This window comes from Phasianus colchicus, chromosome Z (assembly GCF_987193195.1).
Source record: "Phasianus colchicus chromosome Z, bPhaCol1.hap1.1, whole genome shotgun sequence".
In the NCBI taxonomy this organism is placed as follows: Eukaryota; Metazoa; Chordata; class Aves; order Galliformes; family Phasianidae; genus Phasianus; species Phasianus colchicus.
Window position 1 is genome coordinate 44,167,847 of NC_143476.1, and position 124,447 is coordinate 44,292,293.

A 124,447-nucleotide genomic window follows, 5' to 3' on the forward strand; every position below is an offset into this window, starting at 1 on the left:
TTATCCATTTGCTTCCCATCTTCCTTTAGATATTTATAAACATTTATCAGATACCCTCTCAGTCTTATTTTTCCCAGGCTGAACAGGCCCAGATTATTCTGCTTGCCTCATAAGGGAGATGCTCCAGGCCCTTTATCATCCCTATGGCCTCCACTGGACTCCTTCTAGGATATCCTTGTCATGTTTGACCTGTGGAGCCCAGAAATGATCACAGTATTCTAAATGTGGCCTCACAAGGGGAGGTCAACTTTTTATGACTGCTGCTGGAGACAGGAGACATGGCTACATAGATCCTTAGTTTTGCATAGTTACTTTTGGATTCACATTACTGTGAATAAAGTAGATAGAGATCTAGTTAATAAATACTATTCTTCAACACTGCAGGCATTGCCTGTGGGAGAGTCTGAGTTTATGTCTACCAGCAGTACAAGACCTAGAGATATAGAAAACCAGCAGTGCAATTAATTTTGAACATAATTCAGTTCAAAAAGTTCAAGTTCTTTGTCTATATTTTTCTACCTAAGCTGATGTGGAAAACGGAGGTGTTTTTTTTATTCCCTAAATATCAGAACTCCAGTTAAAAGCCTATCAAAATCTCACAGGACTACCATTTTGACTGCCATTATTTCCTGAGCACACTAAGGAGAAAGAACATGGAGGCAATCCATTAAGGGCATATATTTTAGTCATTGTACTATATTTTTAAATTTAAAATTCTCTTATTGTGACACCTGCAGTGGCACAATACATGTGGGGAGTTCTAAGTGAATTCACTTATCCTTTATTTGCTCAGTAAAGATGTGTAAAGATTTTGGTTTGCATTCTTTAAGGTATCTGCTTAATTTCTCATCATTGCAGCATTGAAAAACATGGAACTGAAGCTCATTTGCGTGTCTCAGAAGTGCTCTAGAGTAAGTGTGACAAGTTCCAGGTTTTGAAATTTTTTTTTTATAGCATGAATAGATGAAGTTGGAAGCTTCCTAAAATGGGGACTGGCTTTAAATTTTCTCAGAAAACAAATTAGTGGTGGGATTTTACTGAAAGATTTCCACCAAAACAAATAAAAAATGTCTTAAAATTACCTTGCCTAAACTGAAATCCCACTGATAGCTATCTCACTGTGCAATGACAGTTGTAAGAAAACAGGTCTTACAGTACTTGCAGTAGAGGGGTGAATGCCTATTACAAGGCATTCATACACTTAAATTGAATACTATTTCTAAGATTGGAGAAAATATGGACCAGATTAAAAGAATATTGTAGAAAAACAATAAAGGCAATATTGCAATATTTCGTAGTTAGCAGCTCCCTAATGAATGGGATGCAGCTGCGAGGATCATTAATTTTCTCTAATTCTTTGCCAATCTTGATACTACAGAAGAATTGAGAGTAGCAATAATGGAAGCTGAGTGGGGATATTAAATTTCCTTTTGTAATTTCCTGTATCATTTGCATTCAGTAGTCTACAGTTGCATACAAAAGGGGAAATGAGACTTCAACAAGATATAAAACAAACAAGAATGTAAAAAAGAGATGAAGTGGCTCATAAAAATGAAGAACTGCTCAAATCTCAGTGATTTTTTAATCTTTATTAGAAATGTCTCAGAATTACATCACATCATGACAAAGAAGTATATTTCATTTACGTTTTTCCTTTGTGATTCCTAAAATGCCAGAAAGCAATCTACAGAATTTTCCATCCTTTTTACTCCCTGCTAGTGAGGAAGAATATCCTTATTCTCCAATAAATACAATGATTTGTTGTCAACACTCCAAGTCTTCCCTCTCAACTGATGTATCGTTTCCTCTAAGTCTCAGTAAGAATATTTCAGCTAAGCAGCTCCAGAAGTTAATGCCTCCTATTTATTTCTGTGGAATTTAAAAGAGATACAGTGCTGTTTGATAGGGCAAATTCTCAGCTATGAAACTATTTTTCAGGATTGTCAATTACACTGTCTATGCATTTTTGCCAGCAATGAACAAGAGCTTGCATACTGTGTTCATAAAAACCTGCTGTCTGGAGCATGTCTTGTTTTTCATGTTGTTGTCATCACTGCTGAAATGCTTCACTGTGCTAACAGCCCCTATCTGGTCTCCAAAAACTTTCAGCATCTGCTGATAAATGTCAATGAATGCAATTTTTTTCCAATTGGAGGCATTCAATTTCTCCCCTTTCCTTTATATGCCCTTCCATATGCCTATATGTCAGATACTGTTTTGTCAGACTACCTTTCTACTGCTATCATTCATATTGCAACAAAATGGAATATTGGCAGGAAGGTTTAACTTCTACTGACATAACGGCTACATCTGCTTCTGATATCCCAGCGCAACATACCAAAATTGAAGGCACTACTTTTGGAGCAGCCCTTGTACACTTGCTACCATTTCAAAAGTTGCTATGGAATATCTTAAATAGAAGTGAGTAAACCTGTGATCTTTTTTTAAAATCTCTGTTTCCTTTGACTACAAATCATTCAGTTCAGTTGCTGGAAGGGAACTTCTGAGCAGTGAAGGCTTCACACTTCATTTTCTCCTTAAATAATGCTGGATCTGACAGACTGAAAACATTGGACACACTAATGAGGATCATCAGGAGAGATGTGAACTCTGTGGAGGCCCTGAAGTGCTAGGAAGAGCAGAGACTTCAGATGGCATGGACAAACAAGCATGTGTTTCAGGTGAAGACAGACCAGTAGTGGCATCAGCAACTGTTCTGTATTGCTCAGTCTCATTCTATTTTTGATGTCCCAGTTCCCAGATTCCAGTAGACAGAGCCTTATCAGCAAGTCATCCTCCTTGATGCCAGTCCCTCCCAATATCCTAGGGCCAAAAGTATCTGGGCTAGGGCTAACTTCCCTACCGCTGTGTTGTGGTTTGATCTGGCAAACAACCAAACACCACACAGCTCATTGCTATACCCCTGTATCAATAGAATGGGAGAGAGAATAGAGTAAAAGCAGTGCGTGGTACCTACCAGTCAGTTCTCTCTTGGGCTGAGGATCACAGATAGGAAAATGGTCATAGGCTGACTTTAATGGCAGAGAGTGTGGTTTCAGATGATTAGGTGCAGCTAGATAACAATCATGTCTATGAAATCCTCCTCACCAGCCTAATAGGGCTTGCAGGCCTTCAGAATTTCCACAGCTGTACAGAGAGGAACATCATGAGATGCGAATGCCACCAAGGTCCTGATGTAGTCAGGTAGATGCTGTTGTATATTGCTTGTACAGGCAATCTACAACATCTACCACATCAGACTCTTTCTGGACTTACCTTGATTATACTGGCTGTCAGATAAGGTCAGAGCATGATAAAGCTCCATTGTACAGCAGAACAAATAACATCCCTTCTTCTGCTAAGGGATTAGAAATTAGCAGGCATCAAAGGCTAGTATTTTGGCATGAGTCCTACAGACTTGTTCAAATGTTTTTTCCATTTGTATTTTAAATCTCTTCATTTTCATAGTCTTCATACAAATAACAATTATTATTCCTGTCACAGAATCATAGAATTGATTGAGCTGAAAAAGACCTTTAAATATCATCTGGTCTAACTCCTCTCCAATGAATGGGGACATCTACAGCCAGATCAGGATGCTCAGAGCCTCATCTTGAATACCTCCAGGGACTGGGTGTCCACATCTCTGGGCAATTTGTTCCCATATAAAAAAAAAACAAAAAAACATTTTTTTAATATCCAGCCTAAATCTCCCTCTTTTAGTTTGAAACCATTTCCCCTTGTCCGATCACAACAGATCCTGCTAAAACATCTATCCTCTTCTTTCTTGCAGCACCCCTACGGCACCTCCCCTTATAGTCCTCTATATTTCACATTATTTGCTTCTGCAACCTATTCTTATTTATTAAGAAGAACTTCATGGGATCAGTTTTAGGATTACTTAGAATTAAAGTCTTGCTTGTGTTGCACTCAGCCTTCAGATCAGCAGGAAAATGGCTGTTAAATGGACTGGAAGATTCTGGGAATGTTGGCTGATGGAAATGGAATACCAGCATTAAAAATAAATACATTGTTTTATGTAACACCTTTTCTCCACAAAAGCAAGTAACGAAAATGCCTAGGCCTGAAGACTAAATCCATTAATAAAACACTGAAAAAACTGAAATAAAAGGAGTTGACATCTCTTATAGATAGTTCAGTCACATTCAATCATAAGAGGCTTTAAATATGATTCTGCCTGTGAAATAAACCTAGAACCACAGTTCAACAAGGCATCTTGTTAATTAGATGTTACTTTTGTGGGCATAATATGCTGTAATGGCTTTGACAAGTACATACTTCTCAAATTCGTGTGGGTAATAGAGATATTGATAGGCAACAGAGGTAATTAACAATTTAAATAAGTTTTTTTCTTTAAATTATCCTGAAGAATTACTGATGAAGTAGTTGCTTGAGCATGTTTCTTTTCATGTTCAGAAAATATTTGAAAGAATATACTATTCTACATCATGGATTGTAGATCCTGATTTAGTAACTACTCCTCTGCTTTATATTTTGACAACAGACTCCACCACATGGTAGAATTTGTTCCTATATGTTTTTACTAACAATAATAAGAGTGTTTTTGCCTTTATTTCATCCCGATTTCAAAAACTTGTAATAGTTCTATACTGTAAAAAAGTACAAGAAACTGTATTAACACTATTGCACCAAAACAGATGTTATCAAACTTTCAAATGCCAAGAAGATTTTTTTTACTAAGATGGAAAATACTTAATATAAAATAAAGGAGGGCAAAGTTTAATTTGTTCTCCATTTTCAATTGAAACATAAACCAGCTAATTTTATTTGAAACCCCAAAGGTCTCAAAGAATATTTTCAATTAGGTTTTTTCACATTGTTTTGTACACTCAAGAGATCTGAACATTTAATTGTTTTTTCTGTTCTGACTTCTCAGTTTTGCCTTTTTTGATCCCTAAAATGTATCTGTTCATTTCGCAGCTATTAAAAGCACACAAGTATGCCTATGGCAATGGGATTGGTTAGAAAAATCAAAACTAAATAATATTTTGCTAGAAAATGTAGGGACACAGGAAAAAAAAAATTAAAAATTCCAGGCTAAAATAGCCTTTCAACTAGGAGCACTGCATATATTTCCAAGTCTCTCCTTTAGAAAATGAATAAATAAATATATATATATTTTTTAATGGATGTTGGATTTAAATATGTATTCGTGTCAAGAGAATAAATGGACTAACTCTTCAATAAGGTACATTAATCTGAGCAGCTTTATTAACTGGATAATCTTCAAAAGTTTTCTTATTGTTTGTTTTCTGTAACTGCATCTTCACCCAAACTGTTTTAGGGGTGTTGGCATCAGTTGTCTCTTTCTTCTATCCACTTAGAATGTCAGCCCACATCAGAAACTACCACAACTTTCTCTCTTCTCCCAGAGCACTAAGAAGCAGCTCAGCAAGGTCATGCACTTTCATAAATGTTCTTCTGTCTTTTCTTTTCATAAGAGAAATATAGAAATGTTAGAAATAACTATTTGGACCTACTGTAGAAAAGCTGGGAAAGTCTTCAAAAACAGTTCTTCCATGTGTTAAAGCTGTTAATAGTGGCTCCCTGTAGCTAACAATAGTTTAAGCACTGGATCAGAATGTATCCATGAGAAACAGTGGTATCTCTTTGTAGAATATGAAACTGACTTCAGTCCACAGAGCTGGTACTACTGTACGTGTAGACATCAGCTGTCTCCCATGCAGTGTCTGAAGCAGTAAGCAAATGCAGAGGTGTCAAAATGGGCTTGCAGTTAGAATCATAGCATCATAGAATCTTTAGAGTTGGAAGGAACCCCTAAAGATCAACCAGTCCAACTCCCCTGCAAAGAACAGGGACATCCACAGCACAGCCAGGTGCTCAGAACCCCATCCAAAATAGCCTTGAATGTCTCAAGGGATGGGGCATCACCACATCTCTGGGCAAACTGCTCCAGTGCCTCACCACCCCCATTGTAAAAGACTTTTTCTTTTATTCCAACCTAAATCGCCCCTCTTTAAGCTTGAAGCCATTTTCCCTTATTGCTATAGCGCTTCTTTAGAATTTCCTTTGGCTTTGTTTCATACATGAATCTGCTTGCCAAACTTCCAAGCCTGACTGAAAAAGACTTCTAAGCAAAGCTAGAAGTCATAAGATCATATATATTTGCCAGAACAGAGGAAATAATTACTGACAATTTTCTTTCTTCTATGAACTCAGCAAGAAATATGAAGGATAAGACAAAAATTGCAGGATTGCCATTCCCTATGAAGCATAAAGAAGCATTGTAGATACCTTGTAATACAGAACATATCAGTAGATCATTTTATTGTTGAGTTTAAATTTAATCGCTTTAGTAAGACAGTCAAACAGATAACATTGAGTAATGTATTCATCTAATTGTGGTTCACGTGTTTCTCTTGAATTATTTCAACCAGATCTTGACATTTATCTGTGCATTTCTTTTTCTTTTTTTCTTATAATTATCCTGATTTCAGCTGAGACAGTGCCTTTTTGTTTTGTTTTGGGTTTTTTTTTTTTTTTTTTTTTTTTTTCCCTTCTGTTTTCCTTTTCTGCTTTTCTTTTATCTCAACCCATGAATTCTACTTTGTTTCTTATTCTCTCTTTCATTCTGCTGGGAGGGGACTAAGTGAATGACTGTGTAGTGCTCACTTACCTCCTGGGTTAGAACACAGTGCAGAGAAAGATAAAACAAGAATAGATAGATAAAAATAGAGAACTATTCAAAGGTAAACAGACTTCTTCACCTAACATTCAACCAACCCATTGCATGAGCTTGCTCCGGCACTTTTTTTGCAACATTTTTAGACCTAGGGATAACAAGTTCTATGTAAGTGCTGAATGTTGATTAATTGCTGTTATTACAAGCATTGCAGGGTTGGTATGCAGGGACAGTTCAGTACAAAGACCCAAAACAAAAGCAATGAGAGATCAGTGGGGAAAATACACTAGCTGTTGTGAAGTGCTGCATCACTATACAGAAAATGCTTATTTTTTTCCCCTCTTTAAAAACTAATTGCTTTGTGTTAGTTTTTAACTTCAAGTCAAAAGAAGGAAAAATGTATGTGGTTCCTTTTGGATTAGGTATTAAGTATACACTAGAAAGTGCCTAACATGAAACTGTAACTATTGAGGACAGTAGAAAAACCCCAAGAGCACCATATTCCCTTCTTAGAGAGACAGAGCTTCCTTGCAAATTAACGTTATTAACAGGAATTATATATGCCTGTATTGTAAGGAGACTACCATCCTAAATACAGAACACTACTGTGCAAATGCAATTAATGACTCACGCTGTGTGATGTGCCACTATTTTCCCATGTGTTGAATTAGAATAGAATTCAAAATGATAGGCAGTAAGAAAGGGCAAGAAACTTTAAGATGTGCCTTTGTGTTTTACAAAGTTACAGTTTTGACATCATCTGGAGAGTGGTGCAACATGGAAAAGAGGCTTTTAATAAAAGCAATAATACTTACAATGTACTTGTACATAAAAAGCAGTTATGCATACAAATAGTTTGCTAAATAGTAGTTTAATAAAACATAGAAATATGCTAAATGTACCTGTCATGACTGTTACTTTACTTGCTTCTGCTTGCAGCCATTTTTTTTAATATATAATTTTGATGAAGATCTGTTTTGCTTCGGATATTACCTAGACTTTGACTGACAGAGAAATAGCTGAAGGAGAGATACTGCAAAAATTAAAATAACTAGCACTTGTGGGACAAATCAACATGTTCCAGAACACAGTAAAGTGTTGATGTAGAGCTCTCAGTGCTAATTAGTATTTTGGTTAAGAGTATGAAGATGCAGAAAAAAAGAAAGAAAGAAAAATAAATAAATAAAAAATAAGGTTTTAAGAGGTCGGTTTTGTGTTTGAAAACATTGTTTGTTCACAAGAAACTGCATCCAATAGCCCTCTCCCCAGACAGACTCCATTTCTGAACAGCACCAGTGAAGCAACGTTGTCACCTGCTATTATTTAGCTATTTAGTTATTTACTTATTTGCAAATGGAAACTTGCATTTTTAGAAATATTATTATCACTGAGGACTTTTGCACTTAGAAAGAAACTAAAGAGACAGACCAAAAAACTCAGGCTGATCTGTCAGTCTGGCAGCTGCTGTTGACTAATGAGGATCACACATCTCCTGACACATGCGTGAACAGCAGTGGTTTCACTGGGAGTGAGCCTGCCCTTCTCTGACCTCCTCAGAATCGTCTTCTGCACTGGAGCAGAGTGCCTTCTTCAGATTCAGGGTAGAAGCGAAATATCAACTCTTTTTTTCTTTATTTTTCCCTGAAAAACAGCTTCTGGATATCAGACTGGATGAACCACAAGTTGTAGTACGGCCACAAACTTCTTTTCTCAGATAATAGCAATCCCAGGGTATCTCAAAAGAGAAACGCAGCAGTCTGCGTGACATCTGAGATACTCCCCAGACAAGCTGAACAGTTCTTGTTATTTCAGTAGACAATTTGAAATGCTTTAGTGTCCTCAGTGTTTCTTAATAGCTTTGCTGGAGGATGATTCTGTAAACTAGCACCATTCCTTCTAATTTCAGGAGAAATGCTCTTGACCATGACTGAAAGATGATAGGAGGTTGTGTATAGTGGTCTGTAGGGACATCTACCAGGGAACCATTCTTATTTTCCCTCCATTTACTATATTTCCTTCAATTTTTAGTAAACCTAAGGAGGAATATGGAGAAAAGAGGAGGAGCAGTTGAAGTGGCAAGAAGAAACCACATTATTAGACCAGTGCTAGTCTTTTTAAAAGAATTTTTTACATGTTTGCTGCAATTAGTGTTTTCATTCCAGTCTTATGAACTAACTTGTTGTATTATTAAAGATTTTCCCAAACTGCAATTTGTATTCCATCTCCCAAGATACACACAAATCCATACATTCCCATGCTGAAACTGTCTGCCTTTAAATGTGAGATGTCTGTATAAAAATTCTAGACTACTATAGACAGGAAGATTAGCCAGGGCACGGGCATGAGTTCTCTTGAGCAAACAGAAAGCCAGTACAACACCAATAAATCCATCCACCTCTCTAGCAGCCTAATGAAGATGCTGTATGCATGAGTTCAATGAGAAAATGAAAGGTTGTTTTTGCTTTAAATAGCATCTGGATTAATTGTATGTATGGACCCTCTTGTCTTCTGTGTTATAACAGACACTGACTTGATTCCCTTATATAAAAAATGATAAAAGAGTAATTAAGAAATATTCCACTGTTTCATTTTAACACCCTTTTTTCTAAGCAAAAAAACACCACCACCAACAACAAACCTTTTAACAAATGTGATACTCCATTTTCATTTGATCTGTCATTCTCTAGACATCTTTTTGTCTCTGAACCTTTTCTATTGCACGTGCTCAGGGCTTCATTCTTCTTACATTATGGATTCTTCTTTAAAAGCTCCATTCTAGCTGGATTTTTATCATCCATTTATCATCGCTATAGCTGCTATGAGTACCTGCTTTGAATACAGAAATGCTCTTGGTCATGTGGTTTCACTAAACATTGTTTTGAGATATAATTTCACTCCAGAAAAAGACATTTACTAGATGTGCATACCATTATCCCGTCTAACAAATACATTCAGTGCTCCACTGTACCAGTTTCTATTGTATCCGCCACTTGTAAAAGTGTGGAATTATCATGATATTCTGGTATAATTTTCACATATATGCCATGCTGAAATATTGTTGTAGCAGGGAAGTTGTAGCTTCTTAGAATTGGTATAAAAATAAAAGAATTAGTATTCAGTATACTGGGAAAAAAAAAATGACCAGAAATGTATTGGAGAGTGCATTCAGAGATTTAATTTGTCCCTCAGTATTTTCTAGGGAATGGCCAAGGGCTGAAGAATTATGATCTGAGAAGTTAACTTGGAGACATTGCAAAAGGTGTGTTTAATCACTGCCTAATTGTAAAGCATTCTCATGTACAAATTGGTTTGATTTAATTACACAGATCACAATAATGGCTGACGTCAGCAAGGTAGCGACCGGATATATAAAACTAAGAAAATCCATGTCACCAGCAATTGAAGTTCCCATTTTTTGGTAACTCAACAATGCAGTTGGGACTCCTTGAAATGTATTTAAAAAATACTGATCCATAGCATCCACTGAAAAGCAACGAGAAAATCAGTTCTGGTTCAGCATGGGACATTGGACTTCAACATCAGTTTTACAGCAAACATGCAGAAATTCCACTGACTCCAATTAAGATGTCAATGTGTTTTAAAAAGGTTAAAAACCTTTCAAGTTTAGCTCTGTGTGGAACAAATCTTTTAAACTGAACTAACTTCAATACCATCAACAAAAAAATACCTGGGGAGGTCTTTATGAATAGATCTCATTGGAGAGAAAGACCTAAGTTTATATCTGCCTAGGCTACTCATTTGCCCAACTGCGTCTGTTCCTGTCTTTCAGTTCAATAAACTCAGCACACTCTGACTGCCATAGAGCTTCCCAAGATTTTGTTTCAGAGTTTATGAAGTTCAGGTGCTGCCTACATGTCTTACTATAAAATGCTGCAAAGATCTAGACTGAAAAATGTCTTTTCATTGTTGCCAAAACCACATAAGCAATCAGGCTTTACTTTCCGAAGTTGTTATGCTGTTGCAGGGCATCTACAGATGAGGAATCCAGCAGTTCTCACAGGGACTTCAATCAGAATAACTCATGCACGTTATGTTATCTTTTCTTAGAAGTAAAATTTCTGGCACAGGGTAGATTGTTTTCTGTCTTTGTTATCAGCTTCCCCTTTCAGACACCCAAGTCCCAGGACGTCCAAAGGCATCTCTACCTCAGAGATGTTTAAAGAGGAAATGACAAATAATTACACGTGACTGATTCAAGGAAAGCTGCAATAGATATTAGATATGTATACATCTTTTCAAATTATACAATAGATACAAACACTTCCTGAGCTGAATAAAATTCACAGATTTTCTTTCATCCACCAACATATTCTGGGAATGATTGTGAAACCTGAGCTATTCTAGAGGGTACTTTGTAATTTGATATAAAAAATAAAAAATAAAAGCAAAGTTGCTGTGACTTCCATCTGGAAGTACCTAAGGAAAAATATATTACAAGTGTTCTAGCTATTGGTTTGCTCAAATCTGATTTTAAGCTACTCTTGATTCATTTAGCATAAAAAGCAAAGAATTAGAACAGAGAGGCATGGCATTTTTTTTCTAGTGCGATAATGAAAGGTCCAGGACTAATGCACGAGAGTCCTGAAGTGGAAATAGGTGGTGATGTACCTTTTCAAGTTGCAAACTGGTGCTAAAAACAAGGAGCCTATTTTCACTGTATTTCTCTACTCTCTCAAACCAATGAATTTTTTTCTAACAAGGCCATTTTCATCCCATGTATTACAACAGCTTTCTTGCTTAGAGCTACTCTGGGGATCCATTCCCCAGTCCATCTCCTCTTATGAGTTCCTTGGCTTCTGTGGAACCAAAAGTTACAACAAATGCAGTGGTTCTCCTTGGTGATGACAGTTGATAATTGGGTGGAGAGGACAATGCATGAAAGACAGCTATTCAACCATGACATCCCATTTAAGATTCCACTTCCTACTGTGCTCAGAGTCACTGATGACAGGAATTATTTAGTCACTAGATATACACATTTTTTAATTTGGAAAGCTATTCAGACTCTAACTATACATTTAGGCAATAGTTTTGCAACTACTATAAAAGCAGCATTTATGAGCATTTATTAATTTCTTCATAATCAAACAGAAAGTTTTTTAGTTTTAGACCATTGCTTATTGAAATCAAAATTTTACAATACTGAGGGGGCAGACTAAGAAATAGTCTACCTATCTGTTCACTCCAAAGCTGAGATATTCCCCCTTCTGGTTCTCCTCATCATAGGCCTATTCTTATGGTCCAGACTACATCAGCCTCAGCAAAGAAACTGGGAATTTCTAATGATGTTGAGCTCCCTGGTTTAAGGAGGGGCTAGAAGTGTGCCAGAGCCTATGACGCAAGAGAACCACATGGCTGATGGGAGGGAGAGAGTTGAGGGGGCAGGAGGACTCCAAACATCATGTGCTTGTGGCAGCAAGCTGTAGGGCTTACTTAGGTCCATGTGAAGCCTCATCCTCAAGACCTTGCATTGCATTTCTTTGAGACAGTCGGGTTTCTGTGTTGAGGCAGTACACACTGTGCACAAAAGCAACCCATGTAGTTAGTTGTTCACCACTTGAAGAGCTCCTGATGCTCATGGTGATGTACTACAGTGTTGTGCTCATAGATCAGTGCTCTTATGCCTCTGTAGCACACAGGGAATAATATACCATGCTCTCCCTGCCTCCTGGCAAAGAAACAGCTCGGTGTTATCAACCCTTTCTCTGTGTACCGTGGTGCCATTTCCACTTGCTGTCTCCCTGCCCGCATTCCAAGAACCATCTATGTCTCCCCTAAACCTGCCCGGGGCACAGGCCCTCAGTGCCTTTATTCCATGCCACAGCAAGGCCACGGCAGGGCTGGACTGTATCTCCCCACAGCCCTGCCCTTCCTGGGCCACGGGCCCCACCCAGCTGGGTATATCCACAGCCAACATCTCAGTTGAAAGTTGTAAAGTTCAAATGAGCATAATTCCTTCAACAAACATTGGATACTGTATTTCTTTTCTGGCTTGGTATGAGTTTATTTTTCTGGCTGATGAAAACCGGAACACAGAGCTGCTGCTCAGGGAGGTGGAAATGGCAGCAGGCTGCCCAGGGCACAGCTCCATCCGGTTGCCCAGCACCTGTCTTCATGTTGGGCACTCACGCACCACAGCATACTGCAGAGTCTGCTCCCTCAGAGCTGATTAAAGAACAAATTACCCCTCCCTGGGGGTGATGGCGCCCCCAGTCTGGAGTGATGGTGTTTTGCTGTCTTCTAAGGTAAGAAAAGTTATAAACTGATCTGTGCCCTAATGCAAACTGACTAAAACAAGATTGGGTGTTAGCTGTGATTATTTGTGTCAGGTTCATAAGTATCTTAAGCATCCTCACTATATTCACCTGAAACTTTACCAGCTTAGTTTCTTAAGCCTTCCTCACTCAAAAGGGAATCTGAGGGTAAATCTAGAAGCAGAATGAAAGCAAATTCTTTTTCTCCACTGCTACTGCTCCTATCATTTTGTGATAACATCAGCCAAATCGTGACACCACCCTGACTATACCCATTTACTTTCTAAATGTTCTGTAGTAGTTTGAAGCCACAATTTGTTGAAGGACAATGTGTCATCATTTTTGTTAACATAAGGGAGTAAACCTTTTTTTGTATTTAACCAGTAGAGACAGATTATGGATAGATCTGACTTTCTTTGTTTACTGCTGCATACATTTTGCAGACAGATTTCTGAAGTTCTTAATCATTATTTTTGACAAAATAGTTTTTGGCTGTGCTACACAATGTTAAAAATTAAAATTTTTCACCCCATCCCTTTTAGAATTCATTGTCTGTTTAAAAAAAGAAAAATAAAATCAGGAAATGGTTTAAGAAAATCATCTATGCAATCAAATTTTTTGCATACAGAAATAATTAAAATGCTGTGAATGCTCAGTATTCTGCATTCACAAGAAAGATGCAAGATCATTTCTTATACCAAGCTTTTATTATCTGTGAAATATGCGCCTACACACTAAGAATCACTGAATGTTTATATTCAGAATCAGTGCTTCTCAAATGTATCAAAATGCATAGCTCCTTGCTAAATGTTCTATATTCATTTCTACTTATTAAAATCCACTCTTTTGTGCTCCACTGAAAAAAAAAAAAAAAAAAGAAGAAGAAGAAAAAAAAGAAAAAGGAAAAGAGAAACTTCTCCATAATGGCTGTGAACTTTAAAACCTCCTATTCAGAATGTGAAATGAGTTGTAAAAAATAATTTGTTTTCTGATTTGAAAAGCTCCTGGTAAATAACCTAGTGAGGCTTTAATGGGAAATCTGATGCTTAAATGAGAGATCTCATCATTTTCAATTGAGATTTACAACCAAAAAAACCACTACAAATAAATTACTTTCTGGGTTTCTGTCAACAAAAATGTCCTCGCTATTTTTGTAAGATATTTGGCCTAATGACATGATGCATCAAAAGCAGTTGTGTTGGCCATATCAGATGTCAAAGCATGTCAAAGCTTTTAAATCCCAGTTATTTAGTTACGCTGACCACTGATGAGTAAGAATTCCCTTGAAAATATTCTGATAAAATTGTCATTTTTCCAATGACAGGAAAAAAAAAGAGGCACAAGTTGATGATTTTGTCTCAGAATGTTCAGAAAGATTAACTTTGTCCCATAATTGGGTAGGGAAGAACTGGCTGAAAAGATAATTCATTTGAAAACACACTCAGATGTAAGTGCTTAACGTGCTTAAATCCATAATGTGATGTTAATTTTGGTTTCCTTTTTTTTTTTTTTCCTTTATTTTTTCCTTTACTATCATTATTTTGCTGAGTTGAATAAGTCAAAGAACTTCAATTTTTAAATCTTAGCATTAACATCTTTTACAGAAACATATTGTCACTCCTATCAAGAATAGCTAGACTCAAGGTGCAGCAGACTAGCCAGCAATACCTTGCTCCCTGGGAGTGTGGTGAAGTAGAAGATTCTGGAAACCATTTCCAGACATGTGAAGAGCAGGATAATCATCAGGATAAGTTGGCATGGATTCACTGTCAAGTCATGCTTGGCCAACTTGAGAAACTTCTACCATGAAATGACTGGTTTGGTAGATGGAGGGAAAGGCATGGATCTTATCTTTGTGGACTTCAGTTATAACTTTGACAGTGTCTTCCGGAAGATCCTTTTGGGCAAGCTGGTGATGTATGAACTGGACAGATAGTGAGGTAGATAAAAAATGTACAGGCTTGGCCCAGAGCATTGTTGTCAGTGGCACAAAGTCCAGTTAGAGACTAGTCAATACTTTGCACACCAGTGGTTAGTTAATACAAGATCCAATTCCATTTAACACCTTAATTAATGAGCTGCATGTTGGGGCTTAGATGTACTTTCAGTAAATGTGCAGATGACGCTAAACTGGGATGAGTGTTTGGTATGGCAGAGGCTCATATTGCTGTCTGAAGGGACGCTAACAGGCTGGAGAAATGGGCTGAAATGAACATCTTAAAGTTGCACAAGGAGAATCCCGCACACAGGAAGGAACATCTCCATGCACCACGACATCCTGCGGGCACCTAGCTAGAAACTAGCTTGACAGAAGGGGGCCTGGAGGTCTTGATAGGCACGGAGTTGAACATAAACCAGCAGATATCCTTGAGAAAAAGAAAGCCAGTGGTATCCTGAGCTGTATTAGGAGGAGTAGAGGGAAGAAGTTCTTCAGCTCCACTCAGTCCAATGAAATCACCTAGGGTGCTGCATCCAGTTCTGGTTGCTCCAGTACAAGAGAGCCATGGAAAGACTAGAGAAAGTCCAGAGAAGGCCCACAAAGATAATAAAGGCACTGGAGCATCTCTTGCATAAGAAAAGTCTGAGAGAACTGTGACTGTTTGGCCTGGAGAAAAGAAAGCTCAGAGGGAATCTCATCCATGTCTATAGATACCAGAAAGGAGGATATAAAGATGGAACCAGCCTCTTCTCAACTATGCTCAGTAAAAGGACAAGACTCAATGGACTCAAAGTGGAACACAGAATGTCCTTTCCCTCTGAATAACAGCAAATACTCTACTGGGTGTGTGACCAAGCACTAGGACAGGTAGCTCAGAAAAGCTGTGGAGTAAAAAAATCCTTACATTCTAGCAGAAGTATTAGACTGAGCAATCTCCAGAAGTGCCTGCCAACCTCATTCTGTTATTTTTTGACAAGGACAAATTAAAAAAAAAACTATTTTATTTTGAGAGGACCCTATAAACATTAAAATCCTTTGCATTACAGATTAAAAATGAACAGAGATTTCTTCCATGCAAAGAAATGCAAAAAGAAAATGTAGAAAATGGTAAAAATATTTAATATATGTCTAAGAATTTAAAAGATAAAGTAGATCAAGTTTTTTTTTTTAACCCTTTTTAGCTATTTTTATCTAAACTAGAAAGAAAATAGTATTCCAAGATGTTTTATTTACCTTTTAGAGAATGAAGAATACACATTTTCATGGTTTTTTCTCCTTGCAAACTCCTGTGAAAAATTATGAACATCACATATTTCATAATTCATTTTATATTGATCATAAAATTCCTGCATAGGCAAGAAACAAGACATATCTCTCTAAAGTATTGTCTATGTTTATTTCCATTTGAAGAAAATCAATGAAGAGCAAAAATACGGTTTCCATGAAAGAGAACATTCTTCTTTCTTTGGCAGTATAACTGAACTTGAACAAACTCTACACAAAGAAGCAATTTAAAAATTGCTCTCAGTTTTACAGCAATTTCAATAACAGCATAAAGATTCCTCCAAATTATGGAGCCAAACTGAAGATATGATTTCAGTGAAAAGGAATTTAGAAAACAAACACAAAGGGAACAATATCACAGTCACAAGTATTGGTAATAAGTACTTAATTATGGAAAAATTTGTTTTGTTCTCTGCTTTGTATTAAACAACCTTTTTCTGACAAGGGTACCAAGCTATTTCTGAATAAACATTAACATAAAATTTTCAAAGCAGTAAGAGAGATGTTAGCTAATATATATGATTTTTTCCTTTAACACAGTATTTTCATCAACAGATCTGCTTTGCAAACGCAGATTCTGAGATGAACAAGTGGGGGCAAATTGATCATGCACAGAGAGGCCTGAATTTGGACTCATAAAGCTGAAAATGGTATGTAGGCCCATGGCATCCCCAGACAACATCCTCATCATAAAGCAGCACTGTTACAGGTATTCATTGAGTGGAACAGTATCTACTATATCAGACTCATTCTGATGTTTTCTCAGAATCCAATAAAACATATCCATAGGTCATTTAAAGTAATTTCTCCTGTTTATTTTCATAAACAGACACAAAGTGCACAACAATATTATTTAATAGAGAAAATTCTCAGGTGCAAAACACTTTTTCAACATAGTTACCACCATTTTCACCAGTGATGGACAGGACCCGCATGCCATAATTGTGAAGATCTGCACCACTAGAGGTAAACCATAGACCCTGTCACCACAGCTGAAATGCAAGAAACACCACTTCACTGTGATAACAGCCACATTTTATCTCTGTAAAAGCTCAGCAAGCATTGATGAATGTCAGTGGGTGCAGTGTTTTCTACATGAAGGAATTCAGTGACACAACTTTGCTTCATATCTACTGCCATGACAGGTGTCATTTTGATTGACTGCCCCTCTGCTGCCATCTGTTGCACAGAAACAACTGAATACTGTTGGGAAGGTTCAACCTTTACTGCCATATGACCAACATCCACCACTGATGTCATCAACCAACATAATAATAGGTAAGACAGAGCCGAGTGTGAGAGCAGATGAGATTATTTCGTTGCATGAAAGTAGACATGATCTGGTAGGGAAGAGCTCCTTTTAGCACTGAGTGACTTTGGAAGAAGGGAGAGTAGTGACAGGTCTTAGTGCTCAATGCTCTTCTCCTGCTGGCAGCCCCATCCCTGACAATATACAGCAGTTGTAACTTAAATCAGTCTCCGCCAAACTTTGATACATATGACTGCACAGAGTGGACAGACTAACATAATCCTACCAAGTGTTTGGCTGAAACATCTTAAACTGTTTTTTATTTTACAGTAAGTGTGAGTGTTGTGTGGGGCAATGCAATGCTTATATATATGCATCTGAATTCCATTCAGAAAATTAAGTGTTGCATGGCAAAAATTTCTGATCCTGAAAGAAATCAGGTTTAAAAATGTTGAATTTGAATGAAAAGATAGCTTGCAACATTTATACGTCAGTAACCTGCAGTTTATGCAACTAGATAATATAGCTACGTTTTTTAAGAAGAAAGGAAAAAATATGCATCCTTACCATAGCAATTTTTTTATTGTTGTTGCTTCACTGGCTAAAAAGATAGAGAGCAACTTGCTCAAGATAACTCCCACACATGCTTTTGCAATGTGACATTATGTATTTGTAAAGCTTTTTGTGAGATATTGTTTGGAGAAATAGTTTCCAGCATCTAAATACAGCTGTTGGGTCAGGAAGGAAAAAGGAGGTTTTTTGTTCTTGCATTTCAGGAAAAATTATTTCGAAAGATCACCAAATAAATAAATAAATAAATAAATAAATGGAAATATTCAGTGGCCTGGATGGTTTTTTGTTGTTGTTTTTCTGCTGTGGGGACTGAACTGGAATAAGAAGGTAGAAAGTGCATAGTCCACTGGAACCAATCAAAATAAACTGCACTTTGAAAGTGCTTGGTATTAGAGTAACTCTCCTGTGTAGCCAAGTTAAATAAATGCAAGTCCCCAGAAAGGCACTTAATTCATCGGAATGATTGCAGCTCACTCTCAGCTGTGACTTCAGACATTGACACGTTCTGAAAATCGAACAGAACACTGACTAGCCTAGGGCTTCAGTGCTTCAGAGTTGGGCAAATATGTGAGAGGGAATGTCCCTGCCCTGAGGCATCCGCCTCAGAGATAATCTGAAAACTGCTGCTGATAACTCATGGGACTCTGCACAGGCTGCAGGGGCTGCTTAGCAGGCAGGTTTACGGGGAGGATGAGACAAAAGATCTCTTTCCATGGATTTCCCCACTTTCCCACTCCTACTCAAGCATGAATAAAGGGACAGTGAAGAGACCTATGTCTGCCAGACTAGCCCTCAGATGAGGCTGATCCAAGATGAACACAGGGAGTTGCTCAGGGCCAGCAAGACGCAAGGCCAGGAAGAACACATCTGCAAGGCAGCTCAGACAAGGTGCGAACCTGAATTTAAATACAGTTCCTGAGTTTAAATGCACTACCTGAGCTAACGGGGAAGAGGCTTTCCATGAAGTTTCTTATACCTCTTTCTCACCACACAGTTGGTGAGAAAAATGCTTAGCTGCTAATGAGCAAACACGTACTGTGAAATGATATTCTTCTGACCTGTTCCCCTTAGCAGGGCAGAAAAAATTAGAAATGGAAAACACTTAACGTTGGCTGACTGCCTTGCTCCCAGGGTGCTGTCAACTGAGATCTGCGATTCCCCACTCCCATCCTTGCTGATTCTCCTCTCAGGTTCCAAAAATGAAAGTGGTGGACAGCCATCCTCTGGATCCTTACCTTCTCTTTCAAACCTTCTGCTGGTACTGTTGCAGTAAAACCAGGTTGCAAAGAAGGGATGTGACTGGGCAGCAGCAGTAGATGGGATGGAGGCTTTGGTCAGGCATATGAAAGAGGCAGCTTCCTGCAAGTCCCCCTGGCAGAGACATAGCCTCATGCTGGTGAATCAGTCTTTGTCTTGCCCCCCGTTCTGATGTGATTGGCAGGCATCAGACTGCAATGAGGGACTGCAGGCAGCAAGAAAACCTCAACTATGAAGAATGTTTTAGACAGTCAAGTTCCTTCTGGAAGAGAATGCAAGAGGACGGCGGAGACTAAGAACAATGTACAGAGGGAGTAAGCACCCTAGCTCCAGCCACAGGCTGCTGGAGTGTTCAGCACTTCCAGCAGACAGAGTGCTGGAGTCTCTCTCTGTGTTAACATTATTCTTCCCTACTGCCCCATATCTGAATTGTGACAAAAACTACCAGTTTGCTTAACCTGCACATGTTTGTTTACTGCAAAATTTGAGCAGCCCCTGTATACCCACATGATTTCTGATATCAATATAAAGGTCAGCACTTTGAACATTGAACTGGCTGCATTTAGTTTTTAAGTCAAATCCAGTATCTCCTCTTTTGCTGTCTGCACTAATGCTTACAGCAGAGGGAAGCCACTGCAGATTAACTAGATGCTGTGCAGAGAGCAACTGCTGCTCCTCCTTGGCAGTTCTTGGGGTCTGGGTGCACTGTCTGCAGATTAAGTAATTCTTGCCTGCTGACATTGATCCTCCTAGTTTAATTTTTGTACAAGCTTCTGTAGAAGTCAATTCCTTGCCAGCACCACAAAGCCGATGCTATGTTCTATGCAAGACAGAGCTTCCTGTGCGTATTAGTTGCATACATGGAAAGTTTTGCAAAGGGTATGTGTGTTATGAGTGCATAGACATGCAGCTGCAACACACAGAAAAGAGACCAATTTTTGACTTTGTTGCGGAAAGAAAACATTCAGGAGGGTCCTATGCTCTGTTCTCTGTAGTGTAGGAGAAGCATGGAGTTCGAGATGGTTGAACTTCAATTGTAAGCAATTTGGGATGTATAAATTTGTTAAATTTCTTTATTTAATATATAAGGTCAAGCTTTCTTTCCCAATTAGCTAAAGAGATGGCCGCTTCATCTAAATACCAATAAGAGGACTGTTAGCAATACTGGAGATCCCAGTACTGGGATTGAAACAGAGAGCTTTGTGGTAAAGGGAAGTTTTAAAAATTCCTCTGATTCTGTTTTTGGGAGATTTCTTTTCAGAGGCTGAAAAAGCTCCCAGAGAGGAGCCCACTGTCCAGCAACACTGAGGCTGAACTCCTCAGATACAGCTGCTCTTTACATGCTATTTTGTTTCAGTCTTCCCTCCAGAATGGTTCAGGTTTCATGGCGATTTCAAAAAGGCCTCACAAGCAGCTGTTGCATTTTAATAGAAAACACTCCTGGTCTCTACCTCTGATGAGCTTTCATCTAAGATCCTGGCAGAATGGATAACTTAAAACATAAATAAATAAATAAATAAATAAATAAATAAATAAATAAATAAATAAATAAATAAATAACCCTACAAAATCTTATGAAGTTTCATCATTATCTCATTTTCAGAATTCGCTTTTTGGGACTTATCTGATTTAATTGAACTTCCCTCTTATGACCCTGAGACAGGCAGTATTTATAGCAACCTAATTTAAGTTTTCACTTCCCCCAAATGGATCTGCTGTTAATATTAAATGTAAAGAAGCGTTTGGATCTCCCAGGAAGTTTATTTTCCTGGATGGGAAGGCTGCTGTAGCTGGTACTCAGCCAGGTGCGAGAAGACAGCTCTGTGGTCACAGCAGTACAGTTTGTGAACTGGCAGCAGTATTTTTTTTTTTTCTTAATCAGCTGGTTCATACTAAGCTCTGGAATTTTGGTGTGTTGGCAGAAATGAATGTGTGCTACAGGGCCAGGGGCTCATGAAGTAAAAGAAACCACTTTCAGATGCTGTAAGATTTAAAAGATAGTTTTTTTTCTCTTGCCTGCTCTGTGAGTACAGTGGAAGTCTTTGCATATTGTGACTGTGAGCATCCCGTCACAATTCAAATATTATCTTTTTACTTAACTCATTGTATGTGATGAAGGTGATGCTTGAAGAGATTGTATTCTCGTGCTTTTGGCTATACCCAACACTTGCCTGTAAATACAATAGTTTAAAATAAAGTAAATAAAAGTTTTTTTACAGGATTCTCCATCACAAGCTCAAGGCTGTGCCCAGGCTCAAAGCTAATCACAGTATCACTGTCTGCATTTTGCTAATGCATGTAGTTTTTTTTCTCTCTTTCCCTCTGACACACTTGGCCTCTTTGACAACAGTTGCCTTCAGCCTGCTGAAGTTATAGAAAAATAAATGTTGTTGATATGTGATGGCCACAGTTATATAATAGGAAATTTCCACAGACTTTTCACAAGCTTGTGGAAGAAATTTGAAGGTGGGAATACAAATTAATTCTTGACTGTTCCTTCCTTTGTGTGTATATGTCCCAAGGCAGTGATCATGTTCTGTTGGAGGACAGTATGTTAATGTCAGTATCATTGCCTCGACTGAGGAGTTATTTGTTAGGAAGATACAACAGCAGTCACTAATATGTATATTTTCTAAAACTATATATATATATATATTTATATTTATTTTTTATAAAACTATAATTTTAGCACCTTCTGAAGAAGAGCAGCATCTCTGACCTATACTTCTCAATGTGCAATTACAAAAGGAGAGTGGTACGACGAACCTGGTTTTGCCCTTGGTTACCTTTCCTTCATTATCTCATATAGAAAGCACATAGAAAAACAAAGACTCATTTAAAGACTCTGATCCATGAAACAGACTGGTCAGAAACAAAAAACAATGCTCTTAAGATTCTTTTTGCATTTTGTCACTGGCCTGCCTGCCATTTACATCCAGGAATCATTGAACTGATTGGAAGGATGGCTATTGTTGACCTTTCTCCTACTAACTTCATTAGCAGACAACAGAAACCTTTCACTTCAAAAGACCTTGAGGGAGGACATTTGTCTTCTTTATGTACTATGGTGCTAAGAAACATTTTGTCTTGTGCTGCTGATTGTCCTGAAGTCAGGAGCTAAAAAAAAATCACTAGTCCTTAGTGTTGAAAAGATTCAAAAAACCTATTAAAGAGAATGGAAACTTCGTATCTCAAATGACAGAAATACATTCAGTTTTTCTGAAGGGTGCAAAGGAGAATATAAATGACTGATTAAATTAGACATAATTTTCTTTCCTTCTTTTCTTTTCTTTTCTTTTCTTTCCTTTCCTTTCCTTTCCTTTCCTTTCCTTTCCTTTCCTTTCCTTTCCTTTCCTTTCCTTTCCTTTCCTTTCCTTTCCTTTCCTTTCCTTTCCTTTCCTTTCCTTTCCTTTCCTTTCCTTTCCTTTCCTTTCCTTTCCTTTCCTTTCCTTTCCTTTCCTTTCCTTTCCTTTCCTTTCCTTTCCTTTCCTTTCTTTTCCTTTTTCTCTTCTCTTCTCTTCTCTTCTCTTCTCTTCTCTTCTCTTCTCTTCTCTTCTCTTCTCTTCTCTTCTCTTCTCTTCTCTTCTCTTCTCTTCTCTTCTCTTCTCTTCTCTTCTCTTCTCTTCTCTTCTTTTCTTTTCTTTTCTTTTCTTTTCTTTTCTTTTCTTTTCTTTCTTTTTTTTGTATTAAAATATATTACAAGAATTATAGTGTGTGAAGTATCAAGAAATTTGATAGAGCTTTCAGAATGCTTTAGCTTCTAAAATTAAACTGGTTATTTATGTACTAGTATAGTGAAAACTGAATGAGTACTATCTATTCATAAGCATGCCAGTTGGGTCTCAGGAGACTGCAACAGGGAAACTACAGAACTTCTGTGTGACAGAGAAGGGCCAGGAAATGCTGTCACTTCAGGGTACAGCAGGACAAAACCTCAGACTCTTAATTGTGCTGAAGCATCTCTACACCAATGCATGCAGCATGGGAAATAAGCTGCAGATGAAGGCTACAGAAATTAAGAAATAGAAGGAAAATTCCAACAATTAAATATGTAGGTAAATTAATTTTATAAATACATGTTTTCATCTTAATTCTTGCAAATGGGTTGTTTACAATCTGAGCTCTTTATTATTTTTTCTTAATTTTAGGTAGATGGTATTTGATATGCTTTCAAGTTATTTGCCAGGCCCAAGGAAATTGCAGTGAATCTGTAGGCAGGTATCAGAACAAAATGAAAAGTGAAATTCCACAAGCAGCAGTGTAACTTGGGTTGAAAGCACTATCTCAATATATGGTAAATATATTGATGAAATTGACAGAGTCATATATTTAAATATTAATATATAATTAAATATTAAAAACAAACAAAGCCTACTGAAATGGTCTTGTATAATGAAAGCTTTGGTGAGAGTTGTGTATTTCCACGTTTGTCCCATGTGACCCCAAACAAAGTTAGGTATTAAGGGTTTGTAGGCAAGATATGTGAAAGTTTATGTCTTTTTGAAATACAACATGAAACTTCAGCATGCTTAAGAGAGAGCTGCCGACGACTTGCTGATAGAAATGCCTCAAGCATAGGTAGGGTGGTCCAAGAGCTTAGGACTCTGATCTTGATTGCAACTTCCAAACTCTACTATAGTCTTATTTGGTGAACTTGGTGGGCTTTCAAATTTGCATAGACTTGTATGTTTTTTGGGAGAGGAAGGGTATTTTACTGTGTGCTGTGACACCACATGTATTATGACAGGAAAACCCTGATCTTTGCTAACTATTATAAACTTATTTTGCTCTATTGTTCAACATGGATCATTGAAAACAATGGTAATATTTGACTCCAGCAATGAAGATTTGACAAGAAATTTAATCTGAGCAGGAGGGCTCCTGCCTTGTGATGCAAAGTATTCGTAGGTTTGCAGATAGAATCATAGAATCTGTAGAGTTGGAAGGGATCTTTAAAGGTCATGTAGTCCAACACCCCTGCAATGAATAGTGATATTCAAGGCTCGACCTAGCTATGTGTTGTATGTTTTTCCAACAGCAACATGAATGACTTGGCAATGCATTGTTAGTAAACAAAATCTTCCACTTTCTTACTTTCCACTTCTTATTTTCTTTCCCTTGTTGGACCAAAGAGTGACCAGCAAGTATTGGAAAAACTGAAGCGAATAAAAACATAGCATGGGCAATGTATGTGAGTCTGAAGCCAGATCATAGAATCATAGAATCATAGAATCACCAAGGTTGGAAAAGACAGGATCAGCCAGTCCAACCATCTATCGATCACCAATATTCTCACTAACTAAACCACATCCCTCAACACAACGTCTAAATGTTCCTTGAACACCTCCAGGGTCAGTGACACCACCACCTCCCCGGGCAGCCCATTCTGGTGCCTAAGGAACTCTTTAGAAGCTGACAGGGAGATACTACAGTGAATTTTAACCCATATGTAGAGCCAAATAACATAACATAGGGAAGTACATATTTTAAATGATGTGAGGATTAATTATACTTGATTATCACACTATTCATTGCAGGAACCTGTTGCTTTTGATATGCTTCTTTTTGTTTAGTGCTCTGGTAGATGTTCAATATCTTGAAGCAGAATGTGTTAGGTAGCTGTGAAGATGATCCTCGGCTTGATTGCCGAGGATCGCCGCTTCGGAGCTGGTCCAGCCAGAAGCGCAGCGACTGATCGCGAGGTACAAGGGGGTTTCGGTCGGTTCCCTCACTCAGGGATCCCCGAGAGAGCAGTGTAGCCGGGCAGCTCTCGGCCGGGAAGTTCTCGCGAGAGCGGACATCGCGGCGGGGGCGTTGCCAGGGCAACGGCGGGAGATTTAAACGGGCGCAAACCCGGAAGAAGCTCTTGATTGCCGAGGATCGCCGCTTCGGAGCTGGTCCAGCCAGAAGCGCAGCGACTGATCGCGAGGTACAAGGGGGTTTCGGTCGGTTCCCTCACTCAGGGATCCCCGAGAGAGCAGAGTAGCCGGGCAGCTCTCGGCCGGGAAGTTCTCGCGAGAGCGGACATCGCGGCGGGGGCGTTGCCAGGGCAACGGTTCCGCACCCACCCCTTCTTGCTTTAAAAAGCCTCGGGGGGTGCAGCGACACGTCGCTGCCCACCAGAGAAGGTGTGTGGGAAACACCTGGGCTTATCTGTCGAGGAGAATCAGTAAGCCACTCCTGCACAGAACTCCCCAGCCTAGGACGGTTGACATTGCCAGGGTGAGTGATAAGTGCGGGGGCTCCTGTTAACGACCCGGCAACGGTGCGGGGGCAGCGCCAGCACTACCGGCAGCAGGGCGGGCCTGATCAGGCACACCCCGTTAAGGCTATCTAATAGTGTTGGTGTGCCTGCTGGTTAGCAATGCCTGCACCCCGGAGGAAGGCTAATAGCACAAGAATTGTGGAGTCCCAGGTGGAAGTCCCATGCTCCCGCAGAAAAAAGGCTGCGGCCATAAAGAGTGTGGAGACTCAGACTGAGGCCCCAACGCGAGATGCTAGTACACAGGTCGCTGGCTGTTATGAGTGCCAGAGCCTGGCCTCTGCAGTACTGGGTGATGACAGTGGTAGATGTATAAGATGTGACCAACTGCATGACTTACTCAGCCTTGTGGTTGACCTGAAAGAGGAGGTAGAGAGGCTGAGGACCATAAAAGAGTGTGAGAAGGAGATTGACTGGTGGTGCCAGTCCCTATCGGCCCCGAGATCTGGGCGCATAACTGAGGCATCATGTGGAGCTTGTCACCCCCCCCTGCCTCATAAACAGGTGGGAGAGGGGAAGCGGCACGTGGGTGCGGGGAGCCGGCGGACTGACGGTGCTGCAGTGAGCCTCCTGTCCTCTCCTCCTCCTAAGAACAATTCAAGAAAGGGGGAGGAGTGGAAACATATACCAGCCCGACAAAGTAGGCGTCCCCCATCCCGACCATCCTCGGCTCCCCAGGTGCCTCTGAGTAATAGGTTTGAGGCCCTGGAACTCGAGGGAGAGGTGAGTGGGGATATAGGGGGAGGTCAACCTGTGAGGTTGCCTCGGGAAAAGCACTTGGCCCCACGCCTCAAGACTGCCTCTGCCCGGAAGGACAGAAGGGTGGTTGTTGTAGGAGACTCCCTGCTGAGAGGAACAGAAGGTCCCATATGTCGGCCTGACCCTACCCGCAGGGAGGTGTGCTGCCTCCCTGGGGCACGGGTCAGAGACATTTCTAGGAGACTTCCTGGTCTGATTCGCCCTTCCAATTATTACCCGCTATTGACAATCCAGGCTGGCAGTGACGAAGTTGCAGAGAGGAGTCTCAGAGCTATCAAGAAAGACTTCAGGGGACTGGGGCGGGTAGTCGAGGGAGCGGGTGTGCAGGTGGTGTTTTCTTCCATACCTTCAGTGGCAGGGCGGGATACCGAGAGATACCAAAAAACACACCTCATAAATAAATGGCTCAAAAGTTGGTGCAAATCCAGGGATTTTGGGTTTTTTGACCATGGGGAAACTTACTCAGCACCTGGCATGATGGCAGCAAATGAAAGTAGTCTGTCTCTGAGGGGGAGGAGGATCTTAGCTGAGGAACTAGCAGGACTCATTGACAGGTCTTTAAACTAGGTATGAAGGGGGAAGGGAGCAAAATCAGGGATGTTGAGCTTGAGCGAGTCATTCCAGGGCTCGTACCGAACCTGCTGGGCGACGACAGTGAAGTACGAAGGGATGGACTGGGGCAGGGGGGTGTTGGAGATGCTGCTGTTCTAGGGGAACCTAGACCATCTATAAAGGCGGTGCGACGGAAAGCCGAGCTGAAGTGCCTTTATACTAATGCACACAGCCTGGGAAACAAGCAGGATGAGTTGGAAACCGTGATGTGCTTAGAAAATTACGACCTTGTTGCTATCACGGAAACGTGGTGGGATGATTCCCATAACTGGAATACCACCATTGAGGGCTATCGGCTCTTTAGAAGAGATAGGCTAGGTAGGAAGGGTGGGGGAGTAGCCCTCTATGTCAAAGAGTGGATAGACTGTGAGGAGCTTCCTCTGAGAAACAGTCATGATCAGGTTGAGAGCCTGTGGGTTAGAATTAGGAATGGGTCTAACAAAGGCCAGCTGGTGATAGGAGTATACTATAGGCCACCTGATCAAGGGGAGACTGTTGACGAGGCTTTCTTGCTTCAGATGCGGGAGGCTTCGTGCTCACGGGCTCTTGTCCTGATGGGGGACTTCAACCATCCGGATATCTCCTGGATAGATCACACGGCGAGTTGCAAGAGGTCCAGGAGGCTCTTGGAATGTGTTGATGATAACTTTCTGGTCCAGGTGTTGGACAGACCGACCAGAGGTGAAGCGCTGCTGGACCTGCTGCTCACCAATGTGGAGGAAATAATTAATGGTGTTAAGGTCGGAGGCAGCCTGGGTTGCAGTGACCACGCTCTGATCGAGTTTGTGATCTCGAGAACTGTGGGCCTGGTGAAGAGTGGCATCAGGACCCTGAACTTTGGGAGAGCAAACTTTAAGCTGTTCAATGGACTGTTGGCCGAGATCCCCTGGGATGCTCTCTTTAAAAACAAAAATGCTGAAGAGAGCTGGTTACTCTTCAAGGATGCCTTCCTAAGAGCGCAAGAACTCTCTGTCCCACTGAACAAGAAAGCGGGCAGAGGAGGGAGGATGCCAGCGTGGCTCAGTAAGGACCTGCTGAGAGAGCTGAGGGCAAAGAGAGGTGTGTACAAACTCTGGAAACAAGGGCGTGCCACCTGGGAAGAATACAGGGATGTTGTCCGGACTTGCAGATGTGGGATCAGGAAAGCCAAGGCGCAGGTGGAACTGAACTTGGCGAGGGACGTGAAAAACAACAGGAAGACTTTCTATAGGTACATTAGCCAGAAGAGACAGGCCAAAGCGAGTGTACCTCCTTTGGTAAACGTAAAAGGAGAACTGGTTTCAACGGACGAAGAGAAGGCCGAGGTACTGAATGAGTTCTTTGCCTCGGTCTTCACTGGCAGCCAGGACTCCAGTACTCCTTCCGTCCCTGAGCCCTGCATCCCTACACCTCTGGGTGGGGACTGGGGTGGTAAATCCCCCCCTGCTGTGAGGACAGAGCAGGTCCGAGACCGCCTCATGAGACTGAATGTGTACAAGTCTATGGGGCCGGATGGCATGCATCCCAGGGTTCTGAAGGAGCTGGCTGAGGTGGTTGCCGAGCCGCTCTCCATCATATTTGAGAAGTCGTGGCTGTCTGGTGTGGTCCCGGATGACTGGAGGAAGGGTCACGTCACTCCCATTTACAAGAAAGGGAGCAAGGAGGACCCTGGGAACTACAGGCCGGTGAGTCTCACCTCTGTGCCTGGGAAGATCATGGAACAGATCATCCTGGATGACATGCTTGATCACATGAGGAAAGGGCGTGTGATCCATGACAGCCAGCACGGCTTCACCAGAGGAAGGTCATGCTTGACCAATCTGGTGGCCTTTTATGATGGAGTAACGGCATCGGTGGACAAGGGAAAGGCGACCGATGTCATTTACCTGGACTTGAGCAAGGCCTTTGACATGGTCCCCCACCACATCCTTCTCTCCAAACTGGAGGGATGTGGATTTGATGGGTGGACCACTCGATGGATAAGAAACTGGTTGAAAGGCCGCAGACAGAGGGTGATCATCAATGGCTCTATGTCCAGGTGGAGGCTGGTAACGAGCGGCGTCCCCCAGGGGTCTGTCTTGGGACCGGTGCTCTTTAACATCTTTATCAATGACATTGATGACGGAATTGAGTGCACCCTCAGCAAGTTTGCTGACGACACCAAGCTGAGTGGTGTGGTTGACACAGTTGAAGGACGGGATGCCATTCAGAGGGACCTCGAGAGGCTAGAAAGGTGGGCCCGGGTGAACCTGATGAGGTTCAACACTGCAAAGTGCAGAGTTTTGCACTTGGGCCGGAGGAATCCCAGGCATCCCTACAGACTGGAAGGAGAGGTCCTTGAGAGCAGCCCTGTGGAGAAGGACCTGGGGGTCTTGGTAGACGAAAAACTTAACATGAGCCAGCAGTGTGCCCTTGCAGCTCGTAAGGCAAATGGGATCCTGGGCTCCATCAGAAGAGGGGTGGCCAGCAGGGACAGAGAGGTGATTGTTCCCCTCTACTCTGCTCTTGTGAGGCCCCATCTGGAATACTGCGTCCAGGTCTGGAGCCCCCAGTACAAGAAAGACAGGGAGCTGTTGGAGAGGGTCCAGAGGAGGGCCACAAAGATGATCAGGGGACTGGAGCACCTCCCCTATGAGGACAGGCTGAGGGAGCTGGGCTTGTTCAGCCTGGAGAAAAGAAGGCTGCGGGGTGACCTCATTGCAGCCTTTCAGTACATAAAGGGAGCCTACAAAGAGGAGGGGAATCAACTCTTTGAAAGGGTGAGTGACAGCAGGACAAGGGGAAATGGTTTTAAGCTGAGGGAAGGGAGATTTAGGTTGGATGTCAGGGGGAAATTCTTTACGGAGAGAGTGGTGAGGTACTGGAACAGGCTGCCCAGGGAGGTTGTGGATGCCCCGTCCCTGGAGGTGTTCAAAGCCAGATTGGATGGGGCCCTGGGCAGTCTGGTCTAGCATTAGGTGGAATGGTGGTGGCCCTGCATGTGGCAGGGGGGTTGGAGATTCATGATCCTTGAGGTCCCTTCCAACCCTGGCAATTCTGTGATTCTGTGATTCTGTGATTCTATGAACAGATTTGTGAAAATAAATGTGATTTTGCACACTTAAGAGAAAAAAACAATGAGATACTCTAATGTTACTGAAGTGTCATAAGGAGGATCTACAGGCCCATCAGCCTGACTTCAGTACCAGATAAAGTTACAGAACATATCACATGCTATATGCAGGACAACTGGGGGATCAGGCCCAGACAATATGGGTTCATGGTCCTGCTTGACTAACCTCATCTCTTTTTACAACCACGTGACCCACATAGTGAATGTGGGAAAGGCTGTTGACATAGTCTGACTCAACTTCAGCAAAGCCTTCAATACTGTCTCCCACAGTATTCTCCTGGAGAAGCTGGCAGCCCATGGCTTGGACAGGTACACTCTTTGCTGGGAAAATAACTGGTTGGATGGCCAGGCCCAGAGATTGGTGGTGTTAAATCCAGCTGATGATGGATCATGAGTGGTGTTCCCCAGGGGTCTCAGAGAAAAGAGTAGTATTTCCTATGGATTAACTTACAAAGATAAACACTGTTATCTGTGACTAGAGATATGGGAAATATCTCTACAAGAAATCACAGAATCACAGAATGGCCAGGATTGGAAGGGATCTCAAGGATCATGAATCTCCAACCCCCCTCCCACGTGCAGGGCTACCAACCTCCCCATTTAGTACTAGACCAGAGCCCCATCCAATCTGGCCTTGAACACCTCCAGGGATGGGGCACACACAATCCCTCTGGGCAGCCTGTTCCAGACCTCACCACTCTTTCTGTAAAGAACTTCTCCCTGACATCCAACATTAATCTTCCCTTCCTCAACTTAAAACCATTTCCCCTTGTCCTGCAGTTATCTACTTTTTCAGAGTTGATTCCCCTCCTGTTTGCAGGCTCCCTTTAGGTATTGAAAAAGCTGCAATGAGGTCACCCGCAGCCTTCTTTTCTCCAGGCTGACCAAAGCCCAGACCACAGTAAATGCCACAGTACAGAACAGAAACAGGAATTTACTAGCCATCAAGTTTTCTGACATCATCTTGAGAATTGCTTGGAGTCACAGTATGTGTGAAGGGAAAATTCTGGATCTGCTTAAATGAATCACTGAACAGTGGGATAATGCTTCTTCATTCTCCAGAAGGTCAAAGCAACCACATCCCCTGCTGTGCTCCTTTGTGCAGCTGCTTTGTAGTTAGACTCGGTGCTCAGGCTACATGTTGTGTACTCAGGTGGAGTGAGCCAGAGCTATTCAAATAACTACAAACTACTTCTGACACAGTGCAAGTGCAGTGACAATTGTGTGTGTCAAGGCAGGTGGAACTGTACATTTTGAAGCGTGCACACAAATGCCAGCAGCTACTGTCAGGGCACTTCATGTATGAATAAGAAACATTTTCTTCATCAGTCCAGAAGGTTACAAAATACCGTCTGCATCTGACAATGTCTTTCTTACAGCCATGGAGCATAGATGAATGAGTGGAGGGTGAAAACAGCACCAGAGAGAAAGAGAGAGAGAGATTTTGCCAATCTGCTTGTCATTTAGAAAAAGTTTAATACATAAATGTCATGGAAACAGTGTGTTCTTAGTGAGCAAAACCAATACTGTACTCCGTATCTTCCTTCTTAATCTTTTTTATGCAGGGGAAAAGAAGGCAAATGTTAAACAATTAAAGCAAATCTTTTCTACAGTAGCAGTTTGTCTATTTTCTCCTTTTGTCTAGTCATCTGTGAATACTGTATGGAACAGCTGGAGATCTTTCAATAGAAAGATGGCAGGGAGTAGACATTTGCACTGGTGCAATCTGGACTACAAACAGATACTCATAATGCCCTAAACCTTGTCTGCATGTCTGCAGAGACAGCTCCATGGCATGTGTGGATGTGGCCTCCAAAAGAAATTCAGACCTATACAGTGATCACTAACGGAGAGATTCCAGGTGGTGCCCTCTGTCCTACTTCTCCCACTGTGAAAGTGGTTGCAAAGCTTAATTGCAAAGCCTGCCCATGGCTTGCTTATCTCTCTTCTGTTTCCACTGAAAAGAGTATCTGTAGTTCTGGAAGTACACATATTTCATGCTGCTGTATTACAGCAATTTCTTCAAATTGAAAATAAATGCAGCTTCATCACTAAATGTATTTTATACATTGGAGAAAACTGCAAACCGGGAAATATAATCATGAGTATTGGACTACTGGGAAAGCAGTCTACAGTTTTTATGTTTTGTTTTATGCACTTGTTAGCTGTGATGTGTGGCCTCTTTCCCTGCCACTGCACTTTCAATACTCAAGTAGGTTTCTCTGTGTGTAAATTGTAATTAAAAGGCTGAAGGAACAGAACTCTGCCAGCTATTTCTGTTATCTCCCAGGGTAGCTTGGGAATTCACAGGAAAGCTGCTTCTCTCTAATCCTGATCTGGGAGGTGATAAGCCCTCAGCAGGTGTTGCCATACCTGCCGACCAGGTAAATGCAGAGGGCATAGATCTCTTCTAGCACTTCTGCAGAAAAGACCCTGCACTGGGGCCAAAGAAAGACCCTGCAGTGAAGGTAGCTGTGCTTCCTGACAATAACACATTCCTCACAGGGCCCTCATACCTCTGTAATAATTTGGTGACCTCTCTACCAGGTGATGGATACCATTAAGCAAAGTGTGTCCATACCATTCATTATCAGGAAACATAAATGCAGTCTTTTCATTTGATGCCTATGAATTTCAGAACTGAAGCATTTTCATATAAATCTTTTCTAAGCTGTGAAGCCCACAGCTGTTCAATTAATGTGCCTCAGTGTTTTCTTCTCACTTCATTGTTATTCCCGACGCCATGTGATGTCTGATCATTTACCTGGAGTGGAGATGGTTCTCTGCTCAGTGATCTGATTTGTTGTAACCACACAGCATAACATGGAGCTTCTCCTTAGACTTTAGGCATATTTGAAGATGCAGATTTGGAAGCCAGTAAGGTGAGAGTAAAAATCCTTCTAAAGCAGAACCTCTTACTCTAAAAAAAGGGTTGTTGCATTGATGATCTATAATTGAAAAATGTCTTGATTCTCCTGAATATTTTAAGATTCTAATGGGTTTAAGTGAATCTGGATTCAGGGAAAGTCAGCATAAAGCATTTTACACTTCTCCATCTCATTTGGATACTTGACATGCTTGATTACAACAGGTTCAAGTTTGTGGCTTACCATTTTTCCAGCACTCCAGCTGTGTTACATACCGTACATTATTCAGAAAGGCTTGCAGACCTCTACAGAAGAAACTTTTGGAAATGTTTGGCCCAGTCAAACTTTAACTGCATTGTTATGAGAAAGCCTAACATACAGTGTGTACATCGTGCCAGTTCCGGCAACAGATTCCATTTTAGCTTTTTCAAGAGCATGTCTACACAAGCTAGATCAGACTGTACTGCACCTGTTCTGTCCATATGCTAAGCTGCTTGGCTGCAAACACTCCTTGGCAGGAAGTCAAATGTCTGCATTGCGTTTGGTGCTGTGCTAAGGCCTACGTCATGTGCATGAACTAACAGAACTCCACTCTCTTGTTTAATTCTACTCAGCTTGCACATCATGCTGTTCATGATAGATGAGGTTTCACGATGTGCTTGCTTACTGCAGAGTTCCTGGATTAGGGCTAGTAGGCAGACAGTGAGGCACTCAGGCACATCAGAGGCATATCAGTACACACCTCACTATAACTCATCTCTTACGTATCTCTTTTTTTTTATTTTACAGTAAGGGCAAAGATGCATGTAGATATTCTTCAGTTTTGGAGGAAAAAGGGTAACTGGAGTCACAGCCCAGTCTTCTCTGACTTTGTGCTAACAGATACATAATTAGACTCTAAATAATGTAGGCTAATTTTATTACTAAGTTTAAATAAATTTCATCCTACATACATAGGCTACACCTTGAGTACTGCATTCAGTCTTGGGCCCCTCACTACAATAAAGACACTGAGGCCCTGAAGTGTGCCCAGAGGACAACAAAGCTTTGAGGGATCTGGAGCACAAGTCCTAGGAGGAGCAGCTGAGGGAGCTGGGATTGTTCAGTCTGAAGAAGAAGAAGCTCAGGGGTGACATTATCATTCTCTACAACTACCTGAAGGGTTGTTGTGGTCAGGTGGGTGTTGGCCTCTTCTCCATGTAATTAGCAAATAGGATAAGGGAGAATGGCCTCATGTTGTGTCAGGGGAGATTCAGGTTGGATGTTATAAATTTCTTCGCTGAGAGAGTGGTCAGGTGCTGGAACGGGAGGTGGTGGAATCACCATCCCTAGAGGTGTTCAAAAATGTTTAGATGTTGTACATGCTTTAGTTGGAAATACTGGTGCTACATATAGCTTATCATTCCCAGTCAAAAAATACCACTGTCAATAAAGAAGGCAATCAAAAAACATGTAACTGTGCTGCTCATCCAGGAGGTAAAATACTGCAAAGTCATCCTCTGTCATCACATAAAATGTGATGGAGAAACACTTGGACACTTTATCAACAAGTTCTGTTGGTGGATACAGCTTTTATCTACATTGATTGTATGAGTACTGCTCTGAAAGTAATGACTCCTATTTTATTACACTTGCTCACCAAGTCAGAGATGAATACTGTTGGTATGGTAGTACAGGTTGAACCTTCCTGCCAATATTCATTGCCATGCCACAGACAGCAGAAGAGGAGCTGTCTGACAAAACGGAAATGTGTATGAAATAAAGGTGTGTAATTAAATTATTCTTGCAGAAAAAAAAAAACCTGCATCCATTGACATTCATCAGTTCTTGCTGAATGTTTATGGAGACCTAAGAACACTAAATGTTAGCACAGTGAGGCAGTGTGTGGCATGTTTCAGCTGTAGTGGCAGCTACTTTGGTTGTCCTCTGCTGGTGCAGATCTGTACAAGTACATCATGCAGGCTCCTGTTCATTGCTGTCAAATATGCATAGCTAGTGGTGTTGACAACTCTGAAAAATAGCATTCTGTAGCTGAGAATTTCCTTCATCAAATAGTGTTACCATGTTTTTGTATCAGTTGTATTTTCCATGGAAATAAACAGGAGACATTACTTTTGGAGCAAGCCATGCATAGTCCCAAAGTGTCTGCTGTTTCTCAGGATATGTATTTGGTTTGGAGAATTTCATGGGCTTGGAGAGAACTGCTGTCCTGTCTTGTCTAGCATGGCTCTGTCCTGACTTTCTACATTACTGTTATCTTTGGCTACCACTACTGAGCAAACCTCTTAACTTTCCATAGGGCAATCACTTCCTTCAATTGGATGTTGGTTACACCTGGACTGACATCGTATTTGTTGAAAACAGACAGGCATATCTGCTTGTTATGTTTAGATACTGTGCCACCCTTGCTTTTAAATTAATGAGAGGTGGGCGGGGCTACTATATTTTATAAACAGTAAACACTACAAAATATTACAAACGTCAGATAACTTTCTGCTTATAAAGAAGAATCAAGAATGCAAGTTGCATGTGCTGAGCATTGAAACTTACCAGTGTTTGCTACTCTGGAATACAAACTAGGAGAAAAGGCAGAATTTTTTCACATATGTGTACGCTATGCTCTGTATTTTTTAAGAAAGCAGGAGACCTTATTATTTCTGCATGGAAGCAAAGTTGTACAAACACCTCACTGCTGTAACTGCAGTCTACAGTAGATTTACTACAATTTTTGGAAATATTGTTAAAAATTCCTTGCAAAGGTTTTGACTGCATAGCAGAAACCATAGGGAGCTTCTACATGCAATGTGCAGAACACTGCACTGCCATCACACAAGCATGTACACCAGGTGTCCATAATTCACTCCAGAAAAACGAAACACAAAAAAAAAAAGAGAGAAAGGAGTAAATCAGGAGCAAGCTATTATTTTCAAAACACAAACAGCATTAATGGAAGACTTCCAGTTTAAAAGTGATGCTCCTGTCTGAATATACCTACTTGGCCAACTATGTGGGTGGGAGTGTTTATTCTCAGGACCTTACATGTGTTTTTTGCATACCAGCAGCTTTACAAATATTTGATTTAAAAATTCTTTGCCATTTGTACTGCATAAATAATTTCATCTACATATGTGTATATATGTTTATGTATATATATTACTTATGGCCGTGTGTACAAAAACCGTAAAAGGATTTAAAAAAAGACACCACACTTTGTAATTCATTTTCTAGGATAAACTATATTTTTAATTAATCCCCTTTGAAATTGAAGCTGTTGTTGACCTTTTAAAATGACTATACATAATTCAGCACGCTATTAGATGAACACAGATTTTTTTCCCCCTCCACTGCAAGCAAAAATTTAGAGAATCAGTATTCCTTCTGAGAGATAATGATTATGCTTCAATTTTGTTTCTTAAAGGTTTATAACTAGATTTTGTGATTGTGAGCTTTTTTAAAAAACTGTTGAAGATCAAATAATCAAGAAACAATGTGCAGAAATTAATTTCTTAATTATATTATATATTCTAGTAAGTAAAGATTGTTTGAAATGCATTAATAAAAAATCAGTGAAATTACAGGAGGAACAATGTAATATAGCAATAATAGGTGCATTCACTGTGCATCTGAGAGGAGGAGGGGGAAAAAAAAAGAAAAAAAAGAGTTTTCACTCGTTTTGGCCTAAAACATTGTGTTCAGGTTTCCAGGACTCTGACATCAGAACCCAGATAACACTGGTTAGAACCATAGGGCTTTACAATAAAAGCTAAAATATTGACCATATGATGGCAAAAAGTCTTTATTTTGCAGTTAACTTATTATCTTCTAGCTACTCTCCGATGAAGTTGGTGGTGCTGTGGAGGAGGATCTCCTTCTTCTTGACAAAGATCGTGATCGCTCAGCACTGTAGGTAACATGCTTATCATAATTTTGCATCTGAGCCTCAAGGAAATCCCTGTGTTGCTGGCTGATTGTCTGGCTAATCAGTCCAGGGAGAGCTTGAATACTACCAATTAAAGTTTCCAGTTTAGTTTCCAGAGTAACAATTCTCTTCTCAAAATCTTCGCTTCTTTCATTTAAGTCAGAAATCATGTCATACATGATGTTTTGAGTCTGAAAGCAGAAGGATGTAAACAAAGGTTTAGATAGATCTTGCAAATATTCTAACATGCAGTAAAATCTACTTATGCACTCCACACACACATGCACACACACAAAAAGAAAAACATAATAAGATGTAGCTTTGTGAAATAATTATACTTGTAGAATAAAATTATTTAGTATTCAATATAAACTTTCTACTAAATTAGTTGAGCAGAAAGGTAATGTGTTTTGAGAAGCACTTTGAAAGTCAAAATGTAAATGAATTAGGTAAAACACCGGGCCTTTTTTCAGAAGCTCAGGTGCTTAGAAATGCACCATAATGAGACATGAACAAAGTTAGTAGTGTAAGCCATGAGAAGACTAAGCATGACAAAGCAGTTATGTACCCCTGACTCTTCTGTATTTCCTCTTAAAAGCTTTTGTTCTTTTAAGCAGAACACAAATTTTGTTCTTTTTTTTTCTCCTTAAATTGACCAAAGTTTCTTATACTGCCTGTAGTAATAGCAGTTGAGTGGGCAGGCTTTGAATTGCAGTGCAAGGACTACAACTGAATTGCGTACTCCTCCATTTCTGTGTTCTCCTATTCACCTTCCCTCTACAAAAACAGCATATGGCTACAGGAATTATACAGGATGAACTTTAAAATGTCACAGTGAACAGAATGTACGTCACAGAGGCCATCACTTTCTGTTTTTTTCCACATCCTTTTGTGTTTTTTTTTTTTGTGCAAGCGAGGCATGTAAGCGGTCAAAAATACTGAATTTCACCCTCTTGTAAATTGAGGTTTTAGATCAGATTTAAAACTAGAAGTGTATATAATTCAACAGACAAACTGACTAAAGTTCACAAACCATCCAAAGAGAATAAAAATTAACTGAAGGACAAACTGCCTGAAGTATGAAGAACTTCAGATGAGTGTAGATAACTCATATCTCTGCCCTTCCTTTCAAGATAATCCCTGAAGGCGAAGTATTCTTCATTAAATAATCTCTGAAAAGTCCTTATCAGTTGCTTATCAGGAAGCAGTAGAGTGAAATGTATTTTCAGTAAATCAAATTGTCAAGTGATTCTCTAAAGTAAAGGAGAAATAAACACTAAACTGTTAATTTCGGTGTGAGAGCCTGTGTGCTATGGTTCCTCAAGGTAAAGTCACTTTCAATGGACAAAGAAACAACTTCAATACACAGCACTACATTGCTAAGGCCCAGCTGCAGTTCAGTATTTACCACAAGCACTGCAGTCACATCAGCTCTCAGGGTCACCCTCTTGACTGTGAAATCTTTTTCAAATATCCAAAAAAAAATAAAAACGAATTTAAATTTTGGTCAGAGGCACAAAGATGTTTCATTTAATAAGCATTAACCCAAAACAAATCCATATTTTCATTTACTTAAAAAAAAAATACACAACACACACACTTGTCAACAATACCTGCATTTGCTAACTCTTTCATTTTGAAAGGATGAATATTAAAACAAGAATAATTGCCTACTAACCTTTGCCAGGTCCACCAAAGTGTTGGCTTGGTCATTCAGTTTCCTTTGTTCCATTTTTACACTTCTTAATCTAAAAAGTGGAATTTTAAGTCAGATGCGTGTGAGAGATCACATAACGATTTCTAAAAAGCATGCATAAAACTCACAAGAACAAGTAACTGCATGGACAATGCCTTGAGTACTTTGTGTAAAGTCAAAACCGTTCATGTGCCTGCTGCGATGAGAAGCATGCTTCTTCAACACCACAAAAAAAGGAAAGAGCAAGGAAATGTGATGTCCTTGAGAAAATCGTTTGCCATGATTAAAGTTGAATTCAAAAAGGGAGGTAACAGTTTATCCAAACTACATGAAAGAAAGCCAAAACATTCCTCAAAGCCTCAGTATCGTGACAAGTAGATATAGGAAGAAACATAGAACAACTGTTTTGTTTTTTTTTCATCAGTGTTGTAGTAAGCAAGAATCTTCCCATGCCTACATGACTAGATACAGGTATTAGCCCTGTTCTGTCGGAAATGGATTGGGTTGGCAGGTGTTTGAACCTGATGGAAATACAGTGATAAGTGAGTTTCACATTCATCTAAACACAACTCCCATCTGACTAGCAGCTAAATAACCAGCATACTTGCCAATACGCTTTATTTTCTTACATAACTTGTGCATATAAATATGCTTACATTTTAAACTCACACGAGACAGACCTTTACAGGGTACTATTTAAACTAATGCAGTGAGAAAGTATGCAAGAACTATATTTCTCTTTAATACCTAGTTGTCTGCATTACTACTAATTAGTTATGCACAAAATTTGAAAGATATACACACAAACGTTTTTATAGGTTCCCTGAATGAGAGTAAATATTTTTTTTCAGATTAACTACTAAAAGAGTGGTTTATAGGTGTAATTTTCACAAACAAAACAACTTCTTGTGCAAACATGAGTGCTTTGCAGCAGAGAATTACGTGTACTTTCAGTCATTCTTCTGCTGAATGCTGCAAGATACAGCATTTTTCAAAAAATAATATTCTGATTTACAAAAGACATGATAAGGTGCTGTGCAGTCTATAGTATGTTATGGGTCAATCCAGCTAACCATCTGGTAGCTACCAAATGAATATAACTCTGGCAGCATTTTATGGCATATGATTTGCTAGCTGCCCGTGGCTGCCTATTTCTCAATTATCGTGCAACTTAGAAGATTAAGTGTATCTTATAAAGCAAACATGATTTCACTTAGGCATATAAACCTGTTTTTGTATAAACAAGAACTGAACTCATAGCAGTGGCACCGAAGTGTCCTGTATCACTGTGTCATACCCACTGTAGATGTAAAGGAGTTACTCTTCTTCATTTCTGTGGGCCTCTAAGCGCTCTAAACACTAATGTGGAAATTCTGATCCCTTTTAAATTAATGGCAAAACTGCAAAAGTCTGCAGTGGGATCAGAACTGTTTCACCAGTTTTCTGGAACTAAACAACATTCTTCATCTTCAACAGCTGTATGTTTCTATGAGGGATTAAAGTTATTTTATTTTAATCTAGAGGCAGAATTGGAGTCCTTTCCACTGATGCTTAATTCTCCCACGGGGGAAACAGCTACAAATGACCTGCTAAGCACAGAAGCAGATGAAGATACATGTTTTTTCAAAAAGTCTTCTTCAAAATACTCTAAAATTGGGAATTTTTTGTTCAAATCTGTAGTTACACACATATTTCTTATAATATCTAGGCTAACCTCCCTGAGAAAGAAAGTTATGAAAAGTGAATTAACTCCAGCGGTTTGCATAAAAATTGACATTCTAGAAACCTTACCCTGAAGGCTTTCTTTAGAGCATAGCATTAATTCTGATTGTAGGAATGGTGCTTTCAGAGGCTTATGAGCTGGAGCTATTCTAAAGCAAAAATATGGAGGCATCTCTCAAGTATGGAGATGCATCATTACAGTCTCAGAAGAGAATAACTAGAATAGGTAAATAAGTAATGATTTGACTAGAGAATGGTAATCCTACTGTTTTAGTAGCTCTCATAGTATTTGCAGAACACGTTTTCTGCTTTCCTTGACTTATCTGTTTGCTAAGTGTAACAGTAAACAGTAGAATTTTGCAAACATTTAGAAATTGGGAAAAAAAAATAAAAAAGGTACTATCTGACACCAACGTGATAATTCCTAACCACAGTCAACCCAGAACATATATCCCTAAGTAATGGCAAGTTTTTAGCTGCATCAGCCAGATATAAAGAAAACTGTCAGACTTTTGTTCTTAAATTCTTTAAGAGGAAATATGAAACATGTTGACTTTATAAACTTCACTTATCACAGCAAAAGATCATGATTCTGGATCGCATTTCCATGGCAGCAATCAGACCATTGAAGTTCACAAATAAAAACTCTATTTTTTGCATGCAGACAGTGGTAAATTCTGCAAATTTAGAAAGGAATAGCTCACAAAACTTACTTCCGAGCTCTATTTTCATTTTGTTGAAATAAAAAGACAAAACAAAAGAAAAAAAAAAAACTGTAAAAGATACTAAAACAACCAGATGAGCACAGTGAGCTCAATTCAGCAGGTGAGAAGTACTAGGGAATTGCCACTGCTTCCAGTCAGTAATTGCCACAGGTGAAGTTATGGTGAAGGAACCTTTGAACCTTCCCGTTAACTACCATCTGTACATTTGCTTAGTTGTAATATTCAAGAAATGGCTTCTAATATATTATTCTTTACTATGATAATAAGGTCTTAACCATATTCTGTATGCATGAGAAGCAAAATCATCGAGGCCAGTCATGGAGAACACTGAACTTGGAGTTTGAAACTGTTATCATAGTCTGCTCTGGTATTAAGTACGAAACTGGCCCTGAAGTTTCACTTGTTTTATTCCTGCCTTCAGCCAAATGATTGGAAAGCTGAAGGGAGGGGACCAGGAAAAAAAACTAAGAATCCATAAAGGTAGAGGAGAACCATATTCTACCACAAATTTCTTGAACCCTTGAAAAAAGCTCAGAGATGTACAGGGATAGAAAATACATCACATCGGCTACTCAGCTGCAGCTAGAGGAAAGCAAACTGCTAGAGCAACGTTTTCATCCATGAGGCATTCTTTAGCATACTGAGAAATTTTTTTGTGGTTGAATATAACACATTTTGCAATGGGATACACAGTGCTAAGGGGCAGAGTTACATATATTATTGTTTGAAGTTTGGCTGGCACAGCAAGGAAAAAACTTACTGCTGCCATGTTCTCCATCCAACCCAATTAAGGAATTTTCAAGGCAGGTGCAGGACAACAGTTTAGACACTATGAATCTCTTCTGAGTTTGAATGATATATGAGCTGCAGATTGAGCCTGTTGTGCTTTTTAGATTCTTCTTTGCATACAGGTGCACACACACATATACACAAGAAATAGTAAGGTTAAAATGTTAAGGAATAATCTTTGCAATAAGGCATTCAAGTCCAGCAAAGGATACACAGGACATGCCATCCACTACCCTAAAACTCCTGTCCACCCTCTTGCTGTCTTCCTTTCAGTCCTTTAAGCAGAAAAGGATAACTCAACTAGGCTAATACACTTTTTACTTACGAGAAAAATGCCTCAGCTTTTGCAGTCCTTTTATTGCCTCAAGTGTATCTGTGGCATAGTAACATTTAAACCTGCAAGTTTGCTAAGTATGAAATAGTAATCAAGGTTATTGAATGCTTAATAACTTCAAGGCTTAGCTACCTATTCATTTAAAACACTGTTATGAAACTGAGAAGCAATGTCCGTAGCCTAAATTTACTGATAGGAAGTAAGGTAACCTTGCTTTCCTTTCTCCCTCATGGAAGATGAGCCAGGAATCCTTTTACTGCACTGAAGTGGATCACATGGACACTCTCCTTGCAGGCTAACTCACAAAGACTCACAGTGAGAACTTATCAAAATATCAGTTCAAAATGAACCTTAAATACTTGATCTACATTTCCCCAAGGATCTCAGAAAACTCATTTCATAGGCCATACAACAAATGGCTTCCTCACTCTGGGTACAGACATCTAGTAGAAAGGATAAATAGTAGCTGACCATTTCTTATGATGAGCTTGTAGTTCCTGGGGACAAAAGCCTCTTTCTCCCCCTCCCCCCATGTTATCCAAAGAGTAATTGAATCATCACAGAGGTCTGTTGAGTTTATGTGCTTTATGTGCTTTATGGCAAATACATACTATGAATTTCAGTTGAACACTTAAAGTTTGGCATTATTATATTACTGCTCACAGTTCTCATGCTTGTCTTCAAACCTTTGGGAGTTCATTAGGGAGGAACAACTCATTGGAATTACAGCAGAGGTATTCAAGGGTTGTACAATGTCTGTTGGAATATGATAATTTTCTGTACATTCGGTTCATACCTTACACACCAACACTGACCTTCTCTACTGAGAAACAGAAGCAAACTGCTGTTAAGCTGTACAAAGGAAGCTTGATGCATACTCTTAATTAAATGCTACATACATACTCATAGCCTCTCTTCTACTATATCATTCTGATCTGAAATTACCAAGTCTACAAATGATTTTTTTTTCTTTTCTTCTATCTGTTGTAGCTTGTATCTTACTACCTGTAAACAAATACATAACAGCAAAGGACAGTTACAGTGGCAAAAGACAAGTATGTCTTAGCTATTTCAGGAAGCATGGGAAACTAACAAAACTACAGACAACTCTGATTTAATTTGTGTTGGGCATACACAGTTAACATACCTTCTGTTGTAAGCAGGTATACAGTAAAACCTTATTTTTGTCATTCTCAAATAAAAAACTCAAGAGCAATATTTTGTGAAAAGGGAGAAAGAGAGAGTAGGAAATAGAAACTAAAAGAAATAGAGAAAAGGAGGGGAAAAGAAAGAGAAAGCAGCTGGAAAGGAAAACCAAAACAAAATAGTACTTACTGATGAATAGCTTGCAAGAATTTGCGTTGATGTTTCCTTACTTTTGCATGGTCTATCTTTTTAACCAGCTTTGTGTTTTTATAAATTAACCATGTTTCCCTGAGTACATTGGCAGCTGCATTTTTCACCTGTTTAATAAAAGAAAAACACCAACCTGACAAAAAAATATTATTATGTCATGGGTTTTTTTGTTTGTTTGTTTGTTTTTTTATTTATGTCCCTGCCAAAACATGGGAAATAGGTACACGAAGAAGCTGCAGCAGAAACAGCAGAAAACAGAAGCTGGACCAAGGGCACTACTGAGCAATTTCTATGTTGTTACTTATGATAATGCTACCAGCTATCTTTGCATCTGAGAATCACCTGTCCTTCTTTAACAGAGCTTGCACCATCTGGCATTTATGGCAATAGAAATTACAGCAAGAAAATACTGATAATTATCTGCATGGTACTTCACTACAGTATTTTATCAGATCATAAATTTCTTCTCGTTCTTGTTGTACTGTTATTACCTTCTTTCTCTTTGCAGTTTTTACTGCCTTTTAAACATCCAGAGCTGTTTCAGTGTGTTTTTGTTGTTTACATTTTTCCGTCTTGTTTCTTTCTTACCATTCTCAGAGGAGATGAAAAAAAAAAATCTCCCTAATTAATGTAGACAATGTTTTGTTTCTTAAGGGTTTTGAATTTTTTTGATTTTTTTTTTTTAAATGAGACTTTCCATAAAATGTTAGAGTACACACAGTTCCTTCCTCCGTTACTTTCAAGAATGACTGAAAACAACCAACAAAGAATTTCAGTGCAGTATTTATTAACAGAATTAGTAGGTTAGTTGCAAAGGCTATTGATCTTTATATTTTCTCCTTCCAACTGTCTATTATGCCAGTCACTGCAGCATCAAAGTAAGCCACTGCATAGGTAATGGCACTGTAGGAATGCAAAGCAGTAGCTCCACCCAGCAGGAGGTTCCCTCCTTGTATGTGCATTGCAGAACCTTGGGCTTGACTTCAGTGGAAGCTAAGTCACATTTTAGAGACTTCTGCACAATCTCTACCTAGTCCTTGCAATTTTCCCAGAAGATATGGCTAACTTCAGGTGATGTGGAAAACCTCTGCAGTATCTGTGTAATGCTGGCCAGTAATCTGTTACGCACCTCAGATTTGTTTGCTTTTCATTTGCTTTGAGTGTCATGAGTTTGAAGCTACAAAGCACCACTCAGGTACACTATGAGACTGATAATTAGATTTACATGAAGGTATACAGGAAAAGCTTTAAAAAGCACAAATGAACACAAGGCTCAAAATCCAGCCAATCTTTGCAAAGCCTTCTTTTCTCCTATAGGACATTTAAAGTTCTGTTGTCGGTTTCAATGAAGAAATATTCCTATCACATCTTTCAAACAGCAACTTCTTACCTCACCATGGGCAAGCACTGAAGCTGTCTGTAGCTCCTACTCATTTTTGTGTTTCCTCAACAGTGACCTGTTTTTCTTCTATAAAGGACTTATTTCATTTTCTAAGATCTTATTTGTGAATTAAAAAAATAGGAATGTCTCATACATATTGAAATAGTTGTTTCTTTAATGAATTTTTTTTAATTTTGTTTTGTTTTGTTAAACAATCACTTTTGAAGTATTTCTGTTATCTACAAAACATCTTTCAGGGTGCTTCATTATTGTATGTAGCTGAATGAATGCTGTGCTGAGCACACCAAGCAGTTGCAAAGACTTCCTCATTCACACGGTACGAATCGGAATTATTTTTTTTTAAGAATAGCTTGAAATTCTTCCTTATCAGCCATTTCATCTATTTTAGCTATCAATTCTTCTTCTATGCTTTGGATTTCTTTAACATATAGCTCTCTAGTTTTACCATATTTTACTGTTGTTTACTCCAATTATTTTACAGCTGGAAGACCCTCCACAGAAGAATATTCAAATCATCAGAAATCTGCATTTATCCTCAATTCCAAGAAAAGCTCAGAGCATTTGATTTCCTCCTTTCAAAATCACGCTTATGAAAAAGTCCAGTAGAAGAATGGAACAGGAGACCACTTAAAACAAATGCAAAAATAAGTTAACATACATTTCCTTTTCAGTTGTGAATATAAAGTGTGACTTACTCTTTTAGTTAGCTGGGTGTCCATCATGAAATTATGCACATGTTTTTCAGCTTTGGTAAGTTCTAACTTCCTTGCCACCACAGCTACCACCAGTGCAGTGCACCCAGCACCCTGAAAACAATAAAACAAACCCCCAAAATGTTACTACTGCATTTTGCAGAGTTTTTAGTGGAAGTTTCTCCTTTGTTGTAGAAATATAGCACGCATCAGGTATTTCAAGCCTGTTAAATACACTGAAGATGCTACAGCTATTTCTATCGAAAGTAATAGAAAAAGGCAGCAGTTACAGGCTGGTAAACTGTCAAAGCATCCAAATAATGAGTGAGCAGTATCATTTAAAGTCCTGCTTTTTATTTTTCCTGCAGTGGTTAAAAATTTGAATACATCCCATTTCTAGTGCATAAGAAAGGGAGGCTGGTGAATAAAACACCTTTCAAAACCCACAGTGTTAGTAAAGAAATGCAAAATATATCCTGCTCTTAACAACTGTCTCAAAGTTACGGCAATTGCAAAAGATGAAATAGGATTAGATGAGCATCTAGGGCACAAAAAAAAAAAACCCAAAAGTTTCTTAGAATTTGTTTTGTGGGCTAAAAATAAATGTATTATAAATGCAGTATTTATTCATTTTGATATACTTCTAAGTTGCTCTCTGAATACTTCACTAACTTTCTCCTACAATACTTCTGCTTTGCTTATTACCATTTAAAATAGCACACATATACAACACATTTAGTAAAAGCTGGATGGAGCAAATACCAAGTTCCTAATTGGTGCTGTCTGTATGTATGCATACACATGCATATGCACACATCCATGCTCCTAGTGTCCAACTTCCTTTGTTCCTTTTGTTCCTAGTGTCCAAGCTAAGTATCTTTGTTGCCATTATAATTTTTTTTATGTGGGTTTTTTTTTTTGGGGGGGGGGGGGGTGGAAAGGAGGGGAGTAGAGGGGAGAGGACTGGAGTGGTTAAAGTGGTTAATGGGAAGAATAAGTTGACTTAAATGTGTAGAGTATTAAAACCTTAACAATAATCTCAAACCAAAGTTGACCTTTAGATGAACCTCATAACAAGCACTATCTGATCATTATGGGAGTATGTAGCTTAGATAAAACATCTCATCAGAAAGAGATATAGCTTAAATAAAACATTATGAGAATGTATTAACCTTGCCTTGTTTAGATATAATTAATAAATTGTATTTAATGCCTTAAGAAGGTATCGTACACAAACTCCCTTGGTTCCTCCTTGAGAACTGGCCAGGCTTGAGGTGGAATCCAAAATGAAGAATGAAGCCAGACGTTTCTGCCCTTGAAGCAATTGAAACTTGTTTATTCAACAATATAAAAGCTGAACCTCTTGCAATGAAGTTGGAGACCTCATCTATGGAAGGATAGATCACATAGGACATCCTAGTTGCTGGGAAAGACTCTCCAAACCCTTGCTGTAACCGAGGTTCCCCAGTGACTGTGGATCTGGATGATGGTAATGTATTAAGGGCAATTGGTGATGTTTCTTTCTCAATCACTGTAGTTAATCTTACACTGTAATGATTAGGTGCCATGTTCTATTGCTTCTGTCTCATTTCACCTTACTTTGTTTTGTTCTTGCTGTCTAATTTCACTTATTATTTTATTGCTTTAAACGTAAGTAAAGATAAACCCACTTCTTTAACTTGGTATTGGTGTTCTTTGTGCTTGGAAAGGACACTGGAAAAGCAATTTGTCACATAATGAGAAACAGCATGTATTATACACATCTCAAGGTATCATCTACTTGAACATCATTATTAAAATCAGCTGGGTTTGTGGGGTTTTTGTTTGTTGCTTGTTTTAAATCTTTACATGTTCTCTCTCTCTCTCTCTTTTTTTAAAGCATAAAAATCACATTAAATAAATAAGGCTGCATTTAACTTGCGTGTTCAGTCCAACCTACATGTTGTTACACTTGCATCAGTTATTCTCTAGTGAAAAGCAGTCTCTTGTTGCACATTCAAACTTACTCTATTTTCAGCCACAGAACTTCCTTCCACTTTCTGTATTTCTCTCATTAATTTATTCTCTCAGTTTCTTCCTGCTCCAATATCTGCCTTGCTGTCTCCAGAAGATGCAGACTAGATCTCTGAAGCTAGCTTCCTAAATACAAATTCCACTACTAAACACACAGAGAATGGAAAATAAACTCCCTGGAGCCCCTTATTCACAATGTCTCCAATTAAGCCTCCATTCCAATGATAGATCATTCCAAGAAAATCATCTGCTCTCTCAGACAGACCTGATCCTCTGCAGTCAGTTCTTACCTTGGAAAGGTACAGCACTCGACATTCTCTTTAATGTATCCCTTGTGATTTTGCTGCACTTCCCCATCTAGCTTCTCTTCTGTCCTCCGCCCAAGCTTTCAAGGTTTGCTGTGCCCTCTCCCTCTGCTCGCCAGCCCTTTTTGTTTAGCAAAGCTCTCATATATTTGAAGTCTCTCTTCATGAGACAAGGGCAGAACAGGGACAGCTATAACCATTCATTTGCTTTCCCACATCCCAGTCTATGACAAAAAGTATGAAGACAACTAACACTGGGGACCGAGGGCTTCAGGAACGCACCCAGATTTTCTGTTTGGGCAAGAGCTGCTCTCTACTGTGTGACCTACACCCCCCACAAACAATCAGCTCTTTTCCAGTCTCCTTCCTATGAAGGACAGCAGGAGGGAGCTGCTAAAATGCAAGACGCTTCCCTGCGGGCAAAATAATAAGAACAACTCCATACAATAGGAAGAAAAAAAGAAAAGGGAAAAACAGAAATCTTTTGGCTTACTCAGGATAACAGGCCAAATGTTGCTCCAGTGACGTAATTTGATTTCTGCCTGCTTACAGCAAGAATGCTAAAATAGATTGAGGCGGTTAAAACAGTCTGGTCTGGCAAAGTACTACAAAACAGCTGTTTATGCCAAGGAAAGACAAATACTAGAATCCCCATATGTACTGCCCCTGAAATAAAAAGTCTGGAGGAATGGTAACAGGCAAAAAGAACATGGTTTGAGTTGCAATTACGCAATTTTAGGACTCATTCTACTATCTCTTTCAAGCGACACCACAGTTACATGGGCCAAAAGCTGCTGAAAAGTGTAGCTTTTTATCACATGTGAAAGAGCCCCTGCAGCAGTGAAATAGTGTCACTGGCATGCTATGAAAGCTCCCTCAATGGCACATCGGCTGCTGTCTTCATTACCACCAGAACAGATTCTTGCCACCGTGCAGCATTCTAGATGCAATTACCCCTCTTGGCTTTTTAGCTTTCACAGTTTCTCAAAACTGCAGAAAAATTTTGCATGATGAAGGTTTGAGCATGTTGCTAACTTGCTCCATCTGCTAGAAACATGCAAGTAGATAAAACAGGATTAACCATCCAGCATTTCTTTCACGTGCTGTATGAGAAAGAGTTAGTCAGCAACCATAAAGTTTAAAAACTAATCTATCTGAATTTTTCTGCTCTCCAGAAAAATCACAGAATGGCTTCGATTGCAAGGAATCTAGTTCCAACCCCCCTGCCATGGGCAGGGTTGCTAAGCAATATATCAGGCCGCCCAGGGTTCCATCCAACCTCACTTTGAACACCTTCAGGGATGATGCATCCACAACATCTCTGGGGAACCTGATCCAGCATCTCACCACCCTCTGTGTGAAAAATCTCTTCCTAATATCTAACATAAATCTCCCCTCTTTCAGTTTAAAACCATTCCTTCTTGGCAGTTCGCTATCAGTTTGTGCAGAAAGACAATCTCCCTCATATTAATAATCTCCCTTCAAGTATTGGAAAGCTACAATGAGGCCTCCCTAGAGCCTTCTCTTCTCCAGGCTGAACACTCTTCAGCTGCCTAATCTTTCTTCATAGGAGAGGTGCTCCATAATCCTCGTGGCCCTCCTCTGGACCCCCTCCAATAGCTCCACATCTTTCTTGTATTGGACTCAGTACTGTGGATTGGACTCCATGAGATGAAGCCCAGGATACTGTCGGCCTTCTGTGCTGTGAGCACACACTGTTGGCTCAAATCAAGTTTTTCATTCACCAGAACCCCTAAATCCTTCTCCATAGGTCTGCTCTCAATTTGTTGTGCTACATACCTGGGACTGGCCCAATCTAAGTGCAGCACCTTGCATTTGCCCTTGTTGAATCTGATGAGGTTCATGAAAATGTGCTAGCTGAACAAACTTAACTACCAAACCAGAAGAAGCGTAAAAGACATGAGCTGAAAACTGGCTTCTCTAAAATGACGAAGACTCTGCTAATGAACTGAGTAAAGCCTATATTATTGTTGTAAAGATCTAAGATTGACAAAGATCTTCTGAATGCTTGATTGATATAAAAGATTCTCTGCTGGTGTTCACAAAGCACAAAGTCTGAAAACAAAGAGACAACACATCCTCAGTCTTTCAAATGCAGTGAACAACAAACACTGGCCTGGATTTGACTGCATAGTGGCATCATATCTCTCCTTTTGATCATCAAATCTCTCTTTTTAATTTAAAACTTGCATTTATGATCAGTAAAATCTTGAAGCATAAGATTTACAGCCATTTACACCGGGCAGAACTCTCTTTGACTGTCAAATCTTTTAACTGCAGTCCTGAATGAAAACATTTTGCTTTATCTGCGAACAACTTCAGGACACTCTTTGTATCTAATATTCTAAGCATGTTGCTCCTATCTGGAACAAAGAATGATGACTCAAGTTTAGATGCTCATGCAAGTAAGCAATAATCCAGGAACGCTCTCGTTAGCTATTTTTACTGCATATAATCAAAATAAATTTGCATGAATAGAAGTGCATGTGGTTATACATATGTAGACTCAAACATGTACTTATGCACTTGTTAAATACTTGTAGGCTTATTTTCTTAGTTTCAAAAGCCTAGATGATGACTGAAAAAGTGGAAGAATGGACTAAGCTGAGACAAAAAAAAATACAGTATGTCAACAAGCACTGGCTTTTTGACATCAAGCTTATACTGTTACAAAAAAAAAAAAAAGACAAGAAAGGTGAAATTAATTGAATTTTAAGTTATATTTTAAATTTACCAGCTGAAAAAAACCCTAATTATTCTCTTCAGAACAAGGTAACTATGACTTGACATTGCCTTTCACTTTCCCATTAGACCTCAAACTGCAGCATTCCCTAACTGCTCAGTTAAAACTCTCCTCTTGCTATTTAGATCTGAATTATTCTAAGCATTGCTTCATCTGCTTGAATAAAGCAAATTCCCTTCTCAGTGGCATCATACATGGAATATTTAACCTCAGTTTCAGTATTTTACGCCTCTAGCCTCTTCCAACTCATCAGTATGGAAGCAACGTATTGTGGTTCTGATAATCCCTTTTTCAGACAAAATCCTTTGCACTGTCCCTTGGCTAAGAAAAGCTTCTTCCCAAAAAGCCCAAATCCAATATGTAGTTTTCTTTCAAGTTACATCCTCCCACATCATGCATCCCAGTCTTTTTTAGGCTATTACTACAAATCCAAACAAAACAACACTGAGGACTCCTGCTATGCTAAGATCACCTGTTTAGATACCACCTCCTCATTCCCCATTCATTTTACATGACTAAGATACTGAGCTGTTCAGGAATTTGGAGTATATCTTATTTCTAGTATTTTTATACAATATCAATAGGGTAACATGTTTAAAGTATTGAAGGGTTGCAGTACTATAAATGAAAATAAATAAATATGGTGGGTATTAACCAACATCATTAAACACAACGTACACATAATGCCAGACCTGACTGACTTTTTTCTCTTCTAGATCCTGCTGAGCTTATCATTAATGCATTCTTACATACAGCAGATGATGTGCCTTTTGCAGCCCTCTATCATGCTCTTCACTGAAGCAGCCTACCCTCAGCTTTCTGTCCCTGTCAGGACAGCCTGTCCAGAGCTGGCTAACTTCAAGTTCTGATAGGAAATTGTACACTGTGGCAAACCACAGCAGACATGTAAGCTAGAGGTAAAATTTATTGTTGCCCAGAGTGATCAACATGACAGAAATCAGATCTGATGATAGTGAGGTTATGAAGTTTTGGCTGAGATCATACCTTTCCTACCACTCAATAGACACAACACACACTGACTCCAAAACTGCAGGGCTCAGATTAAGAGGTAATAAAACCTAGTGCTTGCAGTGAGTGCCCACAAGGGTGCTGTTCCAGTGAAAAACAGAGAGGTTCTTGAAGAATCTTCAACTAAATGGTTATGTTTGGTGGTTACTTTTGTTATCTCTTTCACAGTCTAAGAGAAGGAGAGTTAACACTGGCTGATAAACTGCATTGGAAACAACAGCAGTTGAGAAGGCTGCGATTCAGAGAAACCCTGTATTTCAAGTAAATGCATCTGGCATTTCCAGTTGGTTCTTTCTTCGTAAGGTTCCAAAATACATTTACAAGACAACAGTGAACTGAGAAATTTCTACAACAGCCTGGAGATCATGTATATAATATATATGCCTGAAGGATTTTACTGGTGAAAAAGGAAGCAATATGGTGTATCAGTGTTTCAGCTAAAGGTCTCCTGGCAGTCTTGGTTTACAGGACTGGAAGTGAAGTGCAGTCCTTAGTGCCGTAGTTGTCATGAAAGTGTCCTGCTATACGTGCCTGCAGCTGAAAGAAGAGAGCTGCCACATTTCTTGCTCATTTCCCTTGGGATCCACTGGGGGAAAGAGAAGGTCTGCTTTGCAGACATATGGCTCTGGTGAGAAATTTAGCTCTGCACCAGAAAAGGCACAGACTGGAAGGAGCGGTCCTTGAGAGCAGCCCTGTGGAGAAGGACCTGGGGGTCTTGATAGACGAAAAACTTAACATGAGCCAGCAGTGTGCCCTTGCGGCTCGGAAGGCAAATGGTATCCTGGGCTCCATCAGAAGAGGGGTGGCCAGCAGGGACAGAGAGGTGATTGTTCCCCTCTACTCTGCTCTTGTGAGGCCCCATCTGGAGTACTGTGTTCAAGTGTGGAGCCCCCAGTACAAAAAAGACAGGGAGCTGTTAGAGAGGGTCCAGAGGAGGGCCACGAAGATGATCAGGGGACTGAAGCACCTCCCCTATGAGGACAGGCTGAAAGAGCTGGGCTTGTTCAGCCTGGAGAAAAGAAGGCTGCAGGATGACCTCATTGCAGCCTTTCAGTACCTAAAGGGAGCCTACAAACAGGAGGGGAATCAACTCTTTGAAAGGGTGAGTGACAGCAGGACAAGGGGAAATGGTTTTAAGCTGAGGGAAGGGAGATTTAGGTTGGACGTCAGGGGGAAATTCTTTGCGGAGAGAGTGGTGAGGTACTGGAACAGGCTGCCCAGGGAGGTTGTGGATGCCCCGTCCCTGGAGGTGTTCAAAGCCAGATTGGATGGGGCCCTGGGCAGTCTGGTCTAGCATTAGGTGGAATGGTTGGTGGCCCTGCGTGTGGCAGGGGGGTTGGAGATTCATGATCCTTGAGGTCCCTTCCAACCCTGGCAATTCTGTGATTCTGTGATTCTTCCTGCTGCTCTGCATAAAATGAAAAGCCTGTAAGAATTTAAACAGATACTCTATTCATCTGGCTCTCAGGAAGGTGGAATTAGTGGACCACAAGGGGAAGGGAAAGAAAATATGCTTGAAGTAAAAAAAAAAAAATTCCCCAAAACAAGCAATGCAAAAGTTGAGGGAGGACTCCATCCACAAGACAGAGGCTATGGAAGAGCTGTTGCATGAATGTATTTTGCATTTGTTAGTGTTCACTGGGAGAGCTGTGTAACTTTGCAACACTGAAGCAAAGGAAGATGAGTAATAGGACAAAAACTATACTGTCTCAGTCAAAAATATGACTGAAAATAGTTTTGCATTATTTATGCTTTCACACATTCTGTATTTGCATGGCTATTATTGTCTTCAGGGGAATTTGCACTGCAGCTAGAATTCTGTTGGATTATAAATCTCTCATCCATGAACAGCAGATGAGCAGATTCCTTTACTTCCCATTAGCCCATAAAGTTTTTAGCAATGCTGCAATAAATAAATAATGAGAATTTCACGTCATACAAAAATAATTGAAATTGAATAAATGTTCCTACACAGTAAGGGGAAGTGGCAATGGGGGGATAAAATGAACTCTTGTTTAGTAATGCAAGTTGAGTACAGGGAAAGACTTCTGGAGAAAAGAAAGGCAATCTCACTTCTAAGAAGGAACCTATAAATGGCAGAGGTGCTAACTCAGACAAGTCCAGTAACTGAATGCAGTATGGTGGCTGGTTCCTGGCAAACCTATAGAGTCCATAAAAGTGAAACCTCCCTTTTGGCAATCATGATACTGCATACTTAGCATGAAAAAAAACTTTTTACTGAGCAAGGAGGCAAAATCCCATTGCACGTAACAAGCAGGTCCATCAGCCTACAAAGCTGATGAGAAACATTAGTTCAATAATACAGAATGATACCTAATTACGATGTTCTTGCCCTAAACGTATGGTAAATACAAAACTTTCCTAAAAATACACATAAAAAAAGTATACTAATGTTCCTGTGTTAAATCTGAAGTTATTGCAGGTGAAACAAAACCAACTTATGTACTTTCAAAACAAAGTATAGGTTATCTATCCTACAACAATCAGCTCCAGACATTAATGAAGATAGGACATGGGACTACTGCTTTTCATTCCAGTTAATAACTGTCTGCCTATGAACTTCAAAAATCCTAATGAGATATGAGTAGGAAACAGTTCTCCTGTTCTCTCACACTTCACAAACTTCCCTGCTCTGCAGCGAAAGAGGCAGAACTGGAAATCTTCAGAGCCCCTGTTCCACTGTGGGCCTCTCCTACGGTGCAGGGAACTTCTGCTCCACACCTGAAGCAACTCCTGTCCTCCTGCACTGACCTTGTGTCTACAGAGCTGTTTCACATATTTCACTCTCGTCTGCTCCTGTGCAGCAGTTTTTTCTCATTCTTAAATACACTTCCTGGAGGTGCAACTGGTATTGCTCATGGCTCATTTCCAGCCACGGCTGGTCCCTTTTAAAGCAGCTGGAGATGGCTCTGATTGGATATGAGACACCTGCTGGCCTCTTCAGTCTTCCCACCACCATAACATTGCCATGTAAGCACAATACACCTTCTAGTGGAGGGATTCAGATGTTCTTTTTAGAGGAGCTTAAGAGTTCGCACAGTGCAAAAACCTTTAATTGTCTTTTCCATTTTGTGTTTCTGCTTGACACGCTATCTAGTTACATTCTGTTTTTTTTTAAGAGGAACAGAAACAGTCTGTTTTGAAACCTAACATCACTTATTATTGAATGATACCATACACTTGAAATGTAAGCCCAAAACATTACCAATTTGCATGAAGAGCTTCTCATATATTTCTATACTTTTATGGAAACAAAAACTGAACTGTGTTCATTTTTAACTCCTCCCATAGGCTTTTGATCAACAAAATAAATCAAAACACTGCTATCTTTTGCCACCAAGCAATACAAATGGTAGAAATTTTAGAGGTTCCAGATCAATGTGCAAAATGTTCTAAGCAAACCTTTAAGGGCAAACACAAACTATTATTCCTGTTCTGCTGCTATAAAAAATGAACTCTCTTCTGTCTGTTCAGACAGATATCAACCATCAATTCAACCCACCAAGCAGCATACAAGTGTGCAAATCAAAACACGTTTCTGCATTTCATAAAAAATTATGTAATTCTGCAACTCATCACAGAATCAAACAATGTAAAGAATTTTCTTTTTATAAAAAATCCCACAATGTGTTAGGCAATATTATGTGAAACTATACGCACAATTTTAGTACATTATCCATAGGAAGTTCTATAAAACAGTTCTGCTATCTGGCAGCTTCTTATTTAGATACTACAATCTAGAAACACAGCGACTACACTGTAACTACTCAAATAGGAGCTCTTCACCTAGATAAAAGGGGTTTAAATCTAGTATTTAAAAGATGCTACTTAAAAAAGTTCCAGAGTAAACATCTTATCAACTTTTTTAAATTTAAGAAAATCTTCACATTTAAATTGTTTCTTTCATAGGACAGTGATCTCTTTGGAGTTCCTTTCAGTAACAGAACCATTTAAGCTGCAATCTTGGCAACAACGTGCCAAGTCTCTGAAAGAACAGTTATTTCATCTAAAGCAATCTTCATCCAAGCCACAGCCAACACCTTTGCATAGCCTATGACAGGACAATTGCCACTCACAATTTTCTTCTGGCAGGATAAATTTGGCTTACCAGTTCAGCATGTCTGCTTTTCAACTACGGGCAGCTGGCCCTTCAGGAAGATTCTGAATCCTCATCTCTGAATCATATAGTAAATAGACAAGGTCACCACATAAAGTTCAACATTAAAGGAAAAGAATACTTCTCAGTCCTTGCAAACAGTTGCTTGTATCTGCAGTCATAAGAATGGACTGCATTCTTTAGTTTACATGTAATATTATTAAAAAAAAAAAAAAAAAAAAAGTTACTTGCTAACAATTGTGCCACAAACTCCACAGAATTGCAATAATATAGCAGGAAGAGCCAATTTCACTTTTTCTAAACATAAAAATTATGAATTGATATAAGTAGATGCCCTGGTGTCATGTGAGAGCAGGTGCTACTCTGAGGTCATTCATTCATTCAAAGCCTTCTCTTCTTGTGGTCAGTAACTACGCAACTTCCCACACGTTTTGAAACTTGCCCCCTCTTTTTCCTCCTACCAGTATCTCCTTTAAACCACTCCAACGCACTGCCTCTACAAAGTCATCAACTGGGTGAAAATGCTGCATGCATAAACCAGCACAAAGTGCTCCAATTGCAGCTCAGCTCAGCCTGCTGACCAGGACCTGAGAAGTCTGCCTGAATGTGCAGTGATAAGCACTGCACAGTGAAGACAGTGTAGGTCTCCTCATCTCTACTATACTCTGCCAACCAGGATGGCACTTGTATTTCTGTCCGTCTCTCTTGGAGGCCTACCTAATGCAAAGAGATGGAAGATGACATGTTTATTATCTGATTTATAGTTCACCTGATTCATAGTCTACAACTACTGCCAATTGAAATCTCATTGGAAGACACTGACGGGCAATCCAGTGAGGTACCCAGTTCAGTTTAACTTCTCAGTATACAAACTATTTCTGCATATACCCATGCTACCATTTCTGTACTACATTCTACCACCATCTTCAATAACAGTTCAGCCTTTGTCCCATGCAGTCCATTTTCCATCTCACAGAAAGCATTTTCGGTGGCAGAAGTGGTACCTGGGCTCCTCCTTCTCTGGAGTTAAGACACCAAAGAGCCTTGCTTAAGCCATCAGATTTGCAAAGCCAATGTTTACTCTACAATGGTCTGTGTCACTACATCTGCATTCATAAGTATTTCTATTCATTCCCCTTTTTACTTTTTTTTTTTTTTTTTTTTTGCAACGGGGACCTTATCCAAAAGGACACTGCATTGGTTGTCCACCAGTCTAACAATGCACTTGCTACTGGATGTTGAGGAGTTACACTCCTCCTCTTCAAATCGCATATATGGTTTGATTTTATTTCTTACAATCACTGCACAGCTATCATGGTATATCTTCTAAATAGACTATTAATCATCCCCATTGAGATAGGAAAAAAGAACAAGTCTGTTCTTTTAATATCCTGCTTTTTCCCCAACTAACACAAATTGCTTACTTCAAGAGGTGCTTTTGAAGAGTGGCTGTATTCAGATAATTACCTTCAAACAAGTTCGGCTGCAAGATAGTTCATTATTACATTTAATGTTTCATACTTCATATCTTTCAGATCCTTACCAGGAAATAAAAAATATTAAAAGAGGAAAAAGAGTAATTCCAAGATCTGAATTTGTCATTGCTCTGTAATTTTCTTCTGAAAGATCATTTGCCAAAGCCATTTTGCTGACAGTTTTTTAGAATGTAATTAGGGATGTCAAGCTTTCAGAGATGTTTTAACATACCAGCGACTCTGCCCCTTTAATTTTTTTGTCAAGAATGTCTCTCTCGAAGTTATATATTCCGAACTCATTACCATGCAACTCTGATTAGAGACTTAGTGGTTCCAAAGTATCTGCAGAATATTTAATCACAAAAAAAACCAACAACCGGAAAACATAAAACAAACAACAAAAATCCATAGAATCCAAGAACAATTAAAGACACAAAGGTGTCAGAACATTTTACAAGTTTAGTTTTCAAAGGAACATATCTTCTTTCTGCTGTGAAAAAGAAATGTTTTTTTGTGTAAATGGTACATAAACAGTATTTTTTTCACCCAAGCAATGGAAACAACTAACATAGTATTTTGCATCTGAATGTAAGTAGCACTGTGAAAAGCAAAGTACAAATATGTCCTATTGTTTCATTTTCTATCCGGTTAATTCACAGGTGTGCAGAATAATATGTGCAATAATCCATTATTGTGGGTTTTTTTTGTTTTTACTTTGTTTTCATCAAAATAAAATAATATGACTACCTACAGCCAGTAAAATAACAGATTGGATGCTGCTGCCATTTACAGTACCATAATACCAACAGCAGTGAAACCCATGGATTAGGATTAGTTCTCACTGCACTTCTGCACAGCACTGAAGCTCCTAAGATTTCTGTTACTGTAATTTTTTTCATATTGAAATGCCAATAGTGCTGAACAATTTGAATGCATATTCATTGCAAGCTAACCTAGAATTTAGCTGCTTCTGATCAGAAAGTCTAGTCAGACATGATAATGAGGAGGAATAATGATCTGATACCTGCATTTCGAAGCATTTGCTTCTTATTTCTCAATTGTTTAGAAAGAAGGAAATTATGACAGAGTTCTGTATCCATTCATGTATCCATACCCATCTGGCAACATCTCCTGCTCGTCCTCCTTTTTTCCTAATGAACTTAGAACTACTTTTCATTCTCTTAGGTATCAAAATCCAGCTCAAAATGAGGAAAAAAGAAACACAATCCAAGAGATGGCAGATCTGAGGTTAGATAACCACCTTTATAAAAATCACCTGAGTCATTCCTCTGTGTTCAGGCTGTATCTTCCAAATAAATAGTAAATTCTGTATTTAAAGAGACATGCATTTGCCATTACCAGAAAAATGTAGTGGAAGTATTTTCTAGTAAAGGTCAGAGACCCAAAACCCTATTAGACATTTTGCTTGTTTGCTTGCTTTTAAGAAAAGGAAAAAGTGTAAAACATCACAAAAATGCATTAATCTATTTTACTTTTTGCAGACAAAATGCACTTTTACAAAAAATAGATTTTCCAAATGTCTGTTTAACTGAGAAAATTTTTTGCTACCATTTGTTTTCAGCCATAATCCCAATATATCTGTTTTAAAAGAAGGTAGATGCTTGAGCTCCATTCTTTATGATCAGTGGCAAGAGTTCAAAAAACAAATACATATCTGTCATATATAGTATATACAGTGCTCATCTCAGTCACATTTATGCAGGAGTCAATACAAATAAGAATGGCATGCTGAGGAGCTTTTCTTATTTACAGTAGATATGCACAGATTTCCCAGACTTTGTAATACGTACTCATATGTTGCCCTACTCCCTAAGTTTGACCAATTCTGTGTAATACAGAAAAATTTAAACCCGTATGCAGTTAATTAATATATACTGAACACGCATGGCCTAGCAGTTGATGCATTGTATCAGCGATAACAATAACTCCAAATAGACCAAAAATTGCACTGCATAAATCCCCTTAAAGCAATGGAATACTACATGCAGTATGTTATCAAAATTATAAGAAATAGTGCAGAAAACCAGGTACAAGTAAAATGCTGTATCAGAATACAAACCATCATGTTTCTATATTTGCAACTAATTTCAGAAATAGAAAGCAGAATTGTAGGAATGGTCCAATTACACATGTCCAAAGACAACTGAGAAGATGTAATCTATTACTATTTAATGAAAGATTCTATTAAAATTTTGAAGATGAAAATTATGTTACAGTGGAATTTGTTCTTCTGTATTTCATTACGTGTATGTTAAATTCTACCTCAAGAGGAACTAAACCCTTTATTACCATGGGATGAAGGCCATGAGAAGAATGCAAGTGAGTCTACGTACTCTAAGAGGGTATCAAATAAAAATTTCTCTATGACTACTACAAGTTTTGGGATTAATTGCAGCAAACAATCTCATATCCAATGAATAAATTCAAAAACACTCACCATGATTCCAGTGAGTAAACAGACTCCTTTCCCACAGTACGTATTAGGTACCATGTCACCATATCCAATGGATAGAAAAGTTATTGAAATCAACCACATGGCTCCAAGGAAGTTACTAGTAACATCCTGCTGATCATGGTACCTGGAAAGAAGAAGAAAATAAATACTTTATTATGAACATTTCAGATAATTTTTAGTGCTGTAAGAAAGAAATGCAGCAACTGTTCATATAACCACTCTTGTATCCTACAGTTGTTTATTTTTTTTTAAAACAGCGATAAGGAATTCAGTAAAATGCATATTAAAAAAACATAAGTTGTAAGGAATCTGAAGACACAATAATAGCACAAGCAGCAGTGATTCTCCAGACATCTTGTATGTTAGTATTTATTTATATTAGATTCTGTTACTATCATCAAAGTAGCATAAATCTCTTGTTTTTTATTAAATTTTTTTCACCAGGGCACAAGACCTGCTAATCCTCTGCAGTGTCACAAGACATCAGTCTACCATTGTTTCAGTGAGAGACATAAAAGGATGCGTGGGCAAGCCGAACTCAAAACAAATCTTCACTTTATATTTAAGAAAATCTCCCTTTTGTGAAATTAAATATAATTTCCTATGTGCCATTTGTTGTCTAGTTTCAATGTTCAAATTTAATACAATTATTTGTCTCCTTCAAAGAAAACAAGTTCTAATGAATAAATTCATCTTCACATGACAGAAATATCAACTGGGAAGCAACAATGGCCCATTTTAGGAATAGAACGTATTGTTGACACTCATCCTGTGGGGGAAAAAGGTCTAACATAAGCATAACATAGATGGACAGAGCTGTTCTGCAGTATAGACTATCTGCAACAGCTTCTGCAGCCTCAAAATTGCAATAATGCCCACAGCTGCTGTGAAACCTTATGTTAGTTACTGATGCCACTGGATCATCACAAGTATCATTTCAACCAGTCTCCAAATCAGTAGGTCAAAGAGTGCCATCAGAGGATATGCTCATAAATCTGAAAGCAACCTGCTTTTGAGTACCAAAATAACTGCTTCAGTCTTCTTCTTCTTCTTGGAACTCATCCTCAAAAATGGAGCAGGAATACAGAATAAGCAGAAAGAAACATTCAAGAAAACTTCTTACATTCACTGCAAGTATCTGCAAAATGACTTTGTTATTTTCTTAGAAGTCTCACCTATGATTACACCAACCTCCAAACTCTTTACCTGCCAGCAACTACATCAACTCATCCCAACCCATCTGTTTCACTGTTTGCCTGTGTCCTCATCTCTGTCAGTTTCAGTGTTGTTCTTCTCACACACTTTATGTAAACTTTTGAAGGTGTTTAGTTCTGTTCTGCATCTAGAGGAATGTGGTAATAGTTCACATAGAGCTCCTAATGATGAGAGTGACTTAAATAAATACAGCCAGAACAACAATGGTAGTAACAACAGCAGAGCTGTAAAATTGATTTAACTCATCTCCATTAAGCTCTGCACAACAAAAAGAGATCTGGCATTGCTTTTTTCCAGTCTGCTCTACACTACATCTTTTAGACTTCGTTTTGCAAAACTTAGCATATAACAGCTGTGAAATATGTGCACGCAGAGAGAGAGAGACATATGTATCCCATGGCAAGAAGAGAGTCTGTGCATCATGCAAGTCCCTACAAAGTATCACACAAGTGATATGACCCAGAGGCTTTGGATGAGCTTCACAGAAGTGAGCTAAAGCCACAACGCATACTCTAAAGCTAGACAGTCAGTTACATAACAAGAAATGCCCATGTAAGTACTTATACTTCCCTAAATCTTCAGGTTTTGAGCCTGGTCATTTCTGTAGTTCAGATAGAAATCAGTTTACCTACAAAGAAGAACATATATTTTTCCTACATCTTATCTGAATTTCTACATCTTTTAAACTTTCAGTGCTGTGTGGTGCTATCTATAGAAATGTTGGTAGGACATAAAAACTGCCAAAATCTGATTAAGATTTTAAGGTTACGGTTCAGCAGCCAAATGATGCACACTATTTAAAAATCATCATCAACGCTTATGATTTTGTTGTGACTGAGATGCAAAGAATACTGTCTATCACCTGTATGGGCTCAACTGCTCAAGAATGGCAAAGCACACCAGCTAGAAGCCTATTACAAATACTACTTCTCTCACAGCTGTACAATGAGGAACTTCTCATATTAAAAATCCTCCAGTAAAATTGAGACAATGTAAAGAACAGTTACTGTCCTGATAGTCCTGGTCTATCCCAGATTTACATGTTTTTTTGTTCTCTTTTGTAATCTGTCTGGTGATTTTTAAGACTCTGTGGAGATCTGGTACATGCATAAGCCCTTCTGATTTTAGTAAGATGACAAGAATATCCTTTCAAGTACCATGCTAGATCATTAGGTAATGTGATTACTTGGGATTCAAGACCAAGCTGGCAGAAGGAGTCTCCTTCCAGTGGAGTGGGAGCAACATCAGAATCTGCAAGTTTGGATTTTGGCTATCATATGTCTTTATCCAAATTAAGCAAAAAAAAAAAAGAGAGAACCAAAAAAAGGAAAAGTAATTTCTTAAAAGAGAAGGAATTGCAATGTTATATTTGTACAGCCATGGGAACCAGCAAAAAGAAAGACAGGAGGTATTTCACCTTTGTTTCGAGGAGGCTTTTTACCTGACTTGCTTTCAAAGTCACCACAACTATAAAGACTGAACTTCTCTATTCATGCAGGAAAATAAGCATGTCCATCTATCAGTGCACCTCTAATGTCTGTCTCTCAAGGCTTGAGAAAAGCCAGCCACATCACTGTGTTCTTCACTGTTGTGACTACCTCCAACAGAGCTGGTGTAATGGACATTACATTGAGGATAACAGCTATCCACAGCTAACTGGAACAACGCTGTCTCACTCACTGTTAGTTGTCATCAACCTCTATAGACATTTCCTCTTTCCAGATGGATCTTGAAAGATAGATTGGATACAACAGGCTCTAGAATTCAAAAACACTTTTTCTAAACTATCCATTCACTCTGTTTGAGTGCTATGGGGAAAAAAAAAAAAAAAAAAAGGAAACTCAAAAGCTCGGGAAGAAAATCAAAATAAATAAAAATTTTCTTTCAGAAAATAAGGTTGCAGACAATGCAAAATCCAGTCACTACAAAACAAATTCTAAAACTTATGCTTTTAGGCATTAAAGTTTAGTTTGATAAAGGCTCTTATGTTTAACATAGCTCTTTTTTTTTTTTTTTTTTAATCACTAGAAGAAATATTTAAATTCCACTATTCTTAGTCAATAAAAACTTGGACTAGAAACATGGTGAGTCACCTAAAATTGAAGATACAAGTTAGCACTTAATTATGTTAAAACTGCAGCTATATACAGTTTGGTTTCCTGGACGACATCCAGCCTCACAGAGCAGCAGAATAAAGGGACATTTAGAAAAGCTGTGTACTCCCAGGAGGCACGAAAATCCTTGGCTGAAGTTGCACAAGCAGAAGTATAATTTATTGCTTCTGCTTTCCTTCTCCAACAGTGAATGTGCTAGCAGGCAGGTGGCACTACAGCTGGAACTTGCTACTCTGCAGAAAAACCTCCTTCTGTGAAATGCCACAAGTCAGTTCTCACTAACTAGCATGTATCATTCCTGAAACTACTCTAATTTAAACCAAAAATAGCTGAATGGTTAGACTTGTGCAAAAATAGGGTAACTTGATGCCCTTCCAAACCAAACTGAGTGGGAGTTTTACCATTCATCTCAGGAAGATCTAAGTATATTCCTCAGCTGCTAGGGCCGTCAAAGCAGTATTCCCGATTCTTTACTGAACAACATTTTCTGCTGCTTTCACTATCAGTATAATGATTTTCAGTTCTGCTCTCCTTCAGAATTACGTTTCCATTTGATGATGTTTCATTTCACTGATAAAACATCCCCTTTCTAGCCTCATGCAGTTATCACAAATGGGTATCTTGACATCTAATAAACATTAATCTTATAAAGTAATGAGTAACAGGAAATCAAATATAATATTTAGCTTAATCACTGGCATATTAATTGATGGTTAGCAGATTCACTTTAGTTAACCTTGCCTCTAAAGTCAGCCTCTGATAAGTTCCAACTTTTTAGTTTTGCTTTCTTTAACATGTCAGTGAAACTACTGAAGATGAAGGTGAAAAGATTTTCCTTTTTGTAGGGAAGAAAACGGTCAGCTTTGATAGTAATCATAAAAGAATCTGCAGCTTGCAGTACAAAGCCGATCTGGGCAGTTTACTCTTGTGAAGTCTTAAAAACTTCAGACTAATTATGGCTGGAAACAGATTAATCCCATTAAATCAGAAAATTGTTGAGATTCAGCACAGACGCTGATTGATCTAACTAGTTATTAGCACTCAGTTACAGCACTGGGCCATTCTGTTACTAAGTGCCTGTTAAATCTTTCTTAGACAGTAGACACTGGTAGTTTTTTTTTTCTGTTAATACAGATTTTTCTTTTGTTGAAGTAAAGAAGAAAATAAAAGAAACCTATAATTGCATTCAGATGAAACAGGAACACTGACTCATCCAACGATGTCACTGGCAGAAATGCTGCCTACCTTCATGGGGGGATATCACACCTTCTCTTTTTTCTATCGTATCTGTTGAAATCTCCAAATGTTTTATGAACAGCAGCAAAAATGTTTTCCCAAAAAACCCCAAACTTAATCCACTAGCACTTAATCCAGTAGCACTACTGCACCCAATTGAAACAACTGCTGCGATCAAGCAGTCTGGATTCCTTCTACAGAGGTTAAAATGATAATTAATTTACTGTTAAGAATATCAGTGGACAAATGCATGTAATATTAACAAAACCAACAGGGAAACATTAAGTAAAGATTATTACATGAGCAGCATGTGCACTATATTAACAAGCTGGAGAGAAACAATAATCTAAAAGACATCAACTGACAGGAGAGAGAAAGAGAAATCAACACAACAACAGAAGGGTGAAATGGCATGTTTTAAGAAAGCTTATCATTATTCTGGAATATAAATCACAGTTTAAACATAAGTGTGGAGACCTACAAGGATTTGAAACCCTAAATACTTTCATATATCAATGCTTGGACACGTGGTAGAGTGCCTTTTCAAAAGGCACTTAAGTTATTTGACTGACACTCCTGAAGGTCTTGTCTTGCTTTCTTGGAGCTGATACACTTGTAAATCTACAGCACTAGGAAGTGGAAAGAGTTTATATTTTTTCCAAGAAAACCCATTTGGTTTCAAATCTAATTGAATATATCAATGTTACTAAAGTTATTTGAAGTGTTACCTACATTTTCTTCTTTATCTTTTAAATAAATGTGAAAGTGTGAAGGAAAGCTGCAAAGAAATTCTGCAAGTGCTGGGAAACTGGTAAACTAGTAAGTTGGGATAGACAGCAATCTGTTAAGAAACTGCAGCACAGATAGGAGTGCTCGGTACACATGCACAAATAGGAGCCATTGGGAATAATGTCAGAACTACTGCTTCAGGTCTTAGACTATATGAAAATGAGTTGTATGGAAATTCTCAGATAGTTTGTTCAAGGAAACTTTTTCTTGCCTTGTTTCAGAAGCGCACGCACACACACAAATCTCACCCTTTAGGGCTTATCCCCCAACATGATCATATTCTTACTCCTACCGTTTTCTTTTCAGCAAGCTTTTTTGTTCCTTGTAGTGGTATAACCAAAGAGAAACATTATCTCCATTAAAGTCAACTGCAAAATTCCCATTGCCTTCACTGGGATCAGGAAATAGAAATCCAGTTTCTTTTTGTCAGTTTCAGCTGAGCATTTTCTAAAATGTTTCCAGTTAGTGCTTCCATGCTCATCCATTTCAGAATTTTTACTATGCCTTTGTTTTCATCTCACATCCTGGGTTCCAGGAAACCTCCACTGTTATGTGTATGACTATCAAGAAACATTCCAAGAAAATTGCTAAGCTAATTAAAATTCCAGTTTACAGGAAATGTAAAATGTGACGCTTTTCCTCTTCAACATTTAGAAGCATAATAATAAAATAAAATGCTTATTTGGGGACTTCTACTTAACTATAACATATCCTTACTTCCAGTGTGCTTGAGATTCAGTAGAATGACGAACAAGCTAAAGATCTTGGAAAGCTATCTTCTAAGTCTTAAACCATAAACAGTCCTTAAGTGCTGGAGGCCTGAATAAGTTCTGCTGGCTCTGCATTATGCCTATCAGCAGCAGCTTTTCTTTTAAGAAAAACAAAGCAAAACAGAAAACAAAACAAAACACACAGAAAAACTGCCTGGAGTCATCCAGTTGCACCCATCATGAGAAGCAGCACTGTTTCTCCATATTAATTCTGTTACCCCCACACTCCCCACAGCAACTTGTTAACAGTGTCCACTTCCCTTTCACCTCTTGGTACATTGCATCTTCGGTGTTCCTACTGTTGATTCTCTGAAGAAAAATATTTACTAGTGATAAAATGCTTTTCAAAAGTTTTTTTTTTTTTGGTGAATAATATGAATGAAATACTTTACTGGAGCTTTAGCATACTTCATCTTAGAAAGCACGCTCTCACTGCCTTCTTGATTACATCATTGGCCAGAAAAGAAAAGTTAACATAACCATTCAAACAGAGCCTGTTTTTATTTTGTTTTTTCCTACTCTTGTCTGTACCTCTCCGCTTGCTACTCTAATGCAGCAAAAAACTCCATTTGTTTTTGGACAAGGAGAATAGTGTGGTTACTATGAAAAACAAACATTATTTATAGTTACAATACATGCTCAATTTGGCATACAGCCATGAACTATAAGAATATAAACTTGAACATTTTGAAAAGCATATGTGATATCATATTTGTCTCAGTCTTGTTGATTCTAATAAGATTTGCCTGTGTCAGTTTTCATCAGTTTTAAAGGAAAAGAATCTACAAAATTATATTCTAGAAAATTGTGAAAGTTCTGGAAAAGAAACAGCAACAAATAAAAATTATACATACCTGGCTGCAATATGTTTTAGCATCAGTCTATCAAAATTAGGGAAAAGCTAGCATCAAAGGTATTTTTTTCCTTTGAATAAAGCTACTGAAAAGATCTTTTAAATAAAAATGGTATATGGTTTAGAAAACAGAATTCCTAGACCACCTGAATGAAAAGGGAGAACAAAGTTAAATACAGATAAAAGGAGGTAGATTCATTAACATGTGGTATTTCTTGACATTAGATAAGATGGAAGAATCATATTTTAGGAGGATTTAAAGCTGACTCCAGTAGCATGAATAACAAAAACAAGCAAGGTTACAGTAGCAAGACAAAAATGTATACAAGACATTAATCCTCAGATAGCACAAGGCAAAGAGTAAGTGTCAGGCTGTAGAACAAAGTTATACCTACAAACACAAATGATGGATCTGTTAATCTTTTTATGATTCACACTTGACTTAAAGCAGAAGTGACATTAAAAATGAACAAAACACACAGGTATCCGCATGGGTAGAAGGAGTGAGCTACAGTTATACCTCACGGCATGGCAGCAGCATCAAGAGCATCGTCTTTACTATCCAGCGCTGCAGACAGCCTGAAAAGCATGGGTCCATGACAGCAGAGGACTGGAAGACAGAAGAAGCAAGCAGGTCCTAACCAGAGGAGGGCCACGGCCTGACACACCACCACAAACAAGACTGGGGCTCAAGCACTCCAAGTTTCTGACTAACCCACGCTTTTAGCAGCACAAGGTCCAGACCCATGGCACCACACTTGCTGACAAAGGTGGTGAGCAGAATCCAGGAGACCCTCATCCTGCACAGGCACAACCCACACACAGGGAGTCTGAGGGACCACAGAGAGCTTGACTGAAGAGGAGAAACAGCTGCTATTGTGTCTGGCGCAAAAGAGAAAAATGAACAGTGCTACTTCAACTTTGAATTGAATTCAAGATAGAGAGAGGATGACTCTTCAATCTACTGGACAGATACTGCCTAAAATGCTTAGAAGAGGAGTTAGGGAAAGAAATACATCAGTGCCAAACCCAGACAAACCACTTCTCCGTAAATAACAGCTCCACTTTCAAAGCCAAGTTTCTAAAGTAATCCAGAAAGTCTTGAGTCTACAAGCACACTCGGTAAGAAAAATGAAAAACAAAACCTCCTGTAGATGCTTTTCCTATAGTTCAGTATATCATTTTTTACCGAATGAGGTTCAGAACAGAGGCTATTATAAACATACACCCAATTAAAAGAATGCTGTAATGTATGAATATAATTGGGCCAAACTAAAGCAACATAAATGGCCTTGGAGCAATACTTTTTAATGCTGTATTTTGTAATCTTACAAAATAAGACATATATTCATGTCTATTTCCTTTCTGCAGCCATCCATTTTACAAAGTCTGAAATTTGGGGATACAGTAAGAATGAATATTATTTCAAAGATTTGCTGCAATTTTTCTAAGTTTCTAACAGAAGTAGATGAAAGCTGTATAATTACTGAAATATCAATCTTTGAAAAATCAAAGGAAGTTTCCTAATGAGCTCTAGAGTTAATCCTTCTGTATATTCAGCAGCAACTAACTTCCTGCTAAAATTTTCCTTTATTTTGCATCTTTTATTTTCTCCAGAGATACCTTGATACTATTTTACTCATAAGCCCCCCCTGGGAGTTGCTCTGTTTTCTTCTGTTGTTCTTTGTTTCTTTCTTTCTTTCTTTCTTTTTTTTTTTTAAGTTCAGAACTCCAAATATAATCAATTGATGTCTAAAGAATCTAAAGTAATTTGCTGAAGATAAATTTTAAAAACAGAGGTTTATAGAATTAGTCATTATGCACCTAAAAATAAGCCCACTATCTTTTCTTTGTGCCATACTTGCCAGAACGACATAAAGGTTTGCCTTCCTTTTCTCCTGGATGCGCACGTGGGTAAATGGGAGAAAACAGAGGACTGCAAATTACACAACAAAGATGATGCTGAATGCTCAAAGAAAACTTAGTGACAAACCAAGCACTCTGAAGGTGTTTTTCTCCCATGCAACTAATAGCATTGATGGGTATGCAAATTATTGTTTTTCAGTACCTTGCTTTTTACTGCAGAAGCTGATGTATTTCCTCTAACCAAAAGGAAGTACAAGCTCAAAGTCATAAAGCCCATTCTATTTGCCCAAACATGAGAATGTCAACAGTATTACCAGTGTAAGTACTTATTCTAATGAAAAGCACATTTTGGTACGATGCTTCCATAGTGCTGTATGCCTTACAACAGAGTGAAAGCATACACAGATCACTTATGGGACAGAAGTTCTGTCACAAGTCTCACAGTGCTACTCATTGAAATAATAGTTTCAGTCGGGGTATCAGAAACATAATACAGCTGTAGTCCTTAGCTACAGTGATGGTAATAAAGGACTACTATCTTCATTACAGGCCTCTGCGGTGTCAGATTTGAAAGGAGAAGTGTTGTCCAGATAGAAAGAAAATGCTTAAGAAGAAGCAGAAGCCTCTTCTGCTGTTCGGTGTTAAAAATGCCAGATGCAGTTATGTTTCCCTTTGCTGTTTTAGACAGTGGCTTAGTATCAAATTCTGTGTGAAACTGTATGAAGTCTAACTTTTCTGCTTTCTTCTTTGTCTTCTCATTAAAATGAAGGTAAAAATCAGACTGTTGGTTTTGCTAGTTTTTCAGTTTCAAGTTTTTTGCTTTTAGGACAGCATAGCTCTCAAGGATCATCTGTCCTGTAGGGATCATTCTCATTTACCGAGAGAGAAAAAAAAAAAAAAGAAAAAGAACAAAGATAGAAAGAAAAAAGATCTTGCAATGTTTTCTCTAAATATCATGTACTAGAGAGATTTCCTTGCACCTCCAAACGCTTCTCACCAAGACTCTTTTATTGACTGATTCTTGTCTTGCAGTAAATACTTTATGACCTTTCATCTCTCTTAATTCCAGCAAAGAAAGGAATGAAATGCTATGCTCTCAAGGAACTTCAGCAAGTGATGTTTCAGAAAGAAAGAGCAGTTACATACTGTCACTGTGCTGTACTTGAGGTAAGAAGTCTGAATTCACAGCTGGGCCCATCCTTAACTTAACTTACCTTTTTCACTACCTACGCCTACAGCATGCGTCTTGTGGCTTACAAGCTGAATGTGTTAGAAAAATCCTCTAATGATACAGCATTTACCTAGCATCTATGGATTCCTCAACAGAGCAAATTCCTAGGCAAATCATACTTTCATACTTAACTCTTTGACAGGATTCAGGTGAGAAAGCACAAAACAAGGAACTGAGTTCCTGACGAAGTAAGGATGTACAGGGTGGGAACACATGACTTTGTTCTTTCTACACCTTTATTGGTTTGATATGAAATTTTCTTTACTTTCACCTGTTGCTAATTATTCCTTTTCTAGATTGTGTTCAATAAGGCTGTCAATATAATAAGCATTAAAGTTCAACATAGCCAGCAAGAGCAAGAAGACATCTGTTAGAACCGGAAATCTAATTCACAGCTGTCTCTCAGCCTTGTACAGGAGGTGAGCTTATGGATGGGACAGACTCAGGGAAGTGCATATACATGAGCAGCTCTAGTTCTAGAGAACTACCCTTGGGGAGCTACTAATTGTCCTCTGAGTTTATTGGCTGAACTGTCCTTCTGTAGGATTTTACATATAAAGGATATTTCATCTAAAAAATAGATAAATAAAAATCATTTTGGAGTTCTACAAACACCATTGCAGAGCTACAGCTTTTTCTGGTATCTTAACTTTCAGCTGCCCTTCTTTGATAATTATCACTTGAAAGCATTCCAAAGAACAATAAGAAGAAATCTTTTTATTTATTTATTTTTACTCTCATTTCAAGTAAGTAACGATGACAAACAACATGGAGGTCAAAGACATGGTTGTGCTGCCAAACTGAAACCATTTGGGTAAGGTATGGGTCAGGATGACATTGTTTATGAAAACAGCCCAACAGAAGGGTGTATGTCCTAGAAACCAGATAAGCATTGCCTAATTAGCCATACTGTTTATGAAAGCTCAGTGGATTCTTCTAAAGTAGTGTCCTTCAGATGAATATAGCTCACTCTGACATGAAAATTATACCCCTAGAGACCCTTACTTTCAAATGTAATGTAGTAATGTAGAGCAAATGTAGTAATATCAAAAGTTTCTTAACTGTGAGTAAATCACTAACCAATCACCTGAGAGAGGGCAGATATCTGGGTGGATCCTAACCATAACTAACATCGTGAAAATAGTACAAAAATGAAACTTAAGAAGGAAGTGTACTAGCTTAGTGTAATTCCCACCTTAGCATCCAACTTTGGGCAAATATGAAAAAAACAAAAATCTGTATGTAAAATTGGTATATTGCATACTGGGTATGCAACCCCATATGTAGTAAGTACTACAGTAGAACTTTATGCTGGTTAAGTTTGAACCATCTTATTCACTGGAAAAACAACACACCTAATGTGTTTATAATTCTCTCCATGGAAGAGACAAAAGAGCTTAAATGACTTTAGAATCATAGAATAACTCAAGTTGGAAAAGACCTTAAAGATCATGAAGTCCAACCATGAACTTTTTTCAAGGGCACAACAGACCTATGAAATAGATTCTCTATTTCGTTCCTTAACAAACATTATGTAGTCTAAATAATTAACTGCATTTTCCACTGAAGTTTTGCACATTTTTATATTTTTAGAAATGTATGAGTTTTATGTTGGTATACTAAGACCTTCAGTTCAATGTTCTATCCTATCCACAACACAACCTCTTACCTGAATAACAACAAAACAAACAAGATTGACATCATTAAAGCCATACTAACATTATTTCTAGTACAAATTTGTATTTTTGTTAAAATGAAAATGAATTAATCCAATGTGCATTTCCTGGTAGGGATTGTTGCACCTCCAACACACACTGGAACATCTATCTTTGGCATTTGATTCTTGACAAATTATCTGTGCCAAAGTGTCCTGTTCTAAAAATTAAGAGAAATCACATTTCTTTCCTTCAGAAGTACGATCACTGAAGGACAACAGCATCCTGCTGTGGAACATTGATTGCATCAGCAGTTCTTCTGCTTTCCAGCACACAAAGAACAAAGAATGCAACCAAATCAATCTGATTGCAAGGAGATGCAACTGTTTGAGTAAATATCATGCTAACTGCAGTATTATTAAAAATTACCATGCACCACCTTTGTTAAACGTTGGCATGCTTAGAGAAGATAGAAAAGAAATGCTGCAGATATTACTGAGAGCTGACAAATATCTCTGGTGTTAAATTAACTAAATGGAAAATATATTTTTCTTTTGAATACCCTGGAAAAAAATCTACTGCAATTTAACACTGAAGGTTAAATGGTCAAAGTTATAATTTTAGCAGCTTATTGGTCTGAAGGCACATAATGATTTTCTGAGGAGATGAATGATTAAAAACAGAAAGTTAGATACTTCAACACAAATATTTAATCTGAAATTTCACAGTCTAATTTCAGGCAATGTTGCATCTCTATGATTTTAGATATGACCTGCAAAGGTTATATTGTTCTTTCTGAAACACAGTGAAGAATTGCTTTCATTAGATGATTCTTACTTAATCATTTGCAAGGTCATACATATTCTAGTGCATGCCTAGAAGGATGTAGTCCAGCCTGAGGACTGACACTAAGGTCACAAAGAAAAACATTTTGTACAATTCTTAGGTCAAAGTAATTAAAATAAGAGACAAAATAATCAAAGCTACCAGAAGCAAGCCTGAAGCAGCAGATGGACAGCACATTGTTCTTCACCAGTGTGTCACATTCACCACAATAAGTCCAGAGGTTGGACAGGGCAGTGTTTTATAAGCCCATCTTTAAGCTTCACCCTCAGATGTACTCAAATAGTAAACTCAAAACAAAGTCACTAAACATTGTGACACAACTGATTATTAATTAAGTACTTTCCATGCTCTTTAACACTCTTCTCCTGTGTTGGAAAAAGGAAGCAATTTCATCTCTTTGAACATCATGTCCTATACTAGTCCTCAAGAGCAGCAGAATACAAGTCAAAAAAGGAAAATGCCTCCAGCCAAACTCCACAGCTCCCCTCAAACTACATCAAGCTGCATGCAAGAGGACTAAAACATTTCTTGCTCCTTTCACACTTTCACAGCACTTTAACACCTACACAGTCAGCTAGGCAAACACTGCCTTCTGACTCTCTGTTGGTTTGTTTCATTTCAAAACAGCTCAACATCATGAGACAGCTAATATGCAGCAAACCAATGGGACGGGGTTGAGGGTGTGGGGGGCGGGGGAGGGGGAAAAAGGCAGCATTGGTTCTGACGGCTTCTGACACTTAAGTACCTGTCCTGAGTTCAGCTGAGACAGTGTCAATAGCACAGTGATGTTCTGACAATGGGCATGCATGCCCCGGACTGGGCCACTTGGTGGAAGGGATGCCATCACTATGGCATGGTAGCAGGGGGCAGGGCAGAGCCAGGACAGCTGGACTAAATAAAGTAAGGGGTTATTCCATATTGCTTGCCACCACGGGAAAGGCTGTAAAGCTGTGGGGAGCAGGAAGGGGACCATCCAGGCATCAGTCAATGGGCTTGTGTTGCTAGCAGGGCATTGGACAGCAGATCGTTGTTAGCTGGGCACTGGTCAGTGGGTGGGGAGTAGTTGTACTGTTTGTTTAATATTTATTTTTATATATGTATACATTATATTTTTATAATATTAAATATTTTATAATATTATAAAATATATTTTAGTGCGTAGTATAGTTTGTATACATAATATATAGCATATTATTATACAGTACACATATAATAGTATATCATGCAGTGTACACATAGTTATTATTGCATTTTCTCTCATAACCTTTTCTGTTTTAGTAAACAGTTTCTATCTCATTTCACAAGTGCTATTTTGCTTCCAGTTCTCTCCCTCATCCCACAAAGAGGGGTGAGTTGGCAAATGACTGTGTGGTGCTTAGCTAGCTGTTGGGTTAAACTACAACATTAAACTAGGGTTTAGTTGTGTGGGTTTTTTTTTTTTTTCTCAATAACTCTCATGTTTGTAAATAAATAAATAAAATAAATAAAAATAATCAGCTATTTTAAAGTCAATAATTAGACACTGACTTAAGTCTTACTAAAAAAAAAGAAAAAAAAAAAACCCGAAACATTAAAGGATTAGAAAAACCTGGATAATTTATCACCAGTTACTCAGTCAGTACCTGTTCCCAAATACAGATCTGCATGGCTCAAGCTGTCTTACGAGAGAATGAGATCACTGAGCCCCAACTTGAACTGGTTATTATACTTAAGCCACAAGCTTTTAAGACAATTAATTAAAAATCTTTATCCATTTGCTTCACTGCACAATAGTCAGAAGACTGGCACTTTCAAAGAGTTTGCCTCACAGCTCTGTTGCTCTGTCACTGATCCTAAGGAAGAAACAATCAGAGATACAAAGATGAAAGAAACCACAACTTCCTCTGCTGGAGTGATAGGATGCAAACGTCTACTTTTTCTACAAATTAAAAACATGGAAACACCCATTCTGAAATGGGCATATAGTTGTACCTTGGGCTATAATAACTAAGTTTTTCTTTAATTAGCAGGACTGACACACTCCTCATGATAACAGCAGTTCACAGTGCTGTCACCTACCTGATTACAGCTGCTAAGACATACTTCTATGACCTAAGACAAATTACGCTCAATGCAGACAAACACTTCCCACAAAAATGTGTTTGAAACATCAAGCAAGTAAGATGAATCAGACAGGAACACATTTTATTTACATGCCAACTCTTGTTTCTCAGAGGACATAGCAACATAAGATACTTAGAATTCCAATACATAAGTGCCAGCAACCACACACTGCCTTTACAGTTACTTCGTTAATGCAGAACAGCTGGCACGAGAAGTGGCAGCTGCCATTTTGGAATTTCTCTGGCAAAATTAAATTGATTTTTGTGAAGGAGTCTTTCATTAACTCCATCAGATTTAACGACACACAGTCTACCAACAGTCATAAAATTATCCAACTTAAAACACTCTGAGATTTTATAAACATGAAGGAGTTTGAGTGCAGAAAATTATAACTATTTTCTTTATAATCCACTTTCTCTCCACTCGCAGAGGGTGTCCTCCCTCTCAGAGTTTAGTTGCCTCTGTGGCAGTTTTTAAGCAGACAAGTAGTGTTCTGCTGGTCTAGGCTCCTGAAAAGGAGCTGTGAGAAAGCCAAATTACTGACAGAGGCAAGATAAATGACAAAAATAGGATGACAATCATGTTTGCTGGTCTAGTTGGAGTCAGCAAGGATTGTCCATCCACCAGCACTGGTGGCACTGTGGGAGCTGGCAATGCAGCAGCTGGCAGGACGATTGCTGGGTTCTGAGGAGGATGACCCTTCACCACTTCATCTAACTCATGGCATCCAGGCCAGAGGAACGCTCCTCAGGAGTCTCACTGAGGTGAAGAGTACCTCAACCGTTAGTCTATCAGAGCACTAATGCCCAGCTAGCTTCTGCTGCACCAGCAAGTAATAAAGGCTTTGCACTTTCAAGTACTGTGCAACCTGCTTACAGTGTTTCTACACCTTCTGACAATGCCAAAATAATCTTACCCAACAGAGGGATCTTCAGCACTTCAGGTAAGGAAACTAAAGCACACTTGCAGTGACAACCCCTGAATTGCAAAAACTCTGGAAATGATAGCTTTTAGTATGCTAATCTTCTGCAAAATCCTGGTCTTTGTCAGCGTACATTCATTTGTTCAGCCCACACAACTCTAAATTCCTAGGGTTTTAAACCCTTTTTGCTTTGTACTCCAAAATTGCAGAGGACTGGAAATATTATTACTGCAACCTGTCCAGTAAGACAAAACAAATGCTACGTGACTAGATTTAAATTTACTTGAGCTTACGACTATTAAAAATAACCTCTAACATGACGACCCTCTACTTTATTATGCCATCAAAACAAAATAAACACCTATGAACAATCTAATGCACTCCAAAGATTAGGATATAATCTTGCAGTCCTGGCATAGCCATAATACTTGGTAATATAAATCCCATTCGGTTTCCATTAAGTGAATTGTTGGTTTATACTGCCAGGTGATCATGGTCAGAGACTACATTAGCATTAACAGTAATAAAATTTTCTGTCCTACAGTTCATTACATATTTAATCATTGTGTCATTTCTTTTCAATGCATTACAACATATTTTGTTGTATCAAAGACAGTCTTTGCTGCATACTTTTAGTATTTTCACCTTGTTAACCTGCCTTGCAAGTCCAATTTACTTTTAAATACTTACTGTATTAATGGAAAAATGAGTCTTTTTAAAATAACAATAACAAAGAAGCCAAACAGCTGTTTAGTTATAACAGATGTTACTGCCAGACAACCATCTCTCTCACAAAATACACACAGAGAAAGACAATCCGAGGTGATTCTAAATTGCCTTTCATATGCACTGGTACCAGTAAGACCAGTTGCACATCTTTTCAGACATTCATCCCAATTTCCTAGTGTTGCAACACCTGCTTTCAATGCACAATTCCTTACAAGAATACTTACGTCTATATCCAAGGCTCTTCCTAATGACTTGGCTTGATTTGCACATTTATAATCATAAACAATCATTTTTGCTTCATCCTCCAGGCTCCTGAAATCAGTGAAAGTCCTTTGGCTTCCACTAGTTCTGTATCAAATCCCTGACAAGGCTGTAGCCTCAGGTCAGTGACACTATCCATCCCAGCTCCCACCCTTTCCAGGTAGCTGATAATCTGACACACTAGAGATACTTTTTATCTTCACTGCACCTTCCCAGCAGTCAGAGATAATCTCTTTTGCTGGCATCAAAAGACAGGCTCACACACTTCATCATGCATTTCATAAAGAAGCACACTGCAGAGACACCAGCTTAGTGCCAGGCCACTCCAAATCCACCTGATGCGCACTGGCAGCATGATTCTGTGCAACACAGCTGAACACCTGCCAAGCAGTGAATGTTAAAGTCCCATCACCTGTGGAGCTGCTCACTCCTGCTCCTCTGCTGGACAAGTACAATATGGTGCTGGCAAATCCCTGTCCTCCTGCTTTGGCACTGCTCTCCAGTGTGAACTCTCAGCATGGCCAGCATCCATCCAAACCAAACAGCTCATCTTAAACTTCTATAGCAACATGTGACCACATTCATCTTCATCTGAATATAAGTACTTTCCAGAAGTACTTTGTTCTCTTTTTCCCTCACTAAAAAGCGTAACAAGCATCACTTAGTACTGCAGTATCTTAGATGGAAGAGTTACTCTCAGATATAACTGTGCTCAGCAGTGCACACACACGCACTGACAGCCCTGACCCAGAAGCTTAGTCTGAGAAGCAGCTCATTTTCTACCAATAGCTTCAGCTTTCCACTGACGCACCTCAATACGGAGAGCTGCTCTTGTGGAAACTCAAGAGGAAAGCTGCCAATGGATTGTATTTAAACTAAAATAAACCTTGTGTGTTTCAGAGAAAAACACCTGCAAGAAGATTCATGTTCTAATTTCTAACTGAGAAATACTCTTGATCGTCCCTACAGTCAGAACCTACAAGCTCTGGAGTACCGTAACCATTACTGTTTTTGGAAGCATGAATGTATGTGATGGAATACACCACCTCCTTCAGGGTTAGATAATTAAGGAAGTCATGCATCTCAACCTTCAGACCAAACTCGATGCTATCAAGCACTGCATCTGAGAACACTGTGATCCCAGAATATGTACAAACCTCACTGACAACAATGGATGAAGAAGGGAACAAGCTTTTCTAAAAACAAGTCATCATGCTCTCCTCCTCACTCAGTTTCCCAAACATAACTGTTTAAAACACACTACAAATGATACAGTGTAGGGTATTTTTGTGAAAAGATTTAAATTATTATAGATTAAAGAGGATTGAAATAGGTATCAGGATTTCAAACATGATCGAAGCTTTACAGAAATACTGCTGCCAGGATGTAAGAGGCCCCATGTTTTGGACCAAAATAGGTAAGTGCCTTGTCACTTGCAATGAATTTGGAAGGCCTCCCCTCTAATACTTCATTACTTTCTTTTGACTAAATAACCTTTCTACAAAGCCATTTAAAATAAACAGGACACCTAGAAGAAGAGGCAAGCGAGCAGACAGAATCACCAGTGTGGCTCTTGCACTGCACACATCTCAAAGACTGACTGGTAGGTGTTACATTGAGGTGATTCTCACAAATACATGTGGTAGAAATCACTCCAGTGCAGCAGCGCCTTCTTCCTGGAGCACTGATTTCCTACAGGCAGGAAGACACACAGGCAGAGCTGTGCTCTCTTGCAGCCCACCAGGAAAGGAAGCTGCCTTTCAAAAGTCTGAATCAATGTAATAATATCTCAGCAATATTCCAGTGGTGTAATGATGAGAACCTTCCCTTCAAAGAGCACTGGTTTTTAGCTTGAGCCTTGATGAAAATTAAGGCTCCCTGTAATTGCTCTTAAACTTTGTTACATGTTCAGATATTGAATGTTTCCATTGGGTTTATGGGCTCATGTATACTTCTGAACTGTACTCAATAGAACAGGATCAGGGATCCTCTATGAACAGTCTTTATACAATACCTTCTGAACTGATAATAAACAAGCCAATAGTAAATAATCTGGTAAATTGGGAAAAAACCATATATACATAAAGCTATGGGACATATGGGTAGCAAAGTTCCATCTGGTGAGTTGTACATACTTTCCACATATACATTAACTACATGGGGAATATACAGGAAGCCACACTTAACTGTTACAGCAGTTTCCCTAGGCACAGGATGGCCACTGCAATGATGTCTCTGCAATACTAGTTACCAAGTACCAGTTACACTGAACAGCTGTAGCAAGTACTGTAGCTGATTTTGAGCTTTACAAGGTAGAAAACAACGCCAACAAAAATATATATATATGAATGTGCTGAAACAACCAGTAGGAGCACAAGAAAATAAAGAACATATCAAATATACTAAAAGCACCTTCTGATGTTCCCTTTCTTTCTTTAATTTTTTTAAACACCTCCGACGCCAACCATCTCTAATTCATCAGTAATACAACTTACAGACTTGGATTTATGTAATTGAATCTTAATTTCTCAATAGAAGGGATGATTTAATACCTACAGTCTGAGTACAGCCAGCATACTGCCAAACAGAGTTAGCAGTGAACTGACTATCATGATACAAACTCCTCACTGCAGCCTGATAGCCAGATTAGGAAACTAATGGAACAAGTAGTAAAGCATAAATCCCCATTTATGGGTGTATTTTCAAATGCATTAAGTTACTAGAGCAAGAAATCATATTTTCAAGTGATAACAAACTGATTTCTGCTTCAGTATGACTGTATTTTCTAAGGACTGCTTTTTTTTAAGTGGTATAGTAAACAACACTTCTTTTGAAGCAAGCCATTCTGACTAGTTTCATGTGTTGCTTAGAATGGGTAGAAGAAAAAATGAACTACTTCATTTAAAACTGTAATAATACAAAAGCCAGAGATTGCATCTTTGATACTAGTATTGCAATGATGATATAAAAACATGTCCATAAATAGCTCTTATCTGAAAGTGTTTGGAAAGGCTGCAAGAATTTCCTTGCCACCACCCTTGCTGAGCAGAAGACAGATCATTCCCTGCAAAATTTTTTGTGGATTACAGACAAATGGAAAAAAAAAAAGCATTTTGTCCTTGAAAGCTGATAAGTAGCCCTTGATAAGTATTCCTATCTCTTCAGCCTTTTGCTGCAGGAGAAATAGTATCATGAGACTTTGCAGCTACATATGCGCTCTTCCACTTCATTCTGAAGTGGAATATGACCTTAAATAAATAAATAAATAAATGGAAAGTCTTCCTACTCTAGTTAGATGACCCTGAAAACATTTAAAGCAGTCAGAAGATCTTCTACAGAATAAGGAGATCTGCTTGTTCTTGTTTTTCTATTCTATTTTGCCTTTTGCACTCCATTCTCCCAAGCTAGGCCTGCTATTTTTGGACTACAGAAACACCCTTCTACTGGTTTGAAAATCTTTTGTTAAGGATGATGACTATATCCTCTGGCTAACTGTATCATTTATTCGTATCTTTCACAATTACAAGGCTAACTGCACAAATCCAAACGTACTCAAGAATATATTCTTCCTTGTACTGCCAAAATTCTTAATAAATCCCCCAAACAGCATTGTCCCAAATGACAGAAAAATACTCATTAGGTAGGAGTTGGAACAAAGGGAGTTTCATACAATCATGGAGAAGAAATTCTTTACTGTGAGAGTGACAGCACTCTGGCTGCCCAGAGAGACTGCGGAGTCTCCTACAGAGATATTCAAAACCCATATGGATGTTTTCCTATGCAGCCTACTATAAGGAAAGTTCTTTAGCAGGGGGCTGTACTTGATGATCTCCAGAGGTTTCTTACAACCCCTGTGATTATGTGATTTCACCTTCACATGCTGATGGATTTCTTTGTTTTGGTTTGGTTTTGTTAAATCAGGGGGAAAAAAAAAAACATAGCAGAGGATGATAGGGGAAAAAAATGCTGACTAAACAACTTAGTCCAAAGCAACTTCACTGCCAGGTGTTAGAGAGAGGTACAAACAGAACTAAAAATGGTGCCAGAAATGCAGTCTCTGGGAAGGCAGAAAATCCAGCTCTGTTTTCAGTTCTGCTGCTGTAAATCCACACTAACCCTGGGCATGTGATGTGAGCCATTATGGACATACAACAGTGCAATGTGGGCAAACATGGCACATGTCATCCTGATACACAGGGTATGTTACAGCCATGTATGCATTCAGAAGGCAAGCTTTTGTGGGCTTTTTTTTTATGCAAAGAAAAACAGCAACTACACTCTATGTAACCTAGGAAAACACAAATCTCAAGTAAGAGGTAACTTTACTAAAAGTGTAAAGCATATTTGTCAGACTTTTCAGGGATGAATGCTATGCACAGTAACACAAATTCTTGAGAATCAGAAAAACTCTATTTTAACTGCTCCAATTAACTACCATGCATATAGGTATTTCAGTAACAAGTATAAGGGACTGCAAAAAGTAATCTGCTTACACAGTTCATGATTTATCTACAAAAGCAATGTATCATAAGCGTTCTTGATCACGAATCTCACAGATATTATAAACACCAACCTATATTGAGTAAGCACTAATAAGAAATTAGGATTCCATTATGAAGTTCACATACGATAGGCAGCAATAACAATGCTGGCAATAAACAAGCAGATATTTACACATGTAATATAATCTTCCCTGCAAATGAGACATAAAAACAGAAGTAATAAAAAACAAGAGTGCCTGACTTGTAGTACACAGTGACACTTCAGTGTTTTCACCACCTTTTCCTCTCAAACTCTGCAGGCATGTTACTCTGGAGCCCTGGAAACCCAGCTGCACTCTGTGCATGAGAGCTGTCCACCATAATTATCACAGCCACATTCTTGCCCTTGTGGATGACCTTAAACTGCAATCCTGGAAAATACCTTGCTCATCAACCCAAAGTGTCACTTGCTATAATTAGCATTCTGCGAGCTAACAATACAGCCATTAAGGCACTGAGATAGACACATGCCCTGTCTTAGTTCAGAATACATCAAGTGATCTGTCAGATGATCATGAAAGTAGTGAGCTCTTTACTTAAAACAACACAGGAACGTGAGCTCATCAGCCTCAACACATAAACTGTCTCTCCCTGGAAAAACAGATAAAGATGCACCTTTGTGTTATCTTCCTCACCAAGAAATGCAGTGCTTCCAAGTCTCTTCCTATTCACAGGATAGCCTGTGAGAGCATAAATCTGACTTTGAATAGAACAACAGTCTAAAAATCTTGCTGTCATTCAGTAGCAAGGCTACCTGCTGAGAACCCACAACTTCACAGTAAGGACATTAATTGCAGCCACCTGCCCCCTTATCAAAGACACTGGAAATAGTATAAGAATTTTAAATTTCCATTCTGTCATGTTACAGCTTTGATCTGACTGTTAAGTCCTATCTCCACTGTATCATTGATTTGGATGGCCAGGGAACAATACAGAAATACAAAAACAGTTTGTGCAGAGCTTTCCATAAAACTAGTACATAGCAGTAGTATGAGTGATTTTCAGAACTGTTCACCACCACTTGATTTTGTTCATGTAAATCTCTCCCTCGCGAAAAAAGAAAAAAAGCACCAAACTGTTTACTATTTCCTATTTTTTGCTAACTGTAACAAAATACATTACGGTTCTATGTATTCTGTCAAGCACAATAGCAAATTCTTCGATGGTAACATCTATTTATATTATTACATATATTATTACATACTATTTATAGTCTGTAGTAATATTAATAAACAATAATAATGTATATTATTTATATTTTTTATAATACCACAATTATAACATTTATTTTCTGAATCATTTTCTGTACATAAAATAGTCCATTCTAACAAATAAAGATTTCCTCTACTTAAAACTGAGAAAGAAAAAAAAAAAGAACAGATGAAATAAATGTATTTTTTAGTGTAAACTAAACTTTAACTATGGAGCAAATCAAAGCCATTAAGCTCTCAGGGGACATCCCCTGGAACCATAGCTCCTGCACAAATAGATTTAGTGGCCATATTTGCCCTTTCCCATGACAAATGGCATTTATATCTGTCTACAGCTATGCCAAACAGGACATTTCACTTTAGGCAGCAGAGTGCTGAGAGCATTCCCACGTGTGGGGTCTGGAGTTTCTCATATGGAAGTTGTGGAGTTTTTTAAATGTACTACTATACGGGCTATGAATTCATATAGATCAGTAGACTAATTAGTAACTGGAAGCTAAAGCCATTATCATTCATTTGGCAAAAGTACTTACCTAATACCTCAAAGAAAACTAGAAGGCAGATCACACAAAATTGAGTGTGAAACGATTATGAATGACACTAGTAAATAATAACCAAAGCCAAAATATATCTCTACGAGTGTTTTTGAAATGTAAAAATAAGAACTTTGTCATGTTTGAAGGAGCACGACCTTTGACAGGACTCCACTGATAATAGTTAGTTATGCTTGAGATACATCAATCTAACACTCACTTCCATATTTAACTTGTTTTAGTTGTGTTTTGCTTTACTTTTAAGGAGTGACTGATTATTCAGCTTACTATCCCAACAATAACAGTAACTCTAGGTGCACCAACTTCAATTTAAAATGTGGAAAATTCACTACTGGTTTGCTATCAACTTGAAAAAAAATGTTCTGTTCACAATGGTGGAGTCCAGTGTCCCTGATTTCACAAATAAGTTTTTTTCCAGTATCACAGAGATGCAAAAAGGGCTCAGGTCTTGCTCAACAATTTTCATTTTGACACGCACAAGTTCTATACGTTTGCATCTTTTTAAAATTAACATAATGATACTTCATTGCTACTTTATAATAATAAAACCCAGTGATATGCAAAACAGTGACAGCAATGGATGCTGAAGTTACTCAGAGCCACTTCATAAGTGACAGTTTGGGGAATTCTTAAGTAGACCTTCATGAATTCCTGTGCTGTTTCTGTGGAGAGAAAACAGGAACAGCAGAATGCAAGAGAAAAGGAGAGAAGTTCTGCAAAAGTCAGTTGCACTGGAGACAAGAACATGTTTATTAAAATATAACTGCTATAGCTTGATTCAGTACCTAGAGTGCTCTACCAGCCTCCACTGCAAGGAATATTTTGAAACTATGTTACTGTTAATCTGGCTTTTTTCTTAATTTATTGCAAATCAAGTAAAACCACAAGGAGTAACAACCACAAGCAACATGGCAATTGGCATGCAATTTAGCTGCTGATTTAAATCAGTTAGCTGGTAACTACACAAATAACTCCCCTACCTTGTTTCCAAAATTGGCAGACATGGTAAGGAAGAGGAAAAACAAAATGGTCAACAAACAGCAATAGTAATGCCTTAAATATGCTGAAGAAAATCTTCCTGTCTATGTTAGCAGAAATTTATCACTGCTCCAGCTGTTAAGCCTTTCAGAAAGAATCATCATTTCTCCTTAAAATTAGCTCTCATGTTCCGAGTAGATAATTCTATCCAATCAAAAGTTCGTTACCTTTTTTGTTAAAGATATGCTCAAAAAAACTCATTTTCAAGAGCAGAAGTGATTCTGCACCAACACTGAAGACTGTGAAAAGGGGAGGTTAGAAAAAAAATTACATGAAACAAACAATCTAACGCTCAAATGCAATTCTTCTACTTTTTAAGAGAAGAAGGAAATGTTATATTATTGCAACTTATTGCTCTTCCCCCTTCTTGATTTTGCCAGCTTCCAGAAAGACATATTTCCTTTCTATTTTAAACCGGACAATAAAACTCAGGAATGAAAAAAAAAACAAACCAGCAAGAAGACACACACACACACAAATACATTCATTGGAATTTTACACTGCTATTTTACTCTCAATAAATTCCTACTCATACACAAATAAACAAAAGCAAGTATCAATGCAGAACACCAACAACTACTGTTAAATATATTGCATGGCATCTGTCCCCTGTGTTTTAGCCAACATATCTGAAGTTATACCAAAACACTGAAATCAAATTGCAATTCTACTGTAACCAACACAGCCTAAAGTTCTCTTTGCAGTTCCTTCAGATTAAAAGGCAAGGTGTTCCTGATAATCAGTGACAGTGTGCTACACTGACAGAACTTCAAATACTCAGTACCCAGAAGTTCCATCCCATTTCATGTTTAGATCCCCCCATATAAAAACTGAGAAAGCAAAACAAGAGATTAAGATAGGAAGAAAAAAAAAAAAAACCAAAAAAAATAGAATGACCTTACCTTTCACAAGCTCGGACAGTCCATGCAGCAATTATCCACAATGAGATACTAAAAACCAACAGTACGGTTCCTGGACATATTGTCATTAGAGTCTTCATAACAAAACGAGTATTGAAGTTTATCTTATTCAATGCTCCAATGCTTCTGGATGAGGCATCAGTGAAAAGTTTGCTATGCAAAAGCATAACTCTGGCGATAAGATATAGTCTTAAGAACATTGGTATAGATAAAATAATATCCACATCAGCTGTTGCTGTGGATGGAGCGTAAGAAAAGGCAAGTCGGGCTGTCCATGTGAACGTATAGTTCCCAGGTATGGGATGTATAGCACACACCAGTATTTCCAAGCAGATAAAGAAAATACGCTCATAAGTCATGGCTATTCTCCAGTCATCTGCTCCATTGTCCACCATGAACAACTGAAATAATAAAATATAAAGTTAACTTTAGTATGTCATTAACAAACCATTTTTATAATTCCGTTTTAAAATACCACAGCTTTCAGAGCTACTAATGACTGCTAAAAAGAAAAAAAATATGCCATTTCAACAAATCATATTACTACATTGCTACACAGTGAAACATAACTTTGGTTACACCAGAAATATTTTTTCACCATTTTTAAAGTTGTATTTTTTCATTCATTAAAAAACTGTATTTTGACACATAATTTCCTTAAAATTCCTCATTGCTTTTCATTTTTCATAAAACAAAACTCTGGATCAACTAAACCTCAAAATCAATTGCTAGCTCAAAGTTCATAAACTTGAGAAAAAATGAAGGTATTTTCAGAGTGGAGAGGTAAATAACACACTGAACATTCTAAGGTTAAGCTCTCTCTAGAACATACCCATGCTTCAGCCATCATGATATTATAGCTTCTGAAGGCTATGCAAGCTTTCTTCAGTCTTCAGGTGCCAACACAGATTGATAAAGAATGTAAAACATTCTCAGAAGCCAAACAACTCAAAAAGATATCTCATAAGGAAAACCTGAAAAGCCTGCAAACATCAGAGCAGACCAGGCAGCCAGGCGACATCTATTAGCCAAAAATCAAATGCACTTGTTGATCCTTGCACAATCAGGCCCTCAGTTCACCAACCAGGAACAAAAGCACTGACACATTTCACACTGTTTAGTAAATTCCTAAAGAACTGTGAAATTAATACTTAAATAATATTTTTCACTAGTAGTGAGCAGGGATATGTAAGAATTTGCAAACAGGCTATGTGCCAAAAAAGGAACATTACAATGAAGAAAATATAACTCGATCACAGGAGAAGACTCACTTTAGCTGTAGTCTAAATCTAGACAGAGCTGTTCATTGTATGCATGAGGAAAAATTTAAAAAATAATAATAACTTAAAATTGGATTACTCAAAAAAAAATCAGAAGCAATTTAAAGAATGAAAAAAAAAAAAAAAAACCAAACCAAAACACAAATAAAGCTCTCCTCGGTAATAGAAAACTATTTCCAGCATGCTACATAGAGCTAAAAATACAATTCCTCATCTGCACTGTTATTTACCCCTTCTCATCTTTTCCATCTACCACTTTCCTGCTCTGCTCTGCACTGGTGTGGCCTCACCTCGAGCAGTGTGTGCAGTTTCAGGTGCTACAGTGTCAGGACATAAAACTACTAGTGAGGATCAAAGGATAGCTATGAAGATGACTAAGGATCTGGAGGGCAGGGTGTATGAAGAGTGCCTGAGGTCCCTTGATTCATTCGACTCGGAGATAAGCAGACTGAGGGGACACCAAATGGTGGCCTGCAGCTCCTCACAGGGAGTGAAGGGGCAGTGCTGATCTCTGTGGATGGGATGTAGGGTATGGCATGGAACTGCATTGGGTGTTAGGAAAAGGTTCTTCACCAGATGTCGGTGTGGCACTGGAAGAGGTTCCCCAGAGCAGGGGTCATAGCCCCAAGCTGCTGGAGTACAAGGAGCATTTGGATAGTGCCCTCAGATATAGGGTTTGAACTGTGGGTGGTGGTCTGTGTAGCACCTGGAGTGTGGTCACCCTCGTGGATCCCTTCCAACTCAGGATGTTCTGTGACCCTATGAACTCCCAAGAGTTTAGAAAAGGGAGCTTGATCTCTCTGTATAAGTTATTTAACACCAGAAACACACTCCGCAATCTCCTCCAAGTAAACTAGTAAATTCATTTGTCTTTCAGAAAACAGTTCCAGTAATTTGTTTTTGAAAATGATCATTATAAATTTATTGTAGTTGTACTGACATTAGAAGAAACAAAGAAGTTAACTGCAGTAAGAAACAATACAAAATAGATTGCTGTATTTGTGGTCATATCTTACATTCCTTTATGCTCTTTCCTTCTGTTTTACTTCATTGGGTATGTGACAAGGTTTTGATAGCTGGGGAAGCTGCAAGGATGGTCTCCCTGATTACCACGAGACATAGCTAAGGTGGTGCCTATTCCATGGAAACATATTTAAGAAAAGCCAAAACACTGTAGAGCCAGTGAGGAGTATGGAAAGAAGTGTAAAACAACCCTGTGAACACCAAAGTGAAAGTAGAGGTGCAGGAGGTCCTCCAGGCACTGCAGCATGCAGCTCTCCCTGCAGCCCATGGAGAAGAAACGTGGAGAACCATGGAGAGAATGGTAGTCACTGTAGCCCATGAAGGAACCCACATCAGAGCAGCTGCCCACTTCCTGAAGGCGCTGCTGCCTGTGAAAAGCCCAGACTGGAGCAGACTCTCCTGACACGGCCCACAAAAGACCCATGCTGGAGCAGTGTGAGGAGGAAGGATGGGTAGAGAGGAATTGTAATAATCAGATCACAACCCACATTCCCACCTCTCTGCACAGCTTGGTGAGGAGACAGAGCAGAAGGAGAGAAGGTGAGTCTGAGAGGAATCAACAGGAAGGAAGGTTTTAGTTTTTCTCTTTGTTTCTTAACAGCCTACTCTACTTTTAATTGACAGAAAACCAAATTTTCCCAAATTAGTCTGTTTTGCCAGTGGTGATTAGTGATCTCCCTATTATCTCAGCCCATAAACTTTTCCTCTTAATTTCTTTCCTTTTCCTAGTGTGGAGGAAGGCTGGCACTTGGCTGCTGGCCAAGCTTTGCCCATTGCACTAATGCATAGATCTTACCTCTACTGCAACCGTATTAATAGCAAAGAAACACAAAGTGTTAAATTAAGCTACAGAAACACACTCGGTTTAGTGTTTGCAAAGATGAGTACATTCACCTTCTTTTACGTGAGATCATTTTGTATACACTAAATATAAATGTAAAAGTGATACTGGTAGGAAGGTCAAACTATTTATTTATTTATTAATTTAGTGGAAGTACTATTTGTTATTCAAATTACATTATGGCTCAAGCCTATTTGGTTCCTGCTATCAGCCTCTAAAGCCAGTCATATCAAAGTAGTGGTAAAACGGCTATCAAGATGTAACCTGTAATACAGATGAATATTAACCACATGAGGGCTGCTTGGAAAGTAATGCCTCCCATTCTACTATAACAAGCCAGAGCCAAAGGCAGATGTTGGTGGTATGGGAGTAGAGGTTGAACCTTCCCACCAGTATCCCATGACATTAGGTTGCCATGTGACACATGGCAGCAGATGGGCAGTCTGATAAAATGTCATCTGACATGGAAGTATGTATGAAGAAAAGGTGCCTAATTGAATTCCGCTATGCAGAAAAAATACATGTATCCACTGACATATTGATGCCTGCTGAACATTTATGGAGACCAAACACTGGATGTGAGCACAGTGAGGCGATGGGTGCTCCATTTCAGCTGACGATGACTGTGGGTTACCTCCGCTCATGCAGATTTTTACAAGAGCATCATGCAGGCTGTTGCTCATTGTTGGCAAAAATGCATAGCTAATGGTGGTAGCTATGTTGAAAAAGTGTTTTGTAGCTGAGAATTTTCTTTATTAAATAATGTAATCGTGGTGTTTGTATCTGCTGTAGTTTCCATGGAAATAAACAGGAGGCATTATCTTCACAATGACCTACGTAAAAAAAAGAATATTTATATATATATAAAAATATAGCCAAATCTCTCAAATATTGTACAGTGTTCTGATAAAAAGACTAAGTGAATAGCAGGGCCAAGTATTCTAAAGTCTACCTTAAGTGGGCAGTGTTTAAAGATTTCTTTTAGAGTTACAAAATCTGCTGAAAAATACAATGGTTTTCATCTGCCATTTTTACCCAACTTCTCCACAGATTTCTAAAATAATGGTATTTAATGATATATAATGGAGGAAGCAGTTCATGAAAAATGGTATCTTAAGTACAGATTCAATCTGTACTTAATTTAAAAATGAGAATAAAAGAATGTCTACATTAGAAGTTGACCGTACAATCCTTATGGAAGAAAATGTTATTTAAGCACTGATTTGGGAAAAACAACAACAACCACCAACTTTGAAGTGTCATTTTAAAATACTTGAGAATATATTCACTTTTCAGTAAAATAAATCCTGACATGCTACAAAAAAAGAATTTTCTCAGTACTGCTCAATAGAATGGGTTATGCTTTGCAGGCACAGGAGATGCCTATCAACCTTCCTTGACCTCAGGTGTACGAATCGCTTCTAAGATAAATAATATCTGAAAGTGGTAATATCCTCAGTTATCATATAATGATATTTAGAAAGTGAAAACATGGAAGGTAGAAAACAGCAGAAGCTACAAATGACCACAGATCATATAAATTTTATATTTCATAAAGTTATCAATATTTCAAAACCATGTTTTTTGGTAAATTTCCAAAAATTTCTGTGTCTCTACATTCAAACCATGATGGCTTTCAAATATAAATACAAAGAAATACTGGCCTGTAAAAAAGGCCAGTGAATAACAATTAAATTGGCACATATGGAGGAAAAAAAACATCACAGATGCAGGGTTTTGTGTACATGTTATATATTTGCAACTATGTAACCCTGTAAATGCAAATTTCAGTTTTTTTGTGGAAGATATTTGGAAGGTATTTGTGAATGCCTGCTTATTTGTCTGAGAAACTTTCCTATTCAGAAAGTGAGAAAGGTGAGTGAATAAAAGGGAAAGAAGAGCACGCACAAACGCACAAGCGCTCTCAGCTGCTTTCAGTCAATTCTAATAATAATAATACATCCTAATAATAATAATAATAATAATGCATGCAATAACCATGCATTAATTTTCAGAATCCACTCCTGTTTGAATGGTGAATCGTGCTAGAACACAATAAAGGAGAGGACAAACATAGAACTGAGTCCTGTGCTTCACAAACAAGGCCAAACTCTAGTTGAGGTCAAAGATGTTATGTCTGTTGATAGCTTACCAATTTATTATAATTATTACTTTAGTGTTTAAATGCAAGGTAAGTGCTTAAGCAGTGTCCAGCAATGTTCTTCAAATAAAGAATTAGACTTCCATGTGGCACCTAGGGTTCCCAGAAGTCTGACAGTCAAAAATGTTCTCCCAGCGTATAATGAAGATTTGAAGACAGCATAAGAGCAGGAAGAACAATTTAGAAGAGTGGAGACTACACTTCTGCTTCTTTCCTCTGCAAAATATGAAACTAACTAAAAAAGTCAGTTTTCTTGACTTATAGCATTTCTTGCTTTGTTTTAGAAAAACAAAGGAAGGAAAAAGAAAGAAAAGAAAAGAAATACATGTTATTCCATAACAGGCATGTTTACTAGAGAACACATTGGGTGATCCAGAGCAATCCAAAACAGCTGCTTAATGCACTCAACAAAGATAGAATTAAAAAATATACATTGTTTTAAAACCTAGCTTTGTTCCCAACAATCTAGGGATGGAACAAGGCTGTCTGGATCTAGCAGGGTCCCAGGAAACATATCACCAGCTAAGCTAACCACAATACAGCCTGCTCTGAACCCAGATTCCATCAGTAACCACCCCATACTACACCCCGCTTTTCCTGACTGGTTCTTGCTCTCAGTGTCCAGAGTACAGCAGGACATGAGCTATGCCAGCTTCATGACATCTAAAAGAGAAAGTTGCAAAGAAATATTGAATGAATCTCTTAGATTCTCTTTGCACTTTCGCCAGTATAAACAAGTGATCACCATGAATGAATTATCATACTAATAAACCCAAAACAACTAAAAAACAAACAAACAAACAAACTCTAAAAGCTTCTCTTTTAGGTGGTCTGCTGCAATTAGCAGAGTAACGTTGGCAGTATGGGGATGGAAACATCAGTCTCATTCCAAAGTTAAGACCAAATTAAGTTTTGCACTGAATCAGCAATTCTGTGACTTTGTCTATGAAACACAAAATGCAACTGATCACAAAGTAACAGAGCTATTTAAAGAACTGATTTTCAGAACTGTGAAGACACCTGATGGTCTGTTACATTTTGCTCCCTTCCAAATAGCAAAGAAATTCTGATTCTACCCACATGAAGAAGCAAATCTGAAAGGGGAGAACTACCTACATTTCAATATTTTTATGCTATTTTTATACTAAATAATTATTTTAAAATTCTTCATCTGGCACTTGTTTTTCTTCATTCAGTACTAAAAATAACACGTTGAACAGATCACTGCATGAAGAACTGCCACTACACAAAATGGCTGCCACCTGCTACTGTTTCCAATGCGAGAGAAGCCTCCATCTTCAAACGTGATCAGCTTCCCAGTAGGAAAAGTGCAACCCATTTAAAAAAGGATGTATTTGCTGAATAATTTGGCACTATTTTTGTACGCAAATAGGGGACACGGAAATTACAGAGCACAACACTGAATCTGAAGCTGGATAAAATGAGCTTACTCATTCATTCTGCTGAAGGAGAGCACCTGCAATTCTAAACTTAGAATGTATTTTTAAGGAAAAATTGGCTCCAACACTGTATATACAAGAATCTGTTTTCTCATCCCCTTCCTTATCACCTACATTTGACATAAATTCTCGGGTATTTGGGAAATTTTGTGTTTGCTTTTTTACTGATGAGTTTTTTATTTAACTGACCGTGAGTGAGTACACATTTGCACCACGGGAATCATAAAGTCATTTTTGTAGAGTCTTTGCCACTTCAGAAACATTTAAACTGGATACTTCATTCAAGATTAAAATTAAAGAAACTCCAAATATAGAAATGTATGAAGTATTTAACTGTTGTACTTAACTGCTGAAAACCAAGAAAGGGACAGCAGGAGAGAGTGGAGTTAGATTTATCTGTGAATTTAAACATCTACATAAACACAGTCATGCATAAATCTTGATTATATAGAGGCATCCCTGCAACAATTGCCTCTGTCATTCACCCTGACAGGTAAAACTGGGACAAAGCAGAAACAGACGCTATTTATTTCATACCTTTTACTTCTGAAGGCCTGATGTGAGTTTCTAGCTAAATCATGCAGCAGATAAAGTCTTCAAGCTGCTTCAAAGATTAAGTTAAAGTACCTTTAAGAAACCAACTTTCAGCATCAGGTTAAACAACACAAACATAAGTTTCTTTAGAAGTATTTACCTAGACTTGTTCATAAGCAAAGCACTGTTTCATTTGATCGCTACTAATTATGATTGAAGTTGCTTCACCAACCCAAACAAAACACAAAAATAAAAAACATTTCAAATGAAAAGCAAGAGCAACAAAAAACTGAACAATCAGCATATTCCAACACTTCTTGGCATATATTATTTTTGTTGCTACCCTTTAATTATTTGAATGTTTCAACTTCATCAAACCTGTCTGGTTAACTGGAACTAAAGATGCACTGTCTCCTTAGTTACTATTTTCAAAAGAGCCTACAATCAAATAAGTGAAACAAGTATGCACTGCGTGCTACCAACACCATTATGTTTAGTGCCTTAAAGTTGCTACTCAAGATGTTTTAAACAGCCTGACTGTCACAACCATTATGTTCGGTAAGATAGCCCACAGCAACAAAAAGTTCGAGGACCAGCAAGGAATGCTCAAAGGAGACAATAAAATGGTGCTATAGGAGCCCATACACATTTGTTTCTCAATCCTTATTTCAAATATGTTGCTTAAAAGCATAAGTTCTTTCCTCGCCTCTGGTATCATCTCATGAATATCCAGACACAGCATCAAACTAGGTACTTTCCTGCAGAGGCATCCTTATCACTGGCTGTGGTTTTGCAAGACGTATTACACTGGGAATTACGTCTGAATATCCTTTAAACTGTCTATTATGATGCCTGTGGCTCCTGTTCTTGCCTACAACTTTGTTATGTGTATTCAATCAGAAATCAAATAAGTTACTCTGTTGCTCAGAAATACAGAACCCAGGTCAACCCTTTTCATCACAATAGCTCTACAACATTAACAGGCATAAAAGCTTAGAAGATGGCCCTTTGACAGAATGAACTTTTCTCTCATAAATTTGTTTCCTTAAAGGGGGGGAAAAACAAACAAACAAACAAAAAAACAACAGAAAATAACCCTTAAAAAGACTAACAGTGAGTAGCTATTCTAAAACATAAAGACAGTAAAGCTCATCCATTGGTTTTAATTTACATGCAATTCACAGATGCATTTCCTTTCAGTCACAAAAAAGATTGGTACTTCTTCAAAAGGGATTTAATTATGAATGATCTGTGACTCTCCAGCAAAATAAATGAGATAATGAAGCAGCTTAGGTGTGCACATCTCCATTCAGAATTCATCCCTATTCATTCTTTCATGGAGTATCTAACTAAAAATATCAAAATAAAACTATTTTCATTAAGGAACATTTTTCACACTGGTGAATGAATGCAATTGCAGGCACCAGGAAACAAGAGCTGTATGAATTAGTAAGTTACCAATGTATGATCCCCAGCATATACATTAAAACTATACTATATGAAATATTGATGTGTTTATATTAACCAAACATTTTTGGCTGCAAAATACATCAATTTCAAATGTAAAATGCGTATGTTTTACCATGTTCCTTATACAATAATTTTTTTTCTAGTTATAGATTCACTCCTGTGATTATCTCTTATGATCTTCTGATAGCCATAAGAAGAAATTATCTAATGCAGCTTTCATTTAAACAACTGGACAAATCCAATTTACGTAACTTCAATAAAAATAAACTGTGGCACATAGATATTTCACATATGATATTTCTCAATGGAAGTATTTCCATTCATATTTTCAGTTCTGTGTAGTTCATATTATTTAAAAAAATCGCCATGAAAAGTTAAGAGCTATTTTTCACTGAACAGAATATAATTTACTTCCCCACAATATTACTTATTTTGCTGCAAACTTTCAGAATTCCTTGTCAGTTAATAAAAGAATGTTTGTAGAATGAACAATATTCTCATCTTACCTGAAAACTAATTATAACATCAATTATAGCCTCCCCTCTTAGAGGTATTTCATGTTTTAAAAGGACCTTCATGGGCTCAGAGCAGTTATTCATCCTCTAGTAAGGATATGTGACAATGACTTTGTAACAATGTGAAGTGTGGTGGATATCCCATGGCCAAACCCCATGATCATCCTTCTAGGATGAAAACTTGTTGATACGTTCGGAACTGATAAACTACTTCGTTTTCCTGAGCCAGCAGTTTTGATTTACTGTACTGAATCATATCACTCAAAATCTAACCTCACTCCCCCCACTCCCTCTCATATCTGAGGACAAGCTGGAAAGCAGTGGCGTTTACTTTCTGCCAAACTTGTCTTCATGAGACACATTCTCATGAAAGACACTCAAAACAACAGTGCGTGTGAATAGGCAGTCATAAGTACTGCCAGGCCAACCATCAAGTGCTCTGTACATTGTAGACAAACTCTTCCTAAATCTAAGAGACCGTTGGAAGTAAGCATCTTACATACATAGCTTCAGTGCAAAAGGCCTCCAATCTTTTTGGATGTTGAACATTAAAGGATTTCCTATTCTGCCTTTCACATCTTGTACACAACAGTGCTCCTTTCTGTAGACACTGGACACTTGTAACACCTTGCAGGTCAAAAGATTCTGAAGACAAAAGGTTCTCTAAAATGTACTGAACTGAACTAAATCCAAATATTTTTTCTCACTGCATTAATTTGAATCCTATTTCATTTTCTGCTGCATCAGATGTGTATTAAACAGAATTAAAAAAACTACAGAATTGAGTTGGAACTCTACAAGTAAAAAGCAATTTTCAAGTCTATAAATTAACCTGAATTATAGATCATGAATAATAAATAGAAAGAAATCAGTGCTTCTCAACAGACTGCAGATGAGAATTATCAAAGCTTATTTCTTAATTTTCACATGTTATTCAACATACTTCCCCCCCCTTTTTTTTGCTGCAGCAGCAGCATTAGTTTTAGTCTATGTTTGTTAGCCCTCATAACATAACCTATGCAAAGGCATGTCTGATCACTACTTTTTGCAAAAAGTCAGCAGAAGCAGCCAATGAGATGCACGTGAACCACCACAGACAAAGCAAAAAAACCTACACATACAAAAACAGATAAGTAATCTGGCCTGCATAGTACCCATTACTGCTTGTGATGAGTCACTGTAAGAGAGTTTGACTTCGATTTTGTTAGTGATTTCAGGACTTTTACTAAAGAACTTTCCATTTATGTTATGTTGAATAAAGAAAGTCCCATGAACAGTTTTTTTTATTATAGTCATGTATTACAGAATTAATTTGCACAATAACGAGGTCAAGATATGTATTTATCTCCAAATCTATTACCATCACATTGTTCTGTAGTGGTGAAAAAATAACATAAGGAGAGAAGGTGCCTTATCCCTGCAGTTCTAGTGGTTCTGCTGTGGAAGCCACAGCTTACCCTCAGCTTTGCACTTTGCAAGAGTTCTCCCTCAGTATGAACTAGAATATATTTTAGAATTGATTAGAAATTGTCAACTATCAGAGAAAAATAATGATTTTATTCACTTCTACCCAGCACCAATTACTTTATTTCCTGTATGAGTGAGAGCATCTATATAAGGGAGATGGAAAAAGAGGTCCAGATTCTGTCCAGGAGAGCACATGTAAGTTATTCAGGACATGCAACAAAAAAGCACATAAAATTCTTTATTTATGGAATGGATAACCCTAAGTAGTCCACCAAAGCAAAAGTATTTCTGTGGACATATACCTCTTCCCTAGGGACATGCAGTTTTAATATGTGAATTGCATGTTAAATTGCCATGTGAACTTTTTAATTCCACTTTATTAACCTAAAAGCAAATTCCATTAGAGAAATGTGGAATAGAATATTAAGTTGCCAGGAAACAGTAGCTGTAACCATGTCACACACTGCAACTTTAATTATGTAAAATAGCATTCAAGTAAAAAACTATTTATGCATTAAGTGGGTAATTAGAGCAGCGTACATTATTATGATAATTGGATCATGCTGCTTTCTTCACTTTTCCCTCATCCATATCTCCAAATTCTCAACTGAAGTAACAGTAAGAGAAAAACCCATTTTAGGCTATGATAATGATGAATTACATCTTTTCTAGCAATCTTCCAAACACAGGACACTTGCTCTGAAGAACTTAATCAACCACAAAAGTTTGGAGGGAGAATTATAAATTTCTGTAGTCTCCCAAATCAACGTTCTTATAACATTACAAAGACGACATCAATGGGCTAAAAGGAGAATAAACCAATTTGAAGTTCTTTCTATACTAACGCCAACCTCATTACTGTAGTTCATTTGCATTTTGCTTTTAGTTTTCAGTTGTTTTTTGTTTTCACTGGGAGGGTGAAGAAAATGGGATTCCTTCCTGGAAGGAATGTTGCTGGTAATTTTTATGTTCTTTTCTGGAAACAATAATGTGAGCAATGACTTCTGGCTTAAACATGCCTGGTAGACTGTTATAAGTCTTAACATTAACGCTGATTAAGTTTAGTAACAGCTCCCACTGTAGATTTAGGATAATGCAGTATAATAATTGAGACGCTAAATATTTTAGCACCTCCAGTACTTCACTGGACAACACATCATCCAAACACCACTTCTTGCCTGAAAACTACCACTTCACGGGAGACTTCGGTCTTCCTACTGCAGAGCTTAGGACAGGTTCAGGGACCTCGAGAAGCACGGCGCTTTGCCGGCAGGGCGCACACCCCGGTGGCGGTGCGCGAGCCGCGTGACGGCGCTGTCCCGCCGCCAGGCAGTGCCGAGCCAGGCACACCGCGTGGAGCTGTCCGCGGTCCTGAAAGGGCGGCGGGTGAACCTCCGCCCCGAGAGGCTGCGAAGGTGCCGCCGCTCCCCTACCGCTCTGCGCTCTGCGCGGGATAAAAGAAATATATACCTACATAAAACACGGATGTGTTCCGCATACATGCAAAACTCCTAGCCCTCGGGAAGAATTCCAGCAAGTCTTTTTAAATCTCCCTTCCAGTCCCCTTAAAACGGGGCTGAGACAGGTGAATCCAAGGGTTTGGTCTAGCTGACTGCGTGGCCTGTTTCCAAAGCATAACGTACGTGGAATGTTAGTGGGAAGACTGCAGTCACCTGCTGTGCTGCCAGGCACTCCCACTGACTTGCTGGCAGCATGACTGTTCAGACTTCCTTCTCCACTAAGGTCACGGACTACTAAAAAGAACTGAGAAGCTGATTGCCACCAATGGACATTTCTGGTCACTGAATATTAAATCAGCAAGCAGTAATAATTACTATCATTATCTTATTACTCATATTTTGTTTTATTCTTTGTAGAAAAAAACTACTTTTAGCGAGGGTGATTTGTTTACACTCAAATTTTAAAAACATACCACACTTAACAGTGTGGTATTGATGTTCTTTTCTACAGAACTCTTCTTCTCTCAGCTCAATCCAGCTGGTTTACACAATACTCCCTTGTAATGTCTAAGTCTTTCAGAGAAGAATTAAAACAGAAAACTTGCACACGACTGACGAATAGCTGGTACCTCTAGGACACAGACAGCCATCTGTGAGCAGGATTCTACAGAAAATCATTCATTAATTTGCTTGAATTAAAAATTAGTTTGCCTTCAAAAAACAGTCAACTTTAAAGATTATTTTAAAACCACCATTTTCATGGTTACAGAGTATTTTCCTTCATCTGGACTAGACTCCATACCCATTTAAGCCTAAGTATTTTAACGGAACTTCCTGTTTTCAGATGCCATGCGTAACACAGATTTACCAGTGTAGAGGGATGTAAGTTTTGCTCAGTATCTTCTTTTTAAAAAGTCGAGACTGTGCACAAAAGCATACTGTTCCGAAATTAAAAAGCTCAGGGACGCTATGCCCTTCCCTTCTAACAGGCTCCTTGAACTCAGAACTTTTACTTTCAAGACGAATGCCAGAGTTTGGAACAACCGATAAATAAAGAAATTACTATTAACTACTATTAAAGTTTTTTAAAGATTGTTTTCGTCTGATCCATGACACATCTCTAAAATAATGCAAAATTTGCAACTATTTCTCTGAAAAAAAAAATAAAACAAGGACAAAATAAAAACCACAAAAAACACAACCCAAGTCTCAAAGTAACTACATGGTGCAAGCTGATGCAAATAGAGACCTACAAATATTTGGTTATCCTGCATAAAAATTTCCAAAGGTTCTGGGAAATGCTTTGAGTTATTTGCAATGCATTCTTTTAATCTTTGTTCTCAATGCCTCAAGCACCACTTGTAGGACAGTGCATCAGAAAAGAAAGCTCCCACACTGGAACAGCAATATTCAGATTAAGAAAACCTTCTTTGTCAGTAGCTCATAGAGACACTACTTCAGGAGAATGTTTGCTTACATTATAAAACAGATTTTGATACCTACGATACTATAAAACTATAGTATAGCAAATAAACTGGTTTTGGAATCAGAAGTAGAAGTTTTGCATGTGGAAGAACATCATGATAGGAACCAGACTGGCAAACAGTCTCCAGTAACATAATATTTCTTCAACTTTATAGAAGGAGACTATGATATCCTTTAACATTGGAGCTACACCATTCATTTGCATAGAACTAAACAGAATCACAGAGGTCAGAAGAGACCTCTGGACATCATCTAGTCCAACTCCACTGCAGGTTCCTTACATTAGGTTGTAAAGCAAAGTTTCTGTGTGGGTTTCCACCACATCCAGAGGAGACTTCACAGTCTCTCTAAGCAGTTCCAGTGCTCTGTCTCCCTCAAAATGAAGCAGCTCTTCCCATGTTCCAGTTTGCCCCCATCACCCTTGCCCTGCTGCTGGGCACCACTGAAAACTCTGGCCTCCTCCACTTGACACCTGCACCTTAATTATTTATAAGCACTGTAAGATCCCATCTTCTCTTTTTCAGGATAAACAGTCCTAGGTCTCTCAGACTTTCCTCACAAGGTCCAGGCCCCTAAGAAATCTACGTAGCCCTTCACTGGACTCCCTCTAGAAGTTCCCTATCTTTCTTGAACTGGGACTCCACAGCTGGGCAAAGTACTCCAGAAAAGGCCTTCTCAGGGTAGCAAAGAAGATAATCTCCCCCACCCTGACGGCTTTTAATGGTCCTCAGGATAACCCTGGCATTCTTGGCCAAAACAGCACACTACTGGCTCATGTTCAACCTGCTGCACACTAGGATACTCAGGTCCTTCTCAACTGAGCTCCTTTCCAGCAAGTCAGCCTCCAACCTGTACTGATGAGTGCAGTTATTCCTTGCCAGGTGTAGGACTCTACTCTTGCTCTTGCTGAGCCTCATAAGGTTCTGCTCCACCCAGCTCTCCTGCCTGTCTAGCTTTCATTCAATGGCAGCTCTGCTTTCTGGTGTGTCAGCCACTCCTCCAAGCCTTATATCACTAGCAAACTTAATGACGGTGTGTTTTATCCCCTCATCCAGGTCATTAATGAAGAAGTTAGTTAAACAAGTACCAACTGCTGGAGAACACCACTAGCTACAAGCCTCTACGTAGACTTTGAGCCACTGATCACAAGCCTCTGAGCTCTGCCAGACAGCCAGTTCTCAGACCACCTCACTGTTCACTCACCAATCCCATACTTCCTAAGTTTACCTATGAAGATGTTATCAGAGATGGTATAAAAAACATTAGCAGACATCACGGTACATAACTTTCACTGCTGTCCTCTCATCTACCCAGCCAGCCACCACAGAAGTCTGTTAAATAAGTCAAGCATTATTTCCCTTTGGTGAACTCATGCTGACATGCTGATAACCTTCTCTTCTTTCACTTACTTGGAGATAATATCCACAATAAATAGCTCAACCACCTTCTCAAGGACAGAGGTGAACCTGTCTGGCCTGTCGCTTCCTGGGACCTCCTCCTTGCCAGTGAAACTGGCTTATCTCCACTCTTCAGGTACCTCTTCTATTCTCTGTGACCTTGCTCAGATGACAGAGAGTGGTTCAGCAATAACTTCAGTCAACTCCCTAAGTACCTCTGAGTGCATTCCATTGAGGTCCATAGATTTTTTCTGTGTATGGAGTTTGCCTAGATGATTTCTGACCAAATCCTCCCCAATCAAGGGAAGGTCTTCCTTTCTTCAGATTATCTCCCTTACCTGCAAGGTTTGAAACTCCTGAGGGCCACTCTTAACAGTGAAGACTGAAACAAAGAAGGTGTTCAGTAACTCCACCTTCTCAGTGTCTTCTTTTACCAGGACACCCACTTCATCTACTAACGGGTCCACATTTTCCCTACTCTTCCTTTTGTTACTGATCTACTTAGATAAGCCCTTCTTACTGTTAACCTCTTTTGTCAGATTTAATTCCTCACTGCATCCCTACATATCCTGACATTTCTACAGTCTTCCCAAGTGGCCAGATTCTTTTTCTCACATTTCAAAAAATTTCATTTTCTATTTTTCCATTAGCTCCTTACTCATCTTCGGAGGTCTCTTGCCACCTTTGCCTGATTTCTTATTCTTATTCTCAGGGATGAACCAATCTGGAGCATGTGGTGCTTGAACGCTAACCTACTCTCCCAGACCCCCTTAGCTCTAAACCAGTGGATACCTCCAAGTAGCTCATCAAAGAGATCAAAGTTGGTACTCCTGAAGTCAAGGGTTGCAATGACACTTATTGCTCTGTTTCTTCCATGCAAGATCCTGAACTCCACTACTTCATGGTTGCTGCAGACAAGTCTACCCCCAATCTTCCCACTTCACCAGGCCTTATAACTATCAAATTCTCTTTCTATTGATTGCTACTACTGAAAAACACCTTTGCCCTTGAAGCCTGTCATTTCAGTCTGTAGCCGAAGGTAGTTCTAATTAGAAAAATCAAAAGCACCAATGAGTAAGGCATTTTTCACTTCAGAAGTTTTAAATCTATCTTTTTTATTTTTTGGTTTAACTGAAGTAGCAAATTTTAATTTCTTTGTCAAAAAAAATTTACAACTGATATTAGAAATAAGTTCTCAGGCAGAATCTATGACAGTATTCGTTAGACTTAATATACAGCTCTGGCTAGTTATGTTTCCCTGTCTTTCACCCAGCTTTTCCTGACAGTTCTCCTTCATCCCATCCCAGGGCATTAAATAAAGCAGGTCAGACATGAGTCTTCCTCCTCCTTTTAAATATACTTCTAAAGTATGTTGTTTCTGAGACAGCATAGCAAAAATTACATAACTCACATCACAGATAATTAACCTTGCCTTAACTGAGAGAAAACGCACGGCATGAAATTTATTCACTGGAAAACTAAGAGTGTTGCTGTACACCTACTACAGAAGACAGCAGGCACGTCACACACAAAGTGCACTACAACCTAGGGCTGAGCGGTCCTACAGCATCACTGCTGCTGCCGCTTCCAGAGAGGCAAAGCTTCCCGGCACCTATGTGACCACGCTGCCTGTCACCTTTCTCTCCACTGAATTCCTGTTAGTACCTACCGATAATTTGTGCTTCCCGAGGCTACTTACCACCTTCCGAAAAACCGCCAAAGGAAGCATTACCTGGATCTCCCGTGCGTGGTACACAATGATGAGTCCGAGCAAGATGATCGTGGAGAGGCTGATAAGGCATTTCAGAGCGAGGGAATACAGCGATTCCTGCAACACAAAAATACCACCGTCCCTCAGCGAGCCCCGCGCGAGGCCGCTGCCAACCCGCAGTGCCCCGACGGCCGGGCCGGTCGCCTCGGGGCGGCAGCGGACCGGGGGGGGCGGGCCGGGCTGCGGAGCGGCGCGACCGAAGAGAGCGAGCGACCCGGAGCCGGGCCGAGTACCTTGGTGTAGGCGCCCCAGGACAGCTCGGTCTCGATGACCATGACCACGATGCCGAACATGCCGAAGATCAGCGCGTAGTCGCTGAGGCGCTTGCGCTTCTCGAACAGAGCCCGGCGGTGCCCCAGCTTGTAGCCGATGTTCTGATTCTTCTTCTTGGCGGGTTTGCTCCCGCCGTTGTTGGGGCCGCCCGGGCCGGGGCCGGGGCCGGCGGGGCCGTAGATCGCCAGGTTGTTGGAGTTGTTGTGCTCGGGCTTGGAGACCACGACCTCCGGGCCGGCGGCGTTGGGGCTGGAGAGCGGCGGCTGCAGCAGCTGCGACTCAGCTTCCATCTCGTGCAGGTTCCTGCGGGACGAGCTCAGGTTGCTGAGCGGCCGCATGACGCCGCCGTTGTACCGGCAGCTGCTCATGGCTATTTCGGTGAAGGGATTGCTCTCCCGGCGCTGCTGGGACTGCTGCTGCTGTTGCTGGTGGTGGTGGGCGCTGCCGCTGCTGCCGCTGCTGCCGGGGCTCGCTGCCTGCTGCAGGCTGTGGCACTGGTGGTGTGGAGCGTGCTGGGAAGGCTGCCTCGCTGCGCCAGCATGACTGGAGGAGGGCAGCTCGTTGATATTCAGCTGGCTGCCCTGCCGGGAGGAGGCGACAGACGAGAGCGGAGAGGAGCGGGTGCGGAAGGTGCCCGAGAGCGGCGGGGAGGCGCGGAGCAGCAGCGGCAGGTTATCCCCGGCGGTCGCCGCCGCAGCCCCGTAGTAGGCGCAGTTGTTGCACTGGAGGCACGGGCTCTGCTGCTGCTGGAGGAGGAGACTCGCCTTGTCCAGCTTCTGCCGGCAGTGCAGCGGCGCCGGCGGGCGCTGCTGCTGCTGCTGCTGCTGCTCCGGGCCGAAACCCGGCGCGAAGTGCCGCGGCTCTTCCATGTCCGGGTCGTTAAAGCCGCAGGAGTACCGGACGGTGCTGCACCTTGCGCAATGCGTTATGGTCGGTAAGGGAGAGTCCCGCTGCCGCCACGACGGGCCCATCCCGGCTCCCGTAGAATCCAGCCGCTGCGTCCGATTGGCTGGGCGGACCAAAACAACAGGCATGGCGTCACCTGCGGGGGGGACCGGCCGTGGCGTGAGGCGGCGGAGGCGGCGCTGGGGCCGCTCGGCCCCGCCCCTGCCGGGATCCCGCCGCCCGTAGGTGAGGGCTGCCCCCGCCCCCCTACCCCTGCCGGGGAGCCCCGCGCCGAGGAAGCCCGGGAGCTCCCGCCTTGGAAGCGGCCCGCCCGGGGAGCGCCGCTGCGGTACCGGGGCTCCCGGCGTCGCTCACGTCTGCGCCGTGTGCGGAACCCGGGCGCAGCGCCGCTCCCCGGAGCTGTCCAGCAAAACGCGGCGGACCGCTCGGTTCCGGCCCGGAGGGCGCGCCCCTCCCGTCCCCCCCGCGCTCCGTGTGCTGCGGCTGCCGGGCCGCGGGAGTAGGTTCGTGCGCGGCTTTTCCGACCCGTGGCCAAATCTACTACAGCTGTGTAATTGCTGGACCCCATACCGCGTTCAGTTTCCTTTCAGACTTCAGCTTTGCTTTGGAATATCGTGGTTCTGAAACCACGATAGGTGAGAGCGAACAAAAACTGTTAAATCTGAGTATAGCATTGATTATCTTGGAAGAAGCATCCATCATAGAAGTGTCTGTGGTATAAAGGGCCGTATACCACATTTCTTCAACAATGAAGTCTTCAAGGAAAATCCACCAACATTCTTGCATGAATGATGAGGGACTTTCCAGCTATCTCACTCTGTACTTTATATTAAACTGTATTTGGATGCTCTCTTTGGAAGTCAGAGAAAAAAAAAAAAAGCAGATTCAATTCTATCTGAATGATCCTATTTTGTCTGTTGCCATAGATAAACAAATCACATTGAACCTGAAGAATGAAAATCTTGGGGAACCTATGCTTGTGTCACCATGTAAATGAAAGTCCTGCACAAGCTTGCTGTCAGAATGTTCTGTAGACTAGCTAAAGATTTTAATGAGGATCAGTTTCATCTTTCCTGTTCTGTTCATGTCATGCCTTCAACCTTTTCTTAATGGTACTTTTACATACTGCTTTCAACAGAAGATAAAATAGTCAGAACCCAGTTTACCACAGCAGAATTTTTTAAGAAATTCATAACTCTGCATACTGCATATTTAGAAGTCAGCAAGTCAGTGTCATGTAATTTCATCTACTCTGACCATGCACGACTTTGTAAGAATTGTAAAGAAAAGAATTATCTTTTTAAAGTCTCTGTAGACTAAAATGCATGGTGGTTATGCTTTCTACAGAGAAACATTTGCACTTATTTATCCGATTCACATATATCAGTTACAAATCCCAGTTTTAATATCCTGCTGATATCCTGTTTGTCAGTAGAACTGGCAAGGATACTGCTGTTACTTGCTTGTGGATATTTCATCTGCTGGCTTGATAGATGCACTGTGTGACTAAACAAATGAGTATTCTCATGTTTAACACAAGAGGTCATACTAAGCACACAGCATGTTACAAAACTAATCTGCTGCAGGTTTTGTTTCAGTTCAGTTGTACAGCCCGGAGGGCCACTGCAGTTTCAAGCTCTAGAGAACTGGTGAGAGCACTTCTTCATAGGTAGGGGGTGAGCCTTCCTCTGTATGACACAGGTAAATACACAGATGCTATTTAATCAAATACCTTCCCTTTTGAAGTAATTTTAAAGTTCACTTTGAATAAATGAACATATTTAATTTCAGAAATAAAATACTTTCTCCACATGAATTTAGTTGCTGTGTTCATCTGTGTCAGAAATAAATTTGCATGAACAGCCCTGAACTGCTAAAACGTACTAAAATAATAACCCTGAACCCTGTGATAAAGCATAAGCTGTTTGATCTTGGAGGCTCTGTTGTTGTTTTTCACCTCTTTGTTATTAGTGGATGAAACTGCTCTTCCTGATTATCATAAGTCTTGCTGCTTTGCCAAATAGGCAGTTTTTACACATCTATATGCATGTGTCAATGTGTGAACATGCATGTTTATATGAAATAAGACACCTGCTGCAGATCTCATTTTATAATGATAATTTTTGCAGATGTTTGGAAAACAGATTTTTCTAAACTCACTAATTGCAAAATGAAGATTAATGCTGTTGAGCAAAACAGTGGGACAGGAAGATCAACAGATGCAGGAAAAATTGTATTTTTAAGAGGAAAAAACACTGAAATATTTGAGGTGGCAGCTATGTTTGAAAAGCTCACATAGCAACCAATGAAGACAGAACACCTGCAGGCTACAACAAAATGTACTAGAAAGCTGTTTTGGCTGTTATCCTGTTGCTCGTACTCCTGCCAGGCCCCTGTTAAAATTATGGAAAATCCTGTACTTGTAAAAAAGTCAAAGAGTGTAAAAATATAATAAAGGGAAAAAAAAAGAATGAAGAAAAAAACTAGGAAATTCTATTCTTCAGTATCTTGAAATCACAAGATCTACAGTTTTCTAGAATGCAAACCACTAAAGCAAACCACCTTGTTCAGATGACAAAAAGCAAGCTGTTATATGGCTGAGCATATACACAGAAAGATGCCCTTAGCGAAAGCAGAGTCACAGTAAGAGAAACAGAGCTAGCACAAAAGGGAATATGATATTGCAAGATCCTTCAGACTTGCATGTGCAGCAATAAAAGTGCTTTTGAGACAACAGCAAGACAATTGCGCAGTGCAGCTGCCAAGATGGTGAGATGGAAACTAACTGTATGTGCCATTTGTGTAAGTTACCTTTTGCATAACATCTGGCAGGGCTTCATGTGCCAGATGGCTTTACATTCATCTGCCACTTCTATCATGTACCTGCGTGCATCTCACCCTTACTAGACCTGTTCTGATTTCAAAGACAATTTGAAAGTGTTCCATGGCAGCAGGAGAAGAAAATCACAACAATACCATGCAGATTGTATGGCCACATGCTATAAAGAAAAATGCTTTACAGTTTCTGCTTTTGATTTTATGCTATTCCACTTATCTGCATATTCTTCTCCTTCAGTAACAAAAATGCAGATTCACTGTAGTTCAAAGCCTCCACCTTTAGAAAAGATGTTTATTATACGCTGAAGATGAGGATATCGGATTAGAAATTTTCAAGAGGGGATGCTTTAATTCTCATGGCTGCAGTTGTAGAGATATCTATAATTGCTGCATGCCTTTCCCCCTAAAAGATTAATTTTATTTTTTCTTCCAGCAAAATTTTTATTACTGTTAAACAGGTTGAAAATATGAAATGGGGTTCACAAAAGTAGTATTTCCCTAAGTTACTTCTCCAAACTTTCTGGGTGTTTTTAAACTGCTTGGATATCACGCAAGTTTTAAACTGCTTGGATATCACGCAAGTTTTAAACTGCTTGGATATCACGCAAGTTTTAAACTGCTTGGATATCACGCAGGCTTAATGACTTTCTCTTGTGTTCCTACCTTTTTTTCCCCCTCATTATCAGGAAATACTACCACCTAAAAGGTATTTCTCATCTAGCTAAAGGCATCAGTGTTAATGCTATCTTGCACAGCCATTACAGGTATTGAGCTGCTGACTATTTGTACCATCAATAAGCGTACAGAAGTGTAAAATCAACTGGCGTACAGAGTGTTAGGCTAAATAGGATTATCACAACAGGAGGATAATAAGTGGAAAATGCTTACCGATGTTGTAGGTTCACAACACCCTTCCCAAGGAGTGATCTCTTGAAAGAGATCCTTCCTCAGTGGCAGTCAGCACTTAAATTGGGTCTAGGAGAGGTGGAGCCATGTTCCACCCCTTCCGGTAGCACAGGTGAAATACCTTCACCTGTGCTCTGTTGGCTGACTCATTGCTTGCCTCAGATGGTCTATCAGAGGTTCAGGCTGTGATTCAGACTGGTTCCCGTACACTGTTGCATTATTTTTAGTCTGACTGCAGTTTTGTAACAGACCTTTGGCTCAGCACAATTACTGAAATTCTAATGTCATGCACTATTTCTACTGTAATCTATGCAAAAACAGATACTTCCAGTGTGCAGCAGTTATCAACTGCGAGAGCTTTAATTTTACAGATTCCAATACTAGAAAAAATTTTGTCTATTAAGGCTAGTGAGAGTGTTTCATCTAATTATAAGACTGTGCCTTGCAGAGTAGGCAGTGCACAAACCGGTATTAGCTGTGCTTTTCATTTACATGTCATTTCTAATTCAGGTAGCAGTTGATCCTAAATAAATTTCATTTACCCCTATTTGAAAAATAAATATTTTTCCATTGGTACATCAAGGACTGCATTTAACATCAGAATATTGCAGTGGTATTATTATATTTGGAAAGTTCATTCTAGTGTAATTAATAATATGGTTACTTACTATGTTTTTTTTGTATTACATTACTATGAAATGTGAAAAATAAATTTTGCTTTTAGAAGATGCCTGGCATGTATGATTGCTTTCAAATCTTAAATGCAGTGTAGGTTCCTATAGTGAGTACTCCTCCGAAACTGGAATATGAAAGTAAGATTGCTTCTTGGATTGTGTTTACTGGGGTTTTTTATTTGATCCTGCAGTTCTGATTCCCTGAAAGATTCTACAAATTCAGCAGTGCATTCAAATCCCATATCACAAAATTCTGTTTTCTTATTGTCACCATCATACCTAAAACCTTTCAGATATGTTCAAAATGCTCAGATATCCATTTATGTCGTGTTTCTGTTTGTAGCAATCATCTCTCAAAGAAATGTGCTAAATTTATGCAGTGGTAGAATAAATAGAAGCAAGGGAAAGGAGGTAGTTATAAAAGAAATGTGCTTCAAGCTGGCTATTGTTTCATAAGCTTGGCAACCAAGCAGCTATTTGAAGTGATAGAAAGTTTTATGAAATTTAATGAAATCTATGAAATTTTATGAAACTTCCATAAAGTTTTATGAAATTTTTGTTCTTGGGCATGTAATTCTTCTCACTTCTCCCCTTTATCCACTCTATTTTCATATTACTTAATCAAAAATTAAATGGAAAAGACTAGGACACTTTTAATGTTCAGAAGATATTTATAAGGGTGTAAATTTCTGCATTTCAGCTGGGTAAAAGCCATCTCTGCAACTCGGTAGAGCTCTTAACAAGTAAAAAGTTTTTCTTGAGCTCATTTTCCTATTTAAAATGTATCAGTGTTGAACCATAGTTTTTCTATGATTCTATAATCTTATGTCTCATGCAGACCTATCATCTGGATAAGAAAGCCAGTCATAGATATGGACAGATATGTTTTCCACTTTGTCATCCTTATTGCAGAACAAATAAGGTGCGTAGGTAAATGATACTGCCTCAGGTATGGCAGTGCAAATGTCAGAGAATGCTGTGAGTAACATATTGTCTAATTCTCAGTAACATACTATTCAGTAATGCAGACGGTTTATTTTTAAGGACAGAATTCCTCTTTTCAGCCAGACTGTCTTATCCAAAGTGCGTAGGTCTAGCATCAACATGCCTTCACACACCTCATGCCAAGAATGGCAATGTGCTCTGCAGTCTTCACAATGCTGTGGGGCCTGGCATTATCACATGCAAGAGAAGTGTTATCTTCTTCTCTGGCCTAGCCAAAGTTTGAGCCTTTAGCTTAGTATTGTGGGTTGATGGTTTGTCCAGCTTCCAGAAAATCCATAAGGATCGCCCTTTTCCTAACCCAAAATACTGCGCATATCACTTTACCCAGTCAGGGCTGCACCTTGAACATTTTCTTCTATGGGGGATCCACCTGTCTCCACTCCATGCACTGCCATTTTGACTCCATTTCATTTTGACTCCACCATGTCTCATCACCATTAATAAAGAGATCCAGGAAACTATCTTTCACATTGCTGTTGCACGTTGCTGAAACACACTACTCACCACTTCACCGTGCTGACACATAAATGTTCAGCAAGTATTAATGAATGTCAGTGGGTGCCACTTTTTCTACATGGAGGAATTAAATTAGACACCTTTCCTTCATACACACTTCCATGTCTGCTCCATGCCATTCTGGCAGACTGTCCCTCTGCTGCCATCTGTCACACAGCAACAAAATGTAACAGCATACTGATGGGGAGGTTCAACTTTCGCTGCCATACCGCCATCTGATGCTGCTGCTTTGGGCCTACATTACAAAATAGGAGGCATTCCTTTCAGAGTAGCCCTCATCCTTTGCAATACCCCAAACCATTCTTACTGTTAGCTTCATGTGTGAAAATTCAGCATTTATTCTCTTCTACTGAATATGTTGAAAAAGGATGATTCACCACAAGCTAATGCCATCATGTTCATTTGCCTTTTATTAACGTTAACATTCAAGTTGCCTTCTTTCTTTCTTTTTTTTTTTTTTTAATCCTACTGCCCTTCCTGTGCCCAAACCACATCTCTGACAGGGCTCCAAGTTGTGAGGCTGCTAAATGACTGCTAGTTTAAAGCAATTTTTAGTTGTTTGCAAGTGTTCTTTATTAATTCTGTAGAGCCACTTCAGCTTTGGCAAGTCCTTTTTCAGTTTCATCAAGCTTTTTTTGTAATTTGTGCATTATGAGCATATTTTGCTCATAACAGACAAAAGAGAACAGACTTGTTATCTGACATAAAACATCCATTCTTTATTTGTAACGTCAAGTAATGCACTGACAAAAAAAAAATGCCACATTGTAAAACGTTTGCCCTTGTTTATTCACAAAAACCATCTAGCCTATTTTTGCTCTGTTTTACCAGAAATTTACTCTCTAAACTGACAAAGAAAACTTAGAAAATCAATATGTAATGATGGCTAAAAGGAAGTTTCACAGTTGTCCCTCGTAAATTTTTCCTATCTTGTAACCCTAGTGGCCAGTTTTGCAGAAGCTAGTAATTTGGTTCTACTTTTTTTATTATTTTATTATTTTTGACTGCTGTGAATGTGGACCAGGTGTCTAATGTTCATCAGTATGACTTTGCAGAAAGCACAGTGTAGATGGTATCTGCCTATTAAATTGACCGGTGCTACCATGCAAACAAAAGCAGCATCAACAAAGGTAGGTAAGACTGCAAAACTATGTGCTAAGACATTTCCATAGAGTCTAGAAATATGATGAGGGATAAAAGTGCCATGATATCAGATATGTCTGCCATGCAAATTACAATGAACTGTCACATTTTTTCTGCCTGGTTGAAACTGCAGTTCCCCCAAAGTTCATCATTTAGCAGTTTCTCCCCTGACTGATACAGTATTTTACCCTAACTAGCAACCTGTTTCTAAGCTGTTACAATACAGAGGTAAATCATCTGAAGTTGTATGGACAAAAGTAGATTATTAAAGTCCAGCTCCGGTTTCTCAAATAATTAACTGTTATACGGTGTTCCTAGTGTCCACATTTTTCATGTTCTCTTCTCTGCTTGAGTTAACTAGAACAAAAATTTTTCTACTTCACCTACCAGGGCTGTTAAATTTGATGTTAAACAAAAATGCCTCACAATGCCTTTGTGGTCATGCCTTTGTGGTCTGACAGGTAAGACCTGAAGCCAACCACCATAATGTATTGTCCTGCACCAGTGAATAGTTGTTCCTCCAATGCCGAAAAGTTCTAAAAGAACTACATGAGCATGTCTCTGCTTGGAGTACATTCTGACATCCTGTTGGGCAAAACTCCCCACAAGCAAGGCCAGAAAGGAGTTCAGACTTTGCAATGTTCTGTGTGCCTTAGACTAACAGAATAATGCCACATACAGTCAAGTTCTGTGTTCATGCTTTTTCCTTTTATTACAACAATCCACTTGTAACTACTTTATTGAAAGTTTCTATCTTCATCTGCTGAAAAGAAACTCCTGAACATGGTTTCATCATAACCTAAACTTCCTAATTGTCAATTCTATAGCTGAAAAATAAATTATTCACTCAGTTTTACTCACACCTTCCAACCTCTTCAACTCTGTTTCAAGCACAGCATTTTTATTTCCACAGGAAAGAATTTGCACAGACCAAATGCAGGTGCCAGAGGATGTTCATGTCTTTCTACACAAAGATCTCTTTCCAGATACAAACATATACACTTTTTTTAAACTTAGCCTGAATGTTTGCTTTTGAAAACTTTATTAAAAGACAGAGGCAGTTCTAATTGCAGAAGCTGGGTTAGGAGGGTAAATCTATAACAAGTAAAATGTGAGAAGCATTACTCAATTTGCGCAGAGGCATACTTTTCTCATGAAATACAAAGGCTTATTTTTGCAGAAAGGTGGCTGCTGTATTGTAGGCACAAATGCTGCTAATACACTTGTGTCTGCATGTGCCACAGTGAATTCAGGACTGTGAGCAGACTGGAAAATTGGAGGTGCTGAACCTGTGAGAATTCACACACAGTTCACACTGGAGGGAAGATTGTCACCTATGCATGGTGTGAGGCAGTGCATGCACTTGCACAGCAATGCTGCCAAGTATGCTCATTAATTAAACCTTTGTAAGTAGTTACAAGCAGTTCAAATGGATGAGTTTTGTTCCTTGGTCTCTGGCCTGCAATGGAAAAGTAATACATGAGAGTAGAAACAGAAATTAAATGAAGACCACAGTCATTATGATAACAACATAATAGAATGGCTTGGGTTGGAAGACAACCCAAGGGTCATCCATCCCCCCTGCCACAGGCAGGGTCACAAACCCCCAAATCTGGTACTAGCCCAGGGCCCGATCCAATCTGGCCTTGAACACCTCTATGGACAGGGCATCCACAACTTCTCTGGGCAGCCTGTTCCAGCATCTCACCACTCTCATAGAAAAGAACTTTCCCCTAACATCTAACCTAAATCTTTCCTCCTTGATGATGGTATACTGAAACTGTAAAGATGAGCTATGTGAGGTGGAAAAAATGGTAACGAGTGAGAAAAAAGAAACTGCAATTCCAAAATGTAAGTAACAGTAGATATTTGGGGAAAAATGTAAAAATCTGAGACATGGGAATTGAAAAGTGCAATTATAAAAATGAGAAGTGATGTTTTGGCAAAAAGAACAGCATATAGACAAAAGAAACTGTCTAAATGTGATGTGCCACCAACAAGAATGTCAGTAATTAAATAACAATGACATATTCTAGGAACAGATTTTATCCCTGTGGAATACAAATATCTTTTTGGCCCAAGTCCTGAATAACAAAAGTTGGTTTGCCTGATATAAGATGCATGCTTTCCTAAAAACAGTTCTACCAGTTATCTCAAACAGTTATCTGCAGTTATCTCAAACAATCTGAGTCCTCAGCAGACAGAGGAGAGGGCTGCAACATCCCTCCTTTTAGGCTCAGTTTTTGTGGATGGATAAGTTTCATGAGCATCAAGCTGCCACTCTTCATAATCTGTGTCCAGGATACAGGATTAGATGAGTATTTCTCCCTTGGGAGATAATCAGACTCTGAAGGCAAAGAGCACTAAGGACTTGGCTGTAGGCAGAGGGATAATCTCTCACTCTTCTGTTTTTCTGTGTCATGTATTTTACTCCTAGGCCCTGTTATTTAACATTTCAGAGAGAAAATACTTAGAAGATAACTCAGAACAGCCAAGTGAGGAGTGCATGTTGTGTATTTTCATAAGTGTTCTCTCTGCCTTGCCAGCAGAAATTTGTCTTTGCCCAGCCTCCTTTGACACTGATGTGCCCTGCTTGAAAGGGAATGTCCAGTGTAGCACCTAAGAGAAGGCACAGCTTTGCCTTCAGTTGAAAGCTGTTAAACTATTCTCATCGTTATTCTTCATCCTGTGATTTGTACTTGAGTATCTTTGGCTGTAACTGATCTACTTGCAGAGGCAAGCTATATTCCTTCCTCAGGTAATTTTGTAAGAGAATACTGAAGTTGTTAATTTATTGCTGCATTAAAGCAATAGTTTCCTAAGGTTTCCAACTTCATAACATTTGTTTAAGCCAAGCTTATGTACAATGTCCAAGCAAAGAACTCGTAATTAGTAATGACCAGCTCACCCTACCACAATTTATCCTCGGCTTATGCAAGGATTAACCCAATTTACTTTTCAGGAGACTTTTAAATCTTCAAATTTTTCTAAATGTAATTGCAATAGACCAGTAGAGTCAAGTGGGCAGAGCCTTTTCTGCTGCACTTGTGAAGAACATGGCATAAACAATCAGCAGCTTATATCAGACTGTCAGAAGTAGTATGCCAGATCTTTCGGAACTTTTTAGCTCATTTATTTTGCCAGAGTGATCATTACATCAGCTGCTTAGCAATTCTGAAAATTTAGCTAAATCCTATGCTACTAACAGCTAGTACACTTTCTCAGTTCTTGTATGATCTTTTATCTCTTAGAACTTGGCTGAAGGGTGCATGTATTCCATATCTGAACAAAGTGGTGAGATCATGCCTGTGCAAGCAAAAAGGAATAATTTCCCTGGATATAAACTGTTTTTCTAAAATAATATAAATTTGACAATGACTTTAATCAGATTATGGAGCTGGGCATGTGTTTAGCAAACTGTCTGAGCAGAAAGCATTAGGATATCTATTTTTCACAGTGGCTTTCATTCTCTTGTAGCATTACAGTAAGAGTATTAAATGAATATAAACATATTAAAATAGATTATTTGAATTACACTGGTTATGGAAAAAGGCAGTAGGTATTGCAGTCAGAGGCAATGGATAACTGGAGAGCACTTTCTGTATACCAGTAGTATGGTGGTCAGAAGACATGCTAAATGTGAACTTTAAAGTACAACACTGGGAAATTTCTACCTAGATGTTGAATAACTATGCATATTATAATATTTTTTTACCTTCTTCATATTTCTATATGAAGAGATTAAATAAGTACAGTTAAGGAATAAACATGTTCTTGTATATGTTTGTGATCATATAGGAATGAATGAAACAGGACACTCAAAGGAAAAAAAACTCAATATCTGCTTCTTACAGAGAGTAGATCTTTAACTTGGGTTTATAAAACTGTGTGGCACAATATAGCATCTTAGGAACCTCCAAAAATAGAACTATCTGATAGCAATTTTCTATAAATCTAGAAATTTCCAGTGCTAAGCAGTAAAACCTTTGCATCCTTTTCTGTAAGGAGGGTCTCATTTGTTTTACCTTGCTGAAATATAATGAAAGGATAAGGTCACTGATGAATTTTAAGATGTTTAACAACAGATTAGCTCCATTTAGCTCCAAATAAACATACAAGGGCTGCTCCAAAATAATGCCTCATTTTTTTGTGTCATTGGCACATAATGTAAGATGGTGGTGGTATGGCAATAGATGTTAAACCTTACTGCCAATATTCCGTTCCATGCTGTTGCTGTGTGACAGATGGCAGCAGAGGAGCAGTCTGACAGCATGGTGTCTGACATGGGTTTATGTATGAAGGAAAGGTGTCTAACTGAATTCCTCCATGCAGAAAAAATTGCATCCCTAAACATCCATCAGTGCTTGCTGAATGTTGATGGAGACCAAACAGTGGATGTGGGCACACCGAGGCAGTGGATGGTGTGTTTCAGCAGTTGTGACAGCAACATGAAAACAAACTACATTCTAGATGGCAATGCAGATATTTACAAGTGCAGTATGCAGGCTCTTTTTCATTACTGGTGAAAATGCACCAGCTAATGGTGGCTGAAAAAAAATGTTTTGTAGCCAATACTTTTTTCTATCAAGTGGTCTCTGTATCTGTTCTATTGTGGTCTTTGAATCTGTTGTAGTTTCCATGGAAATGAATAGGAGATGTTGAAATGGTAAATAATCAGCCTATCCCTACCCACTCCACCACTGTATTAGAAGCTATTAGAAGAAGAATCTAAATTAGTAGCTCAGTAACACTTCACAATCTTATCTTCGAATATCTATGAGTCTGTATTTACTTGGTTTCAAAAATTCAATTGAAAGGTGCTCATTTATGATAGAAATATGTAATATATGGATCCTGGGGTGTTTTGTCTTATTTTAAGATTTGCCTGTTCCGCATAGTAGCTCAGTATCTTGCATGGTGTAAGTTACCAGAATGTTTCCTTGTAGATGGATTTTTTAATCATCATTTTTAAATTCTCTCTCACTTGAGGAAATCTTTGCAGTAACTGTGCAAAAAGATAAACTCTATCACACAAGAGCATAAACAATTTAATACAAGAATGTCTACCTAGTGACATTTCTCTCTTCAGAAGACATTTCACTCCACAGATAATCACTTAAACCTCTGTGACAAGAACTAGAGGTTTATTAACTCTGTATCATACCAATCATATAATTAGATGCCATATTTCTCAGCGCTGTAACATTTCTCTGTTGTCTAGGCACCTTATGTGATCCATGATATTTACTTGCATGTTACAAATATAAACTTTGTAGATTACACTGAAAGAGTTAGTCATCTAACTGGGAAATTGAGAAGAAATACAGGAACCTGGTTTCATCAGCAAAGAAATTCCATCTGAAGCACTTAGCAGAAGAATACACCACACAGTGCTCAGAATACATTCCCAGATCCAAGCTGATTCCTGGGGCACAGTATTCATCACTGCTCCCTACAAAATGCAGGGAAGAATACAATGTGATGATGCCTGCACCATGCTTTGTCTGCTCAGCACGCATCCAAGATGCAGAACAAATATCTTCCTCTTCTTGATGACTGTAATGTGCATCTTGTAGCTCACTGCTCTAGCCACTAACCTAGACAGTCCTCTGAAACTGGGCTATTAATAGCATATAATTTAAACACTCATTAGTACGATGACAAGAATCCAGGCTTCGAAGACCCAAGCAATTTCCTCAGCCATTAGTCTGTAGAGCTTTGTAACAGCTATTGAATTATTTTGTTCAACAGTAAGAGTAATTGAGGAAACCTTATTCTGTATTCTGACAATTAGGAAACTCAGTCCAGAGGGTTTTAAGATTTCAACACACAGAAGAGACGTACAGCATGGTTAGGTTCAACAAAGCAAAATGCAAGGTTTTGCACTTGGGTTGGAGTAATCCCAGATACGTAGAACTCCTTGTTAGTAGCCCTGCGGAGAAGTACCTGGGGGTCCTGGTGGGTGAAAAATTGAGCATGAGCCACCAGTGTGCTCATACAGCTCAAAAGGCCTATGCTAACCTGGGCTGAATCAGAAAGGGGGTGGCCAGCAGGGACCTGTCTACTCTGCCCTCATGAGGCCCCATCTGGAGCACTGCATTCAGATCTAGGGCACCCAATACAGAAAAGATGTGGAGCTGTTGGAGAGGGTCCAGAGGAAGGACACAAGAAGATGATCAGAGGGCTGGAACACCTCCTCTATGAAGACAGGCTGAGGGAGCTGGGCTTGTTCAGCCTGGAGAAGAGAAGGCTGTGAGAAGACCTCACTGCAGCCTTCCAGTATTTAAAAGGGAATTATAAAAAGGAGGGGAATCAACTTTTTACTTGGGTAGACAAGTGATAGGACAAGGAGGAATGGTTCTAAGCTCAAGGAAGGAGGGTTTAGATTAGATGTCAGGGGGAAGTTCTTTACAGAGAGAGTGGTGAGGTGCTGGGACAGGCTGCCCAGGGTGGCAGGCTGTGGATGCTCCATCCCTGTAGGTGTTAAAAACCAGGTAAGATGAGGCCCTAGGCAACCTGGCCTAGCACCAGATCTGGGTGTTGGTGGCCTTGCATGTGGCAGGGCAGATGGAACTGGCTGATCCTTGGGTCCCTTTCAACCCAAGCCATCCTATGACTGTATGCTCTGAGATGCTAGGGGACAGACCTAGCCATATGGAATATTTAATAAGTGATTTTTGGGGAATGGTTAGCAGTACCTCTGAAGAAGGAAGAAAGTGAGAAAAGAAACTAGGCAGTGAGTTGTAAAAATGCCTATTGAGCTTGGCCATAATGTTGAGAGAAGCTTGTTTCTGGCCAGACATAGATGTAAGCTGCGGATTTATGCAATCATTACATTCAGGGATTATTGGATACTCCCAGACCCAAGGCCTTGAAACCTTGAATACTGATCATACACATTTCAACAAGTCCTCCGTAAAGAAGGTATTCAAACTGATGTTTGGATCCCCAATTGCTTTCTCCGTAAAGGCAGGCATATTTAAAAATCTGATGGATTTACTTGAAAAAAAAGAAAAAAAGAATAAAAAAAAGAATAAAAATGTGTTAAGAAAGAAGAAGCGTTTCAGACAGCTGGATTTTCAAAGGCAGTTCAGAGGAACCTGAAATCAAGTTCTTTCTGCAGTATGACATCATTCTGTCCCCAACCCCATTGTATAATTGTCAGCATTAAAATAGACTGTTACGTAAGGCGCTAATATTTACTAAATAATTTTGTTTACTGAGGCAGAATAGTGAGTCACTGTAAGAAAGCATTTCAAACACTAGTTCTAGCAGTTGTTCAGTGTTTCTTTGTTTCTGCATATGGGCTTTGAGATTACGTTAGGAAGTACAAAAGGAATGCATAGCAGCCCTAGTAGTCTCATCTGCTCTTCTACTGCCTGTAAACAAATAAAGGCAGCTGAATATTAACAAGCTTTGCCATAAAATACAGTGCACCTATTTTATTTCATTTTTTAACATCCTGCCCATTTCATATTGATGGTGTGGCAGGAACACCTCTCCAAAAATGGTGAGGTAGCTGCACAGTCACAAAGTCCGATGACCATTCAGTGCACAAAGAGAGATTCTCCCAGCAAACTATTAATGGCATTATATCCTACAAAAGCCTTTCTTCTGACTTTTGAGGAAAATACTTCACTTGAGTATGTCAATTGAATAATCAGAGCAATGAGATTTTAAAGCAACAACAAAAAAATATATTGCTTCATCAAGGATGATACACAGAATGTTTTCTTCTTTCCTACAGCACGTTTTTCCCCTTTCCCTTTTGCTGTATTTGCTAGTAGCAATAGCGTGTTGTACATAACTACATGCAGTTGAAAGCTGTGTGTTTAATATTTAAAAGAAAATGAGATAGGATCCTTAGTGTCACTTTTCAACTGACAGCTGATCAGTATTTCTCGTGCAACACTTTTCTTCATATTCCAAAAGGTAATCTTATGCCCACCATGAGGGGAAAAAAAATCGGATTGTAGGATTTTACTCCTTTTCCACTGCAGACCTTCTCCTTCAGTAAAATGGATTTGGGAATGTCTTAGGTAAATTACAGTAATAGAGAAGATGTAGATGGATTATTAATAGAGAAAAAGAGGAACAGGACTCAGAAATGCTGATTTTATGGAAAGAGATATGGAAAGTAAGTCAAATCCACTTTCTATATTAATTTCTTCTTCGAATTCTGTATTTCATCTGACAACCTACACAAAACCAGTTATGACCCTTGAAAAATAAAGCAGAGATGAAAAAAATTGAACTTTAACATTTGCAGTTGGATTTTTTATATCCAGTCTATAAGTAGGCAGGAAATTGTTCTCTGCTCCCTTTGTATTGCTGTACTCCAAAATAAAAATAAAAAAAAATATTTTAAAAAACGGATCAGTTTTAGAATAGTTACAGCTTTTGTAGCACTCAATGTTCTCAGTATTGCTGGCAAAAATCTGTTTTCTACTTCTATACAGCATCATTTGTATTTGCAGATGAGCTGCAAAAGCTTTGATTTCAATTTAGAGGAGGTTAATTGAAAATTACTGACACATCAGAGAAATGGAAAATTCTTCTAGATCTCTTCATAAATTGAGAGCTGCATAACACAGTGTATTTTCTATTCCACTACATGTATAAGCATACATTATGTTCATTTGTTGAATTCATTCTAAGTTCAGTGTGCCTGTTTGAAGAAACTTTGCTGAAAGACCTAATATTTCCGTACTAGTCAATCCAGGTTTGTTTGTTGGTTTTAGAAATGGCTTTAAATTTTGGCTGCCTAATATTTTGACATCTATACTTTTTTATACAATACACACTTTTAATGGCCTGACCTTCAGAAGATACCAGGATCCTGTCTGAAATACCCGCCCATGTGAATGCATGAGGCTGAACACTAGAAGTGGTTCCAAAATCAATGCAAGCTCTTGAAAGAGTTGGTCTTACTGTCTTCCCTGCATAAGTGCAGCTGTTGCAAAAATAAATATCAATCTCGTCATAAAATCTCTCTTTGTTTAAGCCTACCATTTAGTTCTCTATTTTCTGAAGTATATAGGTCACTGAAGCAGGGGGGACTTGTTTCTCACCAATGCCTGTGAAGTGATTGCCTGGGGTATAGTGATACAGTTGTGATGCAATTGTGTAGTTCACACTCCTGATGGATGTCAAACAGTAAATCAGGACCCTATGTTTTAAGAAAGTCAACTTTCAGCTTTCTAGAGTGTTAGCCAGTAAAATCCCTGGAAATTTGTCCTCAGGGAGAAGGGTGTGGTGCAGGACTGGCAGATCTCTAAGGAAGCTTTCCTTAGGGCACAAGAGCTCTTAGTCCCCAGCTGTACAAAGTCAGGAAAGGAAGGCAAGAGAACAGCATGGCTGAACTGGGGCCTGCTGATCTAACCGGAGAGTGGGAAGAAAATGCACAGGCATTTCATGGAAGTAGGGATAGGTACCCTGGGAGGAGTACAGGGGTGCTGGTAGGTTGTGTAGGGATGGGGTGAGGAAGGTGAAGGCCCACCTGGAACTGGAGTTGGAGTGGGGAGAAAACAAGAACAAGAAAGGCTTCTGCATGCACATAAACCAGAAAAGTCAAGGAGGATGTACTGCTCCAGAGAATAATACAGACAGTCTGGTAACTATGGACAAGGAGAAGGCTGAATTATTCAGCAACGTTTTTTCCTTAGTCTTCAGAGGCTACAGCTCTGCACAGACCATGTGCATGAGAGCATGTTTTGAAAGGCAGAAACTAGGGAGAGCAATGTCCATCCTGCTGCAAATAATATTCATGCCTCATTTCTTTCCTAACTCTTTTAAACAAGTTTGCACCAGTATTGAGAGGCATTTAACAACTGAAACTTGCTTTTGACACTGTTGGACTTGCATTATTTTCTGCAGCAGATCTGAACTGTTTTTGCATTCTGAAAACTGTAAGCTAGAGACTACTATGATGCATTTTATTCACAAATATTTCTGCACCTTCTATGAGATCATTTACTATGAGCTGAAAAACAAAAAAAAATGAATGCTTTCTCAACACAGGATTGCTAAAGATCATTATACAGTTTAAAGATTTTTGTAATGGCTGCCAAATATTTTAGAAATGAAATGAAAGCTTGGGACAGGTTCTGTTCATTGCTAAAGCTATTTCATTCAGGAGGTGAAGTCATTCCAGAGCAAACTGGAATTCTGATAACACAGAGTTGTCTAGCTTTGGGATACCTAACACTCCCACAGCTCAGTGGAAAAAAAAAAATTGTGTGCCGTTATCTAATACTGCTTTAAGATGCACCTTAAAATATTATTTAAACTCAGCAAAGAACTGGAAAACTATCCCTGTATGTGTTTCCACGTATGAAGAACAGGAGAAACGCCCCAGGGAGCAGGAGCTCTGGGTTAAAGCAGCTCTTATTACTTTTTTCTGCCTTCTCTGGAGTCCAATCTTGCTGTAAAAGGCTTGAAGCAGTATTAAAATAACTCTTGTGTAATTTTGTTTATTTACATGTTTGACACACTTGTGCAATGGGAAACATGGCAATAATGTATTAGGCGTTATTGCACATACTATTACATTTTGTATAATTATTTATAAGGTCACTGAGGGGGAATCAGATTTTAAAAATATACTGTAACATAAAGCTGGTAGGGGGAAATTGCAGATTTTAAGCTGTGTGTATTAAGGAGTATGAAGTTCTTCTCTTGCCTGATAGTAATTGCTATAGACAAGGAAGGTACTGTCTCTAGCCTAGACTGGATGTACCTCTGACATCAACCAAAAGTTATCGTATACAGGTGAAAAAGAAAAAGATGTTTGTCCTCTCCATACTTTCCCCATCTTTCTCTTCATCCTGACAGCCATGAACAGAAACACCTATCATGCCTCTTTTTAACACACTGGTCTTTACAGCATGGTTCCCTTACATCTATGTCTGCCCATCGTTCCTTCTGAAATGACACACAGTGTACAGTACCTCAAATCTGCAGTGAGAGCAGTAGGCATAAACCCAAGCCTGAACCAATGATGTGCAAATAACTCCTGTAGCTCCGTGGAGTCCAATTTAATCTGTGTTGAGTTCAAAACTTCCATGTCAAAGTACTTGATATTTGTTGGTGGATTTGCAAGTAGAAAAATTACAGCAGAACAGAAGGTTACTGAGACCAGTGAAATTAGCAAGTTCCTAACCTTTCTGAACTAGAAAGAAGATATGAGAGCAGAGATTCAACTAAGACTTTTTAATGGGATTGACCTTTAATTAAGGATGAGATGTGTTCCTGAATAACAGAATGACAGAATCACAGAATGACAGAATCACAGAATGGCCTGGGTTGGAAAGGACCTCAAGGATCATGAAGCTCCAATTTTCCTGCCACACGCAGGGCCACCAACCTCCGCATTTAATACTAGACCAGGCTGCCCAGGGTCCCATCCAACATGGCCTTGAATACCTCCAGGGATGGGGCATCCACAGCCTCTCTGGGCAGCCTGTTCCAGCACCTCACCACTCTCTCTATAAAGAATTTCCCCCTGACATCCAACATTAATCTTCCCTCCTTCAGCTTAAAACCATTTCCCCTTGTCCTGCAGTTATCTACCCTTTCAAAGAGTTGATTCCCCCCTGTTTGTAGGCTCCCGTTAGGTACTGAAAGGCTGCAATGAGGTCAATGAGGTCATCCCGCAGCCTTTTTTTTTTCCAGCCCCAGCTCCCTCAGCCTGTCTTCGTAGGGAAGGTGCTCCAGCCCCCTGGTCATCTTTATGGCTCTCCTCTGGACCCTCTCCACCAGCTCTCTATCAATAAGCGCTTTCCTTTTCCAAAAAAAATTTTTCGCTAGTAACCCAATGTATGTATTTGTTCCAGCTCTTCCTTGCACGACAAATAACAGAGTTTTATGTGATAAATTTCTGTAGGATGGATTCAGTTGTCTTAGATAGGGCTAGCAGGTAGGCAGCACAGGATTTCTACTAGAGTAAAGAGGGATAAACAGACCTCAAGATATCATTCCATTTATTCTCTTAGCCAAATCCTTTCTGGCATTCCTGACAATAGCTAAAAAGCACAAGTGAGGAAAAACACGTTGGCCTACAAGACAATGTCCACAAAGTTTAAAAAAATAAGCCTACACAAGCTTTGTAAATGGACAAAAGATATCTCTTACTTTAGGAAGGGTGTTGACTGTCTCTCGTGACCTTTCTGTAAGTATACTGTAGAAATACAGCCTACCTGGGAGCTACAATGAAAAATATAAAAAAAGTGGTTAGAATACTCGTATTCCCAGTAATTCTTGTAATCCTTGAGTAGATTGTGCACTTAACTTCCTATGAAATGGAAAAGACTGCCCTCACTTTGGCAGAGACCATTTAAAATGATCCGACACCTGGAGAAAAAAATCTGTGCACAATATTATGTTTCAGTGCCAATAATCAATAATACACATTCATCTTGAAGAACACCATGCAACAGCTTTTCAGAGAGGGCATAGAGTGATTCAGATCAGAAGATTTATCAATTCAGATTTTTTTGCAGTAAGGCTTCAGATGAGGTACTAATAAGAGTGCCAATAATCAAGACTTATTGAGGGACACACAGGAGTATAATACTAATGGGAGTTCTCTGCTCTTAGCACCACTATTTAGAAATTATTGCATGAGTGGAAAGCTTTCAGAGGAGAATAACTGGAAACATGAGGGTCAGAGTGGAGGGGTGGGGACCAAAATTATAGGGATATTTCTTCGACTTAGGGACTATACTGCATTAGTTAATAACTATTTCCATATTTTTCCTGGATGAAGGAAAAGAAGAAATAGCTTTGAATTGCATATAGATTAGGCATTTTTCAATGGTGTGGATAGGAAAGGAAGAGAACGAATTGGAAACATTATAACAACTCCAAGAAAAGAGAATTGTTAGGAACTTTCAGGCAGAGTTTCTCAAATTGGAAATGCTATAAAGCTTTCTAGTCAAATTCTCTATAGAGCTGTGCATCCAGGTCCTGTGCTGTGACTCAGTTTACAATGGCACACAAACAGTTCTGCTAACTCAGTGATTCGGGATTCTGGCGTTATGCTATCACGATATGATGCAAATGTGAGCATGCGTTGGCTTGTCTCAAGGGGCACAATGTGCTACGGAGCACAAAGCCACGTGTCACCTTCTATCTGCAGCCTGTCAATGGCAATACCTCCTTGAGCCAAATACAGCAGTGTACCAACAAAACAACATATTTCTTTTTTGCTGTTTCTATTTTAGAGCAGCAAATGCTTTTTATTTTTTTTTCAAATATAATTAGTCCTGGACTGGTATCTACAGAGAACATAGCTGTGTGTTCACCCTTTCTCCTTTTTTCTACAGAAAAACAGCTGCAGGACACAGATGGTTTAAATGTAGTGTAGGTAATCCATTTGAAAAAGAAAAAAAAAAAAAAAAACAACTTTTCTCCTCTCACACCATCTCTTTTAATTTAGCACCAAATCATCTCCGGAAAACTCCCCCCTCACCCCCATGGGAAAAAACACTGCTGATATTGACTTCTGGTTCTAATTTGCAAGAATGATCCTACTTCTGTTAAGGGAAAAACAGTGTCCACTGCTGGTAAACTTTCAAGTCTCAGGCTTCTTATCCTCTCTGATCTTCACAGCAATAGCAGATACATAAAATGCAGCTATTGCTCAATATTCAAACTCACTTCTTCAGAAAATCACTTAAAAATTAATGAAAATTAATTCAGATATCTGAAGCCAGCCTTCAGCTTGCAGATGCCAGGCAAGCCTGAAGTAATAGGTGTCAGAGAAGAGACTACCTTCAAAAACTAACTAAAAGACAAATTTAACTTGTTCATCCCAAATTGCCTCCATTTATGTAAAAGGAATGAAATTTAATAGTAAACCAAAGCAATGGTATGATCGTACCAGCTATCCTTTTATATCTCCACTTGCCTAGAAACTACTAATCCTCAAAGGGAACTACCTTGATCTTGCCACACATATCTTCTCCATCCAGGAGTATGGAAAGCATAGTACAACAAAACAAAAAATCAAAAACATAAAAACACACATCTGAAAATGAATTAAAGTATGGAAAGTTTATTACATGACCTGTCAAAATTTGGCTTAAAGATTTCTCGTTTGTTTTCACTGCAGATTTTCAAAGATACAGTTGCTTTGGAAGCACTTCCTTCAAGCAAAGAGTGAAACAACAATGTTCTTCACGGTTCAGACATTCTTGCCTTGCAAATCTCCTTTGCTGGGATATTGCCTCGGTGAAAGTTGTAGAAATTTCCTAATGTGTATTAACACTTTGGGGAACATCTTATTTAGTAATTCAAAACTGAATTCTGAGCATGGAGGCCTCTTGCAATTCTGCTGTGAATTGCTTATTCTACCAACAAGCTGGCACACAAAAGTATGTGCTAATGAGTAGATTCATTACCACAATGTGATACACATCATCACTTTTTTTCATTGTCTTTGACCCAACAGTCACTGGCAATATTGCAACATGTAGCAGTTACTTATCTTATTATTATCCTTCTATATGTGTTTAAAATTTACATAGCTGCAAAGCATTCATTTTGTCGGTTTTCTGCACACTGATGTCTCATCTGAGCACTTAAAGCAGGAATTTATATTTCTCTACTACAACTTTTCTTCATTTATTTTTTACAACCTGAGTGACATTTTACCTGCTCTGAAAATATTTCCTTTTTCTAAAGGAGTCCCTCTTCTTTCACATCGTGCTTTTCCCTTTTATTTGTTTGATGAAATTGTCATGTGAGTAAGCAGAATAATTACTTGCATGCATCAGACA

General features: G+C 39.1%; 1 protein-coding gene across 2 annotated transcripts; it reads right to left on the reverse strand.

Moving 5' to 3' along the window:
* Positions 1 to 36,086: 36,086 nt before the first annotated feature.
* On the reverse strand, positions 36,087 to 106,346 carry KCNN2 (potassium calcium-activated channel subfamily N member 2). 2 transcript variants are annotated; one of them, XM_090131548.1, is made up of 9 exons: positions 106,312 to 106,346; positions 101,640 to 102,721; positions 101,368 to 101,463; positions 84,525 to 84,943; positions 59,671 to 59,812; positions 45,492 to 45,602; positions 43,374 to 43,501; positions 38,451 to 38,520; positions 36,087 to 36,963 (listed from the first exon to the last, which is right to left on the reverse strand). In XM_090131548.1, exons 2-9 carry the CDS (start codon positions 102,711 to 102,713, stop codon positions 36,676 to 36,678), a joined length of 2,328 nt encoding a protein of 775 aa, XP_089987674.1. In that variant the 5' UTR covers positions 102,714 to 102,721; positions 106,312 to 106,346; the 3' UTR covers positions 36,087 to 36,675. The 2 variants fall into 2 exon arrangements, with proteins under 2 accessions (XP_089987674.1, XP_031460640.2); XM_031604780.2 differs by lacking the exon at positions 106,312 to 106,346 and having other exon boundaries at positions 101,640 to 102,872.
* Between the last annotated feature and the right edge of the window lie 18,101 nt (positions 106,347 to 124,447).

What these genes read in the sequence shown, in the direction of transcription:
- KCNN2 (XM_090131548.1), bottom strand. Translation starts at nt 102,713, where the DNA reads ATGCCTGTTGTTTTGGTCCGCCCAGCCAATCGGACGCAGCGGCTGGAT. An exon ending in CCTGGGGCGCCTACACCAAG is followed by an intron (nt 101,464 to 101,639) that starts GTACTCGGCCCG and finishes TTTGTGTTGCAG; the next exon opens with GAATCGCTGTATTCCCTCGC. An exon ending in GTTTACTCACTGGAATCATG is followed by an intron (nt 45,603 to 59,670) that starts GTGAGTGTTTTT and finishes TATTGTTTTCAG; the next exon opens with GGTGCTGGGTGCACTGCACT.